At 39.3% G+C, this 123,082-nt stretch overlaps 2 protein-coding genes across 3 annotated transcripts; one reads left to right on the top strand and one right to left on the bottom strand.

Annotated features, from left to right (window-relative positions):
* Positions 1-307: 307 nt before the first annotated feature.
* On the bottom strand, positions 308-79,835 carry GAK (cyclin G associated kinase). 2 transcript variants are annotated; one of them, XM_065656234.1, is made up of 28 exons: positions 79,471-79,835; positions 69,537-69,598; positions 68,066-68,125; positions 66,037-66,151; positions 65,590-65,732; positions 62,406-62,531; positions 61,150-61,239; positions 54,443-54,578; positions 53,703-53,815; positions 53,028-53,139; positions 50,829-50,952; positions 43,125-43,174; positions 42,879-43,027; positions 39,417-39,539; positions 35,968-36,101; positions 34,515-34,709; positions 33,365-33,482; positions 30,791-30,870; positions 30,249-30,442; positions 28,197-28,355; positions 26,940-27,410; positions 24,843-25,013; positions 14,630-14,764; positions 14,146-14,265; positions 10,538-10,750; positions 8,984-9,132; positions 7,406-7,582; positions 308-5,733 (listed from the first exon to the last, which is right to left on the bottom strand). In XM_065656234.1, exons 1-28 carry the CDS (start codon positions 79,610-79,612, stop codon positions 5,632-5,634), a joined length of 3,963 nt encoding a protein of 1,320 aa, XP_065512306.1. In that variant the 5' UTR covers positions 79,613-79,835; the 3' UTR covers positions 308-5,631. The 2 variants fall into 2 exon arrangements, with proteins under 2 accessions (XP_065512306.1, XP_065512307.1); XM_065656235.1 differs by lacking the exon at positions 14,146-14,265.
* Positions 79,836-106,960: 27,125 nt separating this feature from the next.
* TMEM175 (transmembrane protein 175) lies at positions 106,961-122,755 on the top strand. Its single transcript, XM_065656784.1, has 10 exons — positions 106,961-107,193; positions 107,686-107,724; positions 108,827-108,924; positions 111,226-111,277; positions 112,163-112,198; positions 115,121-115,204; positions 115,867-116,031; positions 117,321-117,399; positions 119,762-119,903; positions 120,431-122,755. Exons 1-10 carry the CDS (start codon positions 107,029-107,031, stop codon positions 121,080-121,082), a joined length of 1,512 nt encoding a protein of 503 aa, XP_065512856.1. The 5' UTR covers positions 106,961-107,028; the 3' UTR covers positions 121,083-122,755.
* Positions 122,756-123,082: the final 327 nt, after the last annotated feature.

Consider the following 123,082-nt stretch of genomic DNA (forward strand, 5'->3'; position numbering starts at 1 on the left):
GTATCGCACCAGGTCCTGTGCAAGAACCCCACACAGCCCAATACAGGCAGCAGTCCAAGAAGTTTAGCTGCCAAACCCCAGAGTGCACTGCAGGGACTCCTCTCCAAGACAAGACACACTTCTGAAGAGACACTTCCTTTCCAAGAGGTCCAGTCAACCTCAATATATTAATTAGAACCATTTCTCTAACACTTGCATATTGTTCTGAAAGAGGCAGTAGAAATGCTTTGGGTATTCAAATAATTTCTCCCTTTGCTGAAGAAAGAAACATGCGAAGTAATTTTGTTTATTTTAATTGATCACTGGTTAAGTCATGTTACATTTCAAAGCAAAATATTCTGTTCAAGGACATTGTGCTAAACATTAAATGTACTTTTAAACAAGGCTTAATTTGGGTATATTACCTTTATATACATACAGGTATAATCTTCATTTCACTAGTAGCAAAATTACTCAGTACATTGCATTTCCTGAAAGATGGCAAAAATAGGACTTGAGTATCTGTTCTGTCCTTCCACACACCCCAAACCAGAAAAATCACAGGTATAGAAAGTACAATCACAACTACAGGTAAATACAAAAAAAAAGCAAGCTAAGTCCTTATCAGATATGACAACTGCTTTCTAGAAGTCTACATTGCAAATATACAGTACATTCCACTAAAGAGTTTTGTGAGTTCTCACAATGCCTCTTAATCCCCTTTTGGTAGTAAAAAGCTTCTAAGAGAACATGTATCCTTCATAAAAATGACTGAATTTGTATTTTTGGAGCGTATGTTAGAAGCTTAACGCAGTCTAAACCGCAGTCTACAATAAACTCACCCGAGCAAGCAAGCAAGCATTGCAAGATTCATCAAGGTCACAACCTTGATACATTCCTTTTACAGCTTTCACAGGTCAATCATCTCTAAGTTCTTTACAGAAAATATCAACTGAATCAAAAAACACAAGTAACTGTACAAGACTAATTTGACTTTATTTACAAAGCATTCATTACAATGCGATGGTTAGACATTTAAGGACACAGCTTGGGAGTAACAAGCTTTCCACATTTACTCTACCCTTGAAATATTCTGGTGAACAGCAGAGAATGCAATGGCCAACAACTATGCAAACATACTGCCACTACTGGGGAAACGGCACTCTGGTCTTGGAGGTGGAACAGTGCACGCGGCCCAGCAGTGCCAAAGGGCAGACAAGATGTCAGTTACACTCAAACTCTGCTTTGGTTTGTGCAAAATATTAATCCTGTGCACGTGGCTTTGAGACATAGCCTGCATTCAGGAACTGTTACTCTGTGCTTGGCAAGACAACACTGGAGGAACCTTCTCAAAGTAGCAAGAAAATGGAGGTAAACAAGGCATTTTTCATGAGCACTAGTTACCCTCACAGGTGCAATGCCAAGGACTCTGCCACTGTTTCAAGGAAATGTACTTCATCAGCCCTGTTCTAAGTTTTCCATTCTGTATTTGCTGAAAGAAGCTACCATTAATTAGCAAACTACCTGAACTGCACTCAAGTGGCAACACAGAGGAACTTTTCCTCCCGGGCTTGATGTCTGGGAATCGCTACCTGCTAACAATACTGAGAATAACCCCATGGTGTAATATGAATGCAAGTGCTTAACTGCTCATTTTCTCTTCCCTGCTGTTAAGTTCAAGGAAATCAGACAGCACTAGGAAACAAAACAGGTGTGCTCAAGCTTAGACACCAACTGATTTCCTCAAACATAGTCAAAACACCACACTCTTCTCCATTTGGCAGGTTTTAACCACACACACTCTTAACATCAATTCTTCTTCACAGATCTCTATTTTAAAAGTTGCCTGACTCTGTAGATCTAACAGGAATTTAACATAAGCAACTTAGTTCAGAAATAACTAGTGGAAAACTGCCCTAGCATTCTATAAGCCCTGCTTTGCAGCAACTTCTGCAAAAACAGGATGAACACTTGGTACTGTCTATAGCCAGTTGGTAGCACTTCTAAAAAGGCTGCAATAGTAGGCTACAATCAAGGTTCTTTCTACTACACTAGACCTGTTTTTAGCAGAAGTAGGCAGGGATAGGTCAATGAAGAGAGAATTAGAAAACAATGTTTGAGATGTAGGTTACACTCTGGATGCTCTTCTCCACTCTTCCCTTAACTTATCCTGCATTGTTTTTCTTTGCTCTTGCAATAACCACTTCAAGCTACTCACTTTTAAGAATTGAATTCTGGTAGGCTGCAAAAAGAGCATGCTATTAGTCAGCTGTCATTAACAGACAAAGGAACTACAAACACAGGCCAAAAGGCAGCATGATTTGCTGCAAGAGTCAAGGAGATGTACACAAAAGAACTTCAAGTTCCATGTGTGAAGTCTTGATAGACACAACATCGACCTACTGGCAACACTTGGTTACCTTGACCTCAAGCTTTGCCATCAAGCTTTCTGGGCAAGACTTCACTTCAACATTTCAGAATTTAACTGTGCAACAAATAAGCATGAATTGAAAACAGACGTTTTAAGCCCAGAGGTAATTCACAGTATTTAATAAAGTCTCAGCTTAAACTATACTTCTGTAGCCTATTCTAAAAGCTCTTTGGCTTGTGGACATTAAGAATACAGCTACAGTGAAATGTGTAATAGTTTGAATGCAGCCCTATCCCCTAAAGAAGACAAGCAATTAACAATGAAATACAGAGCATGAGAACAATTGAAAAGCCCTCATTCCCAATTTTTTAATTACTGGTTTAAGATTAATTAAAAAAAAAAAATCTTTTTTCTCCCAAATGACCCTCTCCTTTAAAAGCAAAATTAAGACTCAATATATGTTTATTTAAAATTTACGTAACTTCCCACTTCCCAGATTCCCGTAACTAAAAAATTTAATATTTAAGCCTTTAGTGGTCCTCATGCTGCTTTACCTTCTAAAGAAAACAAAACTTCAGTTTACTATGTTCATGTTCATCACTTGAATTTTTAAAGTTTGCTTACAGTGCCTTACTTTTTGAATATTCTTGTATGCAACACAGCTAAATGACACAGTTACACCAAAACAAAAACAAAAACCCCAAAATACCAGAATAGTTTCATTGTCAAGATTTGAGAATTTACCAAACTGAGCCTCTCCCACATTCTTAGCACCAAAATTCAACTACATAGAAAGGAACAGGACAGAGGAAACAGCCAGTTCCCCCACTGAGGACCAGAGCTGATTAAGCCATAAAATAAGCTGAAGGGTCCTATCAACTTGACTGACACTACAGTAAGTATCAAATGGCTCTTGGAAGAATTCACAGCCAAACTTCATGATTTTCCATAATTTCAAGACAGGGGAGTCAGTCTCAAGAGATCTTTAGTTCCAGATAAGACACTTGCACTCATGTTTCCCTGCTAACTTAAAATCACAGCTAAGATTCTAGTCTAGTCCTCTGTTAAAGAAAATTTTGCAAACAAGAGTACAGAAACAAATACAGAAATGTAGACATCATCCAGAAAATATTAACAAGCACACAAAGCAGAGGAAGATATCTTCCCCCAAATTTTCAATTTTAATTTTTATACACATATTTCAAGAAAAGAGCAATTAAAAATGTGTCCCTCAAAATTAAGTTGCCTGTATGTGCTGAAAGGAACATGGATTTTTAAAGTAGTCCTTCCTTACTAAAAGCAGGTCCCTCTGAAATGCTTTATCTCTCAGCTGTTTATAGGAGTGCAGCAATCACAGTCACTATATATCAGTGTAAGTCTTTTTAAACCTACTACTAGATATCATTTGCCATAGAACTGTAAAAAGCCATGCAGGTCTTCAACAAATCTGTCCTACCAGCAGAAGCCTTTAATTTCGATGGGTGCAGACCACACATACAAAGAATTAATGAAGTGTCCAAAGCAAAAAAGATTGCTCTTACTCTAAATCAGACAGCAAGTTACCTGTTTTTAATGAAGAAATGCACTGAGGTTTAAGACTGCTTCAAAGCAGTAACTGAAATACAACTGCAGCTACGAATAATATATAACCTTCCTGATTCATAACTGATCCTGGCTTCCATCTTAAACAAAATCACAGTAGCTGAATATATTTGTGAATATACAGACAGAAAACCTTTTCACACAAGTTAACAAGTAACTGTTAGATGTGAGCTTAGAAGTTATAAATTGCAACCTGTGTTCACAAGTCTTTAACCCATCAGCTCTCAAGCTCGTGTGGCAGTGGACAACCTCATCTAACACACTGTTCAAGTGGCATTAGAATCCCATGTTTTCTGCTTAGGTGTTGCTCAGCTGAACAGTTACCTCTGATAATGGTACAGCTTCCCTCACTGTTAAGCATGCAAAATGTATAAAACAGCAAGATGATCAAAATATCCCCTTGAATGCTCAGCTGTACTGTATCAAGAGATTTCTGCCAGAGCTTTAATACCACAATACTAGTTTTCAACATTTTCAAACTTGACATGAAAATTGCATTTTTTTTATTACACAGAGTATAAATCATTGGCCATTTGCATTAATTTACCCCAGCACTAGTGAAAAATGGCCTTCTGAATGGGGATGAGAAAACATGGCAAGTTTTGTTATCAAGTTGTGTCTCTACTCATCTTGCAAAAGCCAGCACCTGAAAGGTTGGTGAGCAGAAATGGAACAGCCTACCAATACACCCCATGTTTTAACATAAACTGATGTCATGCATATCTCAGAAATACAGAAGTCCAGACATGCAGCAAAATGTGTTGAAGCACTTCAGATGCTCTCCAGATGATAAGGAGTAATGTAGTATTTAGTCAGACAAATCAAAGCAGACTAACATGTTTTTTGCTTACATTTCAAGTTTCAGAATAAATTATTTCTATCAGAGTATCTGAAGTCCAATGGAAGGAATGTTCCACTGAAACTGGAAGCAAGACACCATTTAAAGAACTAGGAAAAAAGCACTGGTCAGAGTACTGCCTTCCAAAGGTTCATAATAAATAACAAAACAGAAGGAACATGCAGTCCTTAAAGTCAAGATTTGTTTCTAGATTCATGATATGTAGGGGAAAAAAAAAAAAAAATAAGAACCCTGTCTGACTTTCCCACATTTCAGATCTTTTTGCCTAAACAACTGTTAATTTATTGTAAAGAACACAGGTATTGTCAGAAAGCATTATTTACAGAATGATTATCAGATGGATTACATAAAATACAGATGAAAATATACACCTTCAGGATTGAGATAAACCAAGCAAAATTTACTGCTGATAACTAAAGCACTTCAAATAAGGTGGCTGGCATGAAACATCGAAATTGAATCACAAGACTACTGAAAGTAACAGAAAAATGGGGAAGGTAGAGGTAAAGCAAAGATCAGCAAAATTGGAATGATTTATAATTAATACTAGTATGTCAGAAATCATGGAGCTCCACTAAAGTTCTGTTTTACCATATACAAAACTGAAAGGAAATTTTTACTTCCAGACTGTGATTTCTTCAAGTACCGAGCAGCTGTTTTCTTAATGCATCTGTGTAATGCTTTGTACTCTACATCTTATAAAATACATCACCACATTTAAGTGCATGATTAGAAACTGTGCTGACACCATGGAAGAGCGCTTCAGCTTGGAAAATGCTCAGCTCCGGTTTCCTGAAGTAATTCTGTAAAAGGTTAAGTTTTAGAAAAGCGACTTTGATCCCTGGTTTTCGAACTCTGACCATGCATCACTCAATTCCATGAAGATCATTTTGGCATACTGCTCATAAGGTTGTCCAGTGGCCTGAAAACAAACAGAACCTATTAGAAGCATAAAAATATCAGGAATTACATGACTTAAGAAAGATCTCACCCCTTTTATATTTGCCATCTTATTCAACAACTTTAGACTGCTGTGTGAATTTTGCAGACACAGTTCTCTCCAATCTTATCCAAAGATTGCCATGAGTATTTTAAATACCACCAAAGCCTTCGTTTCCTTACATTACTTCAGACTTTTCCTGCAATTCATAAATAGCTGAAACTTAGTTAAAAACAGTTTTTCAAGCTGTTCTTTACATAAATAGTTTTATTTAATATTAATGATCAAATCCAATGATTTTTGGAATTGCTTTCTGACAGACCTTGCAGTAGTGTACAAGAATAAAATTTAAGCAGAGATCTTCTGGACAGGATTTCCTGGAGAAAAATCTGTTGCTGATTGTGAATGAACATATTGCTTCCTGTGCATTTGCCTCTGTACTCAAATGAAGACAGCATGCTCCTGGTTCCCTATTTCACAGCAGCTCTGCCTCTGGGCCAACCTAGCCCCCACAGTTAGTAAAGATCCAGTCCCACAAGATGAGTCATTTTTACAGGTTCTTTCCAAAACAAATGGGAAACCTCATTGCCCCTTCCATTATCTTTCCTCTTCTACTGCTTGGCCTTTGCCAGCTGCAGTAGTTTACAAACCCTTTTAGGTACTGCTTTAACTCTAAGTGACAGGAGAGAGGAAAAAAAAACCCCACCACCAAACAAACAAAACCACAAATAAACAAAGCAAAAAAACCCAAACCACACCAAAACCAAGAAAGATGACAATCCCTCAATAAGATCTGTGTTCTGACACTGATGCATTAAAAGGGCTTACAGAAAACACCACACCATAAGGGTAGAGGAAGCCACATGGCCGAGAACAGCAAATGACGGGGGAAGAAAAGAACGAACAACATCTTGTTCCTATGTTATGAATACAAGACGACATAGGACTTAGATTATTGCTCGCTGAACCACCAGTGAAGGCAAACCTGAAAACTCAAACCAGGTATATTCAATGCTTATCTTTATAACTACAACATAGGCTAGAGCATTGACTCAGAACAAGAAGCTAGCCCCATACATTGGGACACTAACAAACAGCAATTAAATGCATTATATATTTTTAAAAGGCAACTAGAATGTCATATTCATCAAGTATTTTTCAACTACTAATTTGTTTACTCTAGTAAAGTTTACTTTTTCTAGTTCCTAGTAAAGTTGTTTAACAAATGAGGTTCAGCAGGTTTTCCCATCAGTTTTGCTGTGGCAGCCTCTGAGTCTTCATGTATTGGTGAATAGTCCTTAAAAGACCTGACATATCAGCTGGTAGAAACAAAGCAGATTCCACTAATCGGCATTAAACCTGCCAGCAGTAAGAATCCAGCATAACCAACTTTGATGCTCAGTACAACCTTCATAGGATCTTTCGTTTGTTAGCATTTATCTGTTGAATTTTATGCTGTATCAGGATGACAAAAATTCTGTACTGCCTGGATGCAGGACACCAAATTCAGAAGACAATGGAAGCAAAGTAAAGAACATATAGGGTGCTGATTAAGCAGCAAGGCTGCAGCATCTGTCAGTGACTAATAAATAAGGTTTGCTAAAAGCAGTTGGTATTCCTTCTAAAGGAAAGAAGATCAGAGGAACACACTCACCTTATCTGGATGAACTACAAGCACTGCTTTCCTGTAGTATTTTTTCACTTGTTCAGGAGTTACTAGATCTGCCATGCTGACTGGTTTCCACTTATTTTCCCCTTCCCAAAGCACTGTATGAAGAGTGGATATTAATGCTCTGATATTTCTCTCCTTTCCTTCAATCCATTCAAGAATCTGGGAAAAACAGAATGTATTGAACTTAATGCAACACTGAAAGCATTCTCAGTCTAGAGACATAACGTTTACTCTGTACAGGATTACAAGATTACGACCCAAGTATAAATAACTTGCTGCAGTCACCCCTCCTAAATCCAACTGTGTTGCTACATTCTTCCTTCTGGCACCCAGATCATTAGCAGCCCAAAAGTGGTATTTTGCATCTGTCACTAGAGAGTAGCTCATTATTAGTTTATTGCAGAAATTCAGTCATTGCAAGAGAGATTACTGAGACAGTTACATATTACAAAACCCTGTAAAATTAAATAGGATTGACAGGAGTAATTAAAAATATCTATTACAATTACATTAACTCCATGTCAGGGCACAACAGTAATTTACTAAAACTCTGAAACTTTTGTACAAATCAAGATCACATATATTAATGGTTAACATCTACTTAAACAGCCTGCAGAGGTGCACAAACTAAAGTGTTATTTCAGATATCCCCATGAAAGTTGATTAGAATAACTGGCCATTTCACAGACTTTAATAGCAATATTCAAGTCACTGCTATAGTGATACAGTGTGTTAACTAACCACTGTTATGCAATATGAAAATCTCTGCCCTCTATCAGCAACAATTATGGTAAATAAAAAAATCTGTATTTATTTCCATTTATGGTGATTTGTGTTAAAAAGTACCCACGCAAGCTGTGCACACTCTCTTCAGGTAAGACACTTTGTGAAAACAAATTTCGGCACACCTCTGAAGTTTTTATAAACTTTTCTAAAGGATCATAAGGACTACAAAGTTCAAAGTATATTAATATGTGATGTTATCAATGAGTAATACATAAAAAACGCTGAACATGTTATCAGGTAACACCCCACAGACTGCTTCTTCAGCCCACCTCCAGAATTGCATCTTTTAGTAACTTCTTAAGACAGCAGTAGCACTTGTTAAGTAGTAAATGTAATGAAGTGGGCATTCTAACAACAGCTATTCTCACTTGCCTGTTTTTTGAAGTGTAGTTTTGTATTACCAGCAAAATCCATCTTTTCTAAGGAGACCTTTGCAAACACTAAAAGAACAGTTCTGGCTTCAAGAATGGACTCTGACAAGAAAACAGGTTCTTAAAATTCCCCAAGCTCAGCTGAAAGAAACAGGAACTTGGGTTCCATCCACTTTTTGTGGATGGAATAGCACACTTCTTGTGCTATTGCAACCGCTGCTTCACTGCCAACTGACTATTCTTGATACTAATGAACCTACAGTCATATGATTTAAATACAGATAAAATTTCATTCTGCTTTATCAGTTTGCTCTATTAGTCATTGTATCCCCTTCTCTGTTATCAGCATGTTCTAAGCATAAGCTCAGGTTTTCACTTAAATCAAAACCAGTGTTAAACAAACCTTGAGCTTCAAGGGGTCCATATCTTTAGACATTTCTTGCTTTCTCATCTCAGCAATGGTTTTTGGTCCCTTTTTATCAGATTTAGCTGAAAATCCTTGATTAGATAGGAGATCCTCAAAGTCATTTTCTGAAACTTTGGGCTTTTGACCTATGAAAGGAGAAAAAACATTAAATGAAAAGTTACATAGGAGAATGCATTAATGGGGAAATATACTGCACTTAGATATACCTGCATAATGTTTCTGGCTACCATGATGAATATTCTTTAGTGACTTGTTAAACTCCACAAGACTAACAGAAGGATCAGAATGAAAGGGATCACTGACAAGCTTTCAGTTCAGCAGAACAGATAACCTCACATGTACACATGTGACTAAATACTTCCATGTCCTCTTTTTTCAAAGATTTAGTGGATTTGAGGGAGTACGCATCTACCTATTCATGATTTTGGAAATGGTTCAATTTTTCCACCATAAAGTAATTCTAAGTGCTGTGCAGCAGTTTTTCAAGTGACCATATACTCAATACTCTAGTCAAAAGTATGTAGTTAACATTTAAGTATGTTGAAACTTAGGCAGAATAATGAAGGAATAAAATATAAACATGAATAGTCATTATAGAACCGAAAAATTTTAGAGAGCTGTAGAATAACTGAATTCTGAAGAGGCCTCTGGATGTCATCTAGGCCAATCCCCACTCAAAACAGCGACAACTGCATAAATTTCTCAGGTCCTTGTCTAGCTGAGGTCCACCTGTTTTCAAGGATGAGAAATCACAACTTCCCTTGCCCTGTTTAAGCATTTCATCCTGCTAATTAATTTTTTTCCTTGTTCTCCAAATAGACTTTCCTGTGCTAACAACTTATACACACTGGCTCTCCATCTTGTCACCTCTTTCCAGATACAGATCAACAGAATAATTTCAGCTTAAGAGAACTACTGCTGTTAACTTATATGCTATCTACAGGAAGGCATAATCCTAATACCAACATATCAAGAAAATAAAATTTTCCAAGAAGGTTAATGTAGAAGAGGCCATACCTATGCAACCAGGCAAATTGCCTATTCAATAAGAACATCTTAAGGGACTGGTTCCAAGAACGATTCCACCTGTTCCCATAGCCATCCGTGTTCGAAACACAAGAATTTCCAGTAAGTTAAACCTCAATCTTTAAGACTAGCTACTATTCTTCAGCTAGAAAAAAAATGTTGCATCCTTTTACTTGTGTATTCCAAGAAGAATCAACATTAGCAACCATCTCTCCCTGGATAGATCAAATTTACCTTTCTAACCCAGTGATACAAAACCAGTACCCATGTGGGTGAGTGAATATAGCCTTGAGACTATGACCAAACTTGCAAATATTGGAGCCAAGGTCAGCTTGTCTCTGGGATATTCTAGTCCAGCTTTGCAAAAACAGGACACCAGATTTGCCAAGGTCTTTTCTGATTTCTAGTAGATACAACCTAAACATTAATAAAAAGATGAAGTACAAGAACTTCTGCATCTAACTTCACACAAACCATTTTAAGTAATGCCTTCAGAAAACTTACCAAAGCTTGGGGTTCTGACTCCTCTTTCTTCTCGTCCTCCAATAACACTGAAGTTTACTGTGTAATTTGGTTTGGCTGCTGTGCTGGATTTAGTCTGGGACTGCCATGATACACTTTGTGATTTTGTGGATTTCTGCCACTGATTTCCCATTTTCTGAGATGGAGCAGTCTTCTGACCAAAGCCAATATTTGAAACTCCACCACTGGAGGAACCTAGCAATAAATACTAAATTAGTTGTTCAGCTGGATATCTGTCACTTGTTTAATATGAGTAAGACAGTTTGGTCTTGACATCTAACCACATAGTTTACTGTGATACCACTATACAAGAGAGAGTAACAGAAAAGTGTGCAGAATGAAGAGTCTCATTAACAAGTAACTTGGATGGCAGGAGCTAGAGCCATTATTGAAAGTCCTTCAGTCTCTTACAATTCAGGTTCTGAACTGCCAGTTTTAGCAGAAGTATTTGCTCTTGTCTGATCAGCCAGGCCACAAAAACATTCAGTGAAAATAGTTCTGCCTCCCAATTCATTACACTTCAACGTCTGTCAGGGGATACTGAAAAACTAATTATATGATCAAGGAAATGTAGTATACTGAGAATGTTTTCAAATGAATGCTTTCAAAGTTTCTAGTGTTTTCTTGCAATATTGTTTAAGAAAGATGAGAACATTCTACAGCAGCACTGGCAGGTAATGTTGCACATTAGCGAAAAATGACTGAAACCTGCAGGAGATACTGTTGTAATCTGGTGTGATCTATAGGCCTCTGTCTATCAATATTGACTCAATTTTTAGTATCCCATTTCCCTTCATTAAACCTGTATAAATAACACTGCTTAGCAGCTTCACCTGCTACTCACTTTGGGAAGAACACACAGGGCCTCTTCTCTACAATACTCCCTGTAAACAAATTGAGCAGAATAAAGCTCCAGGCTTTGAAATTCATTATTCAGCTTTATCTTGCTGATGAAAATAAACCTGATGTTTTTTAATTCTAAACCAAGCCACCATTAAATTGCCCTTGAGTGGCTTCATTTCAAAAGATGCATAGAAACTCAGTTCCCTTGACAGGTTGTATATGCCTGGCAGATACCCATCACAGGGAAAAAAATAGCATGACAACTGAATGCAGATACATCAAGACTTTTTGGAAGAGAAACATTTTATACCGCACTTATGGGATCCTAAAACAGATTAAGACCTCTTCATATTGGAAGAATTCCCTAAAAATGACAGAACATGATTTCAAGACCAGTGGTCAAATATGGTTGCACACCTCAAGCCAGCTAGGAAGTACAATATGAATGAAAAACTGACACTTCAAAACCACACATCTTTTATCACTTGGTCTTGAATGACAAACTTATGATCCCATCTCATTATTTCTTGGAGGAAGGCAAATTAGTATTTGCATCTCCACATATGTTATTCATCAGCTGTTGCAGATCAGAACCTAACTTTCAGCTCAAACATATCCCAAGTCAGTTTAAGCTTACTTGTTCTTGCTGCTATTTCCCCCTCCTTTTACTCACCCTAAAGCATCAGAAATAACACCAAGCTTGTCTGGGTATATATAGAAATATAAACTGGTTACTTTTTCAGAACTGGCTCCCCACACCTCATCTCTCTCAATAGCCCTATTTTGTAGCTGTTGCTTGTAGTTATAACAGCTTATACAAGAGGATATCTCCCCATGGCCATGTACAAGATACCATACTATACCTCTAAATACCACATCTGATAAAACCTAGTATTGCAATACAACACCTGATACAAATATAGGATTGCACCATTTTTTCATTAAAGCACCCAATTGCATAGCCAAGTCAGTTCCAGTCACTTTTAACTTGTGAAATTTACACAAGAAATCCCTGTTACTAGTCAAAGTACATGACCTTACATACTGAAAAATTCTCTCATTCAAGTACTCTTTTGAAACATTCTACATTAATTATTTCAGTTTTCAAGACCAACCAATTCTTCCTGTAGGACAAGCACAATCCTACTTTCTGGTACATGATCATTCCTAGCAATGAGGTGTGTGAGACCACCAGCTACCAGAGAACACTACTGGTTTCCCACCACTAGCCTAATACACAACTATTAACTACTAAGCTATTGATTCTTTTCTGCTTATATAGCATTCCCAATTAAGCAGCTTTCATTCCCATAACTCATCTTCCAGAATAATGACTTGCATGTGAAGGCCAAAAAACACCTATGAAAAATACAACATCAAGTCTAAACTTCAGTTCCTGTAACTCCCTGAAAATTCAGTTCAAGTCTAAGGTTAACTAATGCAGTGACATCTGGCTACTTTTTAATGCAGTCATTTTTCCTATTGGAAGTTAACTGAAAGACTAATGAATTGATCTAAATCCTACTAAAATTAGTAAAATATCTTCCACTGGTTCAGTGTGTGCTATACCTGCATCTCCAAGTCAAAGATAAATTGAGTTTTTTCCTGTCACACTATCTATAGATGTAACGAGTCCATAGTATCCTGAATTATTAAACTAGAAAATGTTTGTAATTCGTTTACTGCAGAGCAGCCTTATTGCTACTGCTTTAACACTAGAATTTTGCAAGTAATTATGCACAGGCATCATAAAGAAGCCAAACATTGTATATTACCTTGTTCTTCTATAAGATAATTCTACTGAGAGGGTAATTCAATTCAACACACAATACTAACTGCAAAGGCAACAGAATAAAACCTCTGTCCGTTCTAAGCTAAAGGAAAAACATTTCTGAAACTCAGCAACTACAGGCCATTCCAATTTGTTCCTTGGACTCTCAGTAGGTAGTCACATTTAACAGCTACAAATCAGCCATTTGCTATGGCAGTGTGGTTCTGAAATGCAAGGACCTCAGTTCCTTTTATTACTCTTTGTTTTTCTGCTGTTTGAGAATGCTGCAGGGCTAATTTCTGAGTTTGGGGTGAACATAACATCCTGAGACAAGTGTTACTCTGCGATGTGTCCCATCTTCCATAACTTATTGTGCACACCACTGCAAACTGGCAAATGTTCATGACATTTGTGTACAAGTATGGACTTGGTTTGTACTCACCTTGCACAACAAATCATGACAAACATGACAAATGTGAGTAGCAGTGCTATTAAGTCCTACCGAATTCAAAGAAAAGTACTGAATTAAAAGGAAAACAACTGTCACTTTGGATCTAACAAATAATTTAATCTAGCTTTCATTTTATGTTCTTCACAGCACAGTATCAATCAATGCTAGATAAGAAACTTCATGCTCAGTTACTGAATCTGCAATCCCTGGTTTCACTTACCCTTTCAACTAGATTCTGAAGCATGAAGTATATATACTGTTCCTAAATCACAGCTATGGTTATCTTCTGAAATACAGGGTGTTTCAAAAAGATGGACCCAATTTGCATCCAGGGTACTTTGAAATTGGGTCCATATTTTTTAAACACCTTGTATTATTCTGGATGTTTCACACAATGCCTTGAGCAACTGTCTCAAGCTGGTTGTTAACAATTAAAAGGAAGCACTTACTTTTATATAAGCTATCAGTTACATTTATTGGTACAAGAAGCAAATCAAACCATAGAGGCAATAAGTAAGACCGTACCTGGAAGACCAGATCCAAGGTTGGCAAGATCAGCAAAAGGATCAAAATTCTGAGATATAGCCTGGCTGAAAGACTGACCTGAAGACACACTGGACTGGCTCCTTGTGGTAAAAGCTTGAACTGTATAATAAGAAAATGTATAATGTACTTGGTGTATTTGGAAATTGAGGGAATAAATAAAAGCACTATTTCCACAACACCTTGTGTAAACCTCCGCAGCATTCTGTGCCATGACATCTTTTATCATGACAAGAATCACAATTACTGTAGACAACTGAAAGAATTTAGTTCCTCTGCCTTGAACTTGTTCTGAAAAAATACATAAGTGCCTTACTAAAGGAGCTTCTAAGCACAAGAACATGGAGTCCTTTAAGCAATAAAGCAAAAAAGCATGAAGACATGTTCAGCAGTTTCAGGTGATTAAACCAACTAAGTCTGGAGTATTCCTTATTCCCCCTTATGGAAGAATTTCATTTCATAATACCTTCAAAAAGAGGCTTCGGTTGTGGCAATGCTACATTGATCATTGCTGAGGAATCTGCCCAAGAATCCCATCCACCTAAGAGATCTGGGTGGCTTGTAGAAGATGATATTTTAGGTGGCTCTGGTGTCAAATTCCCTAGAAAAGAAAGAAGTCTTTTGATTATTATTTTAAGAAAACCATCACAATAATGGCTATTTTGCCAATACCAATAGAACAGAGTACCACACTGTCAGCTACAATGGCTAAATACATGGCTTGCTTATATTTCTCTATTACACAGTCATGCAATCTTAAAAAAGACTCAGAAGGGTTTTACCACTGGAATTCCTTCATTTGTATTTGAAACATCCCATGCACTTCATAGAGAAAATATTTTCATGTACAGGCACCACTATGAATTTAACAGCCTAGATCTTCTTGGTGAAAGGATTAGCTAAAGGGCATACTAATGTTCCTGACAACACAGTGGGTAACCAGAAAGCAGCTGTGCTTCATGAAATGCTGGTCTATATCACTCTGCAGTTTGGCTGCCACACAGGTAGAGCCAGGTCACTTCAAACTGCAGGTTTGCCTACCCCAAGTCTCAGTGACAAAGGGAACTCTTGACAAACTAGTAGCCTTTTTAGGTTGAATACATGAATGAATGCATGCAACCAAGGAGCAGGATAAAGGAAGAGTGATCTCTTCTGGGAAGAGATTGAGACTCGCCAGCTCCATAGATAAAAGCAGCTTTTCTATGTGCAAAGCAAAACCACCATGCCAATTGAAAACAGACAATGAAACAGATCCATTCAAAAGGATGCAAAGGTGCTTCCACTAATTTCTAGAAGTGTCACATCCAACATAGGGTTTTAACTGCCACTCCTGCCACTTGCAAATTATTCCCCCCTTTCTCACTCACACACAGTATGAAGTGAGCCATCCTCAGGATAGAGTCCTAGGTATGGAACACTCAAAGCTGCATGCCAGCTCTGAGCATTCCCGTTGAGTACAGCTTGCAGAAAGTCACAGTGAAGCAGGACAGCTTTTGAATGTAAGCACCTCTTCAATGCTATGATAACATATCACCTGTCCCTGTGGCAGTGACTTTCAGCAAAACCAGTACATTTTGTGATGCTCTAAGACATTTCAAAGACCAAGAGTTTGGAAAGCTAACCCAGCCATCCTTACAAAAATAGTGCCATTTTGATGCTTTGCATGTTTTGATTACTCCATCACAGCTTTTCTTTTCTCACAGCTTTGCAATGTTACATTCTGAATATTGACACAAAATCCCAGAAACTATTTTATCTTATTTGAGGAAATAGTTTGAAGCAAATTAAATAACCCCTCCACCACCTCATACACTAACTCTACTTAGATCTTAGAGTTGCAAAGAGACCACATCAAAGGCTCTGCAACAAATGTCTGCCAAGGCTGTATTATAGCAGAGTTCTCTCTGCTGCATGTGAAAGATAACGTAAAAATAAAATTCACAAAGCAGCTGCCAAAGTGTTCTGTAGGTGGAGTACAATTTTCATCCCTTTCTCCACACTTAAGCCTCATCTCCCTGCCTCTGAAATCACAGGAGAAACAGTGTATTTACTTCAATGCTCAGGACCCCAGCTATCTGTTACACAGGGGTGTCACTAGCTATAAGTGTCAAATTATCCGAAAGTGTCTATTCTTCATCAGTTTAGGAATTTGCTGTACTATGTGCCATCCTCAAATGTTAAGTGGGCATTGAATATTAGTATTGATTTTTAAGCTAGATATAACTGTGGCTTACGATCTCTGTTATTACAAGCTTGGGGTTTTTTATTTATTTATTTTTACAGGGGTATTAGGAAATTTACAACCACTTAAGGAATTAACTATGAGAAAACCAAGCAGAGAGAAATAAGAATAAAGTAAACTAAAGCTGAATGAATTTGAAAGCTTGAGAACACACTATGGGAATCCAGTGTTTTATAACTGCTGACTTAAGAGCAGTCAAGTTCATCACCTCTCCCATTCTGAGCAAAGCAGGAGTAGCCTACTATGTACAGCAGTAAATTCACTATGAATAGTACAAGCTCACATACATCCAATACACTTTTATCAGAAAAATCTGAAACAATGGAGTACAATGCACAATATACTGAATGGATACAATGCCCTCCTGGAACTGTTATTCCTATGCTATATTCTTCTAGTACAACTTGAGCATTAGAACAGATTTTAACATCAAAACATGGCATCACAAACATGATACTCTGACTTCTACATATTCTGAAGAGGTATGACGAGACCACATACAGACACGTTAAGGTAACAAAACAGAATATCTAAACAAAGAATAAAACATGAAGCATACCTAAATATTCTTGAAGTTGAAACAACTGAGATCATGGGCAAGCCATGCTTTAAGTTCTTTAATGTGCATATTAATAATTCTTAGCCATACAGCAGTAAACCACTGGAAGTCAGGGTATAATTCTTTACTAACTCTGCTCAAACCAAGCTAAGATGCAAGAATATGTTGGTGGTAATCAGATAACACTTTCCAGCTTTCCAGAATAAGAGACTTGCATTTTACTATATCCTACACACGACTTCACATTAGGTTTTCTTTATTTAACTTGTCCTCTCTACAGGAAATCCTTTAATCACACAAGACAACAGAATTTTCTGTGAACCAAGAGGTTAGTTTAGTATGATGTGACATTTTCTAACCTTGTCTAAAGCCTGACTGAGAACACAGGCATCACAGAAACTAATTTGTACTCGGAAGACTACACTGGTCACTCACATTTCTTCTGATCACCTTCCACATGTCCTATCTTTTGATCAGATCAGTTCATTCTCACAGAAGCAAATACACTCCTAACACAACTTGAATTAAGGTGACCTGCTACTTTCATATCCAAATTAACTAATTCTGTTCTCAAAAATGCTCACTGAACAGATACCTATGAAGGAGAAGTGGACACTTCTCCAGTTACTGACAACAGCTTGTTTTTCCAAGTGTTGCTAATTAAGAACCAATTATCAATTCTGAAGTGAGCAGTCATCCCACCTACTAGCTTCCCTGGCAAATTACTACAGCTTTTCACAGAAAATTAAATTACCTTGCTGTTTAGCAGTAACTGCTCAACATTTTCATATTACAGAACAAAATGCCTTAACAGACCAGATATTCTTTTAAGAACTACCTTTCATACAAATGGAAATTAAATTTTAAAACTTCTATAAATTTCAATACACATTGAGAAATGCAAGCCTAAAATTCTAATTCTTGAACTTGTGTTCACTGAAAAAAGCTTTTCTCCAGGTATCTATAGAGGTTTAGCAATTGTTTACTACCGAAGGAAGCTTATCCATCACTAAAATTTAATTTTAGATGCTTATTACTGCTCCAGCAATAGATTCTCCATATCTCATTGCTGCAACTCGTTCTGAATGAACACTGACATTACTACTAATTTATTTTTAATGACTTGAAAATTTTTTCTCACTTAAATGACCTCATGTTTGAACTTTCTTCTGCTCACTCAGAATTCTTCCAGATATGTCATCTGAGAACATTCCCTGATTTGCCCTTTCTTCTCCAGTTACTAGTTATCATGTCCTTTTGCTCACACTGATTCATATTAAAAGCATTATAGATATTAATATTCCTTACTTCTTCGCTAAAATTGATACTCGTGACTGGATAGAATGCTAAAGGCTCAAATACATACTTCATTTCAGCTAAACGCATAGAAAAGCTGTCATTTGAAACGTAAATGTAAAGGAGTATCAAACGTTATCCCAATTCCTCCACTTTCGTAGGGTTTTTAAAGCCTGCACAGCAACAGAGAAATATTGGGAAATCACTATATAACATACTGAAGAGAAGAAAATTTTCCCTCTGTTGACAGAAAGCTACAGAAATTAAATTAAAACAGCAGGTATACTAATGCATTTACCAGGGTGCAATTTACCAAACAAAATCAGAAAGGGTACGCGTAAAATAGTAAGTAATAACATTAAAATCCCATGTCAAAATATTTTTTGTTTTCTTCTGTACTTGCTCAAATGCTACTAACAGCTGAACATTGATGGTTGTCTCTTTGAGGCTGCAAGTAAAATTTAGAGAGCAAAAATCTGTATTTGTGTATTTCCAACTTAAATGTAGTACACAAACGGGTTCTCTGTCATGTAGGGATTGAAACACCTCTGATATGGGGGCAAGCTGAGGGTGCTGGTATTGTTTAACCCAGAAAAGAGAAGGACGCGGGGTGGGCAATCTTAATCAATGTGTGTAAATACAAAAGGCAAAGGCAAAGACTGAACCAGATTCTTCTTAGTGCTACTAACTGGAAGGACAAGAGGCAATGGCCACAAACTGAAACACAGGAAACTCCATTTAAATAGAATGAGGTTTTTTTTCCTGTAAAGACTATTCAAACACTGACACAGCTTGCCCATAGAGGTTGTTGAGGCTGCATCATCAGAAATAATAAAATCAACAAGGACATGGTCCTGAGGAGCCTGCTCTACTTGACCCTGCTTTGAGCAGGTCAACTAGATAATCTCCAGAGGTCCCCCGCTTTGGCTAAGATGGTGCTCCACAGATCAGTATTGATCAAATTTTCTACTGAACAGAAAAAAAAAAATCATTGTCTGTTAGTTAACTTTATGCAGTGGCAACGTCATAACTAAAAGTGGCATAAAACTGGCAATTATACAAGCATACAAGTAAACCATACAGCTCTTACTGTATCTGTAGGACCGAACAAAAATGTTGCAAAGGAAGCAGCAAGTGGGACCTTCTCAGCAGAATCAACCACAGCTGGAATACGATGCTTAAGTACATGGCAGAAAGAGCAATCAGCTGGCTAGCCTTTAACTTCAAAGAGGAAGCACTCATCTCAGGCAAATACTGCATCTTTTTTTTTAATCCAGTTTCTCTGTAGCTAGCACTCAGATTGCATCACCCAGAGGCAGGGTCAACTAGACCAACTGTCCAACAAGAAGAGTCAATTCAAAACAGGTTACTGCTTGAGGCAGCAGGCAAATCCACTCTCAGCCTGCCCCACCTTCCCAGGTACCCATACACATAATGTATGAGACCTTAGAATTGGACAGGCAGACAGCTGATGTTGCAGATGAAAACCCTTCTGGGATGGAGGGATCACCTAGGTAACCTACACCTCACATAACACACAAACCCATCAAAATCACTCACATTAAGACAAAAAGAAAGGTAGCTGTCATAGGTGATTCCCTTCTGAAGGGAACAGAGGGTTTGATATACCAACCAGACCCAACCCACAGGGAAGTCTCTAGCCTCTCTGAGGTCAGGGTAAGAGATGTGACTTGACAACTCTATAGGCCAGGAAGGTCCTCAGACTGTTACCTGCTATTGGTTCTTCATGTTGGCAGTGAAGAGGTAGCAAAGAGAATCCTAAATGCAATCGAAAAGGATTTCAAAGCCTTGGGGCAGTTGGTCGAAGGATCAGGTGTTCAGGTAGTTTCTTCAATCCTTTTAGTAGCATGTGAGAATATAGAATGGAACAGGCAGACCCAGCTGATCAACATGTGGCTCCAAGGCTGGTGCCATCATCCGAACTTTGGGTTTTTAACCATGGGTTGGTTCTATTCTTTGTCAGGTCTACTGACATCCAATGGGCTGCACCTCTCTTAGAAGGGGAAAAGGGATTTTGCTCAGGAACTAGCAGGGCTGTTTGATAGAGCTTTAAACTAGATTGGAAGGGGGAAGAGGGCAGTACCAGGCTAGTCAATGGCAAGAAATAGGATGGCACACCAAAGCTTGAGGAGCTGTGAGCTAGTGAGATTCTTCAGACTATGCCATGAGGTGATGAGCACAATGAACCACACTTGAAGTGCTTCTACACTAACACACACAGCGTGAGGAAAAAGCACGATGAACTAGAAGCCTTGACCCAGTCCCAGAGATATGATATAATCGGCATTAGTGAAACATGGTGGATTGAGTCCTGTGACTGGTGTGCCATGATGGATGGCTACAGGCTATTCAGAAGGGACAAGGAGAGGTGGGGGGGTGGCACTGTATATAGCAGAGGCACTGGAGTGCATGGAGCTGACAGCTGCTGATGGTAAAGTTGAGAGCCTCTGGGTAAGGATTAAGGGTCAGACAAATAAAGTGGATGTCATCATGGGAGTCTACTATAGGCCAACCAGCCAGAATGACACCACTGATGATTTATTCTTTAAGGAACTAAGCAAAGCCTCTAAGTCATCTGCACTTGTGCTTATGAGGGACTTCAACTGCCAGATGTCAACTGGGAATATCATACGGCAGGCACCAACAGGTCCAGAAGATTCCTAAAGCATCTGGACGATAACTTCTTGGTGCAGGTACTGAGGGAACAAACCAGGAAAGGTGCCTTCCTAGATGTGTGCCTCACTAACAGAGAGGGTCTCGTGGGTGAAGTGGCCATTGGTGTCTCCCTTGGCCACAGCAACCACAAAGCAGTCAGGTTTAAAATGTATGTTAACAGGAGGAAGACTGCCAGCAAGACCTCAGCTCTGGAAATGAGGAGAGCAGACTTGAGGTTGCTCAGAGAACTACTTAGTAAGGTCCTCTGGGAAAAAGCTTTTGAAGGTGTTGGGGTCTATCAGTGTTGGTTGCTTTTTAAGTACCATCTCCTAAAAGCACAAAAGCAGGCAATTCCAAAATTTTGAAAGTCAAGCAGGCAAGGTAAAAATCCAGCTTGGCTGAGCAGGGATCTTCTTCTAGAACTACAGTGAAAAAATAAAGTAGATGGTCAGTGGAAGCAAGGTCAGGCATCACGGGAGGACTACAGAGATGCTGCTTACTACTGTAGGGAGGAAATTTGTGTGGCCAAATCTCAATTAGAGTTGAAGCTGGCCAGTACTTTGAGGACAATAAAAAGGACTTTTTTATAATGAATATGTTAATGGCAAAAGGCAAGCCAAGAATAACATTGGCCCATTACATGATGAGCATGGCCACCTCATAAACAAGAACCTAGACAAAGCAGAGATGTTTAATGCTTTCTTTGCCTCGGTCTTTGACACTGAAAATGGGCTCTGTGGCCTCCAGAACCCTGGGCTGGAGAGCCAAAGCTGTGAGAATGATAAAATCCCCATCAATCTGGAACTTTTCCATGATTTGCTGCTGCAGCTAGACCCCTATAAGTCGATGTGGCCTGATGGGATTCATCCAAGGGTACTTAAAGAGCTGGCTGATGTCATAGCAAGACCTCCATGATTTTTCAATACTCCTGGGAATCTGGAGAGGTCCCAGATGACTGGAAGCTGGCAAACGTCCCAGTCTTCAAGAAGAGCAACAGGGATGACCCTGGCAACTACAGGCCTGTCAGCCTCATTTTTGTGCCTGGCAAAAATCACAGAGAAGATTGTTCTGGGAGGTACTGAAAAACACCTGAAAGACAACAAGGTCCTTGGTCCCAGCCAGCACAGGTTCACGAGGGGAAAGTCCTGCTTAACAAACTTAATTTCTTTCTATGACAAGGTTACTCAACTTGTTGACCAAGGGAACCCAGTTGACATGGTCTTTCTGGATTTCAGTAAAGCCCTTGATACTGTCTCTCACAGTATCCTCCTGGACAAAATGTCCAGCATGCAGCTGTATAAACACACAATGCAGTGGGTGAGCAATTGGCTGATGGGCCAGGCTCAAAGGGTTCTAGTAAACAGGGTCACATCAGGCTAGTGGCCAGTCACTAGCGGGGTTCTACAAGGAGCCATCTTTGGGCCAGTACTCTTTAATGTCTTCATAGATGATTTGGATGCAGGACTTGAGGGAATACTAAGTAAGTTCACTGATGATAGAAAATTGGGAGGAGCTTTTGTACACTCCTGAGGGCACAGAGGCCCTGCAGATGGATCTGGACAAGTTGGAGAACTGGGCAATCACCAACCACATGAAGTTCAACAAGGTCAAGTGCCAGATTTTGCACCTGGGACATGGCAAGCCTGGCTGTGCATACAGATTGAGGAATGAGATGCTGGAGAGCAGCTCTGCAGAGGGGGATCTGGGGGTTCTGGTCGACAGCAAGTTGAACATGAGCTAACAGTGTACCCTGGCAGCCAAGAGGGCCACCCGTGTCCTGGGGTGCATCAAGCACAGCATTGCCAGCCGGGTGAGGGAGGTGATTGTCCCACTCTGCTCTGCACTGGTGTGACCTCACCTGGAGCACTGTGTGCAGTTCTGGGCGCCACAGGATAAAAAGGATATAAAGCTACTGGAGAGTGTCCAGAGGAGGGCCATGAAGTCGGTAAAGGGCTTAGAAGGGAAGCCATATGAGGAGCCACTGAAATCACTTGGTCTGTTCAGCCTGGAGGAGACTGAAGGGAGACCTCACGGCGGCTACAGCTTCCTCACAAGGGGAGGAGGAGGGGCAGGCGCTGATCTCTTCTCCCTGGCAACCAATGACAGAACCCAAGGGAATGGCAGAAAGATGTGCCAGGCGAGGTTTAGGCTGGACATTAGGGAAAGTTTCTTCACCCAGAGGGTGGTGGAGCACTGGAACAGGCTCCCCAGGGAGGTAGTTATGGCCCCAAGCCTGACAGTATCCAAGAAGTGATGGGACAATACCCTCAGACGCATGGTCTGAATTTTGGGGTTCTCCTATGCAGGGACAGGACTTGGGCTCAATGATCCTTGTGGGTCCCTTCCACCTTGAGACATTCTATGATAACTGTATGCAACAAGCTCTGGGAAGAAAACACTCATGGATTCAGGGTAAGGAACGTGAGACCACCTTTCCTAACTACATCCAGTTTATAAGGTGGGGTCTGCAGGGGTGGGCTCTGTGAAGAGAAGCCTGAGCTGCTCCAACAGACCCACCACAGGACACAGCTGAGCCCCACAGCCAAGATGTGGCACCTCTGGGAAAACATATGTAAGAAAGGGTGTGTGGGCCTTGTTGCTTTTGTGTTGTTGTTGGCATGGGGTTTTTTTGTGTTTGTTTGGTTGGTGGTGTTTTGTTGTTTTGGTTTGGATTGTTTTTTCGGTTGGTTGGTGTTTTTACACTGCACAGCAGCTGTGAGAGGAGTAAGAAATGTGTGAAGGAAACAGCTCTGCAGACACCAAGGTCAGTTGAGAAGGATTGGGGGAGGTACTCCAGTTGCCAGAGCGGAGATTCCCCTGCAGCCCATGGAGAAGACTGCAGTGAAACAAATATCCACACTGCAGCCTGTGGAGGATCCCACACAGGTAGGCCTGCCCTGGATGAAGCTTCAGCCCATGGAGAGAAGCCCACACAACAGCAGGTGCCTGGCAGGAGCTGGAGCCCCTGGGGGACCCATGCTGTAACAGTCTGTTTCTGAAGGACTGTACCCTATGGAGACACATTCTTGAAAGACTGTATCCCATGGCAAGAACCCACACAGGAACAGGGGAACACTGGGGATGAGAGAGCAACAGAGAAGAGCTGTCAGACTGACAACTCCTCCCATCCCTATGGAGGGGATGCACAATTTTCTTTGTAAGTCAAATTCAAAAAGCAACACTCCTGGCTCTACCACTCCACTGTTCTTGCAAGGGTATGTTTCTCTTTAAAGAATGAGCACACTTAGAAGTTCTATTTAGTAATACTTTGGAAATAATATTCTTAGGATGGAGATACGGGAAGACTGAACATATTACAAAGTTTTTTCCTTAAAGATGAATAGATTTTAAGATAAATCCATGAGGAAAAGGCCTCATCAAGAATACATCAGAGAAATCAAATGAAACAAGGTTAGACTATTACATAATGTACTCCATAAGTATATTACCAGAATGCATTCAGGTCAAGAAGGTCTAAGCTAGCCTCAGCTTGCATTTTAAGAACTAGCTATACTATAACTTGACTTGCTCATTTCTTTTCCAAGGCTTCCACAAAATCTTTAAGTTCTGAATACAACCAAAACAGTATTCTGCCATCTAGAGAGTAAGTTTGCAGGTGTTTGTGTACTCTCAGCTCTAAGAGCTCTCAGAAGGAACTCCAGCTCCTAGCAGAAGGTTAGCAATGCTAGAAATCCTCTAGCATCATAAATATTAGCATGACATTATACAGGAAACGCTTGCTACTTAGGTGCATTTGTATCTGCATTCCCAGAACATGAAGCTAATTAAAACAGCAGTCACAACAAGTAGATCTATTAAGACACTAATCCCCCTTGACTAAGCTGAAAGACAAATGCACAGAGCAGCAGAAATTGTTGAGAAACAGAACACCAGGAGCACACTTACCTAAATTTAAGAAATCTGAGCTGGAAGAAGGTGGAAACGAACTGTGTGTGGAAAGAACTGTACTAGCTGTAGATGTTGAGCTTGGATTAAGAAAGTCCCCAAAGAGGTCAGGACCAGACACAGTTTGATTCTCTGAACTTGATGACATTGTGAAGGGGTCAAAAGGATCAGCTAAAAATGAAGCAAAAATAAAAGTTATCTTAACACATTTTAGAATACACGAAGTTGAAAAAGCCTAACTTCTCTGGGGGCACAGACAAAAAGTAGAGTTCATGTTAGTAACTGCAGCAGCCTACTGAGAATTTTTAACAGCAAAGAGTCATCTGTCCCTTCCTCTAGACATCTGTACTTTCATGTTTGTACAAAAAGTATTCCAACCATGCACAATGTAAACAATGTCTTCAAACACAAATCCTTAGGAAGGCTGCATACATTCAAAAATATTATTGATTTCATCCACGTAGGACACACCTTAGACTTGAGTGATCATCTACAAACAGAAGAATTACATTTGTTAAACACTCTATAATGCCAAACCTCAAAAAAAATTAAACAAAACAGACTATTAACCTACTAAAAAGAATATCGAGTAAGTAAAAAAAAAAAAACATTCATACTACCACTTTGACTTGAAGGCATGGTGATTCTGGGATAGAAAGCAAGTCAACTTCAGAATGAAAATCAACAGAAGCAAGGCTTTCAACCAGTCTCTAGAGATCACAACAAAGAAAATAACTAATTGGAAGAGTATTTATAGTCAGCATGGTGTAGCATGTGACTGTCAGCTGGAATTACGGCTCGAGATCTTCCGGTTTCTGCTGCCCTCTTGGGTCAAAATTCTCAAGAGTCCCGGGACTCCTGACAGATTCACTCAGAAGCTGAAAAGATGGAATAATCCTGCCATTGTGCCCCTAGCACATCCTAAGGTGATGATCACATTGTACAGGACTCAGTAACACTTCAAATAACAAACTCTGGATTGTCATCAAGCTCTCTTACTACAGCATCGCACATACACAAAACTTCAAGTATAAGTTTGATGTGCAAACTGAAATACGACAGTGGCCAAATATTCTCACTTCTGCAATCATCTTTCTCTAACCCGATGCAAAGTAACAAAGCTTCTCTTTCATAGACTTCTGCCTATGTAAAAAAGGTAAATTAAGTGGTTCTTCATTTACCACAGTAACAGAGTTCAATACTGAATTGCCTCAAAAGAAAAAACATTGAAATCACCTGAATACTCTAAAAACCCGCTTTGCAGCTGTATGTAGATTAAAGCTTTTAGTCCAAGTGAATTATTGTGTAATAAGATAAACCTTGTAGCCGTTTCCCAGATTATTTGATTAACATTCCCAAAAATCTTACTATTAACTTAAGGCAGAGAATTGCTATTCCCAAAGGTTTAGTCATGTGACAAAGAGCTACTGGTAAGAGGAACAGAACATCTGAACTAAAACTTCTTGTTTTAAATACCAAATAGATAGCAGTGTGTAATGTTCTCTTTTAGGATAAAGACCTGCTAACAACATCAGTAAAACCAGCAAGGAAACACCTCCTAGCAGTACTGTTATGCTTTAAATGGTAATCTACGGGATTTCCAGTTGCCTAGTAGTCCTACACGATCAACACTCAAAATTCCCACAGATGTTTAACCCATGCAGCACAACTTTGCACCACATCTAATGCTATTGCTTTACATAAAGCGCAAGAAAGCAGTAGGCTATTACAATTCTATGCCTTAGCAAGAGAAGTTATTTACACACGAATTTAGAAAAGGATCTAGCAGTAAGGTTTGTATGGGAAAGCTATGGATTCTTTAAGGACACAACCTCCTTTAAGTTCAAAATTTTACACTTTTCTGTTTACAGAGTTTAAAGTTAATAGGATATTGGCAACATAACAAAATACCTGGATAACATACAGCAATTTCATTCCTTCATGCAGTAAAAACACCTGTTCTACTTAAATACTTGCTGTAGACTGACATGTTTTCAGTGTACAGATCAAAACATGGTACCGATTTTCTAAGCACAATGCAAGCAGCAGTTTTTATCCATCAGCCAGCCAAAGAGCACTGATGTTAGATTTACACACCTGAAGACACAGCTGCTCCTGAAGATGTACCCTGAGTAGCAGCTGGACAGTGACTGCTGAAAAAGAAATCTGTTCCTTCTCCAAGAAGATCTCCAGTGGGCTCTTCTGAAATCTGTGATGCATTAGCCACAAACAGATTGTTCAACAATTCTGCATTACTTGATGAAGAGTTTACTTCTGAGATAGGTTCTTTCTGTTCTGGTGAAATATCGGAGTCCAGTCCCAGTAAGTCTATGTTCTCTTCAGGAAGAGATTTTTGTACTGGTGCAGATAGGGCTTCAAAATCAGCTTCAAAAAGCAACTCTCCTTCTGCAGTAGTAGAGTCTTTTTCATTAATAATTACTGCACTTTCTTCACCTGAAAACGTAGGGAATTCCTCATCTGAAGGATCACTCTCCTCCCTGTCATCAGGTAGTTGAATATGATCATTTTTAGATGAACTGTCCTCTATTCCACTTTCCAGACCTTTTCCTTTTTGAATAAAAAGAAATAACAGCTTTAGATTACGAGGATTCTTCTGCAAACTAGGATATGGCAGACTTGTACGATGAGACCATATGAAACCAATCCTTAATTAATCAAGGCTCACAAAAGTATGATGATGAAAGTAGTACTAACAGTTGCCTACCACTTCTTTGTACAGGACAGCCAAAGGGGCAGCTCACTACCACCCTTGCCACTCTGCAAGGGCACATATTACAAATTTTTTCAAAATGAGACTGACTTGGACATTCATCTCAGGATATCATACCACTTATGGCGTAGAAGATCACTCAGTGGCTGATGCTCCATTCAGTTATACCATTCAATGACAGCATAAGCAGTTTTTGACATTTTTGCCAACAAAGCAAAACCCAGAAAAAGGACTTACACATGCACATTAAAGTTTTATTTTCTCAGGCCATATATAATGCTCTGGACTCCACTGTCTAGTCTGTATTTCCTCTGTTCCTCAGCCAGCTTAAGTGGGGCTATGGGAATACAACAGCTTCCTCACAGACCTTTAAGGCTAAGATTTTTGCAGAAGAATTTAGCTCAGCATGTAAGTTACATACAACACCAAACCCCCACTACTTGGTGTTTATTTAAATGAAGTGGAATGACCACTTGTCAACCTGCAGAGCTCACTCTCCAAATAGCTTTTTCTCATGGTGTGGTGAAATAGTGAATTTTGCTGCAGAAGAAGGCCTGAGCACTCATTGGAAGGTATGCAAGACAAACACACAACAAATAGTTACTTCAGAGGAAAACCTGTACCTTTCCAGTCCAGAGAATGAAACAAGTTATTTGCATCAGTACTACTGCTCTGTGGGGATTCTGTATCAGTAGGTGCACTTTCTGAAGACTGCTCCAGCTGGGATGCTTCTGCTTCATATTGTGCAGTTGAACCTGGTTGCCTAGGTAGCTCTGGTTTCCCTGTGGAAGAGATTTTAAGCCAGATCCTTAGAGGGAAACTTCTAAAATTTAGTCCTGGTCACAGCAGCTGGTATTTCACTTGCAGACTGACTGCAACAGCAAGACAACTGTCTCAAAGCATCTATTATTCTGTAAATTCCTACCCTGCCCCTCATTTGAAATTAGCATTATTAACTTATTTCAACTGCAAAAGCTGGTAAGACCATATTTTCAGCTATAACATTAAATCAAACTCATAGCAAAACACTCAAGCATTCTATTTACATTTGTAGGATCATGTGATTAACACCTCACTTGTTCCAACCATCCCCTGAAACATGCAAGAGCTATGAGCAACATCTGCAATACGGAACAGAACATCAGAAAAGACCAAATGCAGCTGTAGAAAAAACCCAGAGTATAAAGCCAGAGAAGAACATGGAGTTGTTAACGAACATCACAAAGGAGTTAAGTAATATGCTGTGTGCTGTGATCAACTATTCCTTACATTTCTTATTTTACTGAGATCAGATGTTGAAGGACTCTTGTGTAAGACTGAGTTGGGCTAAATTACCTACTGCTCTATCATCTCTCAAAAAGGAGGTTTCCTCAAGACAAATAAGAAGACTCCTTAAGTTAGTAAGTGTTCATCCACTGTTTGAAAAGAATGGGATGAATGCTTGGGAGAAAGCTATTTGCCTAAACCTAAATACCAAACTGGTAGAGTGTTTTTCATCCTCCTTCCACATACTCAGCTGTAGTTTACAGAGATACTGAAAAAATAGCCAGTCTCAGAAAACATACATGAAAGATCATGATTAATGAAATGGTGCAAGTTAAATTTTAATAAGGCAAGTTTTCTAAAAGCAGTTTACAGAATTTGCTCTTGTCCTATTCCCATCCCATCAGTTTTAAGAAATACTGTCAAAGGAATTCGAAACCCTTACATTTAATTTATCAATCAGAAAATTAAAGTGACTTAAAATAAGAGCAATTTTTACAGATCCTGAAACACCTTAACTTTAGTGAGCTAAGCACCATGTTCACAGTAGGATTTTTAAAATCTATATAAATTCAGTTAAAGAAAATGACCTAAATTGTAATACAAACCAAACATATCCTGCTAAGAAAAAAAAAAACCAAACCAAAAAACCCACAAACCAGATGGTAGCAAGACCTTGTATCAAAAAAATGTAATTAAGATGTACCATATTAAAAGCAGAGAGTATGATCTCATGAATGATGTACTAAAATCACCACAATAATCTCCATCACACTTTTTAATTGGGAAGCACAAAGAAGGTTTAAGAGCATTAATGAACATGTCAAAGCTAATTACTGATACCAGAAGAAGAAAGATACTGAACAGCATTAACTGGAATTAATGCAGGCATCTACGAATGAAGCACAGAATACGTAGTATTGAAAAATGAAACATCTGCTGGACCACATTAGGAAAAGTTGAGAAATTGAATTATAACATTACTTGGCTACACATAAGACAGACCTTGATAAAAAAATTTTTACTTGAGACCATTTGTGAGGAATGCTCAGATGATTTTACATGAAGTGGTAATGGTGCCAATTTAGCCAAATATAGTTCTTTCAAGACATTTTGCTACGAATCTTGGCTGTCACAATTCCATTTGCTAAAATCCCTGCAAATAGCATATTCATTGCTTTAAAGCAAGCAAACTCAATCACAGTTCAGGTAAGACAAGGATAATTATAATCCCTTATTGCAGGATAGTTTATATGTGTTCATATAATGGAAATTTTTAAGTGATATTTACAAAAAACCACCTTTTAAATTTCTTTCATTTAAAGGAATGTTCAGAAGAGAAACAAATGCCTCAAACACTAAGTGCATTAGAAACTTTATCATGTTCTCTAGTTTTTAATGAGATTCATTACCAAATTTTGATAAAATCTCTTGCTGTTCCTCTCGGGTAGAGAAAAGGATCTTGGGATTCAGTCCCTTTATATTCATGTTATCCCACGGTGGCTGTTCACAGCTAGGTCTGTCTCTGGGCTCCACCTCTACTTCCAGATTGACTTGAAATAAATCAGGGTATTTTTCTTGTATGTCACAGGCATCCAGATCATACCTGCAAGGATGCATACAAATAGATTCTTGATACTGATTGCTAACTAGGTTAAATTCACTGCAGCGTAAGACAAAACTTTAAAGCAATTAGTATAAGGCTTAAAACATGCTGTATTTGTTTACTTTTTCATGTATCTTAAACAGGTGGTATTTTGGCACAGAATTTTTTTTTTTTATGAACAAAACCTTCAGTTTCCTTGAGGTGAGAAAACCAAAGTATCTTATCGCAATCAAAGTCATCTACTTCCTACACTGATTGTATTCCTTCCCCTGCCATATATTGCTTTGGCAGGTTAAACAGTTTCAAAGAAAACTTCTTTCAGTCTCCTACAAGAGGGTGTCAACATACTTGGCAAATTTCACTGTGGTGGCATTTCGGGGCACAAAACCTGTGTGGAACTGAATCTGAAACATCTTCATTGAAGCCATCTGTTGAAAATAAGAAATACATAGAAACTGCATAAATCCACATGAACAGTATGCACAGTGTTCTGCCTTTAATATGATGCAAAGTATTTTTAGTATATGAAATAGTTTAAAGCATTTGTTTTGCTACCATTTCAGTTTAATTCCATGTATACTTTATCCAGAGAGATTTAAATGCAGTTTAAGACAGAACATAGATAAATCTACTACTTCCAGATACAAATCAAAAGACCTTGAACAAGATATGTGTCATCACTAACCTCGAACTGTCAAAGTCTGTTAACAACATCCGGACCCTGTTCCAGAGGCAGAAACTGCCTTTATTACTTTTCTGAATAACATATACACAAAAAAACCCATCATGCAATACAAGAATCAAGACATACATGTCATATATAAAGGAGTCCATTGAGAACAGTTTTCAATGTATCACATTTAAAAGACATTCATAAGACATGCAAAGAGTTATTTTCCCTATGCAACTTAAGTCAACCGCTCAACCCCAGAAAGAATTACAGGGCTTTTCCAAACTGATTCATTGTAACCACTTAACTTTCCCAACTATTTCTTCTGCTGCAGGAAAAGTACTTTCCTGGGCCTGATCAGCATGTAAGAGTACAGAAAGTGCTACTGTAGAGGATTTATGTAGCTCCTGGTCTTGCACAAATCCAAGCTACAGCAAACTGATAATCCACAATGTATTTGTTCCCTGGCTTAAATCACAACATATGTGGAATAGTCTTGACAGTTCTTACAAAGCAAGTCATACAGTAATAGTCCAGTAAACATGATAGAAGAAAATTGTATTATGAAAGCTTTCCCTGTAAATGAGCATTTATTGAACATCATAACCAGAAGTCAAGTAGCAGGCTAAGCATTGCCAGCAGGTTGAGGTATGTGATCTTTTCCCTCTATCCAGCATTTGTGAAGCCACATCTGAAGTCCTGTGTTCAGTGTTGGACTCCTCAGTACAAGAGAGACATGGACATACTGGAAAGAGTTCCTTTCATTCATTCATCCCTACCCTGAACTATCTAGAAAAATCTGAACACCATATTAAATCAGTTTTTTTAATCCCTTGCTACACAAGACATTTTCTAGAAGATAAACTAAATCCTCACTCAAATCAACTGTAAGCAAGTGGAAGACATTCACAATTCCCAGCTCTAGGTACTTAACAGCCATATTGAAATGTCATGGTTGGTCTCCGTAGAAGTTCTGCAGAGAGCTTCAGGAGGCTATTTAGAGTAAGGACTAAGGACGCATTGGATATTATTCCAAAGCTCCAAACCAGGGTCGTCAAAAACACTGTTGTGTCTCAGTTATACATGTTTCTGTTAAATGTTATAGCAGATGAATGAAAAAATTTTCATCTTTTCCAATCAGTGAATTAATGCCAGAGAAACCACACCAAAGAAATAGTGTCATCAACAAAACTGAGATTGCATAAGGAGTATGAGCTAACCTTGGCTGAAATTTTCCCCAATTTTATGCCTTCTTCACTGATGACCTTGAACCATACACTAGTTATTTTTGTGCATTAGAGAATCATTTCACTCAGCTTTCAGTTTTAGGATGTTCTGGAAGATTTGGCCCTTAGCACTTCAGGGACATTAAGAAAATCTTGAACCTCTGCCATATGATAGGATTTGATACTCACCTTCCTACATACAAAGCAGAAAAAAAACCACAGGGAAAAACATTTATTTCAGTAACAGTAGATCTGTATAAATACGCTTGTTTGACACCAATGTATGGAAACAGTCTGAAGAACCATTGGATCAATTTTCACAATGCTCCAAGTTATCCTAAACTTTGAACTATCCATTCCTATCTTTTACATGGATCACCGAGTTTAATTTGGGTTATTCGTCTGGAGAAAAAAAAAAATCCTTTTTTAGAACTTTAAAGACAGGCTTCATTAGCAAGTTTTTTGTGATCTTGCAATACATTTGTATCCATAAGTGAATTAAAAAAGGAAACATGCATTCTCCCAAAGAGAACAAAGACCCGTAAGAAAAATCAGCTATTAAAAACTCAGTCTGGCTCTAGAAATACAGTACAAAACCACATGAATTTTTCTAGGCTATTTTGTACAGGCAGTCCCTGGAATTCCACTTTTCTATTGAGTGGTATTTTTCCTTTGGTTGCAGTTTGTGTGCGAAGAATTAAGAAGTTCTGGCTTGTGCAATTTAATAGATAACAGTCATTTCCCCACAAAACTGGGCAGGGGCTTTCCATACAAATATAACTATCGCAACTAAAGTAACTTCCAGAAATGCTTACCAAAGCCTGTACATGCAGAGCACTATGAATGGACATAATTATTAGGCTTGAAAAGGCTGAATTCCCACGTACATGAAAACCTCGCACATTCCATTAAACAAAGAAGAGCAAATAAAGTGACACACTTAATGAGATCACAAATATAAGGCTAATACAAAACTGCAACAAGAAAAATCAAATCCTCCATGGAGGCTGTTAAATTTATCATTACCTTGGCTTGTAGTCGGCCTCCTAGTGTTGACCTGGCATGATAGATCACAATGAGAACATCTCCCTGGACTGTTATACCTAGTGGAATTACAGCTTTCCCATCTTCAGTTTTAAATTCCCTGAAGAAAACACATAACCACAGTTAATTTTCTTTTTTAAAAAAACGGTATATTACCTTATGTTTAGTTTGGTTTCTCCAAGGCCTTCAATACAAACCCATAAAAACCTGCTTCAAGTTCTTATTACAGAGAATAAATTTGCTCTAAATGATTAAAACTTAAAAGCTGCTCAAAAAATAAGATTAACAGTTGCTTATAGCAGAGCAGACACATTTAGACCCACAGTTCTCAAATCAAATACGGGAAAAACCTGCCTTCAAAGAGCTGCTAGGAAATGCAAGAGACAGGTTATTATGAAGAAAGCTGTTCCAAAGAGAGGTGCAGAGAGAAACTATAACTACACTGCTGTGATATATCAGGACTCCCACTGAGGGACAGTGGTAAAGAAAAAGGGGAAAAATGTTATTGTAACACCACACAGCTGTTTCTGTTCCTGCTCTCTTGAAGTTCATTAAACTCCTTATGGGGCTTGGATTTATAGCAAAGCTAGAAGGACTTTGGTATTCTCTCATCTTTCCTCTGTCTGCAGCTATCTATACCTAGTACTGCTAGTACCATTCACAAATCCAGTGCTCTATCACAACAGCAAGCACCAGAGCTGTACAGGGGCTAATAAGCCCTCTCCTTACTGTTACGATGCCTTATGGATGCTTACTGTTTCCATGACAGGGACATGATGTTCAGTTCAGTACATATACACCAGGGATCAAACTTCCTAGTTTATACCACGTGGAGTGAAAGGAAAGAATGTCTTGCTCACCTCTGCCTCCCAGTGTCCACTGTGGCACCCCACCATTATCCCCACTTTCTGCAGGAACAGATCCAAGTTGCCATTATAACCACATTGTCTCTTCCCCATGATCTGCCTTTCAAGATCAGGGGACAGAGGAGCTGTTCCATACCTTAAAGAAGCTTTCTGCTCAACTGGCACATGCACAATCATTCTTTGTCTTTACAGTAAGAACTTCATATTTAAGTTAGTCTAGAAAAATATAACATGCTGTTTCAGAGCAAATCATAACCTGTACTTACTTCATTTTGTCATACTCCTGGGAGGTAGTGGCTACTCTCTCATCTCCCACATAAACTTCACAAAAAGGCCTGCAGCCATTACGCTGCTTACTGAAAAGAGGAACTGGAGTCATGATGATTGATCTGACAAGGATAGGCTTGCTGTGAGGAATAATGGGTTCTTCAGCCATCATGTCACACATGTATTCAATGTATCTGCCAAAATCAACAGGTAGTCAGAACCGAATTCTAAAAATGGGTGAACACATAGATAAGTTACTTCTGTTCATATCCAGCCACTGAGCAGTGACAAATGGTAACAATAAAACGCTGAGAACATTTAATAGCACTTCCAGCAAAAGGATTTTCAAATCAGATATAATTTCACAAAAGGAAAATGAAAGGGAAACAGAAATATTTATGATGCCTAGCCAGCCTCTCAGTTTAAAGACAGCAACACAGTTTCTGTGCAAAAGCCTGATGGCTGCATCACAACAGAAAAATATACTGCCCAGAAAATTGAATAAGGCACTGCATATGAACTCATTTGCATCTGTGTCCCACCTTCCAGACAACTCCAGACATTGCCTTAGGTCTATAGCTTTACATATATTTACTTGTAAAACAAACTAGCCACTCTTTCCAAAGGCCTTAAAACAGGGAACTAGGAAAACTATTTATATCTTACACATAATGGATGACAGTTGCACAGCACTTCTGAAGTTAGTAACTCAAAGCTTCCTGAAGTCTTTAAGTTTATCCTTGTTAATAATAAGTTATCTTGTAGAGGACCCATTAAATATAATAAAAGCTAATCTGTACAACAGTCTAATCTGTCATTTATACTTAACTAATCCTTACTTCTCACCTTTCTAAATTCAATCCTTTTTGTAGAAAACACCCTTACTACCGGTGTCACATGCTATTCAGACTTCGTGATAAGATCTACCAGATTAAATCAAATAATCAGTTTTATACATTTGCGAAAGTATATGAAAGTCATCTTGGCATGCACTCCTTTAAAAAGCAGAAGGCATTTTTACCTAAACAGAAAATACTGACAGAAATAGTTACTGATTTTTCAAAAGAACTTGCAGTACTTTGACACAGTAAAACTTATTGTAATAACCTAGTAAATATGGAAATCTTACACATGTGAAAGAGGATTCTATACTTAAGAGAGCCTTCTACAGCACTGCAACAGCCTTGTTTTCATTCCTAGTATTTCTTCGCTACAGGTCATACTTGACTCACTTTTGATAAGAACATCATTAGTAACTTAAGGGCTAAAAAAATTCAGAACTACTTTCTCTACTTATGATACATCTGTTTTTCCAAGTATTTTGCTGTTCAAACACAGACACTACTGAAATAGTTTTTCTTCCCAAAAAGCATCCTGTAAAAATATTATAGTAGCATATTCACAATTGTATAACTACTTGCTTCAACAGTACCCTACAGACTGATACTGTACCTTTTGTGAGAAGGCCAAATGCCAGGAGGACAGCGTTTCATACTGAACATATAAACTGCAGCTTCAGCAGTAGTGAAGAGGCGACAGAAACACAGAAAAGAACAAACTACAACAGCAGATGCTGCTCTTCCGTCCTACAAAAAAAAATGTAACTTTGTTATTAGATCTCAAGAAAAAAGCATTACAGAAGTTACTGAAGAACATGGTATCTCCTTATTTAACGTAAGGAAGTAAAAGGTCTAGTGCTATCATTAGATTTCAAGTTTCTATCTGAATATGGTATGTTTTAATTTGATTTCCACACAATCCAAAAGATACTACATACTACCTGCTTGCTCAAATGTCAGTTCCTTTACCTTAACACTGTTCGAAATTCGAAATTGATGTGCATTACTTTACTCTCACTAACACTCATTTTTAAGTTTTTTCCTGGCTACAATCTGAAACTACAGTTCAGTGCTATTTTTGGCTGATAACCACAGACTTCTGCTACAAGAAAAGTCCTAAGACTCAGAAGAACTAAGCCACACTGAACTCTTTAGTCTTCTTACTAAAACTGCCTGAGATTAATAGCTTGCCACAAAATTAAGAGAATGAAATTAAAACACCGAACCTCTTTCTGCATGGACTACAGCTACAGGCATCCCAGATTCATCCTGCGTTATAAAGGACTACAGATTCGGAAGAGGAAATGGTTGACAGAACAGGACCTCTCAAGCTTTTGCTAGCAACATAGAACAGATTTTTTTGTAGTCATTCGGCATACAAGTGTGGAAGAAGGAAATGTTTGCCCTCAACTTATTTTAACAGGCATTTCCTTCAAAGCTAGGCTTCTATTCTAATCATTACTTAGATCAATAAAAAGAAGGTCTGACAGGATCATAAGAGCCAGGTTTTTAAAGAGCAGTTTAACAAAGCAATATTATTACTGCTGGTGTAACTAGCAAGACAAATGATTTCCAGAAGTCACTAAACTAGTCTACAATTCTATGGGCTGGACCCTGCCTTTTCAGTTAAATTTCATACAGGTGGAACAAAAACATGAGCCCTACCCTGAGATGCCTACACATAGGACAAAACATTAATTAATACAAGGGAATAATGAAACGACACTGATCAGCATGACAGGCAGTGATGTATGCACACTTGCATTACAGAGCCACTTCCAAATTAAAGCAGCACACCAAAGGGAGAAAAGATTATTGTACAAAGAGGTCAGCAAGCAAGTCACAGCAAACACTGTGCAACTGTGGCATGAAGGACAACTTCAAAAGACTTCACAGAACACTTTACAACCAGAAGTACAGCATTCAAAATAAAGAACATCTTATTAATAGTAAACAAATCTGATGACAGGACCTTGCACTTCAGGAAGAAGCTTGATAAGTCACAGAATGGGAGTAAAAAAAAAAAAAGCACTCCCGTATAGAGAACAGACAGTAAGAATGTCAGCTTTTCCTTGTATGCTTTTATAAGGATGATTAATTTTTGTTACAAAAATAAACAATTCTCAGGCATAAAGAATCATTAAGGCAGCAATAAAAAACACTATTAGAAAAAAGCTAGATTTTGAGCCTAAGTTTTGTTCCAAAGCCTCAAAAAGCTAGAGCAGTTTTGTGTCTAAACTATTCTCAAAACAAATAACCTTCATAAAATAAATTAAACATAACTTTTCTTAGTGTGAATATAATAATCTTACTTTGTTTCATTTAAACACAGGTCAAACATAGCTGAGGGAAGATGCAAGCACATGTAAAGAGTTGCAGCATGCCCAGTTGCAAGTCTCTTTGCTGTTAAGTTCCACCAAGATGATCTTGTACTTAGATCTTCTTAAAGCTGTGCAATTTTTGAAGCATGACCACCACTGCATGACCCCAAATAATTACACAGAGCAAAGCGTGACTGCAGATGTCCAGCAGTTACTGCAGCCTCTGGCATGATATCAACAGAACAGGATGCCAGTTAACAACAGAACCCAGTCCTTGCCAGACCAGAAAGACTTAAAAGGTAGCTGAAGCAGGAAGCTGCCCTTTAAACCTTGTTTTCAACTGCTGTTTCTCAACTGGATCACTCAAATTACAATGTAAAAAATTTAAGAATTACTGCATTATTGCAAACCTCTATAGTAAAGGTCAAAAGATGAGGAAGCCTTATCTGGTTCTGAATCCCAGCCACCTAGAGGCAGTTTCACCATTACAAGAAGCAACTTTCATGTTTTGTTATCCAAGAAATTGTATGGGACTTAAACATTCTATCTCTACCAGACAAAGAATTCTTTTCAACCTAGATTTCCTGCCTTTCAAATCTTCAAAAATTTCCAGCTAGATGAATCCAAGACGCATATTGCAGCTGTCATTCATTTCTAGTCGTTCTGGTATATACTCTTTGCATCACATCTGGCATGCAGCCAAATATATACCAGCTTCCCTGTGGAAAAGGTACCTTAAGGGATGCAGTTAAGAGAAAGCTGCTACAAAAACCGGTGCTAATTCATCACACTGCTTCTTACCTACTTGACCAGCAATCATGTGACATCAAGATACTATAACTTTAATACAGAATTAGATTCCTAACCTCACAGCAGACCTGAAAATCCCACTGGTTCTCAGGACATGGGATTAACTGATTTTTTCCTTCCAAAACTGTTTAAGGAAGTACACTTTGCCAGATTAGCAAATCCTTTTTTAGATACTGACAGTGATATTTCATAGAGACTACTATACCATATCAAAGGAGTGGGTTTGAGTGCTTTCCAGCAGCATCATAAGCATTGCAACAACTGCCATGTTTCTCTTTTTACTGTGCAGGAAAATAAGAATGTCAAAATTTCACTCGCAATTCTCTTACATAAATGTAACAGTAACCTCATGTTTTCAAATCTTGAACATAGAAACCATTATTTAAACTCATTTTTCCCCTCATGTTTGAGATGAGGTGGCTCTTCATCGATAGTTTTATTGGGTTTTTGTTATATCAAGGTTAATGATATATAGAGAACAGTGTAAATTACATAGCAATCCGCTGCCACCAAAGGCGAATTCCACCCAAAGTCTCAGTCAGTTTCTGCAGTTCTGCAGATACAGGTTAAATTCTAAACAGACAGTACTGGGAAATGAAGTGTACATCTAGCTGTCACTCAGAAAACATGAACAAAAAAGAGCAAACACAAACAGTAAAGCAGATTGTTTCTCTCAAAGACTACTTTGCCTTAATCCCTTCTCTATACTGCCTTGCTACATGCAAATAAACAAGGGCTACATCACTCTACTAATTTGCCTAAGGAGTAAAATATATGCAAATAACTTTCCTAAAAACATAGCAGGATGGAATTGCCCACAGGCCTCACAGTAAAGACAGACAGTAATATTCACTGAGTGGATACTAGCACCCTTATTCACAATTTAAATCTGGATTGAGCAAAGCACTTCAGACTTAAATCAATTTCTTACAAGGCAGTGCACAATGCAAACATTTTTCTGGTCTTGTTTCAGCCATATATGCATGTTCTTGCATATGCTATAAAGATTCTGAAGATTTGGTGCTCGTCTTGCTGGCCAGCCACATTCAGAAACCTGCAATGAAAGAGACAGCAGAGGTGAGAAATGAGATTACATAGTCACATACATTTCCATAGCATAAGATGTGTATATAAAAGGTAATTTTACACTTTAACGCCACTTTTAGGTAGAAATTAAGCAAGATGCTTAGGAACAGTAGCCAAACACATTGTAAGCACCATTTTATAACATTAAGTGCAAAAAATCTCCAGTCTTGTCTATAGTTTACAGTGTATCAACAACTCAGACTATCTGAAATTCTCTTAGAGCAAGGAATAAAGTAAAACAGCTTTCAACTTGATTTGTCCACATCTTCTTAAGCAAATACAAAACAAAACCAAAAAAAATCACAAACAAGAAAAACAAAGACTTGGTTTGCTTTTAAATTTGTGTTTTATTCAAAGAGCCTCAACAGCTAAGTAATATTCCTTGTGCAATTAGTGCTATAGAACAGTACCAAATAATCAGCTTCACCACTGGGAGTCTATATTCTTAAAATCAGCTGTCTAGTAAAAACGCAATATATGAAACCTGATCCTTTAGCACTTGCAACACTTAAAAGCAGATGTTCTGTCAGGACCAGGGAAAACTTAACAAGCAAACTTTTCCTATTTCTTTTCAGCCAGGATCACAATCACTGAATGTGGAAGACCGAGTTTTGCTATCACCAACATGTTTTCTCACCCAGATAACAGAGTTCAACAGTTACTCCAAGATGAATTACCTGAACTGACTATTATAAATTCTCAACAAGATCATTTTTGTGCCAAGCACAAGAAAGGAGGCTGAAAGAAAGAGTCTGACAAAGTCTCCTACAGCTTTTCATTGTATTCTAAAACTGCAATTAAAAAGGCACTTTCAGAAATCGTCACTTTGTGAGAGATTTAAATTGAACATTCTTTTGCTAGTGAAAGCTTTGCAAAGTCACCAGTGAACTAAAGCAAGCAGTCCTTTATATTCCTGATCACCACAGAATTCAATGTGGGCTTCAGTATACCTCAAATATTACAACAGCAGTGAAAGAATCATAGAGTCATTTCAGTTGGAAGAGACCCTCAGGATCATAGAGTCCAATCGTAACCTAACCTAAATCCAGCACTAAACCATGTCCTTAAGAACCTCGTCTAAACACCTTTTAAACACCTCCAGGGATGATGACTCCATCATTTCCCTGGGCATATTGCAATATTACAGCTACAAACCAGAAAGTATAGAAAAGCAGGTGTGTTCAAAGAAGCAAAAAGAACTAACTTTTCTGATTTACTGTTTACTTTCTGCTCAAACACTAGTTTTGCTACAAGATGTACAACCTACAACATTACCTTCTGTTTGGCTATGTTTCAAACTCAAAATGTTCTGATCATTAGACGAATGATGGAGAGTGCACAACCTCTCCGAGCAACCTATTCCAAGTAGGACTCAAAACTAGCAAAGACGACTTCAAAACTACCATCTACCTTAACCAAGGTTAAAGAAATTTGTAAAATTTACATACAGAAAGCATACAGCAAGAATATATAATTTCATAAATACCTACCAAGCAAAGTGTCAAAATTAAGAATTTCAGAAGCTGTTCTCCTTTGATCAAGTTTAAGGCTTGCCATAATAATCTTCTGCAGGCACTAAAGAAAAACTAAGCTTCCTTAGCTTCCCGTGAAGCTGCTCTCAGCCAGCACTGAATAATGAAGTCGGTCAGTATTGCCTATTGTGCATTTGGATTTCAAAGATGGACAGGGAAAGTTTCCCCAATATAATTAATGAGTTTGTTTTCCAAGTAAGATAGCTGCCTTTTTTGTTTTTAAACAGAAGACAATGTTTTGTAGAAACTTCCTACTCTCAGCCAATGAGGTGGGCAGGAACCTACAATGTTTTGAAAAGTTATGATCTACTATTACTTCCCAGCAACACAAAGCTCATAAGACTATATGAATGTCAAAAAGATAAATGTAGACCAGGAGAGTTCCAGATCACTGCCAGATACCACTGTGCTCATATTACTGTATACAGTACCAATACATCAGGAGTATCAGTGTACAGGCACCTCAGACTTGCATAACCAAAAATCCATCCCCAGAGTAAACAATTTCTCAGTCAGAGGATTTATTATTCCACAAAAAGAGATTGATAGCTCTGTAGGAAGACAAATAAATCACTTCACTATGGCTGCCTCAGCAGACTTTCCTGCAATCTAGTGCTAAAAAGCATTGCTGTAGTATTTGCTTTGAGGTACCTGCTCCAAATAATCACGCAGGAGGTTTCCTGCACAATTAAGCTTTGCCTTCCATACTGAACAGCCTCTACCTGAACCTCATGTTGAACCTAATGCAGGTAAAGAAGTTGATTGCCTGCACCCAAAAAAGGCCGTAAGCGTTTGGGTATTTTTCCAGGTGTGAAAATACTTTGTCTTGTCTACAAGTTTGAGGAAAAAAAACGAAGGAAGCAAGAAGCACCAGATAGAATATCTTAAACATACCTCAGCCTGACAGTTTAAGTGAACTTGAATAACTGAAGTAATGCAAAGGATGGGTCTGCAGGATAAGGCCCCAAAGGTGCTTCCTGTAACAAATAATGCTTCTAGACCCTCCTCTGGGCAGTCAACATTGTAGGGAAGAGGCATGATTACTAGAGACTGTTTAGCTGAGGTCTAATTTGGCCTGTGCTAGACAACTCACAACACAGTAACAGTCTCTGCTGTTGAGTTACTTGCAGGACAGTTGAGGTGTATTTAGAAGCAGATACTTAAGTCAAATATCTCAGCACCTAACAAGATGTCCTCATTACCTTGTTACTGAATTAGGCAAATGTCTTCATTTTAGTATCAGAGAACTAGCCAGAATGGCTAACAGATATTCAGCTAAGCCATAGCAATATTTCAGGCAATACCAACAAGTAGTCAGCTAGTACTGAGCTATATGGGAGTCAAATGGTATGTAGTGGGGTAAGGAGAAAATCCAGTAAACAAGTTGTGTAAATCAGTCAAAGGAATACTACCTTTGATAAAGGAAAACCTCTGAATGTAGGAGAGGTTGAAATTTTAGTAAGATTTTTAATTAAGTATTCGCCATTTAAATTTGAAACATGTAAGGTACTTGTACGTGTTTAAGATACAACTAGCCTAGGAGACAAAGACTTTAGTCAGTAGAGTTAAAGATTACTCTTTAGTCATTTAAGTTTGGATTGAAAGCAAAGACAAGCAGATTATAGCTTACTCGTTGACGTTATGTTTAAACATATACTTTTGACATATTTTTGATTATGCAGCATACTTAAACATATTTCATAATAAAAAGCTGAAGGTATAATCAAGATATTGTTGAAGGACCTTGTATAGAAGTACACAGAAGCTATACACACCCTATTATGGAATCTTGAAGGTCTGTATGTTCTTGGAGAGAGATTGTACACAGCATAGTGGCCAGGATGTTTAGAGTCCAGACATAACCGCACATCTTCTATGTTATTTTTGATGGCAGACTCTACACCTTCAGCTGGAAAGGACATCACTGAAGACAGAACAAGAAACACCAGGTGAAATATTCACTTCTTCCATATGTTAAGAACAGTCACAAATTATTCTTAAGACAGACATAGTTATCCTACCAGCAATTCTGGAAGTGATGTATGATATATCCAAGTCTCCTTTCGCATAACTGAAACAGAACACATTGAACTTAATACTGGGAAATAGAACCATGCAAGCCATAGGTCTAAAACCCAGGTGTCTCAGACTACACACACCACCATGAATAATGTTTCATTTCTTCCATCTGAGGCCTATTACCTCACACTTTTTTTTCAGAGTAGAGTTTTCAGAATAAACATTGTATTTGAACAGTTACTCGTTTACATTAGTTGCAACAAAACCATCTCCGAGGATTTTGTACAGATGCCTTCAATGTTTAACTCATTCCTCCAGCCCCTTCTCTTACTGATAAACGTTCATTGTAGGCATCAGTTTGAAAGCTAAATAAGGATGTCCACCATTAAAGATGTTATAATAATCCATCATGCTGCTTAAAACAAGGACAAATTGTTGAAACACTACATTTGAAGTCGTATAACTATGGAACATTACTATCTGACCCAGATGGCAGTGCTGCCCTATTTCTGGATTCCAAATGAACAGAGGGTACCTCTATTCCTCATTTAAATTATTCCTCAAAAAATTCACTTCCAAAACACCCATAGTGAGCAAGGCATCAATCATTACTCATCTCTTTCTCATATAGTTTCTCATACAATTCTAAAGAGCAGTCTTTTTAAAAAATAATCTCCCAGGGATTTTTTATTTCCTACTTTTTTTTTTTTTTTTTATTTAGGTCCATTCCCCTCATCTCTACCTAATCACTCTCATCATGCCAATAAATTTACTATTTTAAGACCACTGGGTTTTTTTGCTTCTAGAGTATCTGCTATGTAGCAGCATGAAAAAGCTCGGAAAAAACTAAAGAAGCAACAGTGCAGGTCAGCAACCTTGAATATTATCACGTAGGTCTGAACTCTTGATTGGCAAAATAAGAATAAACATCACCTACAGAATTTGGTTTAGACATCCCTGACTTAAATCAGTCACATGTTACCTCCGGAATATCAAAGTATCATCACAACATTATGATGCATGTTTAAGGAATGCAGAGGCACTATTAAAGCAATACTTTTCTATCACTACGAAGTTTCAAGACATTGCTCGAAAGAGCAGACCTAGGATACCGCACTCAAATATTGAAAAGTCAGGAGAGAACATTATGCTTTGCTTCCTTACTGCTTGCTAGTAAACATGAAGGGGGCTGGAGGGACTGAATAAAAGGTTACTGAATTTACTAGGTTTGGGAGGAAGGTTTTAGATGAGGCAAGAAAAACAGTTCTGAAAGTAAGGACATTAAACAGTTTTTATGCGGAATGACATAATCATTGTCCCAACAACGATAATGATCCAACGTCTCAAGAGAAATTGCAATCACCACAAGGAAGTTCAAGAGTCTCACTAGACAAAGTGCTAAAAAAATTCAGCCTTGAAAAATCTTGCATAAGGAAGTCAACAAAATGGGCAAGTAAACACTACTTCAAAATTATTTGCACTTTTGGAAGGACATAACTTCATCATGTAGCTCAAGTGGTAACACTGTTGCAGCCAAATCAATTAAGGCAGAAACATTCAGACCTAATCACAATTTCTTACTAAGATTAATGATGAGCATAGTCTATATGATTGAGAAGTATCAAAAGTTATTTGTTGCTTACACCCACCAGCTTCAAGCAAGAGAACACACAGAACATTCTAATAATGTCAACTTTTTTTGATATCAAGATAAAGAAGCACCTAATATGATATCCTGAGAACAAAGAACCATTAACTTTTCAATTCTGTAACACTGAGGTTAAGCAGCAACTTGAAACAGAAGCACAGAACTGTTAAGAGCAAAGAAAAGACCCTACTCACACCCATTCCTGTGGGAGCTCTTCAAGATGTTGACTTCTTACTAGCAACACCACTCAATTTAGCTTTGCTTTTTACATTTGTCTAAATTAAAATGCAACATTATTAGGAGCACGGATCTCAAACATTGCTGAAAAAGTGCAGCTTAGTATGTCAATAACAGAGCACAGCCAACCCGAGTTTGCTGTTTCACAGGAAAAATCTGTATGCCTGTTACAACTAAAAAAGCTTCAGAACATCTGTGCTGTCTTAAAATGTAGCTGCAAAACTGCAAAACCAATACAAGTCTCCTTAAAAGGTATGACCTTGTACTTGAATTACTATTTCTTGAACTTTATTCTGAAGTTTTCTGAGCTATTTCAGTAATAACACTTGAACACAAGGTACTCTTTTGTAACTGAGACTGGTAACTGAGATTGCTTTAAATAGCAGGAAGGTGAAAAAAATGCTTATTCTTTAAACTGGTAAGCATTCCTACACATTTCAAGATATAACCCTGTAACTAAAAATCAGAAATAAGGTCTTTCCTTTCACGTTGTTAACAGGAGAAATTTGGCTTACAGAGTAATGTTGCTAGAAGGTGATAAGAATAGAACATGTAAACAAATCAAGAGACTGCAAGGAGGGTTTCTGGCTTGTGATCCATATGGAAAACTCAGTGTGCTTTCTAAGGCTCTAATTAAGGTAAACAGGAAAGTATGTTATGACACCTATATTCAGCCACTTTTCTGATGATACCAGGCTACTCCAAGGCCTTTTAGTGAGAAGTCCAATGGGATATGTAGCAAATAAGATACGAATTCTCATTTTGCAGAATAAATACCTAAGCAGAATCAGAAGTTTTAATTAGATGTTAAAAGCCTTTTACTACGTAAATGGTTGGCATCAATCTTGCCAGAAAAGAGCTGCACTTAAAGACCATAACTAATATTAAATAAAATATCGTTCCAAAGTTTAAAATAATTAAATTCACAAAATCAACTAGTTGGCATATAGCACTAAACTCTACAACAGTGCATAGTTACCTTTTGTTACTAGCACCTGAAGATGTGAAAGAATAAAGAATGACAGAATCACCAGCACAGCTACAATGTGAGCACGTAAACCATTATTTTCAGTTAAGTAATGCTCTAACACTAATCCATTTTCCTCCAGACATCTCTACACTCAGAAGAATAGAAAAAGATTTATTCATTAGCCAAACACCACCATTTTTGCAGTTTATCTTTTAAAAGCCAGAAAGAAATGCAGCACTGAAATTCACAATCTGTTCCCACTTAGTTTTGCTTCATAAAACTGAATTAATAATTCAACTATCTAGTGCAACACAAAAACCCACAAAATAAAACATTAATGCAGCGTCAAACCAGAAATGAAATTACCTTAGAAGCAAAGAAAGCTAGCAATAAAATGCAGTTAATTGTTCCCTAGATTACTAGATCATAACCTCTTGAAGAGACCATTCTAACAAGGCAAAACAAAACTTGATGATGTTGAATGTCTTTTCCAAGCAAAGTAATTCTATGATCCTAAAAGTTTTGCATGCTGCTTTCAAGACCAGTGAAGACTGGATACTTAAAACACTACTACATGTTTTTTGGCAAGGTATCTGTAACCTGCGTGGACGCCAGAACTCAATAAGCATAAAACTTGCTCAAGGGCACAGCAGCATCACAAGCAAGAGACAGATGAGCCAAACAGAGGTATGCTGAGGCTGCATGGCTGCAGATTGAGTTACCAGACACACACAAGTACATCTGCTGGAACAAAGTTCCCCCCTATGCAGACACTGCTCTGCCATATCTGTGTATACACCCTACTACTTTCTCTTAGGTCAGTTTGAGAGAGAGCTAAACCTCTGTTGTTCTGTGTTATCCCTCATGTAGCTACAAACTACTTCTGTCTGACCTGAATCTGCAACAGAGATTGTGACACCTGCAAGTGAGGTGTCCTGGGGGACAATCAAGATGGCCCTCATTCACTGTCCTGTTCCCAGTAGCCTGTGACATGTGTTTTAGTTTTCAGACATCATCACTTATTAGGATAAACAAGAGACCAATATTTAAGTTAAGATAAAGACAGCTATGGGAGAGAAGAAAAAAAAACCTTTTGTAGCAACTACAAAACAGTAACTCTACTACTGTAGTTTGGATTCAGTGAGAAAGAAGTCTGTCTGTAGATAAAGACAATTACTTCAGAATTCAGAAAAGCAAAGTAGGAAGGAGAGAGCCAACCTAATGAGATGACAGACTCCAATATGAGGAGTGCTTAAGTGTGCCGAGGAAAATACATGACAAGAGGCATTTTAGTTTGTCCAGAATGTCTCATGTTGGTTGAAGAGTTTTGGAAAGGCAGTCAAGGATGCAACAGTAGAAGAGGTATTCTCACATCACTGATGGCATCAGCTGTAGCCACGACACACATTTGTAAAGGCAAAAGAACAACTGTGACAGAAACAGGTACATCCCATAGTAGATACAAACAAAGAATTAGCACTGCAGCTTGGTTAAAGCATAAATAGTTTAAGAATGCACAAGTCCAGTGGTGCAAGTCTCAGCAGCCCAGAGAATGTTAAATGCTAAAGAACCTGAGACTACCTTAGGTCCTGCACAACAACATTAAGTATTGATCACATTAACTCACGTTTTGCCATTTCACTGAGCTGTTAAATACAGTTAAAATTCAAAATACATGACAGACTTATTAAGGAATGAAAGTTACAGAACAAAGGGCAACTAAAGAATATTGACAAATTGCAAGAGGAAAGAGTTTCTCTTTCTGTATTGATTAAGTATTATCTAGAATATAAGTATTGAAGTAACTGGTTCTCACTAGCGTATTTATATACAGGGTGCATTCCCTCCTTTTCTTTCACTCTGCAAACCAATGACCAAACTCACTTAGATAACACACAAAAACTAAAAGGCAGTTGTATGAAGACAGAGTCCTCCACAAAACTAACATTTGTTTATGTTAATGCAGAGCTTAAACAAATATCGACAGTCTCACATACTTAGTCAACAAGAGGTGATGTGCACAAGTCACCTAAATATAAACCCTTATTCAATCAGCCTAGTCCAAAACAGCTGTGAGGGGCTGATGTCATGATGAACCTTGGGACTTAACATACACTGTCTGACGATTCTCGTCAATCCATCACAGCCCATGGAAGTGCTGTATCCCCAATTAGCTGGAAAAGGCCTGTGGTTCATTTATCTAGCTTGGGTATTACAATATTCCCACCCATTAAGAGCTGCAAACCAAAACCAGGTAAAACAATTACATTCACCAGCTACTCAGTTCTAGTAAACATCCACATATGACTTTCTATAATTAATACAAATAAGATGTAAAATTGAAGAGTTTTATTTTATTAATATTTAGTAAGTTCCATGTCTCCAACAGCACCTGCATTCTTGACAGAGGCTCAAACTACCACAAATAAACAGTCATGCCAGATAAGGTTTGAAGCAGTTCAGAGGATTCCAACAGTTCCTTATGTCCCATGTAAATTTAAGGCATAAATGAACCTGCCATAGTGCTCTATGCAGGACTCAAGAGTCTCAAGTTCCATCTCAGTCTCATTTCTTTTTTTTTTTTTTCAGAAAGATTCTAACTAAAGTGTCAAGCCTTTAGTTCAGCCACAGAACACTAACTAGCAATTCATCAGTAGCAGAGAAACTCTTAAGAACAAGATAGATACGAGATTAATTTTGGACAGTCACTATAATCTAAACAAATTGTACAGAAGAGCTGCAGTTGGATGTACAGTTACTCTTTTATTCCTTGCTTGCACATTACACTTATTATGGAACCAAAGAAATCAAACAAAGCAAAAAGCCACACACACCTCTTAGGCAAGAGAAATACAAATAAGATGCAGGCACAGCATAAGTCACTCCATATTAAAAAAAAAAAATCCATTTTAGCAAGTCCTAATCCACCACCTAGAAGAGGGGAAAATGGCACAAGATGAATTTTTTAAAAAGTAATGAAAGTTCCTTTAAGAAAGTGGCCTTTAAGGAAGAGACCACTTCGAAGAGCAGGAAGAGGAAACCTCTTCAAACCTAACTGACTGATGGGGGCACAACAATCCAGAAAGTTATGTGAAGACAAAAGTACAAGAAAATGAAGTGCAGGAGTACTTCAGAAGCACATAGTGTACAATCAAAATACAGTACTGGAGTAAGATCTAATACAGGAAAACAGGCATGGGAAAGTAGGGCTTGTAACTTTGTCAAAGGCCAAGGAGAATTTAAATGTTATCTGTCACAGAGGAAGAACAGTAATTTCTCTACTGCAAGAGAGTACCTAGATGTAAATCTACCTAAATCTAAGCAAAACTGGCAGAATTTAAGACAAGGAAATAACCTTCAAGTTTATAAATAATACAGCTGTCAAAGGTAAAGAATCTGCAGAATATTTCCATGCTTTACTATACAGAAAATTTCATTTAACAAGATACCACAAAAGGAACAGAAGTGGGACTGAAGAGGAAAGGAAGATCAGTTCCACAGAAAGCAGCAGGTACAAAGAGATGAACAGAGGCCTGCAAGGCAGCCCAAGCGAAAGAAATAAAACAGAAAGCAGTTGTCTAAAGGTTGTAGCTCTTCATGTTACTTTGTACATGGAATTCCTAAAGTTCTGCTAAGCTGCTAACAAGTCACCGCTTTTCATTATCCAATAGCTCATTCCCCTTGTACACCTCTCTGTTTTCTCTTGAGTCAGCGTGGTTTCCCCGGGATGAAGTTTGCCACTAAGTCAATTGCTTCTGTAGAAAGCTTAAAGAACAAACCAAAGCTGCATAGCTTTTACAACCTTTAAAAAAATAGAGGACCTGGCCTTTCTAAGCCACACATAGGAAGTTGAAACAGACTAAGAGCAAATAGCTAAAAATGCACTTGAAGCAGCTACAGAGGTGCAAGATCAACAGATCTAACTTATCTGATCATTACAAACATGTCATTGTAGCACTACACGCAAGTTACACCGAGCGACAGAAAAACATATTGCAAGCAATAGACTTCACAAGCCATAGCACAGTGTGAAAATTAAAGGGCCACAAACCCTACAGTGAGGGACAAGGTTCAGTGTCCCTCATGACACTCTAGTTCAGTCATAATATTCAGTAGTGACTTACCTGCTCTCCCTAGAATTAAGAAAAAGCTTTTACACTACATAAAAAGTTATTACGATTTTAAAATGTATGAATCATACAGATAAGATTAATCATACAGAAGTACTAGAAACATTTGGAATGGGGCTGAAAAATCTGATTAGAAAAAAAAAAAAAATCACCCTCTAGGTAACTGAGGACACATATATCAAACCAGGAGGGTATTCTTCCATATAACGCAGGGTAAAGGAGACAAACAGTGCAGATCCCCTTATTTTGCCTTGAGGGCATAGATTCGCTTGAAAACTGAACTGGACAGAAGAGCTCATATGCTATTTCCCTGCAGTTTTTCTTCTCACCTCCATTACATTTACTTGTACCTTTCAGCACTCTGTCTTTTTTCCTTCTCTTATTCATGGAGGTCCTATCCACTAATTCAATTAATTCATTCTGAACCATGACAGTCCTATTCCACACCTCTCCGCCTTGCTCATTTCCCCCAGGCTTTCAGTACCTAAATACAGCAGGTAAAGTAGTATTTGTGGACAGGCTTTTGCCCCCAACATTCTCATTTCTAGTATATAATTGCTAATGTAACTTTTGTATAAATATAATTCATAAAATCTCAGGGCTAGCTACCAGCTGTTAGGGCTTATGCTTGGAAAAGTATGCTGAATTTTATAGTTTCTGGAATAAGCTCCTGACCTTTCATTTAGAACTCTTACCAACACATTTTTTTTTTTTTACTCACTTGGCCACAGACTGGATAACTTTAGAAGATGTATCCTTAATATTAGTGAAAAATCGCTCTGTTCCACCCCTCAGAATACCAAAGAACCCTCCATAAGTCTGGTCACATTCCGCAACGGTCAGGCCTAGAGTAGTCGAATAAAAATAATTGTACTTTAAGTCATATCCTGGAATGGGCTCCATATTAAAGCATATTGCCTACAAAGCTGGAAGTGAATGCACATATGGGCCATGCCTTGCTGCCTAAAGTTCTCCTTAAAAATGACCTCTTCAAAAAACAGTACTTCCTGCAGTCAGGAGGTAGTAGTGAATTGCTTAACACAATGTTTAATTGACTGTTTGCATTTCAAAGAAAACAAAGTTAAAAATTTCTCAGAGTAAAGCATTTATTTCATATTGCCAGTACACCAAAATACTGTCTTCTTTCGTACCCTTCTCAAAGTGCAGTTTACTGTTAGCAAATCTAATTAAGCACGGCCAGGAGATACATTTTAATGCAGGGCTTCAAAAGCAGCTGGCATAATTAGGTTACTTTTCAAGCACAACATCCCAGCACAACATCTCCATTAATATGACTGTATACAAGCAACAGTACTCATTCTTGCACAAAACAGATGGCCAGACAGCGTCCTGATTATAATCCTATTAGGAAGGTGGATTCTTCCACAGAAACTGATATACAGATAACATTACTCCAATGAATATTTCCCAATTTAAAAAGTTTCCCTGGAACATTAATATCCTTCGTCTCACTGGCAATTCAGCATAAGTAATATCAATCAAGAAATACCAAGCTGGAAGGAAAATGGAATACAGTATGAAATATTCCTTTGATATCTTCTACATTAATTGAAATGTTCCATGTTCACATACATTATAAGATAGGTGCAGAAATTGCCTTTTAATAAGAAATTAAGATGCAAATAAGCCTATCGAGCTTCTCATTTTCTTAAGGTGCAAGTATTTTCAACTGAATGAACTCTAGAATATCTATTTTTACAGAAAGGCTAAGTCAGCTTTTAATTGTGTCATTTTGGAGACAAGTTTTGGTTTACTCAGTTTAGTACTGCTAGTCTAACTACTGTTTTTCCTCAAATGGAACCACAACTCCTCCTCACCACTGATGTTCTATGGTGCAACTATCTCCTGAAGTCTTCCCTGAACAATCCTCCCATAAGTAGCTGGGATCAAGGCAGTACAAGCTATGACCATTTCTGAAAGTACTGACTGGATAGCAAATAAACTGAGTCTAGGCTGCTGCTTTTTCCCTTTGAGGCTGTTGGACATGAGTGTTTTGGAAGTGACAAAACTAAATAGCTTTAGGGGGATAGAGGGAGAGGTAGACCCCAGATGCTTAGGGAAGTATTTCTTCCTCACACAGGCTTTTTGCAGGCTAAAATGTCAGCTCAGTGTCTCCTTAGCGTTAATGAACTACTGTGGTCCACAGTCAAAATCCATGCAATTGCTTCTGCATTTCTTTATTGGACTACCTCAACCATTAGAAACCAACAAGCCCATTTTAGCATGAAGTTATATGAAAAGCCATACAATGGCTGCTATCTTCAAGTTGTAAGATATCTGATGTTAAGTAGTTCTTGGAAAGCAAAGACAATTGTGCACAAAATCAGGATATGTACTGATTTCAGTAACTTCTGCCACAAAACAAGGTTTCAGTTAAGATACAGCACCTCTGAGAAGATTTTAAACGGTTTAAATTTAAGCTCCTCTTAAATTCTCCTCTTTACACAAGACAATAATTGTTGCTTCATGGAAATCAGAAAGTTTTGGTTTTAAAATAAACTATTTCTATTAGTTTGTCATAACCTCAAGACTATTTCTCTACAGCTCTTGCTCTTAAGAATATTATTTGTTATTGTATCCACCACTTTCATACAAGTTTTAGTTCACTTATTTCAAGTCTCTCAGCTCTACATATCAATAACACAATTTAGTTTCAACTATTTTACATAGGAAACAGAATTTTATCTTGCCCAGTGATGAACTTGAGAAATTCATTTGCATGTATCAACATAAAACCAAACCTCGCAAAAAATAAAACAAGGTTAGAAACAGTGATATAAATGCAAAATAGGTAGTACTTTTGCAAAATGTCTAAAACCCTCGAATTTGTTTTTTTAATTTTCACATAGAAGATATGAAATTGTTTTTACACTAAGATGTTGTCTCTTTCTGCACTTACCTGCATTGCACATACTGTTGAGCTGTCCTGCGGGCTTGGAGCTCTGTGAAACACAGGTCACAGATGTCCGATGCAGAGTATTGTTTCCATAGCCTCCATTTTGTTCCAGGAGCTGAGGAGATTAATATTGACTGTAAGTATTTTCTAGACCATTTAGCCAACTTGTTACACTTTGTAAGTTACCTTTACTTGGTGGGAACAAGCAAGCTGAACCTCAGGAGAAAGCCAGAAAGTTAAGATACACTAATTGATTCACTTGCAGTATTGTCCAAATTAACCACCAAATCGAAGACACCTACACAGATTTCAAGTTATTGTAGGCTGAGCCTTCATATAGCAGATTTTTCTGTGCAAGTTAATTATGATTAAATGTAGCATGTCAAAGGGCACTTGCATACTAAAGAATGACCCCAGATCATGAGTTTTTTAAACCAGCAGGAAGAACTACAATCTGTTTCCTTCAATGTCATGCAAGCTCTGTGCTTTAAAACACATGTTTTCAATGACCCTACAAGTGACAGAGATCAATTCAATTTAATTTCAAAACAAGTTAGTGTGAAATTTTCAGAAGACTAAGGAACAGAGGATCTGCTCTGACATCTGTTACTAAACTCACACTCACTGGATAAGAGAAAGGAGACATAATCAATAATACTCATTATGAGACATCTTTACCTCTGTGATGGGGGATTTAGGATTCACATTCCTAGCTGCTGCAATCTCCTGCAGTTGATTCACAACTTCAGCGATGGACAATCTCTCCTCTGGGTTCACCTTCAACATGGAATCTGAAAAAGGAGATTCAAACTATGTAACAGAAACCCTTCAGAGCTTTTCTCCCAGCAGAGATGAATAATTTCTTCAGTGCACTCCAGTGCAATAAGCAATCAAATGCGAACAGAATGGAGCAACTGCTAAATCTGTATCCAAAGATCATTTCCACAACAAGTATCCATGAAAAAATACCACTTAAGGTTAAGAATATTTCAGAGAATATACTTTAGGATGAGTTAATGAATAACTTCAGAAGTAACTTTATATCTAATACTGTTGGAGTTGGAGACATATTTCTGGCACTGTTAACTAAGTTTCCAGTAATCTATTGATATTTGAAATTTAAAGAAAATAGAAATTCTACAGCAAATTCAAAGAAACCAAATCAAAACACTAGTTGTTCCCATGGACTAAGTCAGGTCCTAAGCATGACAGAAAACTACACTAAAACAAACCACAAAAGCGTCATTTAAAATTTCCAAGTTTCTTGATAATGGATTAAAATTTTCAATAAAATAAGTTGTCAGAGTTAACCTTTTTCACCACTACATGTCAGTAACATTTAACTATCAGTAATACAACACTGTCAATAATAACATATATCCATAAATACACCAAATTAAATAACATTGTAAACTTACGAATGAGATCATGAAACACAGAATAGCGGGTGTCATTTTGTGGAATGACATATTTTCCATTGACTATGCGAAGTTTAGCTCCATCTTCAAATGGATGTTGCCTAAAGCACAGCAAGTACAGGATACAGCCCAGAGCCTACACAGAGATAAAGGCAGAAATATTTTGTAGATTCATGGAATCATTTAGGCTTGAAAAAGCCTTATGATCATCAAGTCTAACTGTAAGCTTAACACTGCTAAGTCCACAGCTAAACCACATCCCTAAGCTCCAGATCTACACTTTTTGAAGACCTCTATGGACGGCGACTCAGCCACTTCTCTGGGCAGCCTGTTCCACTGCATCACAAACCTTTCCGTGAAGAAATTTTTCCTAACATCCAATCTAAACACCACCTGGTGCAACTTACACCATTTCCTCTTGTCCTATCACTTCCTACATGGGAAAAGAGACCAACATCCTCCATGCTACAACCGCCTTTGAGGTAGTTGCACCAAGCAATAAGGTCTCCCCTCAGCCTCCGTTTCTCCAGGATAAACAGCCCCAGTTCCCTCAACTGCTCCTCATAAGACTTGTGCTCCAGACCCTTCGTCAGCTTCATTGTGCAAAACTGGACACACGATTCGAGGTGCAGCCTCACCAGTGCTGAGTACAGGGGGACCATCAGTCCCCTAGTCCTGCTGGCCACACTATTTCTGGTACAAGCCAGGATGCTGTTGGCCTTTTTGGCCACCTGGGCACACTGCTGGCTCATGTTCAGTCAGCTGTCAATCAACACCCCCAGGTCCTTTTCAGCCAGGCAGCTTTCCAAACGCTCTTCCCTGAGGCCTGTAGTTTTGTATGGGGGTTGTCGTGACCCAAGTGCAGGATCCAGCATTTGACCTTGTTGAACACCATACAATTGGCATCAGCCCACTGATTGAGCTCTGTAAAGCTTTCTTACCTTCAAGCAGATCAACACTCCTGTCCAACTTGGTGCTGTCTGCAAACTGACTGAGGGTGCACTCAATCCCCTCATCCAGATCATTAGTAAAGAGATTAAACAGAACTGGCCCCAATACTGAGCCCTGGGGAACAGCACTTGTGGCCAGCCACCAACTGCATTTAACTCCACTCACAGCTCTTTGGGTCCAATCACCCAGCCAGTTTTTCACTCAGCAAACACGACACACGTTCATGGTGGTATCACAGCAGGTAGAACATTGGTACTGGCAGCTGGTGACACCACCAGCCCAGGCTGGTGAGTGAGTAGCCAGGTGAGCAAGGGCAGGGAAGGGAGGGCACGGAGGCAAGAGCTGTCCATGCTGATGGAAGGTGGCTGCTTTGTATTATACCTGGACATCCAGATAAGGAAACAACCAAACCACAGCACACTCCTGTCCTCTTCCTCCTGTGACACTAAGCTGGAGAGTTGCCAGCAGTCTACAGGACAGATAACATCAACCCCTACCCTATGGTGGTATTACAGAGAGCTGGAAGCTCCCCAAAGCCATGGGCAGAGGGAGCTCTGTGCCCTTTTTCACTGGATGTCCTGGGACTGAACTCGTACAACTGGCCTGAGTGATGGAGTGGCCATGTCAGCGGGCAGAATGCTGGTGGTGGCCAGCATTTTTAGCCCAGGATGGGTGTTCCCTGGCCAGAGAGGCACAGAAGGGACAACCCTGGTGTGAGGCTGCGAGAGTAGCAGGTAGGGAGACAGGGCCTGCCCATGTCAGAGTGGCTGCTTCAGTTGGTGGTTCTCCTTTGACAGCTGCAGCCCGAGACAGGGACATGAGCAGATCATAGAATCATCAAATAGTTTGGGTTGGAAGGGACCTTCAATGGTCATCTAGTCCAACCTCCCTGCAACGAGCAGGGACATCTTCAACTAGATCAGGTTGCTCAAAGCCCCATCCAGCCTGGCCTGGAATGTCTCCAGGGATGGGGCATTTACCACCCCTCTCAGCAACCTGCGCCAGTGTTTTACCACCCTCATTGTAAAAAAATCTAGTCTGCATATCACCTCTTCTACTTTAAAACCAGTACCTCTTGTCCTGTTGTAATGGGCCCTGCTAATAAGTCTGTCCTCATTTTTCTTATAGGCCCCTTTTAAGTATTGAAAGGCCACAATAAGGTCTCCCTGGAGCCTTGTCTTCTCCAGACTGAAGAACTCCAACTCTCTCAGCCTTTCCTCATAGGTGTTACAACCCTCTGATCATTTTTGTGGCATCCTCTGTACGCTCTCCCACAGGTCCATGTCTTTCCTGGACACAGTACTGCAGGTGGGGTCTCACCAGAGCAGAGGGGCAGAATCTCTTGCCCTGACCTGCTGGCCACGCTCCTTTTGATGCAGTCAAAGATACGATTGGCCAGATCATGGCACACTTCTGTCCTCTTCCTCCTCCACCACTCAGCAAAGGAGTGTTGCAACTTTGTACAAGGATATTGACCCAAGGATAAAGAAACACCTTATCCTGTACCTCTGCACCTTATCGTGTATCCTGTAATAGACAGCATCATCATCCTACAGGAAGCTGGAAGGTCCCCACAGCCATTGACAATAGGAGCTGTGCAGCACCCACCTTCTTTGGGTAAAACTTATCACAGAATGAAAAAAAAATTAGAAATACAAATTTTCTGATTCATGAACCTACTAGCTGGTTTTTCTCACTTGTGCTGTCTTTAATTCAAGCAATGATATTTAAAGCAGGATTTTAGACTATTAAATTAAGCTTCCTGATAGTGCTTGCAAATCACAGGTGTCACTCAACTCCTGACTCATGGAACTCTATATATTCCCAGTGTTTTAGAGGTCAGCTTCACACTACTTGAGAAATAATTAGTCTCGATGTTTCAGAGAACAGAACACTTAGTGAAACACTTGTTTGGCCTGTCAATTAGAGAGCTCCAAACAGTAATACTGCTACTAAATAGGCTTGTGGGTTTTCTTCCCTTTCATGGAATTTTTCAGGTTCAGGGATTCTCCTAGTACTGGCTTTTAAAAAATCATTTCAATAAATCCATTTTATTAATTTCACAGTATAGTCTTGTGACACTGAACATGTTCAAGAACAGGGTTCTTACAAAAGGCTTCAGGAGTTTTATTTCATATCTTTATCATGTGCCTCAAGAAGAATAATTTTATTTGTAGGGACAGAATTTAGCCTTTTTTATTTCTAAGTCAGATACATTCTGTTATGCAATGCACCAGCTAGGTAAGCATTTCAGTGTTAATCAGCTTGTTTAAATTACTCTAGAGGGACTCAACATTATTCCTAAAATGCTTGTTTTGATACAGATTTGAGCAAAATAAGCCCCAAATGACTGCCCCTTTTTTCCTTTCAATCAGACAGCTATTCCGTTCTTCTAATAAAATTTAAGATAATTTTCAGACAGGTTCATTCAAGCCTCAAAAATTACAGAACCAGAACTACCACATCCTGGGAACTTTCAAGTCCCTTCGTGTGCCCAAATATGAGACCTGCGCAACCTGCCATAGAACAACCACCAAAGCCAGAAGTCAGTTTTGAATTCTAATCTCTGAATAGTCCAGGTGTTATGGATTAGTTAGAATCATTTCAGCTGTTACTTGAGTAAATGTAAGTTGATTTAGACACATATTTTAATGTAAGTCAACATACAAAATATACCAGCAGAGTTATACTATTGCAATAGAATAATGCTCTATCTGGCCTGTAAGAGTTTGATAATAAAGCATCCAATAACTCCAAGCAATGTTTGCACAACAGACTGGAAAATTCCTCCTCAAAGTTTCTTCTGAACTTCAGCTTAGTTGCTTAAGCTTTTACAGTCCCCACAAATAAAACAAGTCAGAGAAGACATTATCTAAGAAATCTGCTCAGTGTCTGCAGTCCTCTGTGTCTACTGTCCGCAACTGTCCTTGCTTGTCAATTTATGCCAAGAACAGTTTCAAAAATTTGAACATTATTAAAGTCACAAAGGTTTGAGATTTAGTTACTCCAAAACACTTACTAAGCCTCTCACTCCAGGGCCAGAAATAAGCTGCATATATTAATTCTGTATTATTGTATAGCAAGCAAATTTTTGTCAGTCTGATAAAAAGCTCTCCATAACAGACTGAAGCATCATATAGTTCACACTTAATACACCAGGGGAGTGCAGGAAATACCACTTACTCTGCCACAGAAATGCCTGTTTACTAAGAAGGCAGATCATAATTTAGTTGGAGGAATGAAACCACTCCTTGCACAGTCTGAGACACTGTGTGCACATCAGAAGACATCATCCACAGCCACACAGGGTAGAAAAGCACAAACGCGATCAGCTGAACATACAGGAAATGAAGAGACCACTTAGATTTGATCTGTGCTTTAATTGCTAAAGAATTCCTTCTGCTTTATCTGTAGCTTAGGATTGTAACAGTGATATATTTTTAATATTTCAAACACCAACTGTGATTCAATTTGGCTAAAAGGCAATTCCAGTTGCAGCAAGGCAATTCTTCAAAGCCAACACTACCCACGATATGGGTACGCATAACAAAAGAGCCCATCTGCCAAAGATGCTGCCCCAAAGCTGCAGACAATCCCTCTACAGAAGTTGCCTGGGTCAGTCTGAGCACTGCCATGCTAGCAGGTAAAAAGCAGTATAAAAACATGACCAAAAATAACCAAGAATATATTTCTGACCTGCTGCTGTGCTTCCACCAGCAGCTAATTTAACCCTTCTTCAAAGGGATAGTGAAGCTGTTGGGGTTTTATGGTAGTGCTTGGGGTTTGGAGGCAGATTGTTTGAAACAAAACAAAATACTGTTATTTTTCCACTGATCAGCTTCAGGCAATAAGCAGCACATTTAAAATGATGAAAAGTTCTACAGTATAGCTGCAGGATGGCACACAGGTAATGTACCAAAGTACTTTCTGAAGAGAATTAAACTACATGAAATCTAAAGAGATCATTCAGTTCACGCAGAATTAAAACCTGCAAGGTGTCTTGCACTGAATAGAAGAATTTTTAACCAGATATTGGTAAGGAACCCAAGTTTGAAATTTTGCTCCTTAAATATATTCTGAAGCTCACTCTTTTGTTTTTTTCTGAAATTTGTAAGAGAGAGACTGTACAAAGGGCCTTCCAAGCCAAAACATAATTTAAATGAAAAATCTTCGTGGCAAGGTAAAACCTGTTATTTGAGTGGAATTCAGCTGAATTTCAGTTCAGGAAATCAAATTAATTCAGAAAAAAAAAAAAGGAACTAGAGGCATTTGAGTTCAGTGATTGTTTTCTGAACATCTCTAGACTTAGGCAGGAAACGTACAGAAAGTTGGCCAAGCCTAAGGACCTCTGATCTGACAACAAATATCAAATCACACTCCCATTGAGGAGGCTATGTGGTTAATAACTAATGTTTCCTGTATGTTGCTGTTCTAAAACACTGCTCTCTCCATTATGCTTTTAAGCTCACATTCTTGACAAGCACACAGTGTTCCTCACCCTACCTGCTTTCCTCAGAAAACTGTTTTGTTTGTCCTAACCACAAACTACAAGATCAGTTATGGCTTCCTGAGAAAGCACTGTATTCTATTGCCAAATACTTCACATGTTTTCACCGTACCCACAGTATAAAGGAAAAAACACAGAACAACATGTTGCAACAAAGGCATGGTAAATGGAACAGATCTTCCAAAGACACAGCAGGAGACAACCACCATGTTAATATTAACAGATACAAAGCTGTTCTAAACAAAAAAAATAAATTGCAACTGCCCTTTCAAGTGAGGCTTTTGTTAAATGCATTTCTAGCTTTGTGTTTAACTGGATGTAACCCTGGCTCAGACTACCAGTTTTTAACAAAGGTGAAGTTACCAAATGGTCAGAAGAAAAAAAAAAAAAAAGTATTTTCTTGGTATTTCTTGACATGCCAGAAGAAAACTGCCAACAGCTGTAGAAGCTGAATAACAGTTTCCACAATATCTTGTAACTAATTTATGAAACTGAATGAAGTTTTGAGATTCCAAATAAAAACTTTCAAAGCACCAGCATTACATTTTCTCAATTTGTCTTTTGACACACTGCCAATACAGGTAAGAGCTGAATGGCTTGGTATTTGACTCTGCAAAAAACATCGAATAAACTAAGACCCCAAGCGTAAAGTCACCAGGCAGTACCTCAGTACTATTACAGTATTACACAACTGAAAATGGTACAACTGAGGATTTAATATTTCCATTTAATTCTGGCTACAGATTTTTAGCGAATATTAACAGTTTATCACTCTTTCTATACAAAGCAAGAATGATCTCTACATCATTCACATCCTTGCCATTTGCTAGTATTTTATCTGGATGCAATACCTAGACATAATAATTTTGAACTCAGCCATAGGCTGTCCCAGGATTACATGCATTGCATAGAATTAAAGGCAAGAATTTGAATCTAAGGACTGTAAGTATTCTGGCTTTATGGTGGCAAGCTCCAACTAGGCAGCAGTTCTGTTGCATGTCAAAGAAGTTCAGCATTGCCTCTCACAGTGGAAGTCAAGACAGATCTTAGAGAAAACCTCAAATACTACTTCTCAATCTTTCAATATTTAAATACATAGTTCACAGTACCCAAGTTTAAGATTGTCTTATGTCAAAATACATTTATTTTGGAGCTCTTATTTATTTACCAACAAATTAACACAAAGACTGCAAAATCAGTTTCACTATGACATAAGCAGCTATGACACAGCAAGAGAAAGATTTCTTACCCAAATGTCCTGTTTTTCACCAATTGGAAAATTTGAATACAAGTCTATCATTTCTGGTGTCCTGTACATTGGTGTTGTATTCCTTGTGATCTGCAGAAGAGAGAACTTCTTGAAGTAGAAACTTGAATAAGCAGCACTAACAGCTTTCAACCAAGAAAACAGCTTTCCATGTAGAATGGATTGCATTCTCATTTTGAAAATAAATTTCAGAAATACTTGTCAAGGCAGAAACTATCAACTGAATCCTGCAATACTCACTACAGGTTTGATAGGACAAATAAAGACAGTAGTAGTAAAATAAATAACATTGTGATATTCAAGAGTCCTTCCAAACTGCAAAGCACGTAAAATACCTGTTCTGCAAGAGGCAAAAAGGGATATGGGCACACATACAGAAAATCAACAATAAGCCAAAAAGTGATTTCATGGTCCAGTGTGTATTCCTCTCTTCCTCATCACACTTAATTAACAGTGCAGATATGTCCAAAGAGTTAAGCTATGTTCACAAGGATCCCTGAAAAGACCTTTTCTACAATCTTTTTGCATAGACTATACAAGACAGTGGTACAATATCATTTCTCCTTCTCCAGAAATCAATGGATTTCTCTCCAAGTATGCTGGATTATGAAACAGGGGCAGTTTACAGACACTCATATCAGAACTCACACATGTGAATTTTAAGTGTCACTTGATCTCCACAGTTAAAAGTCTGAATCCAGTTGATGTATTGCATTAGATTTACCAGCATTACTCCCAACTCTAAACTAAGAACAAATGCACTTTGCAAAAGCACACTGCATACTTGACACAGTCACTGTAGTTCTAGAGGCACTGCAACACTGCCTATTCAAATTCTGCTGAGCAGATTTGCCACATATTCATGTGTGATTCAATTGAGAAAAATAAGATGAGAAGGTGGGAATCACTGCGACATAACCAATTTTTTACTTCCTGTTAAGAGCGCAATTAGAAGCTCTAGTAATCACTTCTATTTTCACACCAGACTGCAGAATGGACACTGCTCAAGTTGAAGCACTGTTTGTATATGCAGCTACAGAAAAAAAGCTATGATTGTCATTGCAGACAGTGTTTGAACCCTGGCAATACAAACACAAAAGCAAAGCTTTACGAACAACACTACAGCTGAAACAATCTTTAGTTGTCTTAGAAGTCCTATGAATCAATATCAGGTTAACAGTAACAGTTAAATGAATCCACTGTTGATGCTAAAGTTAATCACATTAAAATAGTCTCACCTCTTCTTCAACCAGTGCTCTCTTTTGCGCAGACCAGTTGTAGTCAGGATAGTAAGCTATAGTTGTAGCACTACCGAAGTCACAAAGTTTTATCGTCCCTTGGTTACTAATAAGCAAGTTTTCCACCTTCAAAAAGAAGTAGAATAACAAATTAACGATGCCTTTTTTCTGTACATTAGCACACATGCTTTTAAATATCAACTCGCTTGTGCATATATATAAAAAATACTGACTTTATCCCAGAATGTTGTTTACAGGAGCGCAAAGATTTCAGACAGTACTGTATGGCAGCAATACAGCCAATTTTTAAAAACAAACATGAGCAGGAAACATTCAAGACAGCAGGAAATAAACCACGGAAAAAAAAAATCATTAGTGCCTAAGAAGAGGCCAGTTTTTCAGAGGATCACTTGCAGAAACCATATCTTGGGATCCAAATGTTTTTAGGCATAAAAGTGAACACTGTTAGCTTAATTGCAGTGGAGAAGCAGGCTGCTGGGGGACACTCAGAAAAGCCATGACCCTGTGTAGAGACAGAAAACAGCTATTTGAAGTCCACATGCTGCCGGAATAGTTCATCATCATCCCTCCCTTTTTCTACTTCATATAATCCAACCTTCCTGGGTTGCTAAGTGAAACGGAAAAGAAACTTAAGAGGATGGTAAAAGTAGGTATTGGGCAGACACATTGTGGGGTCATAGCCACAAAGGGCTGAAAAAGAAAATTTGTATCTCTCTATGAAGTCAGGAAAAGGTGTAAAAGATAAGAGGCATGTTAGTAAGATCACAACACCACACTTCAGGTAACCAGGTTCGTCTTCCCTTTCCCTTTGAAATCACATCACCTTTAGACTTCCTTCTGCAAAACCTCAGTTTTTAGAACACCCTACTAGCCTGCCTTACACATGCTTCTTCCACCACAAACTAATTTTGACTACCCCGCAGGAAGATACAAGCTCTGTTAATGATATGGTTAGAGTATTGATCTCAATGAGCAATCTGAACTCCCTTCTCTGTTGGATAACCTTTGCTTGTCTCTATGGACAATAAGAAAGGTGTGCATTCAACATCAAATTAAACTTATACACTAAAATGGTCACAGTAAGACCAGAGATCAAGCTTCTGTGCACCTATGTTCTGATTTTTGTGCTTTGGTAAAGATTGCTAATCATGTAGAACATTCCAGCTGATTATTCAGATTTTAACTGAATAATGACCTGTGCCGTGCAAACTAGCTGTGAGTTGCATGGCAAATCCTGAAAAAAATCCAATCCAGATAATTACAGTATCAGAGAAGCAATGATATTTTACAAATTGCACTCTTAACCAGCATACAATTTTTACGACTCGGAAACTAGCTGGGTTCTTACAGTGCTGTGCACACACACTGTAAGTGCAAACTTTGTCCAAAGGGTTTCAGGAACAAAGAATGCACTATACTGACAAGCAAGAGAAGGAAACCACAGGAGGACAGAAACAGCCACCACTACAAAGATGAACTTGTATTTAAGCTGCACTGTAGATGTTCACAAATCCTTATACTTTTAGCCAAAATAACTGAGAAAACCCTGTTAGTGTTCCATCCTACTACTTCTACCAAGGGCTACACTAGCATCTCAGGTCTCATTTGAGGTTGGCTCAAAACAGTTTTTTATGCTGCTGACATAAGTTCAGCCTTCCAGAAAGGGCAGCACAGCACATCTCTATCTGGCTTTTGATTGTAGTAAGGTCTCTGCATATTGCAGCACAACTATAATTTAATCTTGCTTTGCAGGACCTGTAACATGAAACCAACATGAAATGAAATCCCTGCCTTTTTTCCATGTTTTATCTCTGCTGGGAACTTACATTACTTGACCAGTAAAGCAGACTTTGAATCACGGCATTAGCTTAACTTCAATGGAGCTCGCTATATAAAAAAATTGTATATTTATTTGTAAATATTTTTTACCCCTTTTTCAGAGAAGAGATGCATCTTTTCTAGGGGCTGGTGCATAGAAATTTCTGTGAATAATAAAAGACTTTATTCTAGGAAGTAACACCAAGAAAGTTCTGTCCCAGCCTGGATCAAATTTCTTTGTCATGGCCTAGAGGCCTGCTCAATAGTACTGAGAAAAAAAAAGGAATGCTCCATCATCAAAACTAGTTTTATATTAAGGTGCTATACTACTGCCTAACATCAAAGCCTTCAACAGCATTCAAAACATTTAGCATACATTTACTTTTAAAATGTGGTTTCACTTCCCTTTCCCCAAAGTAATCAAGTACATGCTTACTTGATGAACACATTTTCCCTTTTTTTTAATATTCAGCTGATATCACATCAAGCTGGAAACAGACAGGTGTGTGAAATTCAGACAGTTTCAAGACTAAAAATCTTCTTTCTCTGATTTTGTTTATATTTACGAAGACCACCTCCTTCCACTAGGTTCAAATGTGTTTGTAGTACAGCAGAATCTCACTGATGATTAAGGCTCCTTCATCTAAGGCATAGCACAAATGTAAAGGTGAACCCCTGCCTTCAAAATATGAAATTCAAACACAGATTAAGTCCTTTCAAATCTCTAAAGTTTCTAAGGGAATAACACTTTCCACAGGATAACTCTACAGCATCTTGGTAAAGGCTAGCATAATGAAAAATTAAGGAGCAAAATCTATGAATTATGCCTACCAAATTTTAAAATTCAAGCTAAAAACAAGTCCTAAAAAGCAATGCAAATTATTAGTTCTAAAACTAACAGCCTTCTACACTTCCCCAAAGGCTACATAATCCTTCATAGAAAATCTGACATTACCTTTTTGTCCTTCAAAGCTTTATTTCTTCTATTTAGAAAACCTGCTCACCCCAAAACTGCAACTTACAAGTTGTAACTCATTATTTTATCAAAAGCAAACAACTTGAACACTAACTTAATGAGCAAACCATGATATACTACTTTTCTGTCAGCTTGTTTAGATAGAGTACAAGTAGTTCTAACCACAAGCATAAGGAAAAGACATTTGGAGATGCAAGCATTTCAGTGATGACCTTCACTGACATCCAGCAGCCTTGACAAGGCAACACATGTAAGCACTAGGCTCAGAAGTGTCCACTGTACTTGATCAACAGTCTTTAACACTGATTCAGCCTGATAGGCTCCTTTGCTGTTTAAAAATTCAGCCTTTATTTAAACATTGTAAGGCACCTTTAAATCTCTATGGATAATAGGAGGCTTCTGTTTATGCATATGCTGCACTGCTCTGCAGGTCTGATAAAAGATCTTCAAAACTGTGTCACAGGAGACAGGTCCTTTGGATTCTACTTTCTTTAAGAATTCCACCAGCTGTCCTGCAGGAAATCAGAGAAATTGACATAAGCACACACTGAACACCATGAATTCTTAAAGCATAGCATGAATAGACAAACATTCTTGCCATTAAGGAAGATTTACAGTCTTGAGTCCTCTGACTATTCTCAAATACATGACTATCCCATATTTAAGATACGCTTGAACTGTAGTCTCAAAGAACATTATCCTTATCTTATAAAAGATGATGCTGAACTCAAGTTCCACTGAACTGTGCTATTTTTAAGAGGCGAACTGCGCAAAAAAGTTGTCAGAGGCCACATGCACTGCTGGGAAAAGGTTTACCTCTACACAGCTCTGTAAGCAGGAGAAATTCTCCCTGTCCCGTGTCTGATTCTTCTTTTCCTATAGATGCAGCAGAGCAGAACTGGACAATGTTGGGATGACCTGAAAGTTTTTTCTGGACATAACATGTGCAAGGAAGACAACTGCCAAGTTTATTGATACCATTGTATACAGTAGTTCAGACAACTCATTTGAAATGTTAGCTTAAAACCACAGAAAGCATTACAGCTGCAATTAAAATTTAAGCAGAACTTGGAAATCCATGCCTCAGCTGAAAAAAAAAAAAACTTCAAGGGAAGTGACTAAAGGTAATGTAATAAAAAGTAAAAATAAAACAAAAACACCCTTGTGATTAAGGCTCTGAGGAAACTGGACTTCATAACAGGCCTAGTTCTTTTCGTCATTTAACTATGACTGCAAGGTCTTAGCACAAGTACCAGAGAGACCTTTTAATTATCAGCTGCTTCTCTAGCTGGCTGATCAAGACAGGGCTATTGTATCAACACCTGTCTTTCCAAAGCAAGTAATAAGTATGCCATGTTTCAATTTAAAGTAATTCAAATAAAGTTCAAAACAAATAAAAGCTCTAAAAGACCGAGGAACTTATCCTGCCACCATTAGTAATAATTCTTCATACTAAAACCTTTGTCGTGTTTCACTTCCAGTTCAAAAATTCAAGGTATCTTTTTAGAGCTATGTAAAGGGCAGTAAAATATAAGTGATCTCAGTTCCTGCCAGTAGAAGTTACATTGCATTATGCCCATTTGTTTTGTCCCTGATGTGCATCACCTTGGTCAAATACTGAGACTCATGCCTATGAGACAAACACACAGTATTTACAAGATGCATTCACCAAGCCTGAAAAGAAAGAAGCAAAGACATCACATGTACAGCAAAGCTATTAAAAAGGGCAAATTGGATCCACCAAATTAGAACAAAACCCAAGTACTATTTTATGTCTTTTGTGCCTCTTCATAAGCTTTTACTCAGAGCTGCAGGAATTAATTTCATTTCATGGTTATACCTTGGAAAGTTAGCAACAGTTAACCTTGGTACATGTGCTTTAATGAGCCCAAGCTGAGAAAAAAACATCCAAAGAACATTCAGTTCTTTAATTGTGGCAAGACACAGAGTAGCTAAAAAAAAAAAAGTGTAGTGCTATGGTAGTCCATCCTTTTTACTTACACTTCTCCTGAACAGTGTTTAGTGTTAGATTTTGTCAAACATTTCAGTAATCATAAAAATAAATATTTGAGTAACTTAAATTAAGATCAGTGGTTTTGCCCAGTAACTCAAAATGAAGCTGAATACTCAAGAGTGGAAAACAAAACAGCAGCATACCACAGCTATTCAGTGAGTCTTGAAACAAACTGAGGGTCTCACAGCAGATGCTGGGAAGCAAATACTGAGTTTACTAATGCCAAGCCCTTAAAAACACTGAGATTACATTATACCCTACCATTTCACATCATTGAGGATGAAAAGGACAGCACCACCACAGAGAAATATCTGCTTGTTTCTGATCCATACATTCTACTGAAATTCCTTCCCTAATATTCAGTATTACTTTTTAAAGCCAGACACATCTGAGGTAGAAATTAAGAAACATTGAGAGTAAAAGCAAAGTTTTGAGTAGTTGAAAAGACAATAAATATAGTGCATGTGAGGGAAGTCTACTTAAGATCTAAGTATCATATGAACAGTCAAAAGGTCTCCTTATCCTCTTGACCAGAGTCACAGGACTGCAACAAAGCCCAAATAAGAATTTCACTTCTTGCTAGACAAAGTACATGACAAAGTCTACACTGGCTTCAAAAGTTATCTGCACACAGTAAATTCCTGCAATTTTTGAAGAACTGAAGTTGCTGGATGTTGGTGCCAGATTCATGACAAACCAGGAACCCAGACCTTCCTCAAATTGTCAGTCTTCTTAAGCAGTGTATGGCATGGAAAGAACTGAATCTGTAAAGCAACCTTCCACATCAGGCAATTAAATCAAAACATTAAAATTCGTTATGAAAAAGGATACCATAAAACAAACTTCTTGAATGATGGCTTTGTTCTTTTCTTCTTCATTAGACAACAATCGCTGTCAGAGAACAGAATAATTAAGAGATACATTCATTAAAACAGTGCTTTTTTTTCCAAAATAAAGGATAAGCTACTGTCAAAAACCTAAGGAACTTCAATGAGACAGTAAACAAAGTAGGCTTATTGTACATTTGGACATACTGCCATAAATATAACATCCTGTTTTCCAGCTACCTGTACTGTTCAGGGTTATTGATAACTGAGCAGTTGTAACCTTTGACATTCGTAAAGTAACTGCTCTGACAGTATTCTGTTGTGTAAAACACTGAAGTTTCTTCACTACAGCACTGTGCACTGACAAGGAAAGACCTGTCTTCTGCCTCAAATCTTTAGGAACAACCTTCAATCCACTTCAACCAAAACTTCTCCAAAATATGCAGCCCAACTTTATCAATGCTACCTGAGTAATGAGCAGCAAAATCAAGCATTACTATCTCCAATATCACTTGGATTTGGAATCAACATTTGACTAGAAATAATTTGAGCATTTCCTACAAAAATGTCAGTTCTACAAAACAGAGGAAGTACAGTAATAGTTCACCTTTTACCTGTTATTTTTAAATGGGGCTACTTCTAGTGACGTTTTGAACACACACACCATATGCGTATGGTCGCATATTTTTTTTTTTTACATTAGGACGTAGTACGAAAAGGAAAAAAAAACCCAACAGACAAAGTAATTACTGGCAGTGCAGTGCCATCTTACCTCTCATACTACTACCCTTTTCACTTTCTCTCCAAGACAGATGTCTTCATACTGATAACAGTCACAGAATACCCCTTCTCCGAAAATGAAGCTACTTTGTGGTGAACGTGACACGATTTTTTTTTTTTTTTTCAGCAAAATATGACAAAGTAAATGGCTTTACTTTATCGTCCTTTCCACACTACTTGAGTTTTTCTGCTCTTACATGATTGTTACAAGCCTGCACAAAACAAGAATCCAGAGGAGTGTCTCTGAAAAGTGCAAGGCTGAATGTTTGATCAGTGAGTCAAAGTACGGAGCATTATTTTTAATACTGATGAAACTTATGCTGGAAGTACAAGGCTAGGCTAACCAGCAGGCTAAATCTACTTTTAAGGAGTGAAATATTCCTGTACTCCAGGTAACTAGGAAAGATTCTTTTTACCCATGCAACAAAATGCTTGGGGTAGGGTCATGAATTTCTGGACCAAATTAAGACAAACTGCAGTAGTACCTAACAGAGCAACTCCCATCTTTTGTATCTGAAGTGCAAGGTACTAACAGGAATAGTATCTTAAATACAGGTACAGTGTACTACAAACACCACTTTATAATTCTGGATTTTTCCAAATGACTTGCTCAGTGGCATACATCAAGGATTAACTGCCAAGCTAAAGTAAAAAGACAGACTTTGTAAACCTGTAGAGAAGTAAACTCATTTTACCTTTAAAGCATAATCTTTGCCACTTCCAAGATCTTGAGCTTCATAGACAAAAGCAAAACCACCTAGAAGAAAGCACATTAAGTCAGTTTTAATTTCAACATTCAGGTAAATCATTCCTTGTTGTCTAACAGAGCTATTATTAATACATGAATTTAGATGTTTTTTGAATATAAGAAGTATAAATATTTTTCAGTGGCCTGCCAAGAGTATGGATAGCCTACATACAAGAGCTAAAACATTCTCTTCCTTTTACACAAGCCAGAAGCACACTGACTTTGCTATTTTCCGGCATTTTGTTGGTCTGCATATGCAGGTTTCCTATGAAACAATTTTTTAAATGTTTTTAATGCAGGTCCTTATAAAACTAAGATTCAATACAGCCCATATTACCTAATTTTTAAAATTAAACTATTTCTGGGTTATACACTGTTAGGCTTCCTATGAAAATAGCAACAACCAAGAGGGATAAAATGTTAAGTATACACCTCTCCATACTTTTAGGATAACTGCCATGCTTCAGGCTTCATATTATAAGCAGAAAGCATTTTTGAGCATTGAAGCACACACTCCCAAGAAGGGTGATCTTATTACTAAATCTCAATTTGTTGTTCCATGCAACATTTTCCTTTAAACTCCTTTGTCAGAATATCTATTTCACCAAACACTATCAATTTGCTCAAGAACACTGTGCAAATTTCCACAATACAAAAAACCCCTAAAACTAAGTCACAGGTCTGCTAAATTTCCTCATTTGTTAATTATGTTAATCTAACTGTATTAAATGAACATATTTGTACAGTTCTACTCAATTTAAAAAATCCTAGTATTACTTCAATTTCTTCTGGGAACATTATTCTTGTGGTTACACCAACAGCATGGTTGCATATATACTCTCCATCTATTGCAGAGTATCTCTAGTAGAGTAACAGCCAAAGTAACAAACGTCAACGACTTGTCTTTCTACTCCTTTAATATAAATTCTGTTTTCATTGATCTACATACCAATGTTCTCTCTAGCAATTATTTGAAGAATAAATACAGATGTCAGCGAACTACAACATTTTACTGGTCAAAATGGCTAAGAGAATAGGATAACTAAAGAATGAGCCACCACAGACAAGAAACAAGTTGACAAGGCACTTTTTTAAAAAGATGCCAGATCCAAATCAGTACAGTCACATTAGTACTCAACACTTTCTCTGTGGATGAGGAATATAAACACAAGGCTGAAGTGAACACAGTATTTTCTTTGAAAGCCTTGTATTTGTTTGAATTGCACAAAGTACTTTCAAAAGTTTTACATGGCAACTGAGCATCACATTGTCATCAAGACTCCTGAACGGTACTGCCCACACATCTTGTTACTTTTCCAGTAGCATCCACAACATGAAACAAATAAGTGACAGGTTGATGGATATTACCTTTATTTTTGGTACCTAAAGGTGAATTATACACAAAACCAGCAAAACCACAGTCCCAGGTGCAGGGAAGACACACAAAAGAGAGTGTGCACCATAGAAAAGCTAAAGTATCAATGAGAACACAACAGACAGACAGATGCTGGCTCTACAGAAGAAAATCTTTACATTCAACTTGATAAAATATTTCTTTTATTTTATTCTAGTAATCCTGCAAGCTGCATCTTGAAAGTATATACTTCACTTTACAAAATGAGGGGCTTCAGGTCAGCACAAATTCCTAGTACACAAAATTAGTTCAGTTATTTTTCTGGAAGGTACTCAAGAGCAAAACAGTGTCAGAGGCATCCCAGATTACAGAATACTTATTCACAAGCTCAGCTCAGCTGTGTACACTGCCACAGGTCCTACCAGGGCTGGAACGTGGCACGCCTACTCCACATTTCAAGCACTCATCTTGCTAGTACTTCTACAAATGTCCACAGACCTACATACAGGCACTCCAAAATATAACTATGTTTCAAATACTTTCCCAACGATTTCAACTAGTCCAACAAGCTTTCCTACAAGCTTTTCTCCATCTTCACTCATTTTTTTTTCAAACCATTTCAGTGAAACAACAGTATTCCTACTTGTCAGCTAGTGAAGCAACAAAACAGGGGCATGAACAACAATATAAAACTGATTGTTTCTATAATGCATTGTTTCATTACACATTTAACTCATCTTGAGAGAAGAATGGTGCGAAAAACTCCCTGCCTATAACTTCTTTATGTGACTTGTCCACTTCCCTCCCAAATACTGACCAAATTTGTTTCCATAACAACTTTGAGTATCTTATGTTTCCATTATAACTTGATTGAAACACCATAATCCTAGTCTGGAGTACAAATTACAGTGCATTTTACCTGAAAGCAGATAGATGCTTTTCGACCACAGTGCAAGTAACATCCTTAATCAAAACAGAAAGGATGCTCCGTCATTGGATGAAAGGATGCTCCAAGCATTGATTGATAAGCATATTTTTTAAGAAATCCAGTCATGAACTGGTGTCAATTGCAAAGTCCCAATAACAAAACAAAACTGCTTCAAAAATGAAGTATGGTTCTAACTCAAAGATCTGGACTTTTTCCCACAATCTTGAGAAATGGAGAGGCAGAACATCTTCAAACTTTCAGAGCTCCCCTGCAAGCAGGAACTGCTATACCTGAGAAATACCAGCTTTAAAAAACAGCACTGTTCTGCTTCATGTTGGAAAACTTCCCTACTTCTACAGTAAAGGGAATGTGAACTGGAAAGCTTCTATGTCAGAGTGCACTGGTTCTTCTTTAGATATTGTAATCTTTTTTCCTCCACTTCCAAGAAGTCTGCCACACACATGGTTTGCAGAGTAACTGTCAGTTCATAATTTATACCACAGGCTGTTGCAACTTCTCTTTGACTCGATGTGAGCTCTCCTCCTTTCATAGTAACTCTAAACACCCGTCAGCAAATCAAGCTAACAATGTTTGCATAAATTCAACCGTTAAATGTTCATTGTACCTCTGCTGCCAAGAGTTTTATCAATTATATCCATCCAAAAAATAGCATTTAATTACCTTACCACCATCTTGTGAATCCAGGAGTTGCAGAGACCATAAAATTGTATCTATAAGCTGGTAAACTGTAATACTGCCTGTTTACACTCAAAATATTGAAGGAATCTTGAAGGCTAAAGCAGCAATTTTGATACCTTAATGACAGACACAAGCTTCACTTTGTCAGAATGCAGCTAATAACAAGTCATCTGCATAGATTCAATTCATGACAGCTTTTCAAAATACAAAAAAAAAAAAAGAATCTGTAGCCTATTGCTACCTTTCTGACTAAGGAATGATTCTTTTTCCATAGTGAACATTTTAGACTCAGATCAAACACTTTGAATAACGCATATTTTTTGTCGTCATGTTTCTCCTGTGTTCTTATTCTTTTGCCCATGCTTGTTGCTCAAAGGAAGCATAAAAAATGAATACACATGAGAAATGGCTGATAAATGTGTGCTACAGATCTTACTTGCTCCCTGCTTTTGACACAACGATACACCTGGTTTATTCTCAATTGTTCATCCTTTATGTAAAACAAGAACAAAAGCATTGGAGAGTTGTGAAGTGTACATGGATAGTTAAGCAAAGAGGAACCAGAAGTAATATTTCTTTTTGTAACCTAGATATATACATTTTAAGTGAGATTTCAGGGAATTTCCTTCCATATATCTCAATCCTGATTTTCCCTGGCTTTTTTTCAGTGTAAAGAAAATCCACCTAGCAACATGGAGCTTCCTTCAAATGGCACTACAACTGGACAAAGTGGCACATCACAAGGAATATTCATTTTGTCTTATTTGCAAAATGCTGTTGTATTGAGAGGAAAATTCATTATCAAGGACAAACACAGGACTCGTATTTACGTTAACCCATGCCAAAAAGCCTTAAAGACTTGATGGTGTAAAGTGAAAATCATAGCATATTCAAAAGTTAATCTGTCTACAGCTGAATTAGTTGTTAAGAAAGATAAAAACTGTAAATGTAAACAGTTAAGTATGACAAAGTGATTTTCCTGATCCAATTATCTTCAGCATGGATATCAAGAAACAGAATAACTCAAATACAAAGTGTTTCATAAAAAGTACTTGAAGGCTCACTTAAAAACTTACCAGGAGAGAAATATTCAAAAATTAATGACTATTTTTCTGTTAGTGCGATCTCTGTTCTAGAAAATTTAATAAAGCTAAAATAGGACAAATTGATCATTTCATATTTACTATTCAACATACAAAACCCAACAACGGTAGTCAAGTAGCAAATAAAATCTCACTTACCGGCAGTGGAGTATTTGTAGGGATATTACATTATGCATCGAGTGGCAATAGGAACCCCTAGGAGTTGTCTACTGGTTTTTAACACTCCAAAAACCCTTAAAAAAAACCATTACCTAACCTAACCAAACACACAACATAAAGCTTGCAGAAGATCCCTTTATCCTTTCAACCTTGTAAGAGATTGAAAAGTAGCAGGTTTTGTTCCATGGATGACCATAGAAATGGATAAGTTCTCTATTTTCAGAGAAGGATCTCTAGAATAGAGGTTCTCTATTTTTATATACTCAATTTTTATTTTATCAACAAACAGATGAAATCATTTACAAACTGCTATAACTGTTTCCACTACCCCATCAATGCAACAGCTACCTGCTTTTACAAAAAAGGCTCAGTAAAAACATTCAAGGAAGAATATGATTATATTTAAAGACTGCATAATTTTTAAGCACACAAGCAGTTTTGTAAATCTCATTTAGCTATCCAGTCATCATCCTGCCTTTCATTTGTGCTCTAGAAGGTAGATATATTTTATTAAATATTCATTCAGCACACAAAGAGGCTTCTCTCTTCAATTAGCTAGCTACCAAAGCTATTACAACTGTAAAATTTACAATTCCCCACAAATTCAACTTTCTTTGTAATTTTGGAACTTGACAGTGTATGTCACTAGACATGCTATTCTCTTATCAAGTTCACTCTCTCATTGGAGTAGCATTATTAGGCAGAACTGAGGAATGAGTTTCTGTAATTCATTGACCATCTTTGGTATCAGCAGTCTCTCAATGAATACACTGACAGCCCGGTGACCAGGTCCTATTCCTTCTAAAGCATAGGTAGAGAACAAGAAATTTCCCATATTTACTTGTTCATTGTTTTTAAGTGCCACCATTAAGCAGGTAAACAAGCATAAGGTCTATCAGAAGAGATGATTTGACCAACATAGGCAAATACAAAAGCTAGCAGCATCTAGCATTTGAAAAACAAATTTGCAAGATTGTTTGTCTGTGCAAATATGCCAGCTTTCAGGAGAGGAAACAAGAAGTTCCTGAAAATTACTGTTAAGCCTGTTGTGGTCACTTGCTCTCCCCACTGTCCCTCAAGGTCAAACATGCAGGCTACATCAATCATTGAATCAGTAAAGACTATCTCAGTCTCTCAAGTATCCGGTACAGACTGGTACAGGAATCCTGACATTCCTGAACAAAGGAGAAGAGCACTCCAGGATGTCAACTGAAAAAGAAAAAAGTCAGCATAAAAATGCGCATACTGTTCACATGAACAGCAAGGGATCTGAGAGAGTCTACAGTTGAAGCTACCTTCACCTAACCCTACAAAAAACAAACACATTAGTAAGTATTTGGAGAACTCTCGTCACATGTAGCTTGACTACATATATGCAGACAGTCTTGTGAGAGCAGACATCCATGTTGTGATAGAGACAAGTACAGTACAAATACTTGGACTGCCAAGTCTTACGGCTTTACAAGAGAGTGCCCTCTGTCATGAAAGAGTACGAGATAATTACATTTCCTAATATTTACTGATTAGGTATGCAATGAATTACTATTTTACTTAAGTAAAACAGAGTGGCAGTTTGGGCACTTAACTTGAGGACCCAAATGAACCATGACATCTGAAGCACCATCATACAAAAGGCAAGTAGAGACTACATGTAAAAGCCACAATCCATATCCTCTAAAATTTCATAACTGCAGTGAGCTACTGAAATGCCCAAGTAGATAATATAGGAGACCATATTCTAGGAGCACTCAGTCCATCCTGTGACAAACTTGGCCTGTTTATGCATTTGGAGGTAGTATCAGTGCTAGAGATCATCATCAGCCCACCCCGCTCTGGGTCGCTCTCCACTTCCTGCAGCAGCACATCACATTTTCAGCGAGCCCAGTCCTATCCCTGGCATGGTACCTCTGCAAAATGAACAGGGAAACACATCCAAGTGAACTGTGCAGCTAGTATCTCAGCGTACAGCATGGCCAAATGCTTACTTGCATCAACACAGACGGGCAGCACGCTATAGAGCTGAGGAGTTGGAAGGTCAGAGAACAACTGAACTTCTGCTGCCGTATGATACTGTGTAATGCTAATCCACACTCTCTTCACACCAACTAAAACCAAAGTAGATTGTATGATCTTACAGAAAAGGCTACCTCTCTGCATCGGCATAACAAACACAGCTCACCGTGGATTTGAAATCTAAACTCCAAAAGTAGCACTTGACTTTGTAGTAGGGAATTTGGCATGAAAGGACTTATTTAGAAGAAAAAGAGATTCTGTAACTGTAAGCGCAGAAATAAATGCTTATAAGCCACAGGTATGCAAGCATGTATCAGAAAGTGTCAAACACAGGTTGAGAGCTCAATTTCAGCAAAAAAATAAATGATATGCTACAGATAAATTCAAGACAGAAGACAGCAAAAGAAACCTGGACTTCTACATTTTATATATATTTTATATTTATACTGAATATATTCTAAAGGTTGTTTTAGCTCAGCTACATCAGCTAGAAAGTCTTACTTTCTAGCAAAAGCAAGCAGCTAGGCCCAATTTCAGTTAGTGACATATAGAAGAAACAACAAGAAATAAAACACTGAGACAAATGTGCAACGCAAAAGCAGCAGTTACTGATAAATTCTCAAGAACACTAGACTTAAAGCATCCATTTGCTTTAAAACATCTAACATGGTATCTTCCCCTTGACATTTTAAAAACCCTGTGTCAGATCACAGAATGTTAGGGATTGGAATGGACCTCAAAAGATCATCTAGTCCAATCTCCCCACCGGAGCAGGAACACCTAGATGAGGTTACACAGGAATGTGTCCAGGCAGGTTTTGAATGTCTCCAGAGAAGGAGACTCCACAACCCTCCTGGGCAGCCTGTTCCAGTGTTCTGTTACACTCACTGAGAACAAGTTTCTTCTCAAATTTAAGTGGGACCTCCTGTGTTCCAGTTTGAACCCATTATCCCTTCTCTTACCATTGGTTGTCACTGAGAAGAGCCTGGCTCCATCCTTGTGACACTCACCCTTTATATATTTATAAACATTAATGAGGTCACCCCTCAGTCTCCTCCAAACTAAAGAGACTCAGCTCCCTCAGCCTTTCCTCGTAAGGGAGATGCTCCACTCCCTTAATCATCCTTGTTGCCCTGTGCTGGACTGTCTCAAGCAGTTCACTATCCTTCTTGAACTGAGGGACTCAGAACTGGACACAATATTCCAGATATAGTCTCACCAGGACAGAGTAAAGGGGAAGGAGAACCTCTCTCGACCTACTAACCACCCCCCTTCTAATACACCCCAGGATGCCATTGGCCTTCTTGGCCACAAGGGCACAGTGCTGGCTCATGGTCATCCTGCTGTCCACCAGGACACCCAGGTACCTTTCCTCTACACTGCTCTCTAACAGGTCCTTCCCCAGCTTATACTGGAAGCTGGGGTTGTTCCTGCCCAGGTGCAAGACTCTACACTTGCCCTTGTTATATTTCATTAAATTTTTCCATGCCCAACTCTCCAGCCTGCCCAAGTCTCACCGGATGGCAGCACAGCCTTCTGGCGTGTCAGCCACACCTGCCAGTTTGGTGTCATTAGCAAACTTGCTGACAGTGCACTCTATTCCCTCATCCAAGTCATTGATGAATATATTGAATAGTACTGGTCCCAGTATCGACCCTTGAGGCACTCCACTAGATACAGCCCTCCAACTAGACTCTGCCCCACTGACCACAACTCTCCAGCTTCTTTCCTTCAGCCAGTTCACAGTCCACCTCGCTACCCAATCGTCCAGACCATAATTCCTCAGTTTAGCAGCAAGGATGCTGTGGGAGACTGTGTCAAATGCTTTACTAAAGTCAAGGTAGACCACATCCACAGCTCTGCCATCATCTATCTACCTCGTTATGTCTTCATAAAAGGTTATGAGGTTGGTCAAGCATGACTTCCCCTTGGTGAAGACATGCTGACTGCCTCTAATGACCCTCTTATACTTGATATGCCTTGAGATGGCACCCTGCTGCCAGTAGACTTCGGCCAAAGTATGAAACACTTGTTTCTGAACCAAGAACTAAACAGCAGATACATCTCAAATGTAGCTTCCTGCCCTTCCTTTCCCTTGGTGTTGTCTGGGCACTGCTGTGGTCACTCCTATCAGCAGCACCAGCCAGTCCATTTAGCATTCACCTCACAGTCACATCACATTGAGTGCTTACATTTCACTTACAACTCCAACTGCATCTAAAGAAGCTGTAAGTAAAGGCTGAAGGTAAAACTCAACATAAGACTCAACATTTAGCAGTGTTTTAAATGCGACTTAATACCTAAAAAACTGCCAGGTTTTGTCTGAGATCACATGCCAAGAATGCTTAAGTATTACAGTAACAACTTATTTGCCCTTAAGAAGACAAATAGTGGTGAAGACCAATGTCCTGTTGTTTTACACAATCAAATTTTTATAAGTTTAACTAAAGCAGCTAATCTTGAGGAATCAAACCTTTCCTTCCATGACGGTCACTAAGGTTTCAACAAAAAAAACTACTCCGGAAAAAATAAATCAATAGATCTATTTATAAAGTTACTTAAATACAAAATAATTACAAGAATCAACTACAGAAAATAATGTCAATAATGAAAAGGAGCTCTGAATAGATCTTTGGGGTATTTAACCTAAATAACATCAAGGACCTGTACGAAGTTAATGAATTATGTAGCTGCATTACTATGGACAAATTCACATTTTAGTCTTTTGAGACACACTTCCAATGTCTCTTGTACTTGAGAAAATAAAGTAATTCCTCTGACCACAAGAGGATCCAAATTTCTGCTGACTTCTAAGTAACTTGCACACACCAGACATTGCATCTATTTTAAAACACACTATCAAGTAGTGTGCCAATATGCCTACTCAAAAATTCACTGAAACGGAAAACTGCCCATTTAATTCCTATATTCCAGCAAAGCCCATCTGCAGAATGATATCAGCCACCTGACTTTTGTGTTTGAAGATATCTCTTTCCTGCATTTCAGAGTCTTCCAAAAAAACCCAAAGTAGCACAGGCAAGCTTGTACCTTGGGCATAATATTATAGATTGACATTTTAAAAAAAAAAAAAAAAATATATGCAATCCAATATTTCCATGAGGTCCTACATAGATTGTAAACTCCTTTGAGAGTTCTGTTACATGGTGAAAGTATTTTAAATCGTGAAGCAAGTGAAGGAGTTGCAACACAACATGCTGGCTCTCAATGGGTATTCTTACAGTGGACTAATGACAGTATGTATTGCTCCTATACCTGGTCCTCGCAAAACACCTTTCGTGGCACTTACGTCAACTCAGTGCACCCATGCCCCCTAATTCAGGCAACAAGCCTCTCGGGGAGGCCGGCTGCCCACGCAGCAAGTAGACACCGGCCCGGCCCCGGCTCGACTGTCGCCGCCGCACGGGCCGCGCCCGTTCGCCCCCACAGCACCGCCCCTCGCCGGGCGCGGCCTGCCGAGCAGGAAGCCCTGCCGGCCAGGAAAGAGCAGACGGGGCAGGGAGGCCGGGAGGGCCGGGGCACGAGAAGCCCAGCCCCGCAACAGCGGAGTCCGCCCCGCACGGCCCGACCCGCGCGCGGCCTGCCTGCCACCACCGCCCGCTCTTACCCTCCGCGATGACCCGCTTGATGCGCAGCTTCATGTCGCCCATCTCCACCGTCTGCCCCACGAAATCGTTCTGGTCGCGGCTGGCGGCCCCCAGGGAGCCGGGGCCCGCCAGGAAATCCAGGGCAGACTGGAACAGCGACATATCTCCAGCAGGCACTGGCCGGCGGGGGAGGGGGAGCGGTGGCCGCGGCGGCGGGGGAACCGGAGAATGGAGCACGGCGGGAGGGGTGGAGTGACTCCACCAAGCTACCGACCACAGCGACGACAAGACGCCTACTCAGCCATCCTTCGCCCCGGCCTGCTTCCGGGATTGCTGCGTCATTTTTGACCTCACGGTTCCACCTCCTCCCACCCCACCCCTCCACCCGCCGCCGCCGCCGCCGGAGCCAGCCGGGGCTCCTGACGGACTGCCCCGCCCTCCCGGTAAGGAAGCCCCGCCCCTGGCAGCCAGGCGGAGGGGCGGAGCTCGCCTTCCCGCCTGGCAGGCGGCGCTTCTCTGGGGTGGTGAGGTGGGAGCCGGAGGGGGGCAGGAGCTCTCCACGTGTCGCCGTCATGATGCGGAGCCGCTGGAGCCGAAGGCCCGGGGAAGGCTGGTCCAGGCGCCGGCAGGCACAGCGGAGCAGGAGGGGCGCCACGAGGGAGCGAGCCGGGGCGGCTGGGCCGTTCTCGGGGATGAGAGTTGGGCAGGGAGAAGGGACACCATTCGCTAGGCAGCAGGGTTTTTTTTCCCCATTACGATCACTTAGTGGCTTGGCAGTAACCAAGAGGTTCATCGAGTCAGTAACTCAAGCCTATGCAGATGACACTCTGGTGTTGCAGGCATTTCTCCCGCAGAGTATTGCTGTAATCCTTTCAGCATTGCTTTGTCCTCGGGAACTTCCTCTTTTCCCTCCAACACCCTTTTTCCATCCCCACTGCCTGCACATGAATGCACAGGAGAACGCAGTGGTGTTGCCTTTTCGATGTGCCCCTGCATGGTGGTGACGTAAATATTGGTAACCGCTATATTCTGCTCAGGACATTAGCTGCATGTTTAGGTGTAAGGCTGACCTCTGTCTGCACTGGCAGATCACAAACTGGTAAAGCCTATCTCCTGCATAACACTGTATGACCTGCGGCAGCAGATCCCCAAAAGCTTGAAACCTTTTGTCTCAGAAAGAATACTGCTAGTCAGGACACCCCTTCAAAAAATCACGTCTCTTTGCTATTGCAGTCTGCTTCCTGCCAGCAGCCATCATTTTGAGACAATCCCAGACATTACCAAATTCCATAAGATTTCAGGTAGCCATGCTTACGTTCTCCCACACAAGTAGTTAAATATTTTAAGTTGTATTTCTCAATCAGGTTCCATAAACTATAAATTGATGCTTTTCTTGCTGCTGTGTAAATTACAGGAGTATGGCATCTTTTGTTTCCCTCATTGTTCTTTAATCATAGAATGTCTCGAGGTGGAAGGGACCCACAGGATCGTCAAGTCCGACTCCTTTCCCTGCACAGGACAACCCCAAAATTCACATCATGTATCTGAGGGCATTGTCTGGTCTCTCCTTGTCAGGCTTGGGGCTGTGACTGCCTCCCTGGGGAGCCTGTCCCAGTGCTCCACCACCCTCTGCGTGAAGAATCTTTTCCTAATGTCCAACCTAAATCTCCCCTGGCACATCTTCCTGCCGTTCCATCTGGTTCTGTCATTGGTTGCCAGGGAGAAGAGATCAGCGCCTGCCCCTCCTCCTCCCCTTGTGAGGAAGCTGTGGACCATGATTAGCTCTCCCCTCAGTCTCTTCCAGGCTGAACAAATCAAGTGACTTTAGCCACTCCTCATACGGCTTGCTCTCCAAACCCTTCACCAACTTTGTAGCCCTCTTCTGGACACTCTCCAGTAGCTTTATATCTTTTTTATCCTGTGGCGCCCAGAACTGCACACAGGGCTCCAGGTGAGGCCACACCAGTGCAGAGCAGAGCAGGACAATCACCTCCCTGCCTGGCTGGCAATGCTGTGCTGGATGCACCCAGGACACGGGTGGCCCTCTTGGCTGCCAGGGCACGCTGTTAGCTCATGTTCAACTTGCCATCAACCAGAACCCCCAGATCCCTGTCTTTACCGGTCAGGAAGTGTGGTCTAATTCACCAGCAGATTTGTACAGAAGTCCCATGTTTTTATATCTCTAATTAAAAAAAAAAAAAGTTTTAATCATCAAAGTGAGATGGCTGGTTTGTTGGTTGGTTGGTTGTTGCTAACCAGTTTTAACATGTCCGGTTTCCTGACTGTTTCACTGCTAAGCCCCACATGTACCTCAGCGCAGAAGAGATGTTCCAAAGGCTAGAAGAAACAGCCAAGCATGACAAATCAGCAGGACTATTTATTTCTTTCAGCAGCAGGCCAGGCGTATGCCTGCTTGAAATGCCCTTAAAGCTACTGTCTGAAAATCTTGATTCTTTATCAATGTATCCATTCTTCTTGTACAAAAATTAGCAAATAAAATTCCTTTAGTGAAAACTGATTCTATTTAAAGGTTTGCAGGTTTATTACTTATGAAAGAGAGATTCGAGTGTTGAGAAAGGATCTTGGCACACATAATCCAAAATTTCAATCCAAAAATCTTATGCACATAAGCACCAAGTGTAAGGTCTGGTACTAAAAGCTCAGCCTAAAGATTTGTATAATTCTCTGGTTGCTTGATATTGCTGAAATAGGACAGTCATAGCATACAGTGGAGTTTGTCCCAAGAAAGGTTGCAGGAGCAGTAACTATGTGTTACATATGAAGGAAGTATAAGAAAAAATGTAGGATAAGAAGCAGGAATGTTACATTTGAAAAAATCAGGATGGATTGGGGACTCTAACTACTGCAGGTATGCTAGGAGGGCCTTGATACAGATGCAGATTTTCTGGGCAAAAAGTTAAAAAAAATGCCTGGGTAATAATTTACTGACCTGTCTTTTTAAATATCCAGGACTATACTGGAGAGCTCAAGCAGATCACTAAGTAAGATGCAGTTTGAAATGTGTACAGCTCTCTAGAAGGCTCTCCATTAGTGAGGCTGAACTTTTTCTTTATTGCTGTGACAAAAGTGTGGTAAAAAGCTCCAGTTTTTAACAGTACTTGGCCAAAAGGAGTAATGTGTTCGTTTTATTTATGCAGCTTGAGAGGCCAATGGATTTAAGTTCTTAAATGCAGTAGGGCTTATCCATCTATATGCTGGCATCATCCTTGTTGAAAAGCAGAGGAAAACAAGGTTGTGCCATCTGTTACTAATTTGCATCCCAATTCTGACAGTCCCCTTGGACTACTGAAGGCCGGTTGAGCTCCTGATGAAAAAGTTCTGTTCCAGCCTTCCCGTTTTAACTCTCACCCAGTCCTTGTCCTCCTGTATCCTCTCCCAGAGTGAGCCAAGGATCATTCTGGCCAAAACTCTTGTGTGAGGAAGGTGGTAAAGAAGAGATTTCCTTTTGTATCATAAGGTCAAGGCAGGGCAGAGCTATAAACCGGGGAATTATTAAATGAAAAGTTAATTCTATCTACTAGCATGTAGTAAAGATATACACTTGAATTTCCATTCCAGTAATTGCTTTCAGCTCCTTAGGAATTAAATTAATTAAATAGTAATAAATTAGCATTCTACTTTGCATTTCTCTGTATAGAGTTTAATTGAAATATAGCTAGGAAAATGGCATATATAGTCATGTCTACATGGCTCTAGATAGGGTTTACTGGGTTCAGTACAGCTGAAAATCTGTTTCAAAAGTACATCTTAGAAGGAAGATTAAATGCATCTCCAAGATTTGTATTTTTTTGTGCAGCTGCTCTTGTGATGTACTCGGAAAGCGTGAGTCACAAAGCTAATCCTGACACAAAGCAAACAGAATAGGTTTGAACTTTCTTAATTTAATGTCTTTATTTTGCATGTAGAAACCTTTCATCTCTTCTGAGACCAGGAAGATACGAAAGGCACTTTCAGAGCCAAGCTGGCACTTCTGTTTCATTCATCTTCTTCCCTTATTGCCTCGTCTGGGTTTGAATGAAACTATGCTGTTTCGAAAGATTTAGGTTTAATTCTACCTCACCTAATCCAGCAAGAAGCGTCTGCTTTTGGAAGTGCCCATCCAAATTCACTATATGAAAAAATCGTTTTCTAGAACAGCTACTGATATCTCTACATGTTACAGTGTATGGTATACCCAAGTAATTTTCTGCAATACAGATTCTTCATCCATGTAGCTTTTTGTATTAGCTGAACATTGCTACTTTGGATGAAGTCACAAAACACAATGCATAAACTAGTGTTCTTCTTCTGATGTGCAATTATAATTTTTTTCTCACACAGAATATGAGCCACTATATCTTGGGAGATTTCTACAACCACATATGTAACCACATATTTCAAATAAGAGCCTGTTAATTTGATATTACAATACCAAGTTTAATAAAGCAGGAGTTGCAACATTTGGAAAGAAAAATATTGTGATTCATGTCTGCATGTAGGCTACATTATGATTTCGCTAATCATTCAGCAATAACTGCTATCTTAATGTTTATGTCTGGTTTGAGCACTCTTTTATTTTTGAGGTTCCAGTTTAAGTGATTAATTTCTAGAGTGATAATGGGAAAACATGACAATCATTCAAAAAACAAATCACTGATTTTTTTGAGCAATAGTTTTGTCTCTGAATTCAGATTAGACTCTACAAATTTACCAGAGGTAGCATTTCTCTGCTTGTTTCAGACAAGGCATATATTTTCTGCTGTTCCAGAGGAAAAATTTACATAGGGCAAATCAGCTACTCTATGTAAAAAAAATTAATTCACAAGTAATTAGAAAGCTTACTAAAATTTATAGGCAGGATCTCTGGAAATGGGAAGTATACTGTACCTGTTCCAGTCTTGGTTAGGGCTTTCTGCAGCTGGTGCTCCTGGCTGCTTTGAAGCACAAACCAACAGCGAGGGGAAAGAAAGGTTTGTACTCTGGAGACAGAGACTATCTGACTCCTTGAAGAAAAGCTCCATAACTTTGATCTCAAGTCTATTTATATGAAGCCAAAGAGCCAGGAGAAAGAAATATTGCAGAAATGATCCAGCTGTCTAACAGTCAGAAAAGCCTAAATGAGCAGTGATTAAGAGACACCTCCATTGAAAAAATTATTTCCTCATTGAATTTAACATGAGATTTTATCAAAATGGTCTTCTCCTGTGAGAAACAAAGCATCACAGCTTCTTACCAAAGCACTACTCAGCTTTGGAATGGGGAAGTATCATGACAATAAAATTGTTACTAGCTGTAATTTAGACAGCTGTAAAACTGAGACTATGTGCCCATTTACTGAAATGCCTTTCAACAGGTTGTTATAGTCAGTCTGTTGTATAGTAATCTCTGCAATCCTTTGCAATTTAAACATTGCACCCCTATATTACTAAAAGTAGAAGCTATTCTGACATTTCAAAATTTTTAGCAAGCTACATTACTATTTCCTAGATAATACCAATTCGAAGATATTTTAGTAAAGGTTAATTACATGTTTTATGCCTACATGGACATGTGCATACTAAACTGGATTAGTTCTAGGCAGAGTGAGGGTCCAGGGTCCCGTGGTAATAAGGAAAACTTATCACTAAGTAAATCTTTAGGGGGGAAAAAAAAAAAAAGCCCACAAAAGAATTGCAGCTTTTATTCCAGGAATGAATTTGTTTTTCTTGTGGAAGAAAAAAAAAAAAAGCCATTTTTTGTAGGTCACAAGACTGTAGCACTACAGTGCTAGATCAGGTTAACCATGCTAGACTGGGTAAGGCACAGGTACAGGAGTACAATGACCTCCCTTCAGCTCTGACCTGTCAAAGGAGCAGTGGATTGATCAGTCTTATCAGTCTTTAAGTGAAAGGAAGGAGCTTTTTAAAACTTGCTTGAGACTAATGTTGCATTCAACTACTTGCATTTGATTAGACTTACCACTGAAGACTATATTTTTCCCTTATTGGGGATGGGGCAGCGATATTGCTTACTTGTCTTTTAAAATTCCCTGGTATTAAGTACAGTATTCCAATATTCTGTCAGTTTACAATTTGATGATAAATTTGCTTTCCAGAATTGCTACATTCCATATGCAAGCCTTTTCATCCTCTCTACTCTTTGAAGAGAAGCTAAATGATTTTGAATTCTCTCTCTCCATTTTGTTCTTTCAGATAGAGAAGTCAAAGGAAAGTAATGTCCTCCAATGTTTTTTACAATTTTTTTTTTAAATTTCAGAAGTGGCAAAATGAAACTTAATTGAAACTTCATACAGCTAATTCCCATTTATGCAGACATGGAAAACTTCAATTAGAGGAGTAACTATAAATGAGTAAAAGTATTACAACATATGAGTTCATCAGTTTTCACAGATATACCTACAAAACCCTAATGTTAAAAGCACAGATAACACTACCTCATAGCTAAGTATATTTGGGGTTACAATGAACAATGTAGCAAAATTGGTATTTTTACTAATTCGCTTGGACCAGAAGGACCGTAACTGAAGCTGTATTCATGGAAGTCCTGGCCCACAGAATTATGGCAATTAGTGCTACTACTTCTTTCCTCTCACAGGGAGCTGTTGGAAGTTAACTCACCAACTTAATCCACTTCAGTATAAAGGTAACTCTGTAAGCAGTATTGGGCTTCCGTGGCAGAACAGGAATGACTTCGAGTTCCACAACCATCTGTGCACTTACGATCTAATCACAGTCAAAGGACTAAATTGTTCACATGACACCAAAGACAAAGCTGAAGAGTACGTTAGATAGAACAGTGCACATTTGAAGTGTAAGGTCACTATGAAAGTTAGAAATTAAATACAAATAATTTTATTTGTATTTGATATTAATATCTATTAACTACAGAATGTAATTTTTAAAAGAGTAGATACAGTCTTTTCTTGAACAGCTTGAAATTTTAGCTGATTATTAAACCACTCGTCAATTATATGAAACATTCAGAAAAGCTTAATACCAAAACTTTTGGAGTATTTCCCATGTAACTTCTTCTCTCCCAAAATGCCCATAGCATGGTGTTTTCTGATAGATTGGCTTCTTCAAATCCAGCTGCCTCAATTAAAATAAAAAAGCGCAAATCTTACACTTAACTCTACTCCAAGGTATATTATGATTTAGACACATCGCAGGGAAAATCAGTATTATCCCTGGAAGAAAGACAAGAAAACCTAGGTGTTGTTTCCTTGCCCAATCACCCAGATTTACAGCAGGAAAGGTAGTGAGCTGATTTTAAATTTTAAAGTGACTAGAAACTGTCACCTTCAAATGTATCAGAGACCTGGTAATTGTGCAGTTAGGCTTTTATAAGCATGACAATGCAGAAGCATTACAATTGGAATAAAGTTCAGCTATGCCTATGCAATCATCAATGTGTTTTCTGTTCTTGCAAGAGTAATATAGAATATTTTGTAATGCTGTTGTGCCAGAAAGACAATTATGACCTCAAAAGAAGTCACCGAAGACGGTGATCTAGTAGACTAAGTAGCTGTGGAGGTTTAACTGCTTAAATAGATGCAGTTTAGAATAGGGCTTAATGCTGATTGTGACTAGATAAACAGTGAAGGTGCAAGTCATGACTCTTGTTTTTTAGCCTGTATAATATAGCAGATTGCAGCTGTGCTAAATGGTTAGACACAGTCATCTACACAGAAGTTTCTCTTCATTTCATGAAAGGCCTGGAACATCTTCTTCTACTCGGGCTTCCTTCTATTTGGTATTATGTTGTTTAATTATCTTTGAAAGCACGTTTAAAATAGATGATTCATATTGTAAGCTGCCTAAGAGGAAATTGGTGGAGGAATGGCAAAGTAAGGAAAGAAGCACAAATACTAACAGGATAATGAATATGTTTCAGATGGTCAACATATTACTCATTCTCACACTGTATGGGGTTATTTATGATGTACAGCAGCTAAGTCTTGTTTCAAGTAATATTTTGTGCAACATGATCACATGCTTCAATGGTTACTACAGTCATTTGTGCTTGACCTTAATACAAAAGCCAGGAAAATGTCAGTGCCAACTAAAAGAAAACTAAGACACCATTAAGTACTTTGGTAAATAGTTGATTACAATGGATAGCCAGCACCATTTACAGGATTTAAAACTGTGAGGTAACATTTAACAAGGAGATACTGCTCAAGTTTTAGCCTGCTTTCTTCTCTTCTTACTGCCCTTTCAGGGCTACAATAATGTATTTAGAAAATGCAGCATTTTTAGGCACACCAAATCAGGTGAAGTGTCTGAGAACCACCACACAAATTACTGATGGCAATGAACTGCCATAATGCCAAAGGAAAAGAAGAGTTTTGATTGTACTTGTGAACTCATGGCACTTTGAAAACATTACCTAGCCTCAGAAGTGTCCATAACACCTTGCAATATCTCAGGAAACATATAAGTTCAGCATATACGTTTAGGAAATGTTCTGAAAAGGAGCGCAAAATGGTGGCTACACCAGCAAAATGTTGATATGGCTTGTCAGAACCGTCGTTCCTTTTCTAAGGAAAAAAATAAACTTCCTGTTCACTAACATGTTGACATTTCTCACTTCAGAGTCAAATACACTTGAGATTCCTCTGGAATATAGAGACTAGAATGATATTAATAGCTCTGGATTTAAAAGATAAATGAGTCATTAAAAGCATTTTCCTCAAATAATGAGATAGCTAACATGTATGTTATAGCATTTTAGAACAGAGGTTTTTAAATCCATAGTTCTCAAAGTGAGAAAGTGGTTCCTCTGTGTGTGAAGTCAAGTTCTTGCTGGTACCTATGGCCAGCTTGAGCTCTGATGTCAATTTCACAGAGTTTAATAAAGGATGAAATAGTGTGTCTGCTGCCTTAAAAGGAGAAAGAAGAGATAGTGTTTCTCTCCATTAGTTCAGTAAGTCATGAAACTTTCAAGAAGTCCAGCCTGTCAAGTTCGGTTAAAATAGGACAAGAGATTTGAAAGTTCTTCAGGACTGAGCGTGTACCTTTAGGTGTTATGAAACTGTACTACAAAGAGGTAAGAAGCTCTACCTCCTGAAGGTTCCCATAAAGAATCATATGAATTAGTCATGAACAAGTGAAATATTATAGAAGGAAAAGTGCAGGGGTCAAATTACAGGTCCCTGGAATGTAGGTGGGTAACTACTGATAAGAACAGGTGCTGATCTGCTTCTCTCCCCCAGCCCTTTTTTCTCTCAAAGAAAAGGATAATTCCTGTGCTTCTTTAAGTGAAAGAATTATGTTTGTCTAAAAGACCTGCTTTTCCAGGTCCAGAAATATTCCAGAAAGGAATATAGTTGGGTTGGCTGCAGGAGGCAATGTAAATAGGTTTGGGTTTCTTTGTCCTCTCTGACTGCATGGTAGCCTCAATGCTGCTTCTGATCACAACTGAATTTTCACTTCAAGACATCCCATCTCATGGTGGGATTTTTGTTCTTGTTCTGTTTTTTAAATGCGTACAATATTTAAATGGCTCACTAAAACTTAAGACAGCATTTAGGAAACCTGAATTCCTTTTAAATTAAGTTTAGTTGACTTCAAGCAGGGTGCACAACACTGCATGACAACTAGAAACAGGCTTGCAGTGTTCGGTTTTTCTGATGCTGAAGATAGGTTACAGGCACACCTTGTGAAGGCACTAGTCACTCAAGGGTGTTGTTTTCTCTTCTGGGCTAACGTCCAATATTCTCAGAACAGCAACAGCAAACATCGTGCTGCCGATATTGTGCTAGGGTGACACTCAGCTTCTGTGCATGAGCAAAGGCAAAGTACAGTACATAATGACCCGCTCATTTCAATGGGATTGCTTGTGAAGTGGAGGCACCAGAACTTACCATCTTGTGGCAGTTCTCTCACAAGTTGTTGTCACCTAAAGAACAAAAGCAGGGAGACCTCAGTACTCCTTTCAGAAAAAAAGACAATATTTCTCATGCCTTGCAGAAAAGGCAGGAATTGGGATCCTTACACACCCTGTAAACAGATTGGGAAGACTAACAACATCTAATGTTAAATTTTAGTTTTACTTTACGAAGCACACTACCATGTGGCTAATGAACAGTGATGTAGCACACTACCAGGGCTACTGGGAGATAAAACATGATATAATTACACTAGTCTTACTTATTCAGTACATTTTGTGACCCAATTTATGAATTTGCCCTTGTATGTTGTATAGGTGTATGGGTAAGGGAAGAGCAGAAATGACAGTGTGGCAGTTACACTTTCCCCCCCCACGCCCTGAGAACTGGTGTGGCAGTTGCACTGGTGACTGCCCATCCCCGTCTCAGAACTGGGGCCTTCAATGAGGGGTGACCTCATCAATGTTTATAAATATATAAAGGGTGGGTGTCACGAGGATGGAGCCAGGCTCTTCTCGGTGACAACCAACAGTAAGACAAGGGGTAATGGGTTCAAGCTGGAACACAAGAGGTTCCACTTAAATTTGAGAAGAAACTTCTTCTCAGTGAGGGTGACGGAACACTGGAACAGGCTGCCCAGGGAGGTTGTGGAGTCTTCTTCTCTGGAGACATTCAAAACCCGCCTGGACGCCTTCCTGTGTAACCTCACCTAGGTGTTCCTGCTCTGGCAGGGGGATTGGACTAGATGATCTTTCGAGGTCCATTCCAATCCCTAACATTCTGTGATTCTGTGATTCTGTGTAATGGGGCAGCTAATGGCTCTTTGTGGAGACCCAGAGTCGCTGGGCAGGGTCGTTAGCAGAGGAGGGGCCAAGAGCGCCCACAGCCCAGAGAAGCTGAGAAGCTTCTTGAATGCCCACACTCAGGGGAGGGGCGTAGAGAAGCTGAGAAGCTTCTGGGATGCCCACAGTCAGATCTGAACAGACTATAAATGGGGTTCCCACTGGAGACCCCCTTTGTGTGGTCTCCTCGGAGCAGTGGGTCTGCCATGCTGCCGGAGTCCCTCCCGTTAGACGGAGAAGCCGTCTAAGGTAACCTCCCGGGATGGGGAGCGCCTCACCTCCGTGTGTGGGTGAGTGATAAATTACTGAATATATGCTTTAATAAGTCCTCGCCTGGTAGGCGAATGTAAATTCCTCATCTGGGACAGACAAGTGTAAATTCCTCATCTGGGACAGACGAGTGTAACTTCCTTGCCTGATAGGCAAGAGTAAACTCCTCGTCTGGGACAGATGAGTGTAAAGTCCTGGCTGCAGCAGGCTTATGTTTATCTCTTATGGGCAAAACGGGGCAGAGAGGGCTCCGGTTTGTTTTCTTGTGAGTGCATACATGCACGCTGTGGATCCTCATTATTCTTATTTCACTGCACCCCAAATAATCTCCTAACCTAATATCTGAACCTGTATCTTATGTTATCGGAGTGCTAACTAATTGTATAAACCCCGTTTCTAATTGGTTTATCAGCGGTACTTTTCCGGCCAGAATAAAGCTTTGTTTTGGACCTTGTTGTCCGCCTAAACTTATTTTGGGGTGCCTCCGTGACAGACAGCAATTACAGATTTATGATGAAGGTGACTTGGATGAAGTTAGAAGCCAGAAACTTTAACATTAAACTGTTAAAGAGAGTATTAAAAATACGATTCTCTTCAGTAAATACTAATAGCACACAAACCATATGACAGCTCCAAGACGTAGATCAAAGGTTTTCCGTACTATCTCATGCAGTTCTTCTTCAGATCTGTTTGACGTTCCATAATGAAACACTGAGATTGCAAGAGGATGACTCCGACCAATAGCATATGATAGCTATAGAACACATGCATACAACCCAAACACAGTTAAAACAGACCTTCATACTTTTGCTTAAGAGATGTATCAGGGAAGATTTTACGCACACCTTTTCTGCATAAAGAAAGCTAGGAGATACATTTTTGTTATTTGTCTTTTATGTTAGAAAATTACCTGTCTTCCTCAGAGAATGCTCAGTCTGGTCAAATATCAGACCTAAGTGGAATTTCTTAAAAGCAAAAGAGGTACTTTCTAATCATCTTCAGGGACTGTCATTCTGTGTCATTCAGCATCCTAGATGCAAGGATTTCATGCCTTTGAGAAAGGAGACTCTGAGATGTGCAAATATTTCTGTTTGTTTGTTTTTGTGTTTGTTTCTGAAGCAGCGAAAATATTATCTAGGACAAGATGAGAAAAAGCTCCATGTTCCTGAGGCACTCACAGACTTATTTTCCCAGAGTGAGTTATTTCCATGCACTCCCTGGAACTTCATCCAGTTCTATGAACTTTTTAAAACACAGATTTCAGAAGTCAAGAAAGTAACTCAGGAAGCATTCCCTGTAGTTTCACTTCATTCAAAGGGTTGCAGAGGAGATCTATAGCTCCTTTACAACATCCAAGAACCACATTAGCTTCTTTTCACCACAGCACTGCACAGCACAGAACTGATGGATTGTCCTGAAAAGTATTTGCTTTTAACATTCAGTCTTTTTCCAAAATACAGTTCTTCTGCAGTATAGGCTGATATACACTTCCTTTTCTTCCATCATGGTGTTTTTGGGTGAAAACATGTTTTGTTTGAATGTCACTGAGCAACACAAACCATTCTGTGGCTTTCACTGGTCTTTCTCATTGTGTCTGCTTTCTACAGATTTCAAGAAGTAGTAGCCCAGTGGCTCAGTTCTATCTATATACTTGTCAGTAACCAATAATTGTTTTTTGTTAGAAACTGCCGTAATCATGACTGTCTTCTCCTTAGCTAATTTTGAGATCAAGCGAAGTCTGTTTTTCATTAACCAATAAGTTCACAATTCTATATCACGCTAAATAAAGCCTACATGGTATTTGTGATAACATAGAGCTAATTTGTCTGCAGTTCTCTCCATTATCCATTTCAGTATGAAAAGGAGGTTAGCATGGAAACAATATCCACAGCAGAGCCAGCTCAATTGTCAGATCCAGTGGAGGCTGGCAAGGTCTCAGTATAGCACACAGACAGTAATGGGCTGAAAACACTTTGGCATTTCCACTTCATAATTTTTCCCTTTGTTAATCTTTAATCCAGCCTTCTATGACTTCACAGAACATTTGCTTTTTTGCTCCCCGCACCCTCTCTCCTCCCGTTTTACCTTCATTGCTAATATGCGACATCGCCATAGTTTGCTGTGAACAAAATTGATCTTGCTTTGTCTAGAGTCAAGCTCGGGTCTTTAGGGAGAGTCTCTGAGAATTACTAGAATAACAACATCCCCACCTAACTCAAGAATTAAGACAGTTATGTATGTGCTCAAATATGCCACTCAAAATGTGCATATCAAGAAATCAGAAGGTTGTCTTCTGTCCCCTCAGGAAAAAAAAGAAAAAAAGAAAAAAAGAAAAAGAAAACAAAAATAAAGTTATCAACAATTTGCTAACCATCACTCTTTGTGCTTGGCTTATTCTCAATCTCACCTTTCCTTGACTAACTCCAAACTTTAAGTTTAATCAGGTATCAAACACATGCACAACATCTAAAGCAAGGGGTCTTGTTCCTAATTGGGATGTCTACATACTATGTCATTGATAATAACCACATCCAGTGGTCCTCTCCTCTGGTCCACAGAGAAAGTAAAAGGTTTTAAAGACACCTCTGCAGCAAAACATCAGCCAGATCACTGCAACTTTTTACTAGTAATTTGTTGTACTGAGTTAAAGTTACTATACAGCAGCTACTCAGAATAAGTATGTGTATAAAATAGTACTGCAAACTGCCTAGACAAACCTCAATTAATTAGGATATGCATTGGGTTCGTGTTTAATGGTGAAACTGTCTGGGGGTCAATAAAACACCTCTTTCAACTTCTTAGAGTTAGTAATCCCAAAAATTCATGCACAAGGAAGGAGTCACATTTCTTCTGAGCATATAAGACTGATGAAAGTTGTTCTTGTTTTAAACTGTTAAAAACAATTGCATTTTGCTTGTAGTCACACCTCACACCATAGTGGTACACTAGGAACATACAGTAGAGAACTCATGGTAACTTTAAGGTAATTTCAAATACAGCTTAAAGTGATTTAAATTACAACTAACATGACCATATAGTACAGCAGGTTGCACAGCCACATCTAGACACCACTAACATAACTGTCTGTAATGTTCTGAGCAGCCCAGGTCGGAGTGCTGGCCATGCATGTGCATGCACAGGATCACTAGAGCTGCTGGAAGTAAAAGCAAGGAGTGCCTATACCAGGGATGGCAACAGAGTTGGATAAAGAGTACTATTGAGAACAGTACTTATTTCATGACAGTCATATGTCTTTGGCTTCCCTCATAGGGCTCCTTAAAAATGCAACTGGAGCAGGACTGTGATGGTATTATGTCTTCTGAGGAGGTGACGACACATGAGACGGAATTTCTGTTATGGTATATTACTTTCATGAACGCCCTTACCTGGATTAATACTCTTCTACACACATCAGCTTTCACCAGAGATTTTGTGATCCAGTGAGCTGCATATGTTGCAGAACGATCAACTTTGGAGGGATCTTTTCCAGAGAATGTACGTCTACCATGGGCTCCCCAGGTATCAACAATGATCTTCTTCCCAGTCAGTCCAGCATCACTGTGCAGGGCAAACAATTGAATACATTCATGAAACACCACAGTTTACTTCATCCCATACTGGGTTATTTGGTACATCTGGTTTTTGTATTTGCCACAAATATGACCCATTGTTCGCAGTGTTCACCTTCACATGCAACTGTTTAATGAAAGAGGCCTACATGACTGGAGTATTTTTCAGAGGTGTACTAAGCTGTCTGTGCTGCAGTTGCTTTTGAAGACTGATAAGAACATGGGACAAATGTAAGCATCACAAAAAGTGTGCTCCCTTCAAATCAGCAATCATGAAATGCTATTTCTGGATTACTGGCCAATGACTTCACTCAGTAACACTTGATGGAGGCCAAGAATTTAGAAAGAGAAAAGCCTTCCTGAAAAATAGATCACATACGACCTAAAAGGTTAACAAGCTTCTCTTAGACACACAAACTGAAGTGTAAGCCAGGGCTTACATCTGCAGCTCAGTGCTGCCAGCGCAAGAGTACTTCACCTTAGTGGTTCACTAGTAGCATAAGGATCACTCAGTACTACTCTTCTTTTTTCTTCCTGCTTGCCTGTGCCCCTGATAATGGAGTCCCACCCTCTTGCGTAGACTTTAATCTGCTTCCTACAGCTTGATGAGCTGATCCAAGCCTTTCTGTCAGATTAGGAAAGCTGGTGAGTACGAGCTGATAAATGAACTCCAGAGTGTTGAGAAATCACATTCTGAAAGAAGACAGACTGCATTAATCCACTAATTTTAAATCACCAGGTAAGTAATATGGGAGTTAAGCTGACATTTATTCCTCAATGAAAGCAGTATGCCAGTGTGACCATAAGCACACCTTGTACTTTTAATCCTTCATTGAACTCTTTATACAAAACTAGACAGTTTTGTGTAACAAAACTTTTTACAATTTCACAATAACGGCCAGCTTACCTAGTACCTGCACCTTGAAAGCAGAACATATGTCAAATTCTAATGACTACTGAGACTTGACACATTAAGGTCTCCCTTGAAATTTGTTTAGCTTTCTGAGTAATTTCAGTGTGGATCAGATCTGTTATTTCTGGTTTTGATTTTTACTATGAAAGTGAAGAGAGACTTTCAGTCGGGCATTTTTAGTGTATAACTTAAGGCCTGGCTTTTGGTTATTTAAAATACTTTCTGGAAGCAAGACAATGATTCAAGAATCTATACCTTTGCCTGTCCAAGCAGGTATAGCTTCAGTTTATGTGCTAGCTGTCGCTTAGGAAAACTCCAGTAGAAACAACCAGAGTTTCCTTTAAAAAGTATACTTTCTTGGTTAAAGGTATACCAGTCCATTGCACTTTTATTCAAGAGAAGATTTAGAAGCATGTGGCAAAGTAGAATCCAAATCTGCACAGGCTGTCCTCTTAGGACTACCTTCTACAAACTTTTCACTTGGAAGGAGATGATAAATTGTACCCTCATCAAGACACTTCTCTGGAATGACGTTTTTAACAACTTTCTCCACTAGCTCCTTCTGTATTTGTTGTAGAGGTATGTCCAGGGCATGACATACTGAAATCACAAGTGTGTGCACTTGAATGGGCTCCACTGTGCCATTACTCTCCTTGCATTCCATTGTGACCTAGAGAAAAAAAAAATGACAGTGAACACTCAAGGCCAAGAGCAATGTTTTGAAAACAGAGAATGAACCTCAGAGTTATTTTCTGCAGCAAAAAAATAAACAGATGAAGGGAAATTGGATGAAAAATGATAGATTGTAGCCAATGCTTAAAATCACTGTGAGAAAAAAAAATTACTGAAACTACTGAAGTACCATTACCAAAAGAGTTAACTAAAGGATATTACATGTATCATCAAAGAGAAGCAAAACAATAACAAGAAAGCCGTAGAAGCCTAAGATTTTACTGGCAGATGCTAAAATAATTCACCTTTTGGCATGTTAACATAACTTCAAATAACTTTTGGAGGACTCTGCTAAAATGAGCAACTGCAGATCATTATATGATAGCCTGTGCCCTTTGCTACCGATTGCACAGCTTTTATATACGTGCCAAAATATACTGGCATTGCTCCATCCTTAATATAGGTTTTCTTGCAGACTAAGAAGGCCTCTCTGCTCTAACACCCTTCAGAAATGCTTGGATGGATGTAATATAAAGAAATGAGGCTATTCACATGTTCTCTGCTCTGCTGACAAAAGTTAGGGACACAATCCATGTTGCACTGCAACAACAGCAGTATTACTCAATGGAGTTCACCCCTACTAGGAAACAGAAATTAAGACTAAAACACCTTGCTGTCTTTGAAATGCCATATATTTGGCTTTCCTTTCCTCTCCTGCAGATTTCACAGCCTGGAAGACAGACAGCTTACTACCTTTGAGACTGCCAAAGTGCATCACTCTTACAGTAGGTTCGGTAACTCATCCATTCAGCTCTGCAACACAGCTGTCAGTGGCTCTGGCCACTGACCAAATATAGTATACACGAGGTTTGAATCAAGAGCAGCTCTGTTTTAATGGACGAACCATAACGCTATCCCAGTCCATGCTTCTGGAATGGCATTTATTCAGAAAAAAAACCAAACCTGTGGTGAGTAATTTGTTAATCTTCTTAATCTCCAGGAGAAATGTGGGGGACTACGGTGGGTCCGTGGATTCCCTGACGGATGGCATGGGAACAGAGATCAGCCTTGAAGATATGGAGGCCTACCCATGAGAAAGTTGGGAGTAGAGGAGTATCCAGAGATGTTAAGGTGTACCCACGATAGAGAAGGGATGTACCCGTGAGAGAGAAGGGACCAGAAGAGTAACATTGATGACAGCAAAATTAGCCAATGAGATGTTACTGCTGTAACTTGTAACCAATAGTGAAGAGACACATGAATTGGTAAAACCATATAAAAACGCACTTGTGGCAATAAATGGGATCTACTACTTTCATCCTGGAAGAACTTGGTCTATGTCATTTGTCTGTCTCAACTGCAACATATGGTGACCCCGACGTGATCCTGCATGAAGAAGGATCCCGCATGAAGAAGAGACAGCAGCAAAGCTGTGACAGCCAATGACAAGCTGGGGAGACGAAGTACAGCTGACAGAGCGGCAGGGCGGAGCTGCCAAAGATCCAGATCCTTGAAAAGACACCATGCCAAGAGTAGGTGAGCTACCGGGAGCACGGGGGGGAACTTATCTAAAGAAGAGGGTATTATATTATCTACATGGAAATTGCTTCTGAAGAAGCAGGGTGTTAGCCTTCTGGAATTGACTTTATGAAGGATGTTACTATGGGGCAAAGCACTACTCAAAGATCCAAAGAAACAATTGAACTGTTAACGACATGGCACTTGTTGCTAGAGACTTTGAGAGGATTAAAAGAGCGACAGGAACAGGCAGAGACGGTGGAGGGGGGTGGCTTTCCTGGGCTAGATTTGAGAAAAAAACAAAAACAAAACCAAAAAACAAACAAACAAAAACCCCAAAAAACCCGAAAATGTGCACTGTTCCAAACCCCCCTGTTACTAACAATTCTCCAGCACCGTTCAAGTCCACGTTATCTGATGACTCCAGTGAGGATGAGGGTCCACAGCATTCTCTTGAAAATTTAAAAGGAAAAGAAAAGGAGTGTGTGTACGTGTTGCCCCAAGATCAGATAAAAACAATGAAAGACTCAAGCAAAATTAGACCTATGCAATGTAACAGCTATAGATCATTTAGGACAGAATGATGGGGATTCATTGAAAGGGGCGGGTATGCCCCAGCTCTTGGAAGAGACACTAATTGGCACACCACAATTACAGGCACAATTAGTTTCTGAAATCCTGAGGCAGTCAACAGACCTTGCATATCAAGCTATGATAAAGGTGCCTGAAACTGACAAAGCAGCCAAATCATTTACGACTATTAAACAGGGTCCCAATGAGAATTACCTGCAATTTATTGACCATCTTCAAGAGGCCATCAATAAGCAGGTTGAAAACTTAGAAGCTAAGGAAGCACTAATGTTGAAATTAGCAATAGAGAACGCTAATGTTTGCTATCAAGGAGTTATCTGTGAGTTTTACAGTACATATTACGTGCTTCTGTGTATTGCCTCTCTGAAAATCAAGCAGCTTGTCAGGAATGTGAGTTAATTGTTTTACTGGTTGTTGTTACTGTTGGTTTTTTGTGGTATTGATCATGTAAGTGTACCGTAAAACCTTCTCCCCACTTTTCCCACTTGTGCTGTGACACAAGGGTACGAGCAGACTTCACGACACGACCAATATGATCATCATGAGCCATTTATTATTAGTCACACAGAAATATTTATACTTCTACATACTATTTTTAGGTTACAACTTACAGGGTTACATAATACATCTATTTTTCTATTTGAACAAGAAACCAGCATTACTCAGTTATTATTATCAATCATGAGAAAGCAGAATCTTATCTATTTGGCAAAAGCAAGCAGTAGAGGTCTTACCCATTTGGCAGAAGCAAATGGTTCAGGATGCGACTTGCAGTTACATAATTGCAGTTATACAGAACTGGGTGCTTTCCTCCCTGCACCTGCATGAAGGAGTTTCCTCCTGTTTTTCTACATGCCTGGCTTACAGTATACAATGACTATTTTTGAAACACTGGGTTGTTCACATTCGGATGACCAAAGTCCTGTAAAAACTCAGCAACAGTGCTGCAAGCAGCCCTGTGCTTCCCCCCACCGCTTCTCATTATTTTTTACTTACGAGATGGGGAAATGACTGTTTTAAGTCATGTTCCTAAGAAATCAGTATTGGGAGGTGTTTTAGAACATAGGAAAGCACTTGGAAATATGAGGAAAGAAGATCTTGTTAAATATTGAAATCAGTGGTGGCTGCTGTGTAAGTTAAATGATTGGGAAAACTGGCCGGAGAATAGAACCTTTAAGTATCTTTAAGTATAACACAGCAATCATAGATGTTTTCCTTGTTAGCCTGTTTTCTTTGTGGGTATCTGTTTAATCATGTTGCTGTTTTAGTAGGTCTTTGTCTGTTGTGTGGTACGGTGAATTTGCAGACTGTTAAATAATGAGAATCCATGGACTCAAAATGTATGTTTTGTGATAATACAGAAGATCATGAGTAATTTAGTTTTTTACTGCGTGAATGCGATGATACAATTTTGTGTGTAATAGCCGTTACTTGTCTTTCTACCATGCTAGCTTTATTCCAGCATTCAGACGTGCACAGCTCTGCAACAGGCTGTGTCTCATCTCGGTGTACTAAATTTGGCTCTTTTGTATGCACACCAAGTAAAGAATCCTGGTTTTGGGATAACAGTTGTAGCACACCAGATGAGACACTAATAAAAGCCTTGCCCAGTCCAGCTTGCTAGGGCAGCGGGGGGGCAGCTGCCGATTGGGCTCCAGCGCGCACTGACCTGTTTTGTCAGGGAGACCCAGCGGTACCTCTACCTGGCTGAGCAGTAAGCAGTTCAAAGGTGCAATGCAAAAATAGAGATATTGTCTTGAATGAGTGTAACTGTGATCCATCTGCATATTTGAACTTGGTATTTGGTTTTCATATCTGAGCTCAGTATTTTAGTTTGCATATATATATATATATTTGGTACCAAAAGAATTTTGTTTGGGGAGATAATTACAAAATGGGAACCGGTTCTGCTACTAAAATACCACCTTGCTCCCCCTTAGGATGCATCCTTACACATTAGAGTAACTTTTGGGGAAATATTCTGATAAAAGAAAACTTGAAATGATATTATACTTGAATGTGGCTTGAATGTGGAATTCTGGGTTTTCGTGCTGTATTGAAATTGATGTTGTTCTGCAGAACTTTGGAAAAATGGGATGAAGTACGGTACAGTAAGTTAATTTGCTCTTATTGTTATCTAATAATTTTGAGACCAGAAAATAATTTAAATTGTTAAACTCTGATTAGCACTGTACAAAAAAAAAAAAAAAAAAACAAAAAACCCCACACCAAAAACAACAACACCAACAACAAAACCCAACCAACCAACCAAACAAACAAAAAACCAACCTAAATGCTATAATGTGAAATTGGTATCGTATGAGGTTGTATTTAAAAGTTGCTAGAATATGAACTGATTTGGATCTAGGAAAACGGAATAACAGATTGATGTTTAATATGCTGGTTTTTGACATCTGTAAATTGTAAAAGGTAAATGGAGCTAAGGAATGTAACGACTGTTGAGCTAATTGGAATTGCATATAAAGTGTATTATGTTTGGAATGAAATGAGAAAACAAAAAAGCAAAATATCCCAGGCCTGTGCTGTACAGCTTGAACACAAATTTCAGGCCTGTGTCAGGCTGCAAGATAAACTCAGCTCATTGTAACCCAGCAGTCCGGCAACTCCTCAGCACCAGTGATTACACCACCTGTGTAGCCTTGGTTATTTCTACACTGCAGCAAGAAGAGAAAGGAAAAAAAAAAAGGAAAAACCTGTTTGCCCACTGCTAAGCGGAGAAAGGGAGGCTTTATTTCCCCCCACTCTGTCTTTTTTTCCTGGAGTGTTGTCATCCGTCCCTGTTGTGGCACTGCATTGCTTCTTGGCTCTGAATCAGGGGTTGTTGGTGCTGTTTCTTTTTGCTTCCATCTCGTCTCTTAGGTTCTGGCATATCTGGGGAAGGAGCTCATCGTTTTACCTCCTTGCTGAAGTCAGTCTTTTCACGTTGGTCAGCTTTGGGGAGTCAGAGTGCTGAGTGCTTCTCTGAGTCAGACTGGTGCTGATTTGGGTGTGGAGTGGAACCAAGCTGATCTGATGTGGAGTTTGGACTGATCTATTTTCATGCTGGGCTAGAGATCTTACCATCTCAGATAGGGGTGAGAAGGAGGCTTTATTCTCCCCCACGCCCCACCCCCCCAGCAATGTTACTGCTAGAGAACTGTAATACTGCATGAAGGAGTCTGAGGGTGAAATTTAAAGGCATCACCAGTGGATCCATAGTTCTAAAGAAGCTGGGAAATTAAACCAAAAAGTTTTTTTTAATGGACTTATTCTGTGGTAACTAGTTGTAAGAGACTTCTTAGTAAATTCACTGTGCTAGTTTTTGAGATCATGGAAAAGAAAGGCCATTTTTTGAAACCAATGGAATGCCAAAATTGGAACAAAGTTTTAACAACTGAATTTTCATATTTGCCAGAAAACCCTATACCTCTTTTAGGTCAAGATTCGTTAAGTAAATTGTAAGCTCAAATAATGTTTCCTGAGAATTCTCTTTAGTTGCATGTCCTACAAGAAGCTGCTTGGATGGTGCAGATCTGCTTGCTACAAGTGAGAAATCTCCAAGGAAATTTCGAATGCTGTATTTCCATTAGTATTGGCAGCCAATGTTTCGGTAAAGCCAACACTACATTGATAGAACTGAAACAAGACTTCGATCCGGTAAGGGAAAACGATATCCAGTAAATATGACAGCCAAAATGGAGTTAGAGACTTAGATGAATAAATTTATGACAACCTTACAGGCTAACTGCATTCAATTGGACTTGCAATTTGTCTATTTATAGCTACAACATGGAAACAACCTGTGGCTATTTTGGGACAGTATGATGAGAATGCTAACAGACTGATATACCGATTGTTACTCTGATCAAGAAATGCAGGGAATAAATTTAAGTCTTAATAGGCCATGATCCTTTTGTCATATATGTACCATTTATGAAATGTAATTTTGATTTTTTTATTTGCAATCTATGTCCTTGTAAATTGCACTAGCTGATTTTCTTAACAGTATAGCTTTTGGCATGCCTAAATGTAAATTGCTGCAGAACCTGCATGTCTTTCACATCAGGTCACAGACCATGCTTGTATTTGGTCTGATCTCATATGCTTGCAGAGATTTTGTTGATGGTTCAGGGAAATCTCATAAAGCTGTAGTGGTCTGGCATGAAGATAACAATTGGCATCATTTTCTAAAAATCATTGAAGGTTCAACCCAATTAGTAGAATTTGGCGCAGCTTTACTTAAAGATTTTTAAGGATGAACCTCTGAATTTGATTTGTGATTCTGAGTACGTAGTCAAGGTCCAATGCACACATCTGATTCTGAATTTTTTTTAAAAAAACAAAAAGGAGAAGTAGGGGAAACACCACAAAACTGATTGTCAAAAGCATTGTATGTGATGAATCACTTAGATATAAGTGGTGCAGTCCAAATTCATCCTGTGATGAAACACTTTACAAGTATGACCCAAAAACATGCTAAATCAGAAAGAACCTACATTAGTTACGGTCAAATCACTAGTTAATGGTCAATGGGAAGGGCCACATCAATTGATAACCTGGGGGAGAGGCTATGCTTGTGTCTTTACAGATCAAGGGCTGCAATGGTTGTCAGTGCGAAATGTGAAACCTGTGTTATTCTCCTGACATCGACTGCTGCAGCTGCTGCGTTTTGGATGCCTGCACAGACAAAGACTAACATGTGGATTACTTTAGCCAACACGATTGGCCAGAACTCCATATGCCTAGCTATGGCATCTCCGGAAAGCCCGTTCCACACATGCTTGGTTGGCATCCCCCTTGATGACTACAGCAGCATCACACGACTGTTTCAAAGTAGTGGTCGATGCAGAGGCATTGCAATGAACTGTAATAATACTAACATGGCACTTCGGATTAATTGCTTCCCGGAAGCAGATATTGAACCACAGGAACTGGAATTGCTGGGATCTATGCCCATGGGCGCTTGTATCCAGCTGGCTTGTGAACAGTGTCAGAACAATATACAAGTGCATGAATGGATAAAACTGCAAAATGTTAATGCTACCCTTGGTGACTATAGAAATGAAACTCAATGGTGTAACGCTTTGCAGAAGAATCCAAGAGGTGCCATTGATAATGTGGGACAGCAACCCCGAAAACTCCTGAAAACTGGAGGCCGCTACAAACCAGATGAAGACCCTCAAATACCAAAAAATTACTTCCAACAAAAGGTGTGATTGAATCTATGTTTAATGCATGAACTGAGCAGTAGAAACCAATTAATGCAATTGGTGTGTGTAATAAAAACCAAGTGTGAGTCATGTGTGTGCTTGATTAGAGGAGTGATCCTCCCTGCAGCCAGCATGCTGAATAAAGTTCCTGCTTTTTAACACTTTTGAAACAGTATTAAAGAGTCTTTTTGCCAACTTTTTGGTATCACCTGCCAGGCCACCAGCAAATATCTTAAAAGAAATGTGTGTTCGTTCTGCAAACATGTGTTGACTGCTAGGAAGCAGCATGTCTTCATTTCAGGACACTTCTGAGTAGAAAGATAAATGAGGTAATAAAAGAAATAACGAAGGCAAAGCTTTTAGACAAATGAGTCCAAGCCAACCTTCAGAAAAAATAAAGCAATATTGTATTTCAGCTGCAAGAATGACTGGAGAAGGCACTGCCTACCTGTGGTAACTCAAGTGGTAGCTAGTGTGCTGCAACAGGCCACTCACCCTCAGTGAAAACCACCACTCTACAGGGTGATACATGAAGAGGTAACCAGGTTAGAGGAAATAGGCTGTCTGCACCCCTTTTGGGTTTGCCTTTTTTTTTTTTAAATCTATCCTTAGAACAAAATTTTTCAGCACATAACACCAAAAATCACCAGTTCTCAGATGACAATGATTGCTTAAATGGGTGTGAAGGAGAGCAATAAAGACATAGACTTTAAACCACAGTTAATGATTATCAGAAGTACCCTATGAAATCCATTAACTATTTTATTATCTTTCTTTAGCTTCAGAATTTGTTATGATATAAAACAAAATTAAACAAGTCATACAGAGATTTGTGTGCCTGGAGGTATTTCAGTTCTCTATAATAAATAGGCTTTGAGCTCAAGTTACATGTTCCATACAACACTTCATACAAATCATGTAAAAACATTCACAATGAAGAATTTCAGTCTCCTCCATCATGAATTCACATTATGCTGCATTCTAAAATCCTTCTGCTTTACATTGTCTCTTATGCACTATTCTCATTCAACATATGCTCCTTGCCATTTTTTATATTGTAGGGTATACGTATACTCCAACCCTAGCCTTGAATGTAAAAGGAAAAAAATATACAAAGAACGGTCAACCTTTGTAAGTGAGAAACCAAAAAAAATGGAGGCAAGAGACACCAGTGCAGAGGGAAGAGGTGCCAGGACAGGAAAGACGTGAAGGCAGGAGGATACTGGAGAAAAAGGAGGCACAAGAGAAGTTGCCTGAGCAGGACTAGAGCAGAGGCACCCACGCAAGTGCAGATGTACAAAAGAAGACACAGGGGGGCTACGCCTCTGAGGCATTTGCAGACGGTGGAGGAGCCCATGCCAGAGGAGTGGAGACAGAAACATGGAGGAGCAAAAGAAAACCAATCACAGCACACTGAGCCAAATCTCGTGTTCCCCAATGCCTCACCCAAGGGACAGAGGCCCAGAAGTGGGGAGGAAAGGTGTCCAGAAGGAAGCTGGTGTGTTTTCCCTAAGTGATCTTTTGCCATCTTTATTTTTTAATACTAGGATCAGAAATTAAAAGTTTGTTACTTGGCAACAAACTAAGTCAAATTCCCTGCAACAAAAGCGTTCCATTGCCTGTGACAGTGGGGTTGTGTTTTAGAAGGCAGCTGTCTCAGCCAAGATACATTTATCACTGGTCAATTTGTGGCGGGACTATGAATTGCTTCTGTAATAGTCATGTTGTCCCTTGCCTCTTCTGCTGAAGTTTCTTGACCAAGTGTAGAAAACACCATCAGTGCCACCAGAAAGCTGCTATGGAAAATGGAGAGATGAACCGGAAGACCTTTTAAACATGGAATCATTTCAGCAGCTGAACTTTCAATATTGCTCTGCATCTCAGGACCTCACAAAAAAGTTCTTGTTGGAGCCACAGAACTGTACCTGTCCCAGCTGAAGTCCATGCATATTCTACTTATATTTGGCACACTGATTCAATATTTCAGCCAAAAGCTTGACCCTTTTTGTTTTAGAAATTTATTTTTGCCATAGTTCTGCTATTTTCTCTATCATTTATACAATACTTCAGTTCAACTTGCTTATGAGAAGAGATTTAGTTCTGCGATCTCGCAGTTGAAGCGGCTTCTGTGTCTCAGTCACATCTCCTGTAATCAGTTCAACACATGTTCCAGTGCAGACCACTCAGATCAGCCCTAAATGAAAATGCCATTCATTAATATACCTTTTTCACAAAACTTACGCATAACAAATGCTGTTCTTACGGGCAAATGTATTCAGTCCCTTCTCTCTGGACTGTTTTTGGTATTTCACCAAGATCTCACAAGGTGATTTCCCACCCTGTTCTTTCCTAAGGCCCATTGCTAGTGCCTGATGAGAATCTCCCCATATTTATGTGAAAAAGTTACTTGGCTGCTGGTTTTTTTCCAGGTGAGGCCTCCCAGCTTTTCAGTTTTTTCCTCAGGCCTCTTCTGAGTGCAGCCAAGATTCCCAGCTTTTCTCGCATTCTTCTTTCCAGGAAGACAACTCAAAAGTTTCAAGCATATCACACTCCCAGCCTGACTAGTTCTGGCATATAGGCATCCAGAGAGTATCCACCCACTTCCTTGCAGACCCTAGCTGTTTTAAGGGCTGACTTCCACCAGACGTAGAAACACCTCTCTTGAGCAGAGCCTGGGGCACAGCTAAGTGATTTCCACAGGTTCTTCCTACTATTGACGAGATCATACTATATTATTTCCAATGCCTAGTTATGAATTTCAGAGATTTCCACAGCAGTTACAGCCTATCTGCTGGACTCTTCCTCCCCCAAAATCTATTACAAATTCATTCCAATTTGTAGTACATACTCAGCTGCGTATTTCTGATCTGGCCTCTGAACTCCTAGCTTCAGCTTATACAGGACCTGAGGAAAATAAGTTACTATTTACTGGAAGCAGCATCCTGTATTATAGGAATGCAGTATCATGATGTTTTTCAGTCTAGAACATCTTCGATAAGTAACTCCAATCAGTAGGCTGAGCTAATTGTTTATGAATTAAACCGCATTCTCCACATATCTTCAGATAGGATTTTGTGCAAACCTAGAACATTTTCACCCCATCAGAGTGTGGTTTTGCTCTCTGCAATTTGAGTTCTTCACATGATATTTGAATTCTTGGCTTATTTTCTGGATTTCTCTTATGAAATCCATTATTTAGTGAATAGCCTTTGTAGAAACTGAAAATACAAAGTTTATGATGACAAAGATACTGCCAGCAAAAACCTATCACAAATTCAGGTATGCTTCTTTTGAAGACCCTGACCATCTTTCAGTTACAGCAAAAGACTTTAAAAAAAAAAAGTCTCTGCAACAAACCCCTTTTTATTTCTCTGCAATAAACCCCTTTTGCAACAGTTCAGTTAGAGCACAACTTGACTGGAAACTAAGCCCTACGTATTCCAAACAGACTATCATTATGGTATGAACTAGACCTGCCAAGAGAATAAAAACCTGAACATAAACCAAAATCCTCCAGTTCACAGCTCCAAAAGACACAAGGCAGCACCTAAAACAACCACCAAATGGTTTTACGTGATGAAACAAGGCTGGTTATGCTTGTAAAAACCAAACCAAACCAAAAACCCAGAGGGGAGGGGATGGGGAAGTTACTTGAGAGTTCAGATGTGGATTTTAAAACATGATTTATAAACAAAGCTAAGAATCTCCAAACACGAGAGCCTCTGGTAAGTGTAATCTTTGGTGTATATACACTAGCTGTGAAGAGCTTTGGTGGCAGGTAAGATTATCAACACATCATTTATAACACTGCTTCTTCCCCAGAACCCCCCAGCTCATGTCACCTGTATCAGCCATCAACTTTAAGATTTCAAGACATCAGCACAGACATCCCCAAGTGTACAGAAATCGCTTTTAATTTATATGTATTTCCAACAGTAACAGGAGTTCCCCTGCAAGCGGCTCCCCACTTCCCCGCGCGGGTCGCCCGTCAAACCTCCCTCAGGACGACCGGCGCTCGCGCCTCACGCAAGCCCGTGCGAGAGCGAGCCCCGCCCCGCCCAACGGCCTCTCCCGCCGGCGCCGGGGGCGGAGCGCACCGGGGCCATGTCGGCTCTGCGAGCCGCGGCGCCGGGCCCCGGCGGCGGGGAGGTGGAATCCGAGCCGGTGCGCGGTCGGGTGCTGGAGCTGGAGCTGGGAAGCAGCACGCAGACGTCGCACCGGCTGTTGGCCTACAGCGACGCGCTGCTCTCCATCATCGCCACGGTGATGGTGAGCGCCCGGCCCAGGCGCGGCGTGGGGCCTGCCCGGCCTGCCTCCGCCGTGGAAGAGGCACCGGCGGCAGGGTAGCGGGACTCAGGGCGGTCAAGCCCGGCACCCGCAGCTGGGCGGGTGAGGGGAAAAGCTCCGAGCAGCTGCAGCTTGTCCCGGGCTCTCCGGTCTGCGCCCGCTGCTTCCGAGGAGCCGTGTTCGCATCTTACCGCCAGCCTGTTCCTGCAGCGCTGCCGCGAAATGTCGGCGCCGGTCCCCGAGCCGGGGAGTCGTGTGCCTGCGAGCGTGGGCCAACCCCGTGCAGCGGTGCCCAGTCTTGGGGGCCAGGTAATGCGGTGTCTTTCGGCCGAAGAGTGCCGCCTTCCAGAACTGCAGGCTGTTAGTAGCCGTGTGAACCAGGAATATTTGCGGCTACCTGAAGTTTTTTAGATTTTAATAAAGCTCTCAATAAGGAAAAGAATGTTATGAACTAATAAGCTTTTGTTGTTTCAGATTTTGCCCGTGGCTCACACAAAAATACATCCTGATCAGGTATTGTATGTGTTTTGTTTTGTTGTTTCTCTTGTTTTTGCGAGTACGTGCAACATCCTAATTTAGAACCCCACTTCAAGTTCTAGACTTTCAAAAAGCCTAAACCATTAAGTAGCACTAAAGCCAACAGAAACTTCCCATAGGGAGAGGAACCGTTGAGCTTGGGGTGAAAAATTTGAATACTGAAGATCTGTGTAATTTGCACAAGTTCTGATAATGAAACCTGCATGAGCTGTACACGTAGATTTTATCTGGTTGCTTCTGCATGAAAGATGAGTATCTAACCAAAACATCTTTCAGAAAGCATGTGCTTTTTTTGATAATAGATTATCACTTAAAGAAGCTGCTTACATAGTGCAAGCTGAATGCTGGTTTTAAAATCAGGTTAGTAATAAATGCAATGAGAATAAGCAAAAGTGGCAGAAGAAGATTACAGAAAATAAGCTAATTATGAAAGAAACAGGAATATCAAGCAGCATAAATTAATCATTTGAGAAAGCTTAGAGGATTTTTTAGTCACAATTTATTTTTCTGCTCTTAAAAACAGACCTAGATGCAAATATTTTGTCTCATGTATTTTAGGAAACTCAAATATGCCACATGAATCTATTTAAGCCATTGTGGTGGTACATGCAAAATTTGCTGTGGTTAAGCCCTCCCCTTCCTTGTTGTTGACAATCATCACATGAAAATGTGTGTGATGCTTCTACTCCACAAGTCAATGCTAAGAAAATAAAAGAGGTGTTTTGTGGCCAGCCCTCCTCTAAAATCCATTTTCACAGTAACAGTGATGAGAGAGTGCATAAATGAATCACAAGTTGAATGGAGCACTGGGAAGCCCTTCTACAGATTGAAGAGATATTTTGGTACATTGTTTGCTACTAACTATGCATTTCAGCATACTTACAAGTGTTTAATAAACCAGTTTCTCTGCATGGCAGTAAAAAGATTGCTGGAGGAGAACTGCATTCTTGGCAGACATTTTCAAAAAAATGTATTACATGACTGCAAGTCCTTTCTCATTTGCAGATAGTGCTAGTAATTTCAGAATGTAACATTTAACTTTCCTTTCTCTGTCTCTGGGTGTCACCTTCTGTTTCAGAAACTAGGTGAGAGTGTTCAGCAACTTCTTCTAGCAAAAATTTCAGTCTACTTGATGACCTTCTTAATAGTCACAGTGGCGTGGGCAGCTCATGTAAGGTAGGAACACAGTGTTTAACTCCAAAGTTAAAGAAAACCTATTGTTTAAAAGGACAGGAGGTAACCATGTGCCTGATACATTTCTGTCTTGCTGATAGGTTTCTGAATTGCCTTTTGCTGGATAATATAAAAATTCATTGTCAGGAAGTGCTACCCTAAGCAGTGAATAACTAACTGTACTCTTACACCACTGACACGGTGATACAGAGAAAACATTCTCTATATTTTAAATTAGAGTTACTCTTTGTTTTACTTCATATTCTAGATGGGATTAAACCTCTAATTATGCCAAAAAAGCATGATTTTGTAACTTGTGTGCTACACAAATAGAGGAACTGATATACCACAGGTGGCCTAAAACTCAGTCCTCAGCAGTGCTCCTCACAAAATCAACTGTAATGTTGCAGGTGCTACACTTTATAGAGCTGTGGACACCGCCATCTGCCCATGTCTTGGTAGTTGAAAATAAATTGACATGCAGGCATCATACTGGAATCAGGGCAGTTTTTGTTTGAATTTTAGAAATTGACAAATGGACTATATTCTTTCCTTAAGTGGTTTGACTGCGTTCAAATAGAGGTGTGCAACCTGTAATACTTGAAGCTGATACCTCACCTCAGTGCTTTTATCCCATTGCTTTTCTTTACTTGCCTAAGTAAATACTGAGGCATAGTTTAGGGTTTTGTGCAGAGTGGCTGGTTCTATTGATTCTAAGTGACACTTCTGTGGATCAGGAATTTAATTGGTGAGGTGTGGAGCAGTTTGGAAGAAAAGCTTATTTTCTTTGCATAATAATAACTATACTGTATCTTCAGGAGAAATGATTCAGGAGAAAAATCTGAGGCTCTGTGTGGACTCTGAAGATCTGGATCTGCTCTGGAAGACCTGTGCAGTGCTACTGCAGGGCTCAGATCCCTACACAACATTGCTTTGACTGACAAGCTAAAAGTCAGTCTAGTGCCTATCTTTCTATTTGGCATCAGGGTATCAAACAGACTTGTTCATGTTCTTGTGTGAACAGTGATCAGTGCCTTCTGGTGAAAGTCTGCCTTTGTTCATGCTTCGGAGCATTTGCTTGAGCAGTGAGCACCGGCTGTCATTCTCCAGTTAGTTCTAGGCCTTGCCTCTGTTTAAGTAAATAGGTGGTTCTGTGATAGCTAATGATAGCTGTCCTGTGGCTCCCAAGCCTTGTGCAGCTCACTAACAGTCTGCAGGCTGTCCTGTCCTGCATGTGTCAGATGGCAAAAGATAGAGCTGTTTTGGGACAAAACTGCTGTGGGAGAAAACAAACCAGTAGCTTGCCCTGTGATTTGGCTACATGTCATCCTATAGTGAAGTGGAAAGTCCTACAGAGAATCATCATCAACTCCTGCTCCCAAATCATCCCCATATCATCCATTTTCCAAGCGATAATATCGATTTGTTGCTCACTGCCTTGTTACATTTTTGGTATGTGAGTCAATGGGTCAGAACTGACATCTGGATCACTTCTTCACAAATGACTTGGCTGTTAACAGTGAAATTTACTTCAAAGTATATATATAATTTCAGGTATAGAGAAAGGATAGAGTAGGGGGAGAAAAAGAAAAGCCAGCTTGCTACATTATATGCCACTTGGCCTTCAAATAGAAATGAGGTTCTAGAGGGGGACCACGAAGATGATCAGAGGGCTGGAGCACCTCTCCTATGAAGACAGGCTGAGAAACTTGTAGTTGTTCAGCCTGGAAAAGGGAAGGCTTTGGGGTAACCTTACAGCTCTTGTAGGAGACTTACAGGAAAGCTGGAGAGGGAATTTTTACAAGGGCAGGTAGTGGTAGGACAAGGGTTAGTGGCTTACAACCGAAAGTAGATTTAGGTTAGATATTAGGAAGAAATTCCTCACTATGAGAGTGGTGAGGCACTGGAACAGGCTGCCCAGAGAAGTTGTGGATGCCCCATCTCTGGAAGTGTTCAAGGCCAGGCTGGATGGGGCTTTGAGCAACCTGGTCTAGTGGAAAGTGTTCCTGCCCATGGCAGCAAAGTTGGAACTAGATTATCTTTAAGGTCCCTTCCAACCCAAACCATTCTATGAATAACTGCTCCATGATTGAACTTGATTGTTTGTATCTTGCTTTTCAGATTTTTCTAACGTTATTTTCATGTTTGAGCTAATGAGTTTTGGTAGCAGCTGGACTACTTGTATAAACTCCGGAGCAAAAGAAATCAGGTTGCCCAATAGTATCATGAAAGTACAATTTGTGTACAGCGTTGTAAAGCATGTTTTGGGAGCTGACTTCATGATATCTTGCTTTGCCTTAACAGGTTGTTTCAGGTGATAGAGCTTATAGATGATGTCCTTGCTCTTCTAAATCTGGTAAGCCTTGTCAGACAGGCTGGATGTCTAACTAGCAAGTAGAGGTAACTTTTTTTAAGTCTGTATATACATATTGAAAAGTTTCTAATTTAAATAACATAATTGCCAAATTTCCAAGTCAGGAAGATACAAAAAGCTTGAATTCCTCCTTGCCAAAGTGGCTGATTGATAATTAATTTGCTTTTAACTTCCACATATTTTACTATAAGCTACAAGATGCTCTGCAACAGGTTAGTCTGAAGTTCATGAGGCAACAGGAAAGGCATCTATGGCAAAAGCTTTTGACTCTGTTCCTCAGTGCCCAGCTAAAATATCTGTACCCCAGGCTTAAGAAAATGTAACACTTTGTCTTTTGTGGCAAAAAATCTTAAGTGGTAGGTTTGAATTACAGTTATGTTTTCAGTCATTTTGCTGTTTAAGTTGTTCAGAAATTAATTCTGAAGTTTTCAAAGTAATGCATTTCTTTGCATGTGAGGTGGTTTTGTTTGTTTTATTTTTTAGATTTGGCTTTTTTATATATGAAGTATTTGTGATCAGAGATCAATGGTTTTGACAAATCAGGAATACCTCTTTAGAAGGTGTCGTACTTTTGGCATTGCTACTGTAGGTTAAGAACCACAGCAAAACTTCTACCTGTGGTGTTGGTAATGAAATGGCAGTGTTTTCTAAAATAGGCCTGTACAGTTTGAATTGCAAACATGGAAGATGTGTACAGAACTAGCAATTTGTTACAATCAAAGCTTAGCAACTTCAGAAATGTATGTTTTTAATGACTCAGCACAAGCATTTCATTTGTTTTTGTTGCATCCTCTAGACACATCTTTAATGAGGAAATTGCTTGCTTTGCATTTTACCTAGTGTTTTGGTACATTTCTTCTTTTTTAGGCTTGTATGATGATCATAACATTCTTGCCCTACACAGTAAGTGCTCTTCTAAAGTTTTACATATGTTTAAATTATGGAGTTTTTTCTTTATTTATTTGGAAATACTTTACTAAAGTATTCAGAAACCCAGGAGAGTGTTATTAATATTACAGTATAAATGCTGAATACACTGTAATAGTTAAGGCTTACTTTTTAAAAAATTCTGGGGGGTGCACTTTATAACTTTCAATTACTGCATGTTATAGACCTGATAGAAAATGAGTATTCTAGAAGAAAAATTATGGTAATAGAAAGTCATAGTTTCCAATAATTTATTTTTTTGAAAGCGGCTGTATTGAAAAATGTTGAAGTTGCCTGATCAGAATTTTGCATTTTGTAAGGGAACTAGAGCTGCGTTTCAAACTCCTCTTTAGATGACAGAACATTTTCCTTTTGTAATCTAGACAGAATTTTTGGTATCACTTTTGTCTTACTCAGCAAGGTTGATTCTTGCAGCAAATAATTCATTTTTATTAAATCTGCAAATCTGATTTCTGCACAATTTCTGGTCAGATGACCTTTAGACCTAGCAAGCATATTTGCAACTGAACACCATATTAGCAGAACAAAACACTTGCTTAAAATGCATCTTGACTTTTGTATATGTATTTTGTATGACTTTTGTGTATGCATCTTGACTTATATAACAGATTTATATGACAGGCCCCTGTTTCATTGTGGATATATCTGTGTTATATATTAGTCTGCAAAGAATAAGGCTGTGGTCAGTAAACCAGTATCAGCAAGAGCACATACTTCTTTGCTTTGAAGCTGAAATAATTTGTCAATGTTACCCTAATACTGCTCCCTGCTTTTTTCCCCCGGTAATGAAGCTGCAGAAACTAATACAGCAGGGATTCATGGAGGTAGAGAAATTAAAAGATTGAAAAAGGTCTTCTAATATCAAGAATTTTCACAGCTATGAACATCTTGTCTACTGAAAACACTGTTAAACTTTATGTTAAGCTACAAGCCTCTCTACACTGCTGGAGGCTGTCCTGAGGAGCCCCATACCCCTGAGGCCCCAGAGGAAGTCAGGACAATGGAGGGGTTTGCCTCGGTTGATGAGGACTGGGTTAGGGACCAATTAAGCAATCTGGCCATCCAAAAATCCATGGGTCCTGATGGGATGCACCCGCAGGTGCTGAGGGAGCTGGCTGAAGTCATTGCTAGACCACTATCCATCATCTTTGCTAAGTTGTGGGAAATGGGAGAGATGCCTGAGGACTGGAGGAAAGCAAATGTCACTCCAGTCTTCAAAAAGGGCAAGACGGAGGATCAAGGTAACTATAGACCAGTCAGCAGCCTCACCTCCATCCCTGGAAAGGTGATGGAACAACTTGGTGCCATGTCAAGGCATATCAAAGATAAGAGGGTCATTAGGGGCAGTCAATATGGCTTCACCAAGGGAAAGTCATGCTTAACCAACCTCATGGCCTTTTATGAGGACATAACCAGGTGGATAGATGATAGTAAAGCAGTGGACATGGTCTATCTTGATTTCAGTAAAGCATTTGACACCATCTCCTGCAGCATCCTCGCAGCTAAACTGAGGAAGTGTGGAATGGTTGATCGGGTAGTGAGGTGGACTGTGAACTGGCTGAAGGAAAGAAGCGAGAGAGTTGTGGTCAATGGGACGGAGTCTAATTGGAGGCCTGTATCTAGTGGAGTCCCTCAAGGGTCGGTACTGGGACCAGTACTGTTCAATATATTCATCAATGACTTGGATGAGGGAATAGAATGCACTGTCGGCAAGTTTGCTGATTACACAAAACTGAGAAGAGTCGCTGACACACCAGAAGGCTGTACTGCCGTCCAGCGAGACTTGGGCAGGCTGGAGAGTTGGGCATGGAAAAATTTAATGAAATATAACAAGGGCAAGGGTAGAGTCTTGCATCTGGGCAGGAACAACCCCAGGTTCCAGTATAAGTTGAGGAACAACCTCTTGGAGAGTAGTGTAGGGGAAAGGTACTTGGGGGTCCTGGTGGACAGCAGGATGACCATGAGCCAGCACTGTGCCCTTGTGGCCAGGAAGGCCAATGGCATCCTGGGGTGTATTAGAAGGGGGGTGGTTAGTAGGTCGAGAGAGGTTCTCCTTCCCCTCTACTCTGCCCTGGTGAGACTATATCTGGAATATTGTGTCCAGTTCTGGGCCCCTCAGCTCAAGAAGGACAGAGAACTGCTGGAGAGAGTCCAGTGCAGAACCACAAAGACGATTAAGGGAGTGGAGCATCTCCCTTATGAGGAAAGGCTGAGGGAGCTGGGTCTCTTTAGCTTGGAGAAGAGGAGACTGAGGGGTGACCTCATTAATGTTTATAAATATGTAAAGGGTGAGTGTCATGAGAATGGAGCCAAGCTCTTCTTGGTGACAACCAATGATAAGACAAGGGGCAATGGGTACAAATGGGAACACAGGAGGTTCCGCTTAAATGAGAAGAAACTTCTTCTCAGTGAGGGTGACGGAGCACTGGAACAGGCTGCCCAGGGAGGTTGTGGAGTCTCCTTCTCTGGAGACATTCAAAACCCGCCTGGACACATTGCTGTGTAACCTGATCTAGGTGTTCCTGCTCTGGCAGGATGATTGGGCTAGATGATCTTTCAAGATCCCTTCTAATCCCTAACATTCTGTGAATCTGTGATTCTGTGAAGCCAGTCTGTAGTTGCTATGGAGATATAGTATCAGAGAGGTTTAAGGTTTTGCAGTATCAACTTGAGAGCAGAGCCATTTCTCCAGATGCCTTTGGTTTGGATGCCTGCATGTTTGTGACTAGAAATTGCGTTTAGTGGAGTTATGTTGAAATGCAAAGTATTAATAGGTTTTTGACTTTGAGTATTGAATGAAGAGTGCTTCTGTTTCTCTACTGTTATTCCTACATAGCTTCTTAATTAAATATTTGATCTCATTGCATTTCTTTTTAGTTTTCCTTAATGGCCTCCTTTCCAGAGGTACCTTTTGGCATTTTCCTGTTCAGTGTCTGTGCTGTTGTCATTGGCCTTATACAGGTATTGGAGCTATCCATTTACATTTTCATTTTTAAATAGATTTTCTTGGGTAGAACTAAAATGAGATTTCTTAACTATGTGTATAAATTACTAAATGTCTTTTTTGTTTGTATAGCATTCTTTTTCAAATTTGTGTTTATTGTGATCATATAGTGTCTGTATATAAGATGAAAGTTTGCATTGCCACTGTCCTGTGAAACTGATTTCTGCAACTAAAACAGCTGATCTCAAAGTCCACAGACTAGTAATTCATTTTCCACTCATTAAAAGTGCCTTGGGGAAATAGCAGTTGACTTTTCCTGTTGAGATTCTTACTGAGCCATGCAGCAATGGCTGAGTGAACATGGGCTTTCAGTCTCAGTCCAATGACACTGTTTTTCTACTGGTGCAGTGCCTTGTCACTTTCTTTTCCATATTGTGGAGGTCTTCATTCTTCTTTATATAAGATCCATGGTCATGACAAGCTCTGCAGAAGAGACTAAAATCCTGACATGGAGTGTATTGTGAAATCTCAGTGTTTCTAAGACCAGCCTTCCATGTGAGAATAAAGAATAAGGTTGAAAGTGTGTTGGAATTTGTTGATTTATAGTTTTACAGTTTTATATTTGAAATGCTGCATATACTTCTATGTAATAACTTCAGTAATGCTCTTCTCCTTGTAGGCTGTGATAGTAGTGTATGGATTCTATCACCCACACTTACTGAATCAACAGATACAGGTGTCTGAAAATCAGAATTTCTATAAACGTCATATCTTAAAGATTATCCTAAGAGGACCACTTTTATGCTTTTTAGCAGCCATCTTTTCCTTTTTCTTTATTCCTTTGGTAAGTTTTCCTGGTTAACCAAAAACTTTGATTCAGCAATTTATATTAGTTGTATTTAGGACATGTCCATGTTAAACTTGCAGGTTTTCCCAGTTGCCAGTTCTGTGATGTTGTAATCATGGATGCTGTTTTGCGTTGAAGGTGTTCAATTCACAGATACCAATCCGTAATTAGATCCATGAGTTTGGGTAGTTTTGAGATAATATTCTGCTACAATATTTGCTTTACTTTCTCCATCTGATTTTTTTTTTCTTTTTAATGCTTCTCTTAATTAGAAACAGGTCTTCTAAACTGTAATGCAGCATGTTGCTTATCATAAGTAGGTGAGATAATGTGGAAGGTTACATGAAATAAACATCACATTGCACAAACTGAAGAGAAGTGAAGATAATTGCTGCACTAATTCAGGGTGTAAGAGCAAATAGCATAAGCAGACAAGTTAGCCAGCCTGCACCTCAACACAGATATTTTTAGCTAAGGCCTGTTCTTACATAGCCTTCTTCTCTGCCATCCTTATTAAATAGCTTTTGTCTTTCTCAGAATCCCCACTTAGAACTGAAATCTAGTTTTTGGATGTATCCTGAGCTTCCTTTCCTCTGTCTTGTCATTTAGGAAAAGGTGGATTTAACTGAATTTTGAGAGAGTTTCTATGGGAATTACCAGTGTTTAAATAATCCTCAAATTTGACAGGAATCAGGTTGCTGTTGATAAAAGGGACAGTTGAGTCCAAATGTGAAAAGGCCTAATTTTAACAGAAAATATGTTTTTCTCTTGCACCCTTACTTCCCTCTAGTCCCTTGCCTTGTTCATTAGTGTATTTTATTTTAATATTAATAACAGCGAAATTAGTCTCCAAGCTGCTCTTGTGCTTAGACCTATGCAAAACCTGTGAACCACTTATGACCCAGTGAGCTTTCTTTGAGACACAAGTGGTAGAATCATAGAATATCTCAAGTTGGAAGGCACCCATAAGGATCATGTGGGATAGTTCTCTAGCTTCCAAACAAATCGTTACTGCATTTTTGTTAGCAGAATTATTTCCCTTCTTGTTTTAGCTTGCTTCACAACTGGTACTAAGTTAGGTATCAGAAAGCAGTGTTAGGTTGCACATGTGATATTCAGGAGGTGCATGTCCATTTCAGGCCAGCCTTTTCTGTGTCATGAAGTCAAAATTTGTTTTTCTCGATGTGATTACACCTAAAGATTGAGAGTAGTAGTTTCATATTAAGCTTGGAAGGTAGTTTATATTTTGATAACTAAATTTAAACTGTTCATTTTCCTCTCCATAGTCTTATGTACTTCTTGGGCTTGTAATAATTTTTCCGCATCTCACTCGATTCGCTACATGGTGTAAAACCAAGATTGTTGGTGAGTAACAATATTTGTAGGAGTATGTTCAGATCTGTTATTACGTTGTCAACATGTTATCAAAACAGCCTGAAACGACGTAATCTCAGTTCTACTTTCAGTCTTGGAACATAGTGATTTGGGTGTTTATTGCTGTGCTTCCAAACAGTTTATCTGTCACTCCCTGGTTTGCCTTGTTATGTGACTGGATTTGTGTAAGGCACAACACATTCAAATATCATTTCTGAGCGCAGAACCTCTCTGGTTTGTCCTGAATAAACACAGGCATGCACATACAAGTATATGAAAAAATAGCTGCAGGACACCTATCCCTTTTCCCTCCTAAAAAAGGGAGCATGGAGATTGAAAAATACAGGAAGGAAACTCTGTGCCTGTGTCACTTTCTTCCCACCAATACTGTATGGTCCCACATTTTCAAACTGGCAAGCAGAGCACCTATAATTCAAACTTTTTCAGGGTAATTAACTGTTTAGGTTGCTACATCTCACTGCTATGGTTTAAAGGCTTAAGTCTGTGTAAATCCTTCCTTCCTTCCTTCATGCTTATGTTTTTTCTGCCCTCCTTGTGTCAGCACTAACACATGCACAACCACACCAACAGCCAGAGGTGCTCTTAAACTCTGTTGAGTAGGAGGTTGCCAGTAGCAAAATAAAGGAGAAGGTGGTATCATGCAACCTACTCAGCCAAAAGGTAAAGAATCCCTCATTGAGAGCAATATAAACTGACCAGAAAACCACTGAGCAGATCATGTTTTCGGAATTGGCACTGCTGAGGTGAGTCAGAAGAATAACACTTTTGTGCTGCTGCTGTTGAGCCTCGTACAATTCCGTCTGTGTACACTGCAAATGTAAACATACTTTTGACTTCCCCGTGTGGCAGTAATAGTAGACAGAAATGCTTTGAAATTACAGAATTGCTTCAGCTGGAAGAGATCCTCAAGATCATCAAGTCCAACCATAACCTATTTCTAGCACTAAACCATGACACTACGACCCTCATCTAAAAGCCTTTCAAAGACCTCCAGGGATGGTGACTCGACCACTTCCCTGGGCAGCCTGTTCCAATGCCTGACAACCCCTTCTGTGAATAATTTTTTCCTGATATCCAATCTGAACCTCCCCTGGTGCAAGTTGACTCCATTTCCTCTTGTCCTATCACTTGCTACTTAGGAAAAGAGACCAACACCCTCCATGCTACAGCCTCCTTTCAGGTAGGTGTAATGAGCAATAAGGTCTCCCCTTAGCCTCCTTTTCTCCAGGCTAAACAGCCTCAGTTCCCTCAACTGCTCCTCATCAGATTTGTGCTCCAGGCCCCTCACCAGCTTTGTCACCCTCTGCACTCTCTCCAGCACCTCAATGTCGTTCTTATGATGAGGGGCCCAAAACTGAACACAGTATTCAAGGTGGGGCCTCACCAGTGCCGAGTAGAGTGGCACTTCTCTAGTCCTGCTGGCCACACTATTCCTGATACAAGCCAGGATGCTGTTGGCCTTTTTGGCCACCTGGGCACACTGCTGGCTCATTCAGCTGGCTGTCAATCAATACCCCCAGATCCCTTTCTGCCAGGCAGCTTTCCAGCTCTCGGAGCCAGAGGATAAACATATATGAATATTGCCTGTGTCAAGTGCGATGGGGGCACTGCATTTTGCAGTCAGGTCATGTATATGTATGTCTCACCCTGTCAGATGGGTGACATAAATTACTGCTCTATTGTCTGAGTTGTGGTTACAGTTACTTTTTATTCATTTCCTCTCCTTACTTTTTCTGGAAGCTGTACCATTTTCTTCGTCCAAATTATACTCCTGAAGTGGTGTACCTTGGCTGGCAGTTCAGATTTCAGTCTTTAGGGATGTGTTTGACATTTCCTGTATGAGCTCCAGAACCCCACCTTTTGAACAAGACTGGATTTATTTTAAAGCAGACCATCTGATGTCCCAGTGCAGCCCTGTGCTCCATTGAGTTTCTTCTCCCATGCAGTATAAGTTCTCCACACTGTCTTAGAGGACATGCAGGTATTAGGGCTTCCTGAGATATAGCATCAGATTTGTTTAGCACAAATGATTTGTTCAATTACAGCTTTGAGTCATTATGCACTTGGCGGAAATGGTCTGCCATGTAGTTTAAAGGCCAGGGCTCTTTTGTCCCTGAAGCACTTGTCCGGAAAGCAACATGACGTTCAGAGGGAGGTACAGCTGCTGAAAAAAGTGGAGTGACTGATCTGTGTGGATGAATGGCACCCTTCTTTCTTCCTTAATGATTTTGGCAGGTGGGGAGAAAGTGAGATCACATTAGGTTGTTTAACTACCTTGCTTTATACTTCCTGATTTTGTCTTTCACTAGTAAACATCTGGATTTGTTTCCAGGTCAGAGAGATGAAGAGGAGGAACACCATAGCTTAGAAACCTTCACTTTTTACCTCAGCGAGCCTCTGAGTAAGGAACGGGTAGAAGCATTCAGTGATGGAGTCTATGCTATTGTAGCAACCCTGCTGATCTTGGATATATGGTAAGGCTTTGTGTTGTCTCTTACACTTTGTATTGTTAAATATGATATTAACTTTTGTCTATATGTAATATTTGAGGAAATAAAATTAACCAAATGTTGACTTCTAAAACCTGCAGTGGTTGCTTTAAGTATGATTTTCTAGAAAGATACAGGACACAAAGGATATTTTTAATGCCCACATTTCAGCAGTAGTGATCATCGGTCTATTTAATGTTTGTTGGGTGGGAGACTTGAAGAACAAAGCTTCCTTTTTGCTTAGTTTTCAGATAAAAGGCTGATTAGTCACTGGGGCAACCTTATTACATTAACGTAAAGGAATGCCAACTTACTTTCAGATTTCTTTTCAGATCTAATTTATTTGCAGAGCTGTTATTTGAAACGCTCTTTTTAAGTTACAAATTAGAGAACTACAAAGTGGACGCCTGTTGTTCCCTACTTGCTCACAGCAAAGCAACATAGTTCAGTGTTCTTCCAGGTATGTTTTTATAACAGCAATATGCAAAATAAAGTAAGTTTTCTCTTCACAGTGAAGACAACGTTCCTGATCCTAGGGAAGTTGAGGAGAAGTTCCATGGCAGCCTTCTTGAAGCTTTAAGTGAATATGGGCCAAACTATCTTGCCTACTTTGGCTCATTTGTAACAATTGGTCTCCTGTGGTTTGTCCATCACTCACTTTTTCTTTATGTAATAAAAGCTACACGATTAATGGGGCTGCTTAACATACTTTCATTGGCTTTCATTGGTGGGCTTCCGCTAGCTTACCAGCTGACCAGTGAATTTGCAGAGAAGTCTCACAATGAAATAGAAGCCATTCAGGTCAGCTGTGTTATCACTTTCTTTGCCAGCATATTTCAGTTTGCAATATGGACTACAGCCCTCCTCTATGAAAGGGAAACTTTACATCCTTTTGCTAGATACGGTGGCAAAGAGCATGCCTTCATGTTTGCAAAGCTAGCTCTCTACCCTTGTGTAAGCCTCGGGGCCTTCTTTCTAACATGCTTGTTAAGTGAATTTAGCACAGCAATTTTCCATCTTATGCAGATTGTAATCCCATTTGCTTTTCTTGCCTTACGCATTTTTGTTAGAATTTCTTTAACTGTCATAAAGTCCATGATGTCTCTCTCCAAACGGAAGGTCGTATTGTTAGAAGAAGAGGAGGCATGTTTATCTCCTACGTAGACACTGTCCTAAATTTCCACGCAGTGCATGTGAAGTTACAGCATTAACTTCAGTTCTCCTAACTCACGTGATCTTCATTTGTGGATTATATTGACCTAAAACAAAGTTTGCATTGTCTGTAACTGGGGCATATTTAAGTTTTAGTTGGTCATGCTTGAGACTCTTTCTCCAAAACCTGTAATTGAAAAAATTGGGTAAGGGATACAAAAGAAAAAAAGCGTGTTCCACTTCCTTTAGAGTTACTCTTTGGAAAAAAAATTGCTGCTTGATATGTAACTGCAGGGGTAATCGATTAAGAAGTGCACAAACAGATGCCCAGAAAAATGCCTTTTTTTTGAAATATGATGGTCATTACAGCAGCCCAACACAAGTATAGAAGCTGGTTGTGCTACTTTAAGATAGGGAGTGAGACTTGGAAGACATGGAGACCTCTGAATGGTGCATCATGACAGAACCTTTGTGCATACAGGTTGCTGTTCTCCTTTTTTTTTTTTTTTTTAATGGTTACAACGTCTCTTCTGCAGAGTCAGAAACTTGTGATAGCATTTTGAAAACTACTTGTGTTTGAGTGGCTCTGAGCATGAGTTAGGTGGGAGTTGGAACTGTGACTTGTATGCAGTCTTCCAGGCTCCGTGAACACAAGTTCTTCAAACCTATCTATTGTTTTTAAAAAAAGATGTATTTAACAAATGAGGGTTCATGTGGCTATGTATCCAAGGTTTGAACTAGCTGTGGTATCTCCCAGGGAAGAGATTCAAAGAGCTATGGACTAGAGGTAAATTTGTTTTCAGTTCTGAAGCAGCTGCTCATCTGAAATGAAAGGTTTGGATTTCTCAGGCTTTTGGTGTTTGTTTTCATGCCTGTTGAAAGGAACATCCTTCTTTTATTCTGAAGGCATGATATCATATTCAGAGAGAACATAAGACTTTCCTGCCAGTGTAAGAGTTCCCCATCAGGTAAGGGGGTTGAGTTTTTCCCTAAGTAGAGATACCTGAGTCTCAGCAAGACAGCAAAAGAAACTAACCATGTAGAAGTTTCAGTCCATGGCATGTCAGATTTTTTTACACTTACGTGCAGTTTCATAAGCTTTATTCTTATCAAACATTACCCTGCAGAGAGCTGTACAGAAGGACTGGGCAAAGATGTCTAGCCTCTGGCTGCCCTGGAAGCCTTTACATTTCTTTTTTGGGAGAGCCATTAGTTTGTATCTCGAACTGTCATAGTGCTTGATAACATAATGCTATATTCAAAGGCATTTCAGGGATTTTGTTGTTCCGCTTAAACAAACACAAAAACAACCAAACCAAACAAAACAAACCAGTGGCAAACTATGCCTGGAGTAATTGCTAGTGAAAGCAAATTCAGATATCTTATTTCAGTTGAGATCAGTTGCGAAAGCACTTGTGCTTTTGGTTTGAAGCACCTTAGTATCAATATGTAATTGTTAGTATTTCATACATACTTGTTATGAGAGAGTATGTTCAGATATGTAAGGGGTTTTATACCTGGTTGGTGTTAAATGACTTGCAGTAGGATTCTGCATTGTGTTGTATATTACAGGGTGTTTCTGATATTTAACAAAAGCACTTTTGGTTCTATATGGTTTTGCTTCTAATGTGCAGCAGGCACATAATAAGCAGTGAATATGTGTATTTGTAATAAATTTCAATCAGTGAAAAAACAAAGCATCTAGTGCTTTATTTCTGCTCTGCAGGTGAAATTGAAATCTGATGTCTACAACTAAAATGATATTGAACATTATTTTTATTTTTTTCCTTCAAAATCATCAAGGTCCCTTTCAACTTCAACCATTCTGTGATTTTGTGTGAAACACCCAAAAGCTTTTAATGTGAAGTAAAGAAACATTTATTTTACTTCTGTTGGTACTTGAAAAAAATGAGACCTGAAACTGAATCTGACCGAAGAGTTTCGTTCCATTGTTTACAGGGATGCTTTGAAGAGTGGTGAGTTGCAATGTATAAGTACTACAAGGAACTGTA

Source organism: Caloenas nicobarica, chromosome Z (genome assembly GCF_036013445.1).
Source record: "Caloenas nicobarica isolate bCalNic1 chromosome Z, bCalNic1.hap1, whole genome shotgun sequence".
NCBI lineage: Eukaryota > Metazoa > Chordata > Aves > Columbiformes > Columbidae > Caloenas > Caloenas nicobarica.

Bases quoted from the DNA above. Each gene is read 5' to 3' on its own strand.
- TMEM175 (XM_065656784.1), top strand. From the start codon at position 107,029: ATGTCGGCTCTGCGAGCCGCGGCGCCGGGCCCCGGCGGCGGGGAGGTG. The intron at 115,205-115,866 runs GTATTGGAGCTA...TTCTCCTTGTAG, and splicing joins TTGTCATTGGCCTTATACAG to GCTGTGATAGTAGTGTATGG. The intron at 116,032-117,320 runs GTAAGTTTTCCT...TCCTCTCCATAG, and splicing joins CCTTTTTCTTTATTCCTTTG to TCTTATGTACTTCTTGGGCT.
- GAK (XM_065656234.1), bottom strand. From the start codon at position 79,612: ATGTCGCTGTTCCAGTCTGCCCTGGATTTCCTGGCGGGCCCCGGCTCC. The intron at 69,599-79,470 runs GTAAGAGCGGGC...GCTTTCTTCTAG, and splicing joins CAAGCGGGTCATCGCGGAGG to GTGGTTTTGCTTTTGTCTAT. The intron at 28,356-30,248 runs GTAATGAATCTC...TCTCTTCCACAG, and splicing joins AGAGATTTTATCAAAATTTG to GGAAACCAGAGCTACCTAGG.